The 120,256-nt window shown below is 33.2% G+C and overlaps 1 protein-coding gene across 5 annotated transcripts; it reads left to right on the forward strand.

Moving 5' to 3' along the window:
- The first annotated feature begins 2,571 nt into the window (after positions 1-2,571).
- On the forward strand, positions 2,572-109,791 carry Nep3 (M13 family metallopeptidase neprilysin 3). 5 transcript variants are annotated; one of them, XM_076450522.1, is made up of 19 exons: positions 2,572-2,728; positions 9,123-9,150; positions 68,600-68,927; positions 74,432-74,644; positions 75,474-75,601; positions 80,867-81,085; positions 84,263-84,379; positions 84,504-84,739; positions 86,524-86,746; positions 89,180-89,278; positions 93,072-93,149; positions 93,599-93,761; positions 94,184-94,235; positions 96,409-96,476; positions 100,844-100,968; positions 102,375-102,440; positions 102,737-102,909; positions 104,227-104,340; positions 105,577-109,791. In XM_076450522.1, the coding sequence occupies exons 2-18, from the start codon at positions 9,127-9,129 to the stop codon at positions 104,324-104,326; spliced, it is 2,412 nt and encodes an 803-aa protein (XP_076306637.1). In that variant the 5' UTR covers positions 2,572-2,728; positions 9,123-9,126; the 3' UTR covers positions 104,327-104,340; positions 105,577-109,791. The 5 variants fall into 5 exon arrangements, with proteins under 5 accessions (XP_076306637.1, XP_076306636.1, XP_076306640.1 ...); XM_076450521.1 differs by lacking the exons at positions 2,572-2,728; positions 9,123-9,150 and adding an exon at positions 31,402-31,543; XM_076450523.1 differs by lacking the exons at positions 2,572-2,728; positions 9,123-9,150 and adding an exon at positions 45,314-45,608.
- The last annotated feature ends 10,465 nt before the right edge of the window (positions 109,792-120,256 follow it).

Here is a 120,256-nt window from a genome sequence, read left to right on the forward strand (position 1 = left end):
CTCTTTCCATACTATCTGAAAGAGTTAGTTGGTATAAAGGAAAACTTATTTGATTATCAAAAGGACAATATTTAAGAATCTTTCATTTTGATCATAGCATCCTTCAAATGTTGATAATAGTGATAGAAATATTCAGTAAATTACGTGCGTATGATTCCGTATCCATATTACTCGTTCATCAATATAACCGCCACCTGTTAGATATACTTATCTTCAGAGTTTTCGTTGACTCAGCGGTGACTGTGATCTTACAACGTTAATCATCGGGTTGCGATATTCACAATATGCGGATAACAAATAAACCATTCCGTGGCTTTGCGCTTAATAACAGATAAAGAAGCCTTGTTGTTGGGTGCTTCCTGCAAGCAAAGAACTTGTGCGAAAGTCCTATCTCATTTCTCTCATGTTGTACAAGGTATGTTGTTGATAAAAGGCATGAGTGAGGTTTAAAATCAAATAATTTATCTTCAGTAAATTATTCCGGTTTCAAACAGCACTTACCAATTTCAGTGTATTTTATATCACTGTATTATATTTTATTTTCTCTTACTGATATTAGATGAACAAGAACGTTAATAAATTAAGGGTAAATGTACAAAGATCTTAACTGGCGGCATTATTCTTGTCACTTCCCCCCTCAGAAGCTTGTTTTTGTTTTTCAATTTCGCCCAAAGCTACTCGAGGGCTATCTGCGCTAACCGTCCCTAATTTAGCAGTGTAAGACTAGAGGAAAGGCAGCTAGTCATCACCACCCACCGCCAACTCTTGGGCTACTCTTTTACCAACGAATAGTGGGATTGACCGTCACATTATAACGTCCCCACGGCTGAAAAGGCGAGCATGTTCGGTGCGACGGGGATGCGAATCCGCGACCCTCAGATTACGAGTCGCACTCCTTAACCCACCTGGCCATGCCGGGTTACCCTCAGAAGCACAGCTACACAATAAACCATGTTTTAATACCCCGTGATGGGTAAAGCACAAATAACTCATTGTGTAGCTTTATGGTTACACTGAAAACAAACTCTTTTACTGCACGGAATAATAGCTGTAATTTTCAAACTTAATATTTTCTTTAATTAATTAAAATTCGTTGTAAAATCATGACTATTAAACATTACTTGCGGAAAACTTCTAAATGGTTGTTTTAATGCTGCTAAAGGGTCTATGAATAGAATGTGTTTTAATCCGGAAGGGAAGTCATTATATAGACATTATTACGAATGTAGTAACCATGTTTGTTTTTACGTTTCAAATAATCATTTAATTTATCGTTGCAATAAATATACCTGTCGTTAGAAGTGAACTACGTGTTTATTTTGGTTTGGTTTTTGCATGCTTAACCATAGAGCGCTTGTTCCAAGTAAATTTATTACATGCTAACACTCTTTAAATCAGAACAAATGATTGTAACTTATTTTAGCCAGATGTAATATGTAATTTCGCCAAACAAATATGGAGAAGAATAGCTGGATTCCGTCTCTTTAGATAATTACTGACTGGATATTTTAAGTACATTCACAAGCTCATCAGTGAACGTATAGTACATTTAAGATTAATTGTAAAAAAACAAACAAACAAAGGTTACAAACCACAAACATTAATCAAAATCTACTCAGCTTGCACACGCCTCCTAATAGAGTAGGGGTGTTAAGTCCCCTTCAACATATCCACCAGAATTAAAAACAAGTTAGAACTTTAAAATAACAAAATTTTTAAATCAGCCGTAAGACTTTCAAAATTTAACCCCACTAGTTACTTACACAAATAATGCAATATACAAACAGTAAACGAAAACTAACACTCTTAGCTCTCAAACACTATAATAAAACAGAAAAAAAAAAACAACGTCCCTGATTACCGCCCTTCACACGGTGACAACCGCATCACACAAAACAACGTTTCCACACGAAGAATACTTAGCCATGATAAAACTTAAAAAAAAACAACAACAAGCAAAGTTCTTTTCATCTGTTTATGTTGTTTCATTTTCAGCCCTGGGAACAGTACAGGTAAATTATTCAACGCCACTGTGGAATTGGGTTTTCTCGGGGATCTCCAGTTCCCACCCACCTTAAATTTCCTGACACTCTTGTATTTATAGATTCCGGGCACTAGTCGACCCTGTCTATAGGGCGTTCATTGAGATATGTTCTGTCAGGTGTTGCCCTCTTACTTCTCGTCAATCTTATCGTTAACAGCGTTTGTTCTCTCTCTACCTTACTGACCATCGGACATCTGCCAAATCTTTCTACAAGAAAACTAATAAGTGTTCCTGAGCACTTCAGTTTAGAGAAGTATAAGATATTTCCTTTAGAAACTAAATACCTGCCACGGCTTCCCCCACCCCTCATAATTATAGAAATATCTTTGCTTTGCACTGTCAGTATGTGATATACTTCGGATTGCCTTTTTTATCTTTTCCCCATGATAGCTGAGAAGCATATATGAGGAATTATAATGCTAAAATTGAGTTTCGATACCCGCGTTAGATACAGCACAGGTAGTCAGCCCGTCTTATAGCTATGCAGTAAACAACACATTTTCACCTTCCGTAAAGGAAACCGCGCCATCTACAGGCTAGAATGTACGCGTTAGGAAAAAGATGGCGGTGAAATCATTGATCATCTGATGATTTAGAAGTATACAGGCCATATGAAATACACAATGAATCTTTTCTGTCATTAATCTACGTTGTTAGAGGGAACTTTGACTGTCAGCATATAAGGTGAGTTAAGTTTCACTCTCATAGTAAGGTAGAACTTTGAGTTTTACAAACTAAGTTAAACATAACTACAAAGAGTTGTTACATGGACCTCTTTTAGCACAAGAGTACGCGCGTGCTCCACCCTAGAAAACGCTACAGTATCAGCTGGCGGGCGACTGCAGTGACGCATCGATGTCTCGCTCTATAATCATGAACTGTTTAAAAAAATAACTGATAAATATTTCATTTGAAACGAAAAATAAAGGTTTGTTTTTGAAAGTCCAATAACAAGTAACCAATTAGTCTGTGAAAATGAAGATAATGGAAGCAAATTGTGCTGGGACTAATGTACTGTGATGCGTTCGTTGTCTTTGAGATCAATACTATTTTGCATTAAAAATTTGGTGTTTTCATCATAATGCGATTGAACAAGTCTGTCAAATAATTATGTTTTTTTGTGCACAATCGATTTGTAAACCAATTATGATTGCAATACTATTTGTTCTTGTTTTTGAATTAGCTGAACAATGATTTGTCTGACTGGAATTTAAGACTTGAAACTTCTCTGCACATCAATGTACTTCTGTGTCAAAACGGATATACAGGCGTTAGTTTGGTGTACTTCAGTTTTAAGAACTGATGACTGGAGGCAAACAAGAATACGTTATGCCAATCACACGATATTTCTCATGCCAAGTGCTGACGAGGTTTTTCGATCAATACCAGGACTCTTCAAACTAGCTGAAATACGACAGATATAGTAGTGATCTAAATCATTAATTTTTAATTAAGATCTGAGATCAAAGACTTATTTTGATTTATTACCTTAAACACAGTACAAAAAGATAAAAATCTAACAGGTGTTTAAATTTCTCCTTCAAGTGTTTTCTAAAGTATGAACTGTAATGGTTTATTTTTATCCCACTGCGCAATGTCACAAACTGTGTTTGTATATCTTTTTTGTTTTCTAGAGCAGTGAGAAACGAGAAACACTTGAAACTCAGCACATGTGTTTCTATATATTTCTACATGGCTGTCACAAAATTAGATTGAGTGTAAACATACTGATGTTTGAAGGACCGTACAGCTATACATAAAGGACTAACTCAAAATAATGTTGGATATAAACATGTACATGATTGAATGACCTTACAACCATAACATATTATAGGACCGCCAAAAATAAGGTTGGGTGTATGCATGGGGTTGATGGAAGAATCGCACATCTTACTATTTTACCTTATGGTAAATATATGCATAAACACATATGTCAAATAAATTAATGAAAAACGAGCATAGGTAACATTGTAACGAGCATAGGTAACATTGTAACGAGCATAGGTAACATTGTAACGAGCATAGGTAACATTGTGAGATGACTCGAAACAAAGGATATTTTATTTATTCTTAACTAATTGTGCAATCGTATACATGAGAATCATGTCAGGTGTTCAATATCTCCATATCAATAACAGACTCTACGTATGATATGACAATATAAACAGCAGCCCAAAGCATATCTTCAGTGACTGCATCACAAAAAGTTTAATATGATTTCTTGTGTAAATGAACAATTGTAATAATCTTCGTAATTAAAGGAAGAATTCTGAAATAAAACTCGTAATTTTAAGTAAGCTCCTCATGACTTCACGTAATAGACATATAGACTTTTTAGAACACCTATTGTTTCTTTTCCATAAATAGATTTCCCACATTTTTATAAGCTTATACCCACATATTATACGTATATCCCCAAGCGTATTCCGTGCCAGCCCTGTATGTGTATATGTACGTGTGAATATATGCATATTTGTAAAAGCAGTCTGATTTCGAATTCAGTGTACATGTTTTCCGCAATGTTATCTACCAAATTTCTATGAGCTGTATCTGAACAGTATTTCTACTCTAATGTTGAATATTCCAATTCTTATAATACATTCACATGTTTAGTGTTAGAATTTTATCTGAAAACTATAGTTCCTGTGACTTAGTGAAAAAATAAATTTTATAAGCTTTACAGCCATCGAGAAAACAATATTAACTTGCACTTAAAATCAAATATTTATTTAAGTTGGATAATAAACTATTTCTGTTTGAAATGTTATGTCCAATATATAATAAATATTTATTATATACATTTATTATATATAAGAAACAACTAAATCCAATCTATGTATAAACTTTCAGTGGTATCAAAATATAGGTCAAAATGACTTCAAAAAGACACGTAAGTTTGCATTGCCTAATAGTTTCTCTTACTGTTCTAGTTTTTAAAATTTTCAACTTCTTGCGTCTCCAGAACACAGATATGCATGTATATATTCTAACATTAGTATATATTTATTAAGTGAAACATTTATCCAATTTTCTAGAACGCTATGTTTATATTATTTTTTTAAATATTACCGAGAAATTGAAAATTTATATTAATTAATTACTTGTTTGTTTGTTTTTTGTTAAACACAGAGCTACTCAATAGTTTATACTATGCTCATCTCGGGTATCGAAACTCGGTTTTAACATTAAAGCCCACAGACTTTTCGCTGGGAAAGGAAATATAATTAATGAAACTTAATGTTTTATAAAAATATTAATGTTGTATAAAATATATACAATGTTATAAATTATGTATTAATAAATCATATAAAATATTAATGTTTTATAATAATACCTAAATGAACGTAAAACCGAATTTGTCTCTTTGAATTGACGAACTAAAGGAAGCACTTCTATAAATTTGATTGTAAATTAATAATAATTTAAATGTTATAATAGCATAACATTCCCACAGGCAAAATAGATAATATGTTTTAGAGAACGAACACACAAAGGCAACTAGAAGAAATCAATTTCAATATCTGTCTGGACCATTTTTATAAGCCAAATTGCATAGAAAGAAACCAAACAAGTTTATTTTTGATATCTGTATTACTAAAGTTGGCAGAAAAATATGATATCTTTGTATAATATGTTCTTCCTCTCTTTCAAGCTTGACGTCAAGCCTAAAATTAAATTTAGTTTAAAACTAATACCCTTTAAATTCGCGACATGGTCAAGGAGCGCATTGACTATATTACACTTAACTACAGTGTTAAACTTTTTAACTACAATTCAAATACATCAAATAAAGCTCCTTTGATCGCACTTGAGAATAAAAAGAAATGCGTAATGAAATAAAAAAATACTTAAAAACTTGTTCACATCTAAATAAAACATTACTGGTTAAGATATGAAAAAGTGTTTTTTAAACATATTTTAATACAGTACCTTTTACGATAAAAATAATTAAACAGCCCTTTAACTTTAATGAAAACTGACAGTACGAAATTAGGCATAATAAATTAAGTAAATCATGGCTTATATTACTTAACAATCTTCTCTGATTTTTGTCAGGCAAACTCATACACATAAACCATCATAAACTTAACTACTCCACAATTCTCTGTTTAAATTGGAGGACATCTTCACGTGGGTGAGGATCATACATTATACCAAGAGGGATGGGTTTTCCATGTCCAAACACAAACATGTTCAGAAAATGGTCTTCAGGTCTTTGTTCTGATGCTCATTCTACTGACATTACAGAGACAAAGTGTTTATTATAGTTGGTCCTGTTGGAATTAACAAACTTTAAAAGGCTGTACTTGTGAGTCATTATTACCCATTCTGCTAAATCATCAGACCAGGATGCTAAGATTAGATGTATGTCTCTTTACCCCGCCTAACACTTTTCACAGCTCGCCAAACAGATGGCTGCTGAGCATAACACCCTGATAGATGTTAATTTCTTCCAGTGCTCTAAACCATACTCTCTTGTTTTTTGCCAACACATCACTGGTGGACTGTACTAATTTATCAAATAATGGATAAGTTTCAGCCTATTTTGTAAGATAATCAATCACGATGTGTATGTATTCATGACCTCCTACACTCTCCCAGAGTATACCACTGTTAACCAGGGATGTTCTTTGCAGAAAAGACCCAACAATTCTGTATTGGAACTTACTCAATCTTAGTAAGGCCCGGCATGGCCAGGTGGGTTAAGGCGTTCGACTCGTAATCCGAGGATCGCGGGCTCGAATCCTCGTCATACCAAACATGCTCGCTCTTTCAGCCGTGGGGGCGTTATAATGTTACGATAAATCCCACTATTCGTTGGGAAAAGAGAAGCCCAAGAGTTGGCGGTGGGTGGTGATGACTAGCTGCCTTTCTTCTAGTCTCACACTGCTAAATTAGGGACGGCTAGCGCAGATAGCCCTCGAGTAGCTTTGGGCGAAATTCAAAAACAACAAAACAAACAGTCTTGGTAAGTTCTTTCTTTTGAGAAGCATACACCATACAGTATTCATACTGTCGCTGAACATCTTTATTCGAGTACAGCCGAAAGAACCACCATCAAATGTTAGCTCAAGTGTGGGTAATACCTTTATGCCATGCAGTCTTTGTGTTGCACTGATTCCAAATAATTTTTTGCTGTAAAGTTCTATGAACTACTAGATGCAGCACCATCAGAGAACTACTTCTCATTGGTTTATAGCTGAGGCACATAAACCATTGCTGCACTTGTAACTGATTATATATGTTCCAAAATTTACTTTTGGCCACAATAGCCCTCTATGTTAGTGCTTCGCCTCTATGAAGAGCAAAGAACAACTACATTAACGTCTCAGGTGTTACTTTCAATATCCAGTAACGAATGCAATCTTCTTCTTTATAGCTTATATTTCCTGTGTAAGAAAATACAACTTTTAGACTACTTTTGACTGATGGAATGTTGTTAAATCTCAATCACAGCTCATGTATACTAAATTTTGGCCACATTCAAACACTTAGAAGTGATATTACACTTGCCAATTGTTCGTATTCTGTACGTTTTTTGTCAGAAATACGAAATAAAAATTTGGTCTGAATACAAGTGTAAAATACATTAACTGTTAAACGTCATTTATAGAAGTTTGACAAACATCATTCTCTGTACGACTGAAATATAATGATCAAATTATTTATAGTAATTGGTTAAAACTTATGGGATTTGTAATGTACAATGAATGTTGAAATTGATTATTTTCATTACGGTTGTGGTTACTAAAACGGGATATCAAGTAATTTACACACCGAAAAACCACTCCATGGAATTCTTAAACCATTCAAAGTATTGGTTACGATATAGTATGCACACGTACATTAATAATATACTAAAAGGTTTGCTAACGTTTCCGATGTAACAATTTCAAAATTTCTAAAACAGCAACCTGGTCATTACGTGAGCGAGACTAGCACTCAGACTAATCGAACTTATTTGTTTGTTTAACGTTAAGCACAAAAGCAACACAATGGGCTGTACCACTAGGGTTGGGGGCTCAGACTATCGATAAAAGATTTCCCCTGCTTATTTGACTGGTCTTTGAGAGTCTGCTTTCGATGTTCTGATAAATATACAGGGGTATAATATAAATGGTGACATATTATGCACGTACTTAAATATATTTTCAATCTAATTCAACCCAACAGGTGACACTACATATCGATGGATAAGCACACAACTGTTTCTAAAGGTAAAGTATATGCTTTATACAGGTATAATAAAAAAAGTAAACAGACAAGAGTATTAAAAATATAAATTTTAAAATGAAGTAGGTTACAAAACTAATTAAAGAAGAATTAAAACCACAATCACAAATTCATGAAATATAATCCTCAATTTGGCAGTTTTATGTATTTACCTGTTAGTCAAAGTAAAGACTGAAAGTTGTATACATTTGTTATTGTAGTTTTAATTCTTCTAAAAGTTATACTTATCAGAAATACGGCTGTACTAAAAGCTTATAGATGTTGTGATCCATATACCTAAACGAAGCAGTCTAACTTTGCCGAACAAAGTAGGTATTGAAAATCATTTTAAACCCTATCCAACTAGTATTCATTTTACTTGTTTTTGTACTATTTTAATTGCAGCATTTATTATGTTTTGGATACACGTTACAGCAATTCTATGATTAACCAACAATTCGAACTTTGCTTTAAATTGTTAATTTTTTAAAGTATTTTATTTTTCACTGCTTAAAAATGGTTCTATGTCTGGAAAAACAAATATTGAAAATAATCCCTACTTTCTGTTGACTTCTTTTTCTATTTATTGTCGTAAATATTTGCCAGAATAATGTATAATTCTCTTACCAGTGACTTTTGTACTAACTTTTCCATTGATGCTAGTATATAAAGTTAGCTGTTTCCTATATTTATCTTTGCCTTAAAATAAGGAATAAACTATATACAAGAATGTATATGAAGTCGTTTCCATACTTACTATTACAAGAGTAGAAAACGTACTTACACATTTGTTGACATACCCATGTATAGATGGTTTTAACTAAGAGTTACAGGATTTATAATTTCTCTTCTTTCATTTTTACAGGATCATGTATGGAATTCAACTGACTCCTGTGAGTACTGAATAATAGAAAAACTTATATATTTATTTTTATGTTAAAATTTTTAAAAACTTCATTCTCTCATAAAGGACTTGATTATATACCACATTTATTGATATGTATATATGTATTTAATTAAAAATCAGTAACACATATTTTTGAAGAATTGAGTTGAAGGTATATAATTAGCCTACCCATACAGTAGAGTTGGCAGAAGTCATGCTTTATTCGTTGTATCTTACGTGTTGCCTTTTTCTCTTACCAAAAGGTATTGAATTTGATTTATCACATGTGGTCTAAAGTTTGTTATACAACCACAATTTACTCTTACCTCTTCTTTTTTCATGATTAAACAGGGCTGCTTCCAGCAAGGTCACTATTGTGTGTATTTACAACATTTGGATAATTAATAATAATATTTGTGGCTGTGGAATGAACAATAGCTTGACATTAACAATGCCAGTTAAATGTTGACAAAATTCAATAGATATATTCTCCACCAATAAACCTATTTTAATATCTTGATTGCTTAAGAGTTTCAATTTGATATACCAGTTTGAAGATGTTACTGTTCTCAAGAACTTTTCCATCTTTTTTATTATTAAAAGAATGTTTTCAGTTATATGGATAGTGATGGTTCTTCAAATAGAAAATTTCTAACATATCATAGTGTAAAATAACATCAAAACAAGACCGTGGAACTTACTCCAGCCAAGTTAGAAATATGGAGTGACATTAATTTGACTATATTTGCTGGACCAGTCTTTTAGTTACATCTGGGATTTTGCCACAATTTGGAATGATGTTACTACTCTTACGTTTCTAAGCAGTTCTAAATACCTACATCACATAAAATAGCAGCTTTGTATCTGTTTTAAATTAAGAGGAATATTAGGCCAAAATATGGTAAAACATTTATTTTACTTCTGTTTGTTAAAGTGGCAAGACATGCAGTAAACAAAGGACCAACACAAATGTTGAAATATATCAATTTAAAACAGGGAATATTTAACATCTGTAGTATACATATTATAATTTTATGAACATTGCTTGTCAGTTTTAATATGAATTGCTCTCTGCAGCAATAATTTAAGTGTGATGACTAATGGAACTGGGAGAAGGGCAATGAGTGATATCAAGGTATGAAATGATGGTTGAAGATGCTCCATCTCTTGACTCCAACTTTTGGTAGAAGGTTGTTTCTAGTTAATTTCAAAATAGATTCTATATTTAAATGTATTAAATCTTTTGTAAATTAAGTAAAAAATGAGATTTCAAAAAGGACTAAGAATTATTATCATCATTTGTTTTATGGCTCTTGTGAAATATCAAAATTAAAATGCTTAAATGTATTAAGACAGTGTATTCCAGTTTTAATCGAGATAAAAATAAAGTTTCTTCATTTAAGATAATACTTTTACTAAATCAACAAAATATGTAACAAAAATCTAACAATGTTTTTGAAAATACATTTACCAATTTTATACATAAAACATTATTGCACATAACCTAGTAGGATTCATAAATGTACAAGAACTATCAGCTTTCATGTGCAAAATGTTTTGGTATATAAACTACTGTTTGATGAATTACAAAATGTACATCTCCCTAACACCTATAAAGTACAAGTTAAAAGAAACTTTGCAAAAACAAAGCAAACAAGATTGTATGGATGGCATTTGCATCATCCCTACATAACATAATAACACAGGCAAACATTGTAGTAGAATGTTATTAGACAAAACTTGGTAAGTGAAACTCAACTGTTATTGAATAGTGATATATATATTGCTATATGTTAATTCTGTTTTGTGCCGTTATGTAGGAATGATATAAATACTATCCATGCTATCTGTGTTGCTTTATTTTTAGAAGATTAATATGAACCATCCCAACATTTACTCCCTTTTATAAAAATTTTTCTTTGCTTGCTTTTAATGCTTTGTTTCAATAGACATAGGAATATTATACTCATAACCAAGTTTTAAATACAATGAGGTTCCAACTATAATATTGACTGTTTACCTATTATTGGTTGGTAATTCTTGTTTTGTCCTGTACTTAAGTTTTTTAAAGAAACACCAAATTTCTGTAAGAAAGCTAATTTCAAGGAGTAATGATAGCATTGTTTAGGCTAGAATCATGACTTTTTAAAAATTACTACTAGTTATTAATAATACTTATAAAAGCAGATACTTCATATGAAACTATGTCACCTCGGTAAAATTGGTTGTCACCATTGTATTGGTTTTTGAGTTATCACCTAATTGAAAAGATGCAGAAGAAAAAAAGAATAGGAAATTCAATCTTTTTGCTATGATGTTCACAAACATCCTCAGAACTTGTGACTCAGTCATTACATAAATATTATTATAAAAGGAAATGCTGTTTAGTGTTGTAAAGTTCTGATGACCAGTTGAAGAGATATTAAAGATACTTTGTCAATGAGCAGTTTAAGCCATCCTTATACAGGCAGTGCTTCTGCCTACCTATTAGAGATAAATAAAAGAAAGGTTTATTTTTCACACAGTACAACATAAAGTCCTATTAGTTATTTACATCCAACTAGTTTTAATAATACAGTTACCATCATTAAGGTGTTTTCTTCCTTTTGTTTATTTTCATACTACAGATAGCTTGTTGTCCTTTATTGCCACTTGCTTTTCTGTGTCACTAACTAACAGCTCCATTCTTGATAATCTGCTATAAGTGGTCTAGATTAGAATCCTGGACTTTTCAACAAGTTGACATTCTGTTGGTTATTTCTTCCCTAATTTTATGAAGTTGGTTATTTTCTAAATGATATACTTCCATAGTTGATCACTGTAGGTAACCTTTGGCCTGGATCACCAGTCCTTCTGTAATGTGTAAGATACACCAGAGACTATGTTCAATACAACATATGGTCCTTTATAACACCTATCTAATTTTGTGGTTCATAATATTTTGCAGTGAAGATTATACAACCATATCATCTCACCTAAATGAATTCCAGTTCATTAATTAAATGAAAATTGAACAGTTATATCACTTCACTATACTATCATAAGGTAGAGGAAATGCCTTTGTCGTTGTCTTTGTGGTTCCAGGGATCTGGCACATTTGTGCAAGCAAGACTAATTTAAAGTAAAGCTCCTTAAGCACTAAATATCTTGAAATATGTTGCTCACAAGTTTCCTTATCAGATCTTCTGGTTTCTGGTGAGGAACATCATATGTTTCTAGCTATTCTGTGAAATATTCCATTACAATCAAGACTTTTTTTTACTTTCACTGTTACTGTCTGAGAGAGGACCAAGTAGATTGATAAAAACTCTCTTAAGTAGTTCTCCAACACAATACTGCTTTAACTTCATGTGTTATATCTTTAGTGGACCTTTTCACTAACAGCAAAGTTCACACATTTTACATCAATCCTCAACAGATCCCTGAGACCCAACTCAGCAGAAGAGTCCTTACACTGTTTACAATGTCTTAATACTTCTGTGTCCACATAGTGCTCAATCCATCTTTATCTTCAGGCTTTATGAAATTATTGTTTGCTACTAATGTTTTTATACATTCTTCTTGATTAACTGTGTAACTTGTTTCAACTCATAGATCTTGTCTGAGCATCTTTAGTTGAGTGTTGGAACACATTATTTCTTTATCATCACTTGTGGTTGTCCAATCTTAGACTATTCTGATGTACTTTAGGATGGTCATCTTTGTTGCCGTATGCTTCCATCTTTTTACAGAGTTTGTACTCTTCATTAAAGTATAATCTTCTGAAAAGTGCACAAGGGTTTCAATGATTCTGTCCATAGCTGTGCACAATGTTAAAGCTTGTACTATTGAAGCATTAGGAAACATCTCCCTATTTATTTGGCTTTCTGAATTGCAAAACACACAAGCAACATCAGTGCTGCACAAACTGTCCAAAGTGTAAATTTTTGTCCTTATAGGTAAAGATAGAAATGCCTTAGAACTCAAACACAGTACTTAGCAGTTCTTTACAATTCATGCAACATCTCTTTTTTGCAGCATTCCTTGTCTCTCTATTATAGACAATCACATTTTCTTCTCGATGCTGTACTTCATAACACTGTTCTAACTACAAAATTATTGGTATCTGCAGATAATATGAATTGTTTTTAATAGATGAATATGTTAATACTGGAGCAGTGGTTAATTCTTTCTTCATTTTGCTGAATGCTTGTTCACAGTCAACAATAAAACAATATATAATAATTTTGTAAAATAATTTTGTAGAGGATGATTTATTTCAGGAAATGATTTCACAAAACAGTAATAGTCCAAAAATCTTCTTACCACACATAAATTCTCTAGTATAGGACAATTTTTGACATATTAATTCTATAAGCATGTTTCTTCTCTTAGCTACATGTCTCAGAAAACTCGCCCATTGATGTAACAATTCACACTTCTAGGGAGTCAACTTGAGAGTTCCTTTTTCCAACCAATTCAGAACTTTCCTTAGTCAAATGCATTTTGGTCTTCCTATGTGTAATTATGCCATCCAAATAGTTGAGGCTAATATTTTAGCAAGAGCACACTCCAGCAGTAATTGAAATGTAGTTCACCCATTAATCTAAACAGTAACACAAAAATTAATACAATATATTTCCTATGACTGAGGATGTTTTCTTTCAACTAGTTTTGTCAATTTGCACATTTTTTTATCCAGTAGTAAAAACCATTTTGATTCCAATAAGACATCTAAAGTAGAGTCAATCCTTAGCAGTAAGAAGACATCATTCTTTGTGACTTCATTCGCTTTCTAGTATTCCATACAAAGCCTCTTGGTTCACCCTTCTTCATCATAAGTACAACAGTGATGCTCATGAACTCGTATTCTGGTCTATTTAGTGTTGTTCCTTCATGGATTTTATCTTTTTGAAAGCCTCTGCCTATTTTCCAAAAAAACAGTCATCTGGATAACAGATGTATTGGGGCTGCATCTCCAGTGTTAATCATGTGAGATATTTATTTGGCCTAAGCCATGAGACCCATTTCAAAAGATATCTTGACATTATATGAGCAAAATCATGTAATATAGCATTGATCATCTATAAGATCTCCACAGCTGCAGTTATACAACTCTTTAAGTGAAATGGTAAGCTCTCTTTATGTGAGGATTTAACATAATCTGATGTGGCTATTTCTGATGTTCTTTAATGTGGAAACACTACTTTTACAACTTCACATTTTGGAATGTCCTTTCCACATGGCTTGATCTATATTTTATTATGTCATGACTCTAATCATGACATCTTTATTCTTCAGATTCACGAGATTTTTCCAACCATAAAACTCTTGAGACACGTGAAAGGGCTTGATTTTACTGTGGCTAAGCTATTAGATGTGAATTTATGTATAATAAGTCCTGATGTAAATATTTCACTTATTTGTAATAAAATAATTGTCCCTCCTGTTATCATTGCATATTCTGCCTCTAGTATAGTAATTGTCATATAATGCACAAAAGTTTTTTTTTTGTCATAAGCTGTGAAGCTATTTGAAGCTAGCCTAACCTTATATCCATTTCTGCACATGAAGTCAGTTTTCAATATGCACTATTTCTCAATATCAAACACTCATGAAAGGTAGAGACGTTTCCTACAGTAAGAGTGACTTACAACTTTCATCTTTATATGGCCTGGTATGGCCAAGTGTGTTAAGGCATGCGACTTGTAATCTGAGGGTTGCGGGTGTGCATCCCCATCTTGCCAAACATGCTCGCTTTTTCAGCTGTGGGGGCATTATAATGTGATGGTCAATCCCACTATTCGTTGGTAAAAGAGTAGCCCAAGAGTTGGCGGTGGGTGGTGATGACTAGCTGCCTTCCCTCTAGTCTTACACTGCTAAATTAGGGACGGCTAGCACAGATAGCCCTCGAGTAGCTTTGTGCAAAATTCAAAAACAAACAAATCATTTTTATGAAATTTGGTTCCAAGTCCACTCTTCATCTCTAGTGGCATTTTCTCACCTTTCATTATGAAAACAATTGTAGCTGTAGAACCACTTTCATCAGAGTAGTGTATGACTTCTCATAAAAAATGAGCCTGTGAACTCATGTACTTGTAAATTTTGAATAATGCTTTCTTATCTTATTTTGAGTTGATAGACTATTATGATTTTAGCTTTAGCCTATAAATCCAACTAATTCCTGTTTTTCAGTTTCTGGTTAGTTCTTTGTTATTGAAAGCCTGGTATGGTCTGATGGTTAGAGTGTTTGAATAGTAACCTATATGTCTTGAGTTTGAAATTCCTTCCCTGAAAATGTTTGCCCTTTCAGCCATGGGAGTGTTACAGTGTGATGGCCAATTCCTTTAGTTGTTGTTAAAAGAGTAGTTCTAGAGTTGGCAAAAGGTGGTGTAAACTAGGTGCCTTTCCTCAAGTCTATTCCTCCTAAATTAGGAATGGCTAGTGCAGATAGCCTTTGTGCAAAATTCAAAACAAACCAATTTCTGTACAGTATAGGTTTATTTTACTTCATTCATGTCTCCTTGTACATATTACATTTTGTCATTTCACCATTTCTTACTTTTCAATATTGTTGTTATAACTCCATAAATCTCCAATTACTTAATTCATCTTACCTTCTTTCATATTTGTTGTTGTTCTTAATTATTCCTTAAATATTATGTTTTATTCTTTTAACTCTTATCTTGAATTCATGTTTCCTTATCCGTTGTCTTCTTTTAATTCTTGTCTCATTCATCAATTTTTTGTTACTATATTCTCATTGTTCTTCTTTTAATTTTCTGTCTTCTTAATCTTGACTTCCTTTTCATCGGTTCATCATTTTAAGCAAAGTTTTAATCATTTTTTGTGTGTTTAGATTCTCATCTTGCAGTATATGGGTCATGTTTCTTAATGCTCTTATCAAATATGCTTGCCCTTTCAGCTGTGGCAACATTATGCTGTGATGGCCAGCCCTACATTTTGTTAGTAAAAGACTAATCGAAGAGATGGGAATAGATGGTGTGTCTAACTGGCTTCCTTCTAGTCTAAATTAGTGTCAAATAGGCTTCAAGTACCTTTATGCAAAATTTAACAAAACAAACAAACTCGTTTTTTCATTCTTGTTGTCATTTTAAAGTTGAATTTTAGTGAAAGATCTAATTTATTTTCAACAAAATAATCCTACTTCTGACACCAATGATGTAAAGTGTTGAGTCTTTGGGCAGTTTTTAATTATTTCGTGAACATAATATCAAGTCATATACTTTTTACATTAAATGAAATAACTTCAATTTCTTCAAAAATATTTGCTACAACTGCATTTATTTGTATACCTATCTTCTCACACAACCATCCTGAACACATTTCTAGAACTGATAAATTATTCTATGTTATTACTTTTTCCTGAACTAAAAACAGTTTTAAAATATCATACTATCTACCACATCGGTTTTAAAATACTTAAACACTTTTCTTCCGATATTCCAGTAATGGCTACTGCTCCTCGCCTATCACACAGTCAAAACTAAAAACAATTCTATAACAATTACTACTCCTTGTATACAACACCTCCGAAACTAACTAATTGTTCCACAGTGGGTACTGCTCATCATTTATCATATAATGAGAACTAAAAACTATATTACAACTATTACCACCTCTTTTATACCATATCTCCAAACTGGATGAGTTTCTTTTATATATAATACCACTCTTCTTTACTAAACCTTTTTCCAAACTGAAAATTGTCTTCTCATAATTGCAACTCCTGTTCAATAATAATTCCAACATAATAATTTGTGCTCAATAATTAATAAAATTTTAGCACACTTTTATATCTAGTTAACTGTTCCATAACTTTTAGTACCATTTTTTGAAGACTGTAAGAACTACAACAAAAGGGATCAATCGTTATTTTTTCTCCATTAATACACACCCAGAACTAATAATATAGTCTTCAACACTTAAGACTGTTTTCTGCAGTTCCTTGAAAACTGAATAATTATTCCATGCAACTAACTGCTTCTTTTCCAAACTGCAGAACTGATGCTAAAACAAATGTACCAGATATGAAGAGGCTACACTACAAACTGCAGCATTGTAGTTCTGTCATGACCTTCATGTAGATTCTATTGCAGGTGTACTATACGTAATACATTGAGGTGATTGTTTCCTCCGCAGCAGAAATGCTTTCATGAATTCTCATATGTTATTGGATTTTATCAAGGAACAGGCTCGTTGACTTAATCTCGTGACTGGTCCTTTAATGACAGTCTGGGGAAAAATTTGCTTCCTTGTATTCCAGAGATGTTTCCACATGTTAAAGTAAGCTCAGTTCACTTTGGTGTTCTTCTCCAGACTTCAGATGTTTAACTTGTCGTTACATTTCTAACCTGCAACCACCGTTAACCGCTTGAGAAAAAAAAATCGCGATACACTCTCTATCATTTTTGAAATACTGCATCATCGACAGAACAATAATACATCGTATGAACTTTTGCGGAAAGTTAAACACAAATATGTGCTTCCATTTGTCACATGCGAGATACCTCGTTCACCTTCTGGCTTTGAGTTTGGCTGTGAGAAAAGTTGGACGGCACGGCTATATCTTGTACTTAACTTCTTTCAACCTTGTTGTCCAGTAGCATAACGGTATGTCTGCGGATTTACACCGCTAGAAACCGAGTTTTGATACCAGTGGTGGGCAGAGCACAGACAGTCAATTGTGTAGCTTTGTGCTTAATTCTAAACAAACAAGTCAACCTTGGCCCCAGTGGCACAGCGGTATGTCTGCGAGCTTGAACACTAAAAACTGTGTTTCGATACCCGTGGTAGTCAGAGCACAAATAGCCCATTGTGTAGCTTTGTGCTTAAACTATAAACAAACCACAATTTCAAATCAGAAAAAAAATTAAACTATTGTTATTTGTTTCGCAGTTATATTATTGTTCAGATTTTTAAGAACAGATAAACAATCAACATCACTATTCCAAATTCACAATTAAAGACCATAACGACACATACTGGATTTTTATTTTATTTTTATAAAAAATATTGTTATCAAAAGACACATTTATAAGGTTTTATATTCAAGTATTAATAGTTTCATACTTTTAATATTGGAAACGATTATAATCCTTATAAATATATCTGGAGTTTTCAAAATTAGTTTATGTAGGATAATCTGATTTGGTATACATACTTGCTGCGATAAAAAACGACTTCCGCTGCTTAAAGGGAATGACTGGTGACAGAACTGAACAAAGGTCGTTATTTTGGTTGGTTCTACATATTGATCGGTATATCTCCTCCATTGGCCCCGCATGGTCAATTGGTTAAGGCGCTCGACTCGTAATCTGAGGGTTACGGGTTCGAAGCCTCGTTACACCAACCATCTTTGCCCTTTCAGCCGTGGGTACGTTATAATAATTTATCAATCACACTAGTCCTTGATAAAAGAGTAGTCCAAGAGTTTACGGTGGGTGGTGATGACTAGCTACTTCCCCTCTAGTCTTTTACTGCTAAATTAGGGACGGCTAGCGAAGAAAGCCCTCGTGTAGCTGTGTGCAAAAAAAACAATCTTCCATATGTGTAGCATATATTTTCTTTAAATGAGTTCACCTATTATATTATATCATTATATTCTTGTCGCGTGTACGTCTAAAGAAAGCACAGAAAAGTTTCTGACTCATTAGGTTTGCAATCAGTTGTCAAGCACGGATGTTTATACAGTCTTGGTCAAAATCTTTACATATTTTGTAAAATGTTATATCATCATTATTAAGATGGAATAAAATACGTTTCACTTATTACAGCAAAACCTTACTTAAACATATTCAATGACAAAATACTTTATTACTTAGGGAATTTGGTCCATGCTGACTTGATAGCATCACACAGTTCCTGCAGATTTGTCGGCCACACATTCATGCTGCGAACCTCCCATTCCATATCATCCAAAAAGTGCTCTAATGGATTGAGATCTGGAGACTGTACAGACCATTGGAGTAGAGTAAAATCACTGTCATGTTCGTGGAACCAGCTTGAGATATGCGTGGTTTGTGACATGGTGCATTATCCTGCTGGAAGTAGCTATTGGAAAAGGGGTAGACTGTAGCCTTAAGGAAATGCACATGGTCAGCTGTGGCATTCATATGATGCTCAGTTGGTATTAAGGAGCTTAATGTGTGCCAAGAAAAAAGACTTGTACCGTCGACAGAAGGCAGGATGAATCCATGGATTCATGCTGTTTACGTCAAATTATGACCAAACCAGCTGCATGTCGCAGCAGAAATCGAGATTCTTCAGATCAGGCGACGTTTTTTTCGAACTTCAGTCATCCAGTTTTGGTGATTCTATGCTCACTGTAACCTCATCTTCGCATTCTTAGCTGACAGAAGTGGAACCTGGCGTGGTCTTCTACTGCTATAACCCATCCGCTTCAAGGTTAGATGCGTTATGCGTTCGAAGATGTCCTTCTACATTCCACTGTTGTAAGAAATAGTCATTGGATTACTTGTGACCTTTCTGTCAGCTTGAATGAGTCTGGCCATACTCCTCTGACCTCTTTCATTAACAAAGTGTTTTTATTTTGTTTTTTCTCGCACCATTCTCCGTAAACTCTAGAGGCTGTAGTGCGTGAAAATCGCAAGAGGTCAGCAGTTTCTGAGAAGCTGAAACCACCACGCCTATAGCAAACTATCATTCCACGATCAAGATCACTTAGATCACAAATCTTTCCCATTCTAATGTTTGGTCGAACAACAACTGAACCTCTTGAGAATGTCTGCGTGCTTTATATATTGAGTTGCAGCCACTCGATTCACTGTTTGGCTATTTGCGTTAAAGAGCAAGTGTACCAAGTAAATCTAGTATATAGCAGAAATATCAGCCCGGCATGACCAAGTGTGTTAAGGCGTTCGGCTCGTAATCCGAGGGTCGCGGTTTCGAATCCCGGTTGCACCAAATATGCTCGCCCTTTCAGCCGTGGGGACGTTATAATGTGACGGTCAATCCCACTATTCGTTGGTAAAAGAGTAGCCCAAGAGTTGGCGATGGGTGGTGATGACTAGCTGCCTTCTCTCTAGTCTTACATTGCTAAATTAGGGACGGCTAGCATAGATAGCCCTCGAGTAACTTTTTGCGAAATTCAAAAAAACAAACAAACAAATAAGCAGAAATATCGTAACCATATGATGCCTATAGATGTCATTAACGTTTCCACTGAGGATATAAAGAGCAGGTTTTCCACCATGATGAATAGTTGCTCAAACATGTACTGAACAACCTTCTGTGGGAAAGGCAGTTTCCTCTCATCTGTTCTCCAGGCAAACGACAAACACGAATCCTACCATCAGCCTTAACAAGTCGGAAATTGACTCATATAAAAATATGACATCTCACCAGTGTCTTAATTGTAAGTTTACATGCTGTTTTGTCCAAGTAATACAATAACGGCAGTGAATTCTGATTAATAACGGTATGTAGACAGCATTTCTTGCAAAATAACCTTCTTGATAAGGTCTCCTTTTCATTGTTCTTGTGGATACCCTGCAGTGAATGTGTTTATGTCGTTTATGTCGTAATGTGTTGCAAGACATATTTAAACCTTGAGGTGTTAACCTGATCTAAACACGGTCATGTCAAGTAGTACTTTTCCGGAATCTATCAGTAGACTTTCCTGGAACAATGTTTCCCATAGTTCGATGACGCGCCATGATTCTGAATATAGTACACTTACGGTGTTTGTGTGTGTTTTTTTTTTCTTATAGCAAAGGCACATCCGGGCAATTCTGAGCCCACCGAGGGGAATCGAACCCCTGATTTTAGGGTTGTTTTTTAGGGTACCCTAGTGTTCTGACAATGTCCGTTTGCTTCATACAGTTTCTGGGTAATGAAAAAAACAAACTTGACGCCTTATAACTTTTGGCACTTGACATGGGATGACTGTACTACAAGTACAGAAAAAATGTGTGAACAAATCATTGATCTGTTTCGAAGAAAGATTATAGTGCAACATTTTGATAAAGAAATTCCACAATAAAATACACAATATTCTGTATGACTATTGAGAACATTCTACACTTCCATAACCATCACAACTTGAAAAGCATACATGGACCTTAGTTGCTATCATGAATACATATTTCATAGAATAAAGTAATTTTAACGCTTGGAAATATTCACACTTATTTGTTTTATGAGACAAGTATTATAAGTTGCATGAACTTCCACAAACCCAAATTATTCGCACTCATACATATTAAATTCTTATCATTTATGAAAAGATATTTTCTACCATTTTTCTCATCTACAATTTTTTGAGAAACTTTAGGGAAAGAAAAGCACACCCTTGTAAATATGAAAAAAATGAACTTTCATATTTAGTTAGTTTTGTTTTTAATTTCGCGCAAAGCTACACGAGGGCTATCTGCGCTAGCCGTCCCTAATTTAGCAGCTAGTCATCACCACCCACCGCCAACTCTTGGACTACTTTTTTACCAACGAATAGTGGGATTTACCGTCACATTATAACACTCCCACGGCTGAATGGGCAAGCATGTTTGGTGCAACAGGGATTTGAACCCGCGACCTTCAGATTACGAGTGCCTTAACCAACTGGCCATGGTGGGCCACTTATATAGGAAGAAAACTTGAAAAATAATGTACATCGCCGAGATTAACATTCACACTAACATGTATACACAGGGTATTCGGAAAGTCACCGTGCAGCTTTGTCTGTTAATAAATATATAAGTGCACAGTGACTTTCCGAACACCCTGTAGTTAACTTCGTAACATTTACAGTAACATATATTAAATGAAGAAGTGAAGCTTCGAAAGACTAAGTAATTAAAATACGTCTAATCTACCTGAGTCGTATCTAATAGCAATAAGTTCTTGGAGTTTAAAATGTAAGTAGGTAACCCTTAAGTATGAATGGTTATATTGAATTTCATCGTGTTATATAGGTGAGTAGTATACCATCATTTTAAAATGCTTACAATACATTTACATAAATTTAAGAACTTTGATAACTTAAGAATGTGTAGTGCTTGGCGATTTCCACAAACTCTACATAGGAAGTTATACAGAGTTTTTTGTTTGTTTGTTTTTTAATATAAGGTTAACAACAATAAGGGGGTTACTACCATCCAACAACACTACACAACAAAGTTTTTGCTTCTTGAACACTGTTCGGTGTTCCTTATAGATTTTTGGCTGCTGATCACGAAAATCACATCCAAATTTGCCCATCACGTACCGTTTCATCGAAATCTTCAGTTTCACCAGGACATTGCTACAATGAAAGACAATATCAGGGCAACTGGAATCCGTCAATGCTTGCTGACTACTGTTGGACACTGCAACGTGATGCACAGAGCATTGAATACAAACGAAAATCAGAAGCAAAACACTTTTAATTATATTGAACTTAATAGCGTATTAGAAACATAAACGCAATTAAATACGTTTTTGCCGGTAAACAGTCAACTCTATTTCTCAGAGTTCCTACGTGATGAAGCAAAACCAAAACTATATTTGTGCATACCCACCAGGTACCTGTCACAATCAGCAAAAACTTTTCAGGAAGCAAAACATTTCAAAAAAATTATTGTGCAGTGATATCAGCCTCAGACGGATAATGTTAGTCTAAACCTAAAAAACGTGGGTTTAGACACCAAGACTTTATCTCAAACTCACATGTTTTTCATCACAAGTTTTTCACTTGAATTCGAACGATATCTGAAAATGTGAGATATACCCAATGCTTTTTTATAGCCATATTTCTGAAGTTAAACCGTCTTGAATGCTCTAGATATAATTGATATTATCTTTTGTGATGTCATACGCGAATATAAATTTATAGTACATCTGTAGTATATGGTGTTAAATATTTCGTCCATATGCAGTTGGTGATGATTTATTTATTTTACAGAGTTTTATTTTTATAACCCAACATCCTCTGACCAATAAAGTTGACCTAATCAGCACTAATGGCGACGTCCAGCACGATGGTGAACACCTCATTATGTTTTTATTACAAATATTTGATTATGCAATGATCTGTTGTGCGTCTTTGTTAACTTATAGAAGTGTAATATGATTACATGACTTTACATTCTAATATACAGACACGCGCGTGCACACACCGGAATTAATAGATTTGTACATATATTGCTTGCATTCGTCTCTCATGGCCCAGCATGGCCAGATGGGTTAAGGCGTTCGACTCGTAATCTAAGGGTCGCGGATTCGAATCCCCGTCGCAACAAACATGCTCGCCCTTTCAGCCGTGTGGGCGATATAATGTAACGGTCACTCCCATTATTCGTTGGTAAAAGCGTAGTCCAAGAGTCGGTGGATGATGGTAATGACTAGCTGCCTTCCTTCTAGTCTTACACAGAAATAACTTTTCACAGTTCTGTGTTTCTGTGGTTCCTACCTTCTGAGGAGAAAGTCTAAAAATAATATTTCTTATTCTTCTTTTGTTTTATACTTAGGAAGTAAGAGCTGTGTTATACGTGTGTAGGGTGTAAAGAACTAAACATAAAAACAATTTGCAACTTAAGCCTACATTTCGATTATCTACTACAAAACTGAACTTATTATAATAGATTAACATTATTTTAAAGTCCACGTAAAGAAGGTGTCTGTGGTGTGAAAGTTATTTTAGACAGCTGTTGCCTCTGAATGGCAGTATAAAACAATCTTTTTTTCAACTCTTTCCGCTGCCCAGTGTGTCTGCGGACAGACAACGTAAGAAACCAGATTTCGATACCCGTGATGAGCAAATCTTTGTGCTTACTTTCAAAACAAGCAATAAACTCTTTCGCTCCACGTGAAGAAATATCATTCTTTCAAAAGCACTCTAGATGCTGGACTCTTACTCATAAGATAACTCTCCTCGGGTGAATAGACCATGAAAAGTCAAATGACGTAGAAGAAACCTCAAGTTTAAATATTTCTTATGTAATTAACTATCACAGTACTTATATTACCAGTTTTTCACAATTATCTATTTCTATGTAATTCAACGTTGATTTTCAACAACATTGACAACATATAACATTTCAACTTTCGTTCGTAATTAAAAATCTCATCAAGTTTTTAAAAAGACTACATACTTCTACACAATGGTATTTATATTCATTTTATTTCACAGTTGAAAGAAACTTTAAGTAAATTTCTCACGCAACAGAAATGAAGGTCCCTAATCTTTCTGTTTAAATATCTATTTAAATCAAATTTACTAATATTGTGGAATGACAAAGCTGTTGAAACATGGTCACTTAGGTAGAAGTGCAATAGTTTGAATTGTTGGAAAGGCATCTTTGGCAGTCACATACAAGAAATATAGAAGTTGTATACTATAGATGAAATGTTATTATACACTGTACTTACTGTAAAATGATACAGGATCAGTAAAAAATGTAACGTAAAAACAACTATCAGCTTTATTGTGACGTAATAACACACACATTACTAATTATAATATGTTAAGTTACATTATTTTTTACTTCCATTCATTACGTTATTGCTTGGATTGTTTTTAGTACGTTATTGCTTGGATTGTTTTTAGTACGTTATTGCTGAGTGCAAGTCCCCTGGTGTGACAATTATAAATTTACTGACTCACTATACTGAAATTCGAGGTCAGGTTTCCCGAGATGAACAGAACAGATAACCCAAACGAGAGGAACATGAAAAGGCTTTTGCTAATACACATATTTAAAAATAAATAAAATTATTTACAGTTATCCTTGTAATACATATAAGCGCAAAGGAAAGAAAGAAAACTTACAAGTCCATAGATGGACATGTTTTGTCATAACTTTATTTCTTGTTTTCAGCATTTGTTTTGCCAGACAGAGAACCATTTTTAAACAGTGAAAAATAAAATACACAAATACTTTAAAAACTTAACAATTTAAAGCAAAGTTCAGATCGTTGGTTAATCATAGAATTGCTGTAACGTGTATCCAACACAAAATAAATGCTGCAATTAAAATAGTACAAAAACAAGTAAAGTGATACTAGTTGGAAACGTTTGTGTGTGTCTGTGTTTTCTTATATCAAAGCCACATCGTTCTATCTGCTGAGCCCATTCAGGGGAATCGAACCACTGATTTTAGCGTTGTAAATCCGTAGACTTACCGTTGTATCAGCGGGTGGCTGGATGGGTTTTAAAATGATTTTCAAACCTACTTTGGTTGGCAAACTTAGACTGCTTCATTAAGCTATATGGATCACAATGGATCGGACGTAACATCTATAAATTTTCCGCATAGTTATATCCTTAACAGTTATAACTTTTACAAGAATTAAAATCATGACTACATATTTATAAAATTTAACACTTACTTTTGCCTGCATATAAGTATGTGAAGCGGCCAAAGTAATGATAAAAGTTTATAAACTTATGATTGTAGATTTAATGATTGTTTCATTATTTTTAACAGGATCTTTACTTTATTTTAAAATTCACAATTTCTAATACTCTTCTTTGTTGAATTTGTATGTTATACCTGTCTAAGATATATATATATATATATATATACACTTTACCTTTAGAAACTGTTGCGTGTCATCAATATGTAGCACCATCTGTTGGGTTGAACTGGATTGAAAAGATATTTAAATAGACGCATGATATGTTTGCCATTTATATTAGAACTGTGTATGTATATATATATATATATATCAGAATATCAAAAGTGAACACTCACAGACCGATCAAGTAAGCTAAAGTAATCTTGTAGCGATGGTCTGAGCCGTTTAGGCGCTAGCCCCGCTGACGTGATCAGGTAGTTAAGTAGTAGATGAAAAAAAAATTGCTCTTTTAGAAATTTTAAAATTCTTGTACCGGAAATATTAGCGACCTTTTAAGCATGTTATTAGTATATGTGCGCGTATTACATTGTAACCAATAGTTTGAATGGTCTATTTTTCACTTAAGAATTCGATAGAGTGGTTTTTTCGGTGCATGAATTATTTGGAATCCTTGTGGATCCCTACTATTGAATACTACTGTACTTAAAATTAGAAAAGGGAGAAAAGCTGGATCTCAATCTTTTGAATGCTTGTATTCACATTATTCAAGCCCCGCATGCACTTTTTAAACAAATAAATACTTGAAACCATTATAAGACCCTGGCACTTCAGAATGCCTCTCACAGGATTAGCATAGAGCTCCGATGAAAACATCAATATATTCATGTAGATTAAGACAGTGAAAAGAGAGTAATAAATTTAAATACATTCTATCGTGTGTTCTTTCAAATATTGAGATAGGGTTAAAACATTATCATGAAATATCTTGCTAAAGTTAAAGCCATCTTGCGATTTTTTTTCGAACGTTATGTAACACATCATTATTTGCTACTTCGGAAAACGTATTTAAAACTTTATCTAATTGGAAGTTATTTGGTTTTCAAAATTAATATTTTAAATGAATCGTAATAATAAATTAATCTTTCTGTACTGCCTCCATTACGTTATGTGTTCATATTCGAATGTTCTCAGATCAAGAGTTATAATTTTCTTTATTATATGAATATAGATATTTTAACCAATAGTAAAACATGACGTTTGGCGTCCTCTTATTTCCTTGCCATTTCTGCGTTAAGAAATGTGAATTGTAAATAAATGATTTCTCAAAAGCATGTAGTTGGCTCAGCGTCACGAATGTAGTTTCCGTTAGTATGTACTGGTTTTCACCAGTGCATCTAGAAAATTCTAAGCTTTTATGAGTTTTTTTTTTAGTTATTATATTGGTCAAGAATAATTGCTGTATAGCACATAGCACGCCGTGATCGATATGTTCTACCAAAAATGTGCTTTACATGAGCTTTGCAGCACGAAATCTTACAGGTTATTTTATTTTAAATTATGTTTTGTATTTCTCCATACACATGTCTACTACTCTAAGCAATATTTTTAACATTGTAATTTATATGTTTGTTTCCTAAAAATAAGGTGTCATTATGCAATATTTCTAGAATATTAATGAAAGTTAAAGCCTACGTAAGTTCTAAAAAATTTGTGAAGTGACTAGAAATACAATTAAGATATCGATATTAGTGAAATATTAAGTATCTTAATCAGTGATCAGTGAGTGATTCAATTCAGTGTCTATAATGAGTGAGACAGTGAGATTGAATGTGTCAATTCAATTACCTGGTGAGTTAGTTAGCTTATTTGTTATTGACAGATTAGCGACGAAAACCTGCAAATACATTTAGAAGTAAGTTACTCATATATCAGCTTCGAAGCTTCTGTTGATACAGAATGCTCACCGGTAATGTAAGTGTCATGGAGCATAAATAATGCTTTTCATATGTCACTTAATCAGTATGAAGTCCATAAAAGCAATATATTTACAGTGTGATCTACGCACAGATAATGTCAATTTCCAGAAACATAAATGTTAGCCTAAACATTTTCCTTCTGCTTGAGAAACCCCCCGCTAGTACAGCGGTATGTCTTCGGACTTACAACGCTAAAAGCAGGCGTTCGATTCCCCTCGGTGGACTGAGCAGATAGCCCGATGTGGCTTTGTTATAAGAAAAACACACACACTCATTGAGAACACGAAAAAAAATGTTTTACAATTTTAACTAGCTCACTTAAGAAAAACCTGTTAAAATTTGTCTTAGCGACATATTTTACACCACATATCATGAACTCTTGGTTGATAAAAACCTTTTACTGCAAAATCCTTTTCAACAGTATTTTAGTAGAAATTTACATCAACTATAGAACATTTTGTCGCGAAAATTACTGCATGTTTCACCGATTACATACATGCGTTATTCAGATAAATACTTCAAAGTTAATCCAACTAATTGAGAATGCGAATAATCTAGTGAAAAAAACTTTACACAAAAGTCAGGGTAGAAGAAAATTTAAATTTTATCAATTCATAGAAAAATACAAATGCCGTTTGAATACTAATCCATCTTTTCGTTTCTTACACGCTTTGTTCGTACTGCCCTCTTTCTTTTTTAATGTTTGAGTCTTCTTTAATATTAGGATTCAGAAATAACGGAACCAAATATATAAAAGCCACGTACCGTCGTTCATGCCCGATTTCTCCGAATTTCGTGAGATACACGAGTCCAATTCCACTTTTTTCCTATAATACATTATCTTTTCATTGTTTTTTTCTCATTTTAATTGAATTAATTCGACGACATCAGCGTAAATAGCTCCTGAATTTCAGCACTTTTTCCGCTCTATGAAAGTCTGTCAAGAAGGGAGTTTCCACAACCAGATGGCGTTATGTGTGTGTGGCACAACATCATCCACATCATTATGACGTCAAGCTAAGTGGGATTTGAATAAGAAGGTCGAGAAGACATCTGTGAAAAATTAACCAAAACATTAGCTCAAATCTATGCTTGAGAATTATTACAAAAAAAGCCTTTGATTGAAGATACCAATTGTGTGTAGGGAAGAGGACTACTTTTTCTCAATAGAAGAACGTGTGTATGCAATCACGTAGCCATTGTATGTTTAAATAGTTTATCCAAAGGCACCAATACGTATCACGTTTGCTCAGTTATATGTAATGGATTCAGGAACGGATATGTAACATGTTCCTGGGAAAGGAGATTTTATATTTCTTTCGTTTATGTATTGCCATTTTTATACGGAATAATTTTGTTTCCACACACGTTGTATTTAAATTATATGAAATACTTATAAAAACTTAACAGTAACATTTTATTAGGTGTCATCAAAAACTATGACTTTTTCTTTGGTGATATGTTAATGAGCAAAACAAAGCATTTATTTCGTGTAATTATGCGCGTTTATTGTCAAAAATTACACAATGGGCAATCTGTACTGAACTCACCACGGGTATCGAAGCTCAATTTTTAATGTTATAAGCCTTCATACTTGCCTCTGAATCACCCGAGGGCTCATTTCTGATGTGGATTCAGTCATGACTCACACCACCTGTAGGTACAGAATCTTCACGTGCAAGACAGATTCTTTCTTTATACTCTTACCAAGCTATACAATAAATTTCACAACGCAATACGCTTCATTCACTTTCTAATTGCTTTTGCGTTTCTTTAGAGAGTTGAAGAAAGCAAATGTCCTGAAAAATATCCTTGAAAAAAGAAAAACGTAACACAAACTACTACTATGAATGAACAGCAGTAAATCACTAACAATTTTTTTTTTACTCTTTGGCCAAGTCTGTTTATGGTTACGTACATACAAATGATTAGATATTGTGTAATGAAGACAAAGATAAAGGCGAAACAACCACGTTGTTGTCAGAGACGTATGCTCTTCCCAATAATAATACTGAGAGAAATTATTGGCCGCCAAGAAAACGACCGTGCAAAGTCGCTGTGTTTTGGGTTAGACCTAGTTATTAGCTCGCAAAGCTAAAACTGTCGAGCGTGTTCAATAGAACGTCATGGACTCGAATCTTGGACAGTGCTACAAGAAGCCCACTAAACTATCCATTTGTCCACATCCGCCCAGAAATCACCCGAAGTAAGTTTCTTAAAATAATAATCTGTCTATTTCTCATGTGCATGCGCAGATAGCCTAGTTGCTTTGTGCCATAAAACACCACTCGTGTGGAACACATTTTGCTTTTACTTATCTTGTTTGAATAGTTGTATTGAAACATCGTCAAAAAAAGTAGTGACTGTTGTGTAATCCTTGTGTGTACATATATATATATATATATACACTGCTGGCCCAAATCTTAAGGCCAATGAACGTAAAGAAAAAATATGCATTTTGCGTCGTTAGACTCAATCAATTATTTGAGTAGAGCTTCGAAAGATGAAAATAAGAAAAGGGAAAATAAAAAAAAACTGTTTTAGCATCAAATTTATACACTGAAGTTTTCCTCTCCCAACTTATGGTCTAAATGTGATTTGTACATACGTTCATCAACTTCTTTATTTGCAGTGGGAGAAAATGTTGTTGATGGTTTCATCATCACTTTGTTCTGTTTTCTTTACGTGCAAGCCATTACCTCATCTTCCATTTTCAGCTTTTGTTTATACACTTAGCTTTTCATACATAATTCTTTTTAATTTATCGCGGTTTTTCGTTTCTTTTGAAAACATCTTGAGAGGAAAGAGAGTTCTTGAGAAGTCTTTGATAAATTATAGACAGATTTGATGCTTGAAGTATCTCTAATAAGTAAACTTTTTGTTCATTCATCCAGTTCTTCTAATGTTTTGTCGGTAAGTTTAGATTATAATAACTAACTGTTTCACTTTAGATCGACTCCCTGCTGGTACAGCAGTAAGTCTACGGATTTACAATGCTAAAATCAGGCGTTCGATTCCCCTCGATGGGCTCAGCAGATAGCCCGATGTGGCTTTGCTGTAAGAAAAACAAACACAGTTAATATGTTAATTTCGTCCAAAGTTACTCGAGGGTTATCTGTTCTAGCTTTCCTTAATTTAGTAATGTAAGACTAGAGGGAAAGCAGCTAGTCATCAGCACCCACCGCCAACTCTTGGGCTACTCTTTTACCAACGAATAGTGGGATTGTCCGTGACATTATAACACTACCACAGCTGAAAGGGCATGTTTGGTGTGACGGGAATTTGAACCCGCGACCCTCGGATTAAGAGTCAAATGCCTTAACCACCTGTCCATGCCAAGCCCTAGCGTATTGAAAATCCAGAGTCATTTCTAACATAGAGTAGCTTTTTTTATTTTTTGACAAAATTTTGAAATGTGTTTTTCACTTTTATTTCACTTTTAACAAGTCGTGCTGTATAAATATACTTTTATGATGTGAAAATTAAATTTATTGTTTTAGAAGGATATATACGAAGAAACAAAAGGATACGCGTTGCGTGGCACTAACAAAAATATTAATGGAAAAAATCTTCTGAAATTTATCAAGAAGTGTAACATAGTTACACAAATAACCAGACTCTTTAGTCTGTCAATAAATTAAGAAATAAAGGTACTAGCTGTTATTTAGAAAAAGACGTTACCATGGAGACTGGCATAACAAATTGGAACTGTAGTCATAAGAACCCCTTGTAAAAGAAATAACAACATTAAACGGTAATTTAACATGCTTTGTAATTTAAGAACTTTTTTTCCTGATATATCAGTTACTTATCTCAAAGTTGTTGTTTTTTTTATTTGGATCTTTTTCAAACAATAATATGCATCATTCAAGGTCAAGAACACAGCATAGAACGTAGATGAATCGTCACATTGTTGGCGAAGCTACAGCGCATGCGTTGTTGCATGTATTCTTTGAATTAATATGATGAGAGCATTGATAGTTCTCGTGAGTTTACGTGAGGAGAATCGCTCGTAGATATGTTAGTGGCACATTAAAACTTCAATAATTGCTTAACAAGTGTCTTGTGTCACATATTTAGCTAATAAAATCTGTCATGATTCGAAACGGAGTTCATCCTGTTGAACCGGTAAGGTGAAGTTATAAAGTTTCAATCTGTTTCTTAACTCGAGAAGTTAATTATTATTTTAACCTTACGAACAAAATATGTTTCTAAACACAGTAGAAAATTAGTGACAGATTTGCATTACCAGAAGCGAATTTATCTGAGGACGCCTGATATGGGTATTGACGCTCTTACTAATATAGCAGGTTAACCTGAAGATGACCTAAGAAAGTCAAAACGTTGTTCTCTGCTTTATTACTAAAAGTATTAATCCCCATACCAGCCGTCCTGAGATATATTTTTACTTCAAGTGGGTTTCTCGTCATCACGGAGAAGTGAATTTACTTATACAAAATGAAAAGCAGTTTAAAAAACACAACATAAACAGTTCATACCAGAGGAAATGCCGTTTTAAAATGCTATTCACGTATGAAAATTGATAATTTAGTTCTTTGAAAACTGTAATTATCACGACTTTAAGTTTCAGTGTAAAAATATGTCTTTGACGAAAGAGAAAGTTTTGTTCTTACTCAGAGGTTTACTATGTGATTTCTGTGCTGGAAATACATAACTGTTTAAATATTCATTTCGTGAAAAACGAATAGCATATAATGACCTTGCCTGATGTATGAAATTAAATACGCATTAGAAGCCACTGATTACAAACTCAAGGAAGTAAACATTTAAACTCACTTCTGTAAAACTTTAAACATTGCGTTGTTCATTTGTCTGTAAATTTGGTAAAACAGTTTGATAACCTTTGCTCGAACTCTGAGATGGTTTCGAATCCCCATCGCACCAAACATGCTCGCCTTTTCAGTCATGGGGGCGTTATTTGTTAGTAAAAGAGTAGCCCAAGAGTTGGCGGTGGGTGGTGAAGACTAGCTGCCTTCTCTCTAGTCTTACACTACTAATTTAGAGACGGCTAGCGTAGACAACCCTCATGTAGCTTTGCGCGAAAAAAACCCAAAAAAACTGAGATATATGAAGGTCACTTCTGCTTACACTACCTCAAGATAAGCGACAAGAAGCGGAATATTTTAACAAGTATTCTTTGTATAATAAGGTAATTCGTGATATTGAATTGTATTTTCACGATTATATTGTAATTCTTAGCCTTAGCAACCAATTGATTTATTTAGAATATAGTAAGTATGTTGTTCCAAGATATACTAGACTTCTACTTTTCAAGTCCTTAAAATCAAGTTTTAAAAATAATATATAAAACCAAATCAATCTTTTTTCGTAGCATCTTAACATGATGTGTTAGTTATGTAATCAGAAGTTTTGTGTGATTAATTATGCTTTCATGGTTATTACAACAACATGTAAATTTTTTAAAGTTAATTCGTTAACTTAGATTCACACTATAAGTTTAGCCATTGGTTACAACAATTGGAGTAATTCTCTTTTAATTTGTTAAATATATTTATCATCGATTTTATTTGACCACTTAACCCAGTATATTAAAAAGTTTTGCTAAAGTGGAAAAACTGGGAACTAGCTATAGCGCCAAATTGTTCATTTTTTTCATTCCCCCCCACAATGCTTTAGTACCATAGAAAAGCATTTTATGACTAATTGTAAACACGCTATCATAAAGCACGATAATGATTGATATGTAGGGATGCCCGAGAAAATAAGGGTCGCTGCAGTCAATCTATTACTCTATAGTGCTTACAAATACCTGCTATAAATTATAGCCTTATTTAAGCACCTGATTGCCTTTAGCGAGTATTTCATGGCTTGTATAACAGTAATACTATCCTGTTCTTCAATCACACACATTTTTGTATGAAAATAATAAAAAGGAAAACTACTGCATAGCAACAGTATATAAGAATCTCTTATTTCCATGTTTCGTAAATGAATTTTATTTCTAGTCGCTAAATGGTAACACAAATTGTTCTTATATAAAGACCGTTTGTGACTTTTCATTATACTTGTACTGTCCTAGAGGAATCATTCCAGTTTCATTAGCTTCTAATGTCATCCAGAATTAGAGAAACTGACAATAATAATATGATACCAACAATATATATTATCACTAATTTATAAAAAAAATAAATTTTCACTTATTAATCTACTCCAGTGAAATTGTTTTAAAAAGTAGGGGAAAAGTACTAAAAACTTTCCCTACATTACTTATTAACCAGTAAGTATTAAGTCACTCTTACAAGCTCATGGTTATTAGCTACTGTATAACACTATTTAGATTAAATGCTTTTATTCAAACCTGAATTCATGCAATTAGCAGGAATTCAACATTTAGTTGTATATGAAAGTTATTTTTGGAAAGGTTTGGTTACTTCTGGAGTGATTTTTGTATGTTTTTTTTCATTCATACCTACCCTATTTCTGTACTTTCTAGCATTGTTATCCCTAAATCATAATTAGTTTTTTGCAAGTTTGTTATTACTCGTTAGAATAAGTTATTTGCATAAGCAACTAGAATTTAGAGTATTTAGTGGGTCCACTATACAACAAGAGGATCGATCAGGATAATCACTCATGAATATTTTTTAAAAAACGCCAGTTAAAACTGTTTTCTGTCAGAAATATTTTGAGTATCTTTGTTATTCTACCTATTCAATCTAAAAATTGAAATTTTCTATTTGAAGTTTTAACAAAAGAACCAGATGTACCATATTATAGAATAATACTTTCCAGACAAATTACCACAGTTAACAACATGTCACCATCTCTCAACATCAAGAACAAATTCTTTGTCTCCATGTCCATGATGCCTGTTTTGTTTGTTGCTTAATTGATTCATTCGTGTTTTACAACTTTCATGGATGACTTTATTTTTTCATGTATGTGTGTGAGACCACAGATTTGGCACGTGATCCAAAGTGTAAAATACTAGACTACCATCTTTCTCGTTATCTGTGGATCAACAACTTTGGTCTCTCAGGGTATCTTTCCATTGACTGACCCATACTGAAAACCGAGCAGAAATGTATAAATCCAGTGCTCCTTCCATAACAGGTAATGTTGGATTTACCCAGAAGGACAAGGGCTAGGAGCATGACTCAATGTTATCATACAAAATTGTTAAGAATATAGCTCGAGATGTGACCAATATAGACAGGGAAGAAAATTAATATCATTGGCCTGCTTGAACAGTTTGTGAAGTTGCAGAAATATCTCAGTAGGAGGGTGAAGTATGAACTGCTAAAGAAAAACGAAGGAGCTGATATAACTTGCACTAAAAACTCAGTGGTTTTCTGGACCTCATGTATATATGAAAACTGCATACAATCACACTAACCAAAATTTTAGAAATTCTTATATTGGTATAAGATGATTTTTATCTCCGTTTTCATGTCTTCTAGGATTGTTCTGAAGCTGACAGTGAAATGTAACTTCAAAACCAATTAATAAAGTTCTGACATATAGAATAAACATATTGATTTTTCCTTGTTCCTACAAATGATTACATATCATATGGATGATATAACCTTCAAACAAAAAAATTATATTCAGATATATTTAAATAAAACCTTTTAGTCTTAGTTTAATATAAAGAAATAAAATCTCTCGTTAAGACATTTTAAGATTAGAATTGAAACATTATACGTTAAAATATAAATAAACTTTCAATAATTTGACAAGTATTTTAAATCAGGAATATATATATATATATATATCTTTCTTAACCTGAAGATGACTTAGGAAGGTCGAAACGTTGTTCTCTCCTTATCAATAAAAGTGTTAATACCCATACCAGCCGTTCTGAGATACATTTTTATTTCAAGTGGGTTTCTTGTCATCAAGAAGTAGTATATATATGTATATACAAAATCAACATCCCTTTAACAACGAAAAGCTTACAGTACAACAATACACTTTAACATGAAACATGCCCAAAATAGCCCTTTAACATAAAAATGCATGAAGAAAAACACATACGAAATGCTGTTTAACACCGAACATCACACATCTAAAAAACTTTCAACAAAGATTACCTACTTTACTTAGAATGGATAGTCTAATAGTTTATGCAAACTTATAAAAAGTACCTAACAGATGAATACTTGTCAGCAAGAATTATCTGCTCACTTGTAAAAGAAACAGTTTAACAGAATGTACATCAGAATGTAATGGTATGATATTACGTGATGAAAACACCACAATGATTATAAAATGTAAAATGAAACATTTCAATCTTCACAGTTTGGTAATACTCCTTCACAAAAAAGTAAAACACTGGGCTTACCGACATTACATTTGTCATTATATCTCACTCACTGAAGGAAAATTGTATATACTATTGAAAATTGCATCTATTCATGAATATTTCACTTTGATCTAACTGAAATATATTTTTACTATCATATATCGGATTACCAGGTAAAGCTGTATTATAAGAAACATCGGTTAAAAATGTGTTTTCCCTAAAACATAGTGTTGCTTTTATCTTTTCCGTGAAAATTCATTACCTGCTGAATATTTCAACTTCAAATCTGAAACATTCTCATATTAGTATTAATGAAATTATATTATCAAATAATAACTTCCTTGTCGGTGACCATAGTAAATTAATATTATCATGCCATTGTTACTTATAGTGGTGTTTTTTATGTAGTTGATTCAATCATGTTATACAACATTCATGAATGATTAAATTTAATATTCTTACATGTGTGAAGCCACATGCATGTCTTTATTTATATACACATATTGCAGTATTTGTATATTGTCATCACACACTCTCAAATACTCTATTATTTTATAACAGATTGCCTCTAGCTCCAGCTTGAATTACTTTGGTTGGCTTTAAGAAGGATTGCATTCTGAAACTCAGTAGCGACGACATTGCCATCTAGAAACTATAATACTCAACTTTATTTGAAACATTGCAGAATAATAATAACTCGTCAAATTCAACCAAACAAAAAAATTTTAGCTAAAAGTCTAATCATCCAGAATTAATATTGATGATGTCACTAATATATCTCAGTGCACACTTAGAGAATGAAGGATTGGACACATTGTTACCATTCTATAAAATATGTATAGATATTTTTACTTAAATATCTTGACAGTCGTTTCATTTTAGAAGGTTATTATTGCCCACCTACTCTAGGAATCTTTGGATCTTGTCAGACGTTGTCAATCTCAATCTGTATTGTGCGTTTTGGCCTCAGGAATCAGCATGTGCGGAGGATAAATCTGCTTAGTAGTTTCTTTTCAATGATTGGCTTAGCTGCTTTATAAATAGCTTAGTGATATGTTATAATGTATTTTTAGTTTGAGTAAGTTAAGTTTTATGTATCAGAAATGAGTTTTACACGGCTGTATTAATATCTTGTGTATGTATATATATCTATGTATTCACATATCACACATTAATAAATTACTTTTATTTCGTTTACGTATTTCTAAATCATGGATCTTACAGTATTGCTCTGTTTGACCAAAAATGATAACTTTTACCATAGTAGTGCTATACTGTATGACACAGCGTAATGAACAAATCCTTCAGAAACTCATTTTACTTGTCATGGCCTCCACCACAGTCATCAACTGGTCGTATTATTTCTAAGTAAAATACTGGAACATTATTATAATATGTACCAAGAGATTCTGTAAATACCTCTTATTGCCCATTTTGCTGTTAATGGTAAGATAGTGGTTTGGATAAGTTCATTCACTCACACCTTGACAGATGAGTACGAGTTCAATCAGGTGAGTAATGTCCGATTCCTTTCCAAACTGTGCTTTTCAACTCCATTGCTTTACAATGTAATTTCGAGAACAAATACTGAAATTCAGTCTTCAATTATTTATAACCTTTTCAATTTCATTTTTTTCAAAAGTTCTTTCCGAGGTGAATCGTTTAAATTCTTCTAACACACTTGGAGCTCCTTTTGATTTCTCAGCCGGGTATGTTAATCTGCATACTGTTTTTCTTACATCGAAGTCCGATTATTCCATCCAAACTTGCTTTTATCTCTTCGCTGCTTATATTAGAGAAATGCGTAATTAAATAAATTTGCTCAACTCGTGGTGAACCCTCTTGTTTCCGCACTGGGCTCATCACCAATGGATAAAGTTCTATAGTAGGTGGTTTTGTATTTCTTCGTATCTTTCATGATCCATTTAAATTTTCATTAGATTCAGGGATGAATAATTACACATTTCGCTGGTTCGAACGAAAAGAAAAATACCAGTTACTGGACCAAATCCTGCTAACGACAACATAGTAGCTCTGAACACACTGTGGTCATTCTTACCAATACCCAGGAGCATACTACAAACTATAATCGACAATTACATTGTCTTCTATATCCATTTAAGAATATTTTAATTTAATTTACTTTAGTTAATTTTTAATTTATATAATGTTGAATTATATTTAATTAATTTAGTGGCAATTATTCACTGTTAATAATGCAATTTTTTTGAAAAGTTTTGCCTTCCTGAAAAGTTTTTGCTGATTGTGACAGGTACCTGGTGGGTAAGCACAAATATTGTTTTAGTTTTGCTTCATCACGTAGGAACTCTGAGAAATAGACAGTAATATTCTATTTAGTTGCGTTTATGTTTCTAATACGCTATTAAGTTCAACATAATTAAAAGTGTTTTGCTCCTGATTTTCGTTTGTATTCAATGTCCGGTACATCACGTTGCAGTGTCCAACAGTAGTCAGCAAGCATTGATGGATTCCAGTTACCCTGATATTGTTTTTCATTGTAGCAATGTCCTGGTGAAACTGAAGATTTCAATGAAACGGTACGTGATGGGCAAATGTGGATGTGATTTTCGTGATCAGCAGCCAAAAATCTATAAGGAACACCCAACAGTGTTTAAGAAGCAAAAACTTTGTTGTGCAGTGTAATTGAAGCTTTCACATTGAGTTGGCTACTGAAATCTTAATTAATGTTTAAGTTATTTTTAATTCAAGTCCTTCAGTAGAACAGTAGTAAATCTACGGATTTACAATGCTACATCAGCGGTTTGCTTCCCCTCGGTGGACACATCAGACAACCCTAACTGATTTTGCCATATGGAAGCGTATTATCATTGAAACCCTTTGTCCCAAGCCGTTTAACTTTGTAAAAACAAATGTATACCAAGTCTGTTCACGCATCTTGATTTGAAACATTTATGTACGGGTTACTTTAAAACAGCTACTAACAAAACAGGAAAACATCACGCTGCCTGATGTGACAACATTTAATATGTAAACACATTATTTACATGATTGTATGTTAGACAACAGTAATATATATCGTAGCAATAAGCTAGCAACTCCTAGCTAATAAAAAATGCTAATTTTGATTACAAAACTAAATGAAACAGGTACGATATGTTTATTATTAAAAGTATATTATACACGATGATCTATATAGGTTTTAATCCGACTATTGAAACATCACGTATTTTAAGGGCCGTTTCGATAACCATGGTGGGCACAGCACAGACAACTCATTGCTTTGCGTTGAACTGAAGTCTTAGAATTAAATTATAGTATTAACTTTGCTAGCCTGTTTCCTTTAAATCAATTAATCTGGATGCTAATACATTCATATACATTAAATACCTTTTTTACTTAAAATGGAAAAACACATACTACATTCAGGAAAAAACGTTGTTATTTTCCAGCAGAAAACGTTGAAAACTTTCCTTGATTTTATGCTAAGCCATTTTAATTTATTTATTAACAGTTGTGTTCAGTTATCAGTTACCGCACTCTTGTAATTTACGTATGTATTTCATATAGTGAAAACTTAAAGTTTGCTAGACTTCCAGTTCACAACCAGGAAAATCAACATAACACTTTTGCTTATAATACTACACTATTAATTGTAGTTAATCAAAGATAAGGAGGTAGATAACTAGTCACAGCAGTCCTGGTCGTGCTAAAATCAAACGTATCGTGTGATCAGTAATCAGCATTTAGTGATCAAACGTTAAATCATCTCCTACCGAATGGCTCCAAACGACAGAATTCAGATGGCGGATTATTTCCACTACCTTGAACCTTCTACCCACCAAGAAACTTAGTCATCACTGGGTGTGTGACGACGGTTCCTGGATCACCCAGCAACCTTACGTTTCTGCCTAAACGTCCATATCGAGCAACACAAAGCAATAACATTATTGCCATGGCAACGTGCTGCTTAAGTGAACTTGAGTTAGCAAGAGAATAGCTCTCGACAGAACATCAGGTCCATAGCCAGTAGAAAATATGTTTACATTTTTGGTGTTGTATAAATTTAAAAGTGAAATGGTGATTTCTAGAGAAACTAGAGTGTTAGTGACTAGCATTTTTTAAACAGTAGTTAGGATATCAATAACACCAAAATAAGTTTTGTACTACTTTATTTTTTGAGCACTTAGATAGAATACCATGAAGTGATATGATGGTAAAATCAATTAATATCCACCTGAAAATTATGTATTTATATGGTAATGTAACTTTAGCTATGGCAGTGAATGTTGAAAGCTAAGATAATCTAGAAAGTTAAAAGCTGGTATTGACGACTTTACGGTGTACCTAGAATATCAGTGAAAGTGAAAACATTCCGCTGTTTATTTATTCCAGTCTATCTCATGAAGTTCCACAGTAAAGGTATTCTTACAATATTTCGAAAAAACAACACTTTATTATAGACACAAGATTCTTAGTACTCGTATTCGAAAACTGAGAGTAAAATAATTTAGTAACCTATACTTTTCAATCTATCGAGTAAGTTTCACAGTAAGATTATTTTCACAATGTTCTGAAAAGAAAAGAAAAAAAACTATTACAAACGCAAGAGATGTTCCATAGGACAGGTTTTGGACTTTTACGAGTATCCCTTGTGAGTTGTGAGGTGGAAACAGTGACAAGAGTAAGCAATGAAGAAAGAGCGAAACCAAAGAAACGACTACATATATAGGACTGCATATGTTTAGATGTATAAATATAGAGATAAGAAAAAAGGTCTAAATAAGGCCACAGGAAATAAAATGTTTGTTTGTTATTAAGCACAAGGCTACGCGATGGGCCATCTGTGCTGTGCCCACCACAAGTATCGAAACCCGGTTTTGAGCATTATAAACCCACAGACCTACCACTGAGCCACTGGGACCAATAAATGGAGAAGAACACTGGAAAGAAATGCCCACACATTTCAGGGTTGTGATTTCTACAAGAAAGGAAAAGTATTTATCCGTTGTTTTATCTCTTCGAAAAATACCTATATTTTGAATTGCTTGCTTTATATTTTGTCTGTAGTTATAATGGTTCGCATTTCCACAGTATAATGAATAGTATGATTATATTCATAATATATATTCCATTCTACTTCTTCATAAAATAGTGATTTGTTTTATATAGAACACTTTTAGACGGTTTATTATGACCGTGAATTTCAGTAGTCTGCAGTGAAGGTTGCCATTTTAAATATAGGCTTAATTATTGTTATACAATAAGAGATTTCTAAAGACCAGATCACTAACTAGTGAGAAAGAAAACTCACTTGGGTTTCTTTGTCTTTAGACTGTTCACCTAAAGTCCAGTACTACTTGCGTATAGTCGTTTCTAATTTTTAACTAATAAACTAGAAGGGAAGGCACCAACCACTAACCCTCGGGCTGCCTTCTTCTGACTGACTAATCATATTTAACCGTAGTCTTATGTATTATACACAGTGCTAAAGTGCAGAGTGCGTTTATGAAGCACTAGGACGTGAACCATGAACCTTAAAATTTGCAGTCTAACCACTAGCCAATTCCCAGCCAAACTCAAACAGATATGTTATACTTTAAAATATAATTTGGTATTTCTTTATAGTGTTAGTTAATCAGAATGTAATAGTACATTTTTAAGTTAATTATCTGGGTGAAATTAATCAATAAAGCATTATGCTGTAGATTATGGTGATGGGCTTACCCGCTGAGCTTCCCCATTAAGATGAAAGTCGGATTAAGAAGCTAAACAAAGTTATGACAATGTGTAAAACTTACAAATGGTTCATTATGACTGAACATTTGAGTAGTCCACAATTAAAAGATTTTATATGTAGAATTAGTCATAAAGTGAAATTAAGACTCCTTGTTTTGATTTGTAGAGCGTCCATTTGGAAGAAATGGGACCTAGATACAAACGGCCCATTTATATAAATACTATACATACATAAGTATATAAGTACAGTGTTGCTTTTGTAATTTACAATAAAATACATTATTAACGTTGGTAAGATCGGTATACTCAATTCTCGGTTCTTCATAGAAATCATATCATTATTGAATATTTATTTTGAAATTTACAGTTAATCACAATAATTCTAAATTATTTTTGACTGAAAATCAATGGTATTTAAGGTTTACCGCAACGCATTAATTACAGTAGTGCAAATATATCATATTTAAATATTTTCTGTTGACTTGTAATCAAACAAGTCATATTTTCGTTGCTGAAAAACAAATCTTACATATTTTATTTTTTATCTTCATTTTAGAATTGTGGTTAATTCTTTTCTGGTCTAGAAACATTACATTTAAAATTTATTGTTCCGAAAATGATCATATTGAATAGTTTACACACTTTTGCCGTATTTACAATATGTTTGCATTACAAGACAAAACTGGCGATTTAAAGCAGTACTAAAATTATTACATTTAAAACATGGTAAACTATGATGAACTGTTCAATATTCCCGAGTTCTTTCAATAAATATTTTGCCATGAATGGTTATAAGAGCCTAAGATGCTGTAAATTGGTTTATATTTTTGTGACCATTCATGATCAGTCTGTGGTCTAAATTATCTGGATTGGACGCCCAGTTCTTAATATATTCCTTAGATAAATTATCATTCTTAAACGTTGTCGCATTTTCATGTTCCTTGTACCTTGTTGGACTGGTTCTCGAAGTTCAGAGATCCTTAGACTGTGTACCTCATATCAGAGTCACACTCAGCTACTACCACAATGTCCTTTTAAAAGAGCAACTTTGCTTGCTTGATACTTGGAAAGTGACATAGTGAAATGTCATTTAATTTTATTCTTCTGTTTTTTAACCTTAAACTGTAACCTGTACATCTGGGTCATCCCTCTGAAATAAGGTCAAAATGTATATAGTTTAATCACTTGTTTTATAACTGCCGGCGGGAAACTTCATTATTTTAGTAGATAATATACTGAAAGACAGACTCCTACTAATATTCTTTGATGACAAAGCTGAGGAAAAAAAATGTGAAACCATCTACCACCACTGAATTTTCTCTTGGAGCTTTCCACTCTCCATTATTTATCATCTTGTGTCCCAAATATCTCATTTTCTGAAACGATGGTACTAGCATAATCAACATTAGTCATCGTGACGACACTCTAACGTGTTATCAGCATTACACACTTCTACACTGACGGAATAACTAGAGGTCATTATGTATTTCATTCTTGAATAAGTTTAAATGAATTTAAAATTTTGATGTTCCAGATTTGTTCTCGATTAACAGTATATGTATAAAAAATAAAGTTCATTGTAATAAACTTTATTATGGGAAATGGCTTAAATAAAATTGTGTATCTTTTCTCTGTTGTCTCCCATGCAGTTAAAATATTTTCTTACTTTATAGTTATTTTATAAATAATTAAGCTTTTGTGTAAAACGTCAAAGTAGGGTGTATGTGTGTTTTCTTATAGCAAAGCCACATTGGGCTATCTGCTGAATCCACCGAGTTAAAGTAGGTATTTGTTGTTTTACTTATTGTTAAGGAAGTGAAAGGTTCATTTTGTCTGCCTGTACATGATGGGCTCGTTGATTTTATAATATTGCGTACGTAGTATTAATTGTGTTATTTCTAGGTTTTTTTCAAGTATCAACAGATCAGGTTATTGTGTGTTTTTTTTCTTATAGTAAAGCCACATAGAGCTATCTTCTGAGTTCACCGTGGGGAATATACCCCCCTCTGATTTTAGCGTTGTAAATCCGTAGACTTACCGTTGTGCCAGCGGCGGACTTAAGTTATTGTAATGTTTATCTATGATACGTTCTTTTATTATATTTATTGTAATTGAATTCGTAGGTACTCAAGTATCAATATATTAAGTTATCGAAACTTTTACTCAAGACACGTTCCTTTATTATATTTTTTTATAAATGTGGTTATAACTGTTTTTTATGTTTTAATAATTTTAATACATATTGAACTTATCGTTCTGTTTGTATCAGATCTAATTATAACGGCTTCATTCAAGAGATTTGACGAATTATGCCACTAAATGTCTTTATCATCATTTTCCTAATTTTGATTTTAATTGATCCATAGACTTAATGTTTATATTTTATTTTATTTCTATTCAACCATTTTATAGAAAACTTTAAGTTCCACAGTAATGCTTCTTTTATTAATACTCCATACAATCTAGGTTATTATATTTCATAGCTTTTCTATTGTAGCTCGTGTTCTCTTTCAGTTATTATAAAAATTATTTCTCGAAAGGTACCAGATTGGTTTTAACGTATTTTTGAGGATATTAGTGCAAAGTTACGTAAGGGTTATCTGCACTAATTGTTCCTAATTTTGAACGTACGGATTAGAAGAAAGGTAGTTAGCCAACAGCGCCCACCGCAAACTCTTGAGTTTACCTCATTTGAAGGCGTCAACATCCTCAAAGTACGAAATGCTATTTTGCGGCAACAGGGTGCGAACCATGGATCATCAGATTCACAATCCTTCATACTAGCGTCTATGAGGTACCCAGCCTTGTGTTTTTATAATGCCAAAACTCCCCACCAACATTACCATGAAAAATTTAAAATACAACAACAATTAATCTAATATTTAAACCATAAAATTACATTAGAAGTACTTAAGTTCTTAAACTGGGTTTTACATAATTTACGATTCGTATAAACAAATACTCATACTCAATTTTTGTCGTTGAAATGCATCTCAGAAAACAATATTTAATTTTTACCTAACATCCACATAGTGGCACAGTGATATGTCTGCAAACTCACACCGCTAGTAACCGAGTTTCGACACCCGTAATGGGCAGAGATAACTTATTGTGCAGACTTGTACTTAATTCCAGAAACAAATACAAGAATCCAGAAAACTTCTACAATGTATATGAAAAACACATTAATTAAAAAATTAAAACAACAAAGAATGTTTGAAATATAAACTGTGATTTTGTGAAAGGAAGAAACATATGTGCATTTCTGGGAATAAACACAAATATTTCCTGTTACATTTGTGCTAAAAATATCTACTGTAAATAAAAAAGGTATTTTACTCACAACTGTACACAATGTTATTCAATGCATACATTCTTGCTATTTCTCAGCTTCAAACATATGGCTTCCTGAAAGAGCAGTTTTGCCAGAGAAAAAACATCTTGTACAAATTGTTCATTATCATTTCAGGTTTAAGACTATATTACATGTGACAGCATGCATATAATCTCTTGGACAACACTTAAGTTTTATTCACATTAAATAAAGATTGTGTTGCATTGAAAATTTCAAAGCTTTAATATTTTTCATAATTCGTTTATAAATTCTTTAAAATATCAGGGCTTGAAATTCAATAAAAAAGGTTCCCAATAATATTTGTGTAATTACAAAACGTTCTATGAAATCTGTCTAACTAAAGCGGTAAAATTGTGTATAGCTGTTGAATACCTTTGGGCTTTCATGTATTCATTTACTCGTCAATCGTTTCAGGAACACTTAGAGACTTTGCTGCCTTGCACGATGATTTAGTTGCGCAGGCTTCACTAACCACCCTTTTCTGCGCAAGTTCCCTTATTCTGTGTGCGTGTACGCATCACCATCTGCGTTTGTTTGGTTTACTGCGGCGCCAAGCTCTGACCTTCATCCTCTCTTAAGCAGCTCGGTGTTATGAGGAGCTATTCGTCGTTCACGGGTACGAGCTTATCTACGTTTAGGGATAACTTAGGTTGAAAGGGTAATTTAATATTCGTGGCTACAGTTTTTTCCTGCTTTTATAAGGCTGCCGAATGATACAAGATCTTAGGGAGACATTATGAACGACAGGGTTTCATGGAAATATTTTTTTGGATGGTTCCAGGTTTCAGTGCACTTCGGTTGAGTTTCCGTAGAACACAACTCTGATATAAAAGGTATGTAATGGTTTAAAAGCAGGTTACGTTAAGCATAGAGTGCATATCGGAACAGTTTTTTGTTTGTTTTTGAATTTCGCACAAAGCTACTCGAGGGCTATCTGTACTAGCCGTCCCTAATTTTGCAGTGTAAGACTAGAGGGAAGGCAGCTAGTCATCACCACCCACCGCCAACTCTTGGGCTACTCTTTTACCAACGAATAGTGGGATTGACCGACACATTATAACGCCCCCACGGCTGGGAGGGCGAGCATGTTTATCTCGACGCATATCGGAACAGAAATCTACACTTTTGGACTTTCTGTTCCGTTTAGAAAAATATATTTGTGACAGGTACTTCATGCAACCACACAAAGCGAGCTTTCTGAGAAATTAGAAGCATTTCCGTAACGTCAGTAACCTTGCTGTATCTTGGCATACGTATAAATATTTACTTCAGAAAAATATAAGACCGTATTTGTTTAGCGCTAAATGAACTAAATTAATCACTAAGAGAAACAAAATATACTGTTACCTTTATTTATTTATTTTTTATAAATATTATACGAGCTAAAACGTAATTTCCCAAACATCCAGTGCTTTGTTTACGTGTGTTCTGACTGGAAGAAAACCATAGATGCACCAATATGAGTTATTATTTGAGCTACTTGTTTGTTATATTACAAATACGTCAAGAAGTTTGTATTTGTTATTATCTTTCACTGTCATTGAACCCACTTCTACCACTATCTATCGTGCTCGATCTGATATCCATTAGCGCACTTGAAATTATCGTTATTCGACAAACTTATGTGGATAAAATCGAGGTTGGTGAATCTTGAGCAATCTAAAAACCTCCTGTAAACATTCCATTGCACGTGGTCGTCGGCTTTCAAGCCTACACAGGAAATCAAAAGCACAAAATCCCATTGAACCACTAGTGTGGTACTGGGCAGGTATGTGGTCAAATGACTATCCTTTACATATAAACAGCCGTTAAGTTCAAGGAATGACTGCAAAGATAAAACTTTGTGGGATTTTTTTTTCAGCTTCAGTTTCTTTATTGTTTTGTTAATGGTTCTAGGAAATGTGGCCGGCTTCGTTACATGACTTTATGGGTGAGAAACTGTTTTTCTAACTATAACCTTTGCTTTACTGATAAAAGACCTTACTGGCTAGCTTGAAAGGTCGTTGTTGTCCTTAGGAGTTTTGTCGTTTCCATGAAGAACACTGAAAGCGAAACGTCATGTTGTTTCGGCTATAAAACTAATATTTCCGCCACAAGAATATTCTTCCTGAATAGGGCATGACATTTTCCATCCATAAGTTTATGTTTGACATATTACACTGTCGACTGGTCGAGAGTTCACCATATTCTTAACAAATATAGGTGCTTATACATGGTACCATACCTATTTGATCTACCATAAATATTTAGCATATGCAAAGCATTCCTATGAAATGTTAGCCTGTCGTACATCTAAAATACTTAATTTTATATACGTAATAAAGCTAATTATTAATATACTAATAATGTTACTTTGTTTACAAACAGATGGTAACATGACTTTGTTTACAGACAGATGATAATGTAGCTTTGTTTACAGACAGATGGTAATGTGATTTTATTTACAGACAGATGGTAACGTGACACTATTAACAAACAAGTGATAATGTGACTTTTTATAGACAAGTGTTAATATTCTTTCAGTTACCACAAATTTCATCAGAGACATCGGCTGTTTACAGTCGCATCATTACTTTGAATGGTATATGGTAAAAGCAGGTTCTGCTGCCTTTGTTAAAATCTTACTAAAGAAGTCCGTAACTAAATGTATTTTTAAATAAGAAATGCTCTTATCATAGAGTTAGAGTTTATGTAAGATGTAGAGAAAATATTCGAGAAAAAGAAAGCATCGTTCAATCGAACCTGCGGAGAAGTTAAATATTTAACAGAAAATTTTTTTATTTTTCCCTTTGGGTGTTCGTTATATTTTACATAATAATTTTTTAAATAGGTTGAGGAATTTTCTATTTAAAAGTAAATATATATTTATGAAGTTATTCTATTTTAAAAATACTTAAAAAAACGTTTATTGATTTAACAACAGAAGCATGGCATAAGACCAAGTCAAAACGTGTAATGAAAGCGTACATGTATTATTTGCAAAACATTTTGTTGTCACTGGAGGGAGAGAAACGGAAGTAAGATGAAATGTTATTGTAATAGTTAAACGTTGTTTTTTAAGTTATGCTGTACTTTACATCTCATTTGTATAATTATCAGCCTATGTGTCTATTTCAGCGCCAAGTTGCGTAGTAGATTACGTGCACTCTGTTCACCACGAGAGTCGAATGTTGGAATTTAGTATTTAAAATTTGTATATTTACCTCTGGTCCAGTGGGATACAATTATCAGCAAAAAAATGTAACCGGTATGAAGGTCGCCACCACAGTTAGGCTTTGTGATGTCGTAAATTCAAAACCCAGTGGCACTACATTTATCCAATTATATGTCTTCGCAAACAAAAAATTCTGAACAACTTTCAAAATATGCCAGGTAGTGTTTTAACTTACTCAACTTCTCAAAGTTCCATGTTAATACAATTTTAACTTATAACGTTTAAAGAGAGCTCTTCGCACAGAAATATAGGCGATTTATTTATGCCCTGTTTTAGAGCAAAACCACATTGGGCAAACTGTTGTATCTACCGCGAAGAATCTAACGTCGGATTTTAGCATTGTAACTCTAAATTTACCGCAATTCCACCAGGGAACTACGCTTTATGTAACAAGGAACATACTTATTTGTAATTGGTAATCTGAAGCGGTGTTAATTGTACAAGTAATATAGTGATGACAGAAATAAAAAAAAACGAATTAACAGAAGCCGAAAAGCCTTTTTTATTATTATGTGCCTCATTAGTCAGTAATTGACTTATTTTTCATAATAATAAGTTTGGATATTTAAAACTACTGTTTCCGGATATACATTACAACACTGAAAACTAATTGCTCTGAAATATTTTCGAATCCACTGCTGTACAAAGTAAAGTGAATACAATATTACATAATATTATTATATAGTTTCAATATTAGAAACTGATTAATAAGTTCCTTTTTATTCCAAATTATTCACTATGAAAGTTGTATTTTATTTCACTTTTTATATCTTACTGGCTTCTCCATGGACGCCGAAATCTGACTAGAATAGTAATGTGTTTTAATCATACATTAAAAATGTTGAGTGGCCCGTAATCCGAGAGCCGCGGGTTCGAATCACCGTCACATCAAACATGTTCGCCCTTTCAGCCGTGGAGGCATTATAATGTGACAGTCAATCCCACTATTCGTTGGTAAAAGAGTAGCCCAAGAGTTGGCGGTGGATGGTGAAAACTAGCTGCCTTCCCTCTAGTCTTACATTACTAAATTATGGATAGCTAGCACAGATAGCCCACAGATAGAATTCAAAACCAAACCAAAAATGTCGAGTTCTTGTTTTTTCGCACTATATCATCAAAGTTTGGGATTAAAGTTAATCTAAATTATCTTATTTAGTTGAATAATAGTTAGAATAGTTGGTCAAGTATCTGATATATATGTGTAACTAACAGTGTGTTTTTTTTTAAATTAATTGTCTTCGAGAGATCGAACATAACCAAGTGTTGAGTCACTCGTGATGACGAGAAACCCACTTGAAGTAAAAATGTATTCTCAAGACGTCTGGTATGGATATTAAAACATTAATTAAAATGAAGTACAGAACTACGTTTCGACCTTCTTCGAAACTTTATTTTAATTAAAGTTTTAATACCCTTACAAACCGTTTTGAGAATACATTAGTATTGTGTCACTATTCGTATGAATTAATAACTTATCACTTGTTTGGAAAACAGTTTAATCAAACATTAACTGAAAGAAACAAAATAATCTCTGAGATAAAAGGGAATTTGGTAAAACTAACAGAACTTTAAATGTTATTCTACCACGTTTAGAAAATATACCTTAGTAAGATAGCATAAAAATACCTCGCTAGATCCCTAACACTGCCGTAAGTTTACAAAGAAGCATTAGGTTATATTGTTAGTGTTTTATGACATCATGACCGCTGAAATATAAAAAAACGAAAAAGTGCACTAAAACTCAAGAAGTGGCTTAAAAACATTTATATCAAAAACTATACTGTAAAACTCAAGAAGTCGCTTTAAACCCTCATATAATTTGATTTATATACAAATTCTTCAAGTACTGTTATTTTTATTGAAGCTAATAGAAAGTGGAAATAAAATGAGGCTGTCTGTTATGTAAAAAAATAGACAGAAAATGAAACAGTAGAAAGGAGAATATATTATCTATCATAGTGAATTGTTTACTGATACTATCAGGTACACACACATTGTTCAGGTAACAGATTTAAAACTGTAGTTAGTGAAATATAAATCAATGGCTATTTATGGTATAATGACCCCCAGTTGCGCAGCAGTGTGACTGCGGGCTTACAATGTAAAAAAAAACGGGTTTCAATACCCGTGATGGGCCGAACACAGATAACCCATTGTGTAGTTTTCTACTTACTTACAAATGAACAAACAAATTGATGTAATAATTTGTGCAATAAAAATGGTAGAATATTAATATAGACAATATATATTATTTGTTTTATAAAGAAGATAGAATATTGTCATTGTCGTATAGATTCTATAAATTATTTGTATACTAAAGACAATAGAATATTTCCATTTTTATATCATAAAAATATTTGATGATATATTCTATAGACCCTATAGAATAGTTGTATAAGAGAGATGATAGAATATTGTCAGTACGGTATAGAAACTTAGATTGTTTGTCGATTTCAGATAGTATTACCAATGTTATATGCATTGTACAATATTGCTTATGCTTTTGATCTTTGCTAAGTAAAGCTGAATACATTCCACGTATGGAGTTATTCCTATGCTTACGTTTTCAGCATGAACTTTAAATCTCAATCTACAGCAGTCTTAATACTTTGAACGTTATTATAAAGATATAATACAGTACCAGTTTTATAAACTCTGCGATTGTGAAAAAAAGAAACAGTTGATTTTTATCTGTATGATAATAAATCGAAAAATACTTTTGCACTACCTAAAGCTCATAGATATTGAGAGTTACCAAACATCTCCACTGGCGGAAGACACAACTATTCTTTACGTGTGTCTGTTTTTCATATCACAATAACACTCCATGCAATGAGACTTTGTGAAACCTATTTCAAGTCAGGTAAAGATAAAAAAACAACTATATCTTGAAATGTATCAAAGATTAATTACAAGGAAGGCTGCCACTTCCTGTAAAACATTTTACAGCATGTCTACTTGAATATTCCGAAGAAAAAAAATGTTATGGTCGTCAAGAGATCCTCAGTACCAAACCCCGCCCCTTTTAATAGCATTAAGGCGTTGGCTAACGAAATATTTTAACAACCTGGGTAAAATAAATTAGAAAAAATTATATTCACTATGCTTCCTTTTTAAGCATATTTTTTCTCATTAATGTGAATCTATGGCAGGTTTTAAAACATTGAACGTAATTATAAAATATATATATATATAATAGAGCATCTAGCTTCAAACAGCATATTCAAGTTATTTGCTTATACTGTACTTCAGTTGTATTTTTCTTGGTACACTTATGTATGTTTTCTAGCAACGTGTTAAATAATTGGTTGCAAAGTCTTTCGTTATAGAATGTCTATTCTTGACATAGGCAATGACGGAGAACTTTTGCAACAAGGAATGTAAACTACGATTTAGTGCATTTTTTAAAAGGTCTGTGTGTGAATTTCGCGCAAAGCTACACGAGGGTTATCAGTGCTAACCGTCCCTAATTTAGCAGTGCAAGACTGGAGGGAAGGCAGCTAGTCATCACCACCCACCGCCAACTCTTGGGCTTCTCTTTCAACAACGAATAATGGAATTAAACGTCACATTATAACCCCCCACGGCTGAAAAGGCGAGCATATTTCAATAGAGACTTGATGTATTCAAAAGCATTGCTCATTATGGATTTATAATTACTTTCAATTAAACAGAATAATGCAAAATAATTTAAAATGTGACCTTCGTGACGTCATCCGTGAATTTGTATTATATGTTTTATATTAAACATTTTGCCAGTGTAATTACATCATATGAATGTTTTCAGATATGTCAACTTTCCGTAAACTGGGCTCTTTGACAAGGTTATATACATAAAGATATATTTAAGTAAATTATGGTCTTAAGATAAACTGATTATTTTGTTCAGTGAACTCAAAGAATACAATGTTAAAATAGCTGTGGTTTCCTGTAAATTTTTTCTTCTTGAAAACATTTAATACTTTGAATTTTTTCCCATGTCACGAACTAAATAATGATAATATAGATAATAAAAACTAGCTAGAAACTCAAAAGCTATACGTCTTGAAGCACAAGATGAAAAACAAACGGAAGACATGATCAAAGCCACTGATACTTTGAAGTTCTCTAATACATAAATTGAACAAAAACAAGGAAAGCCGTAGATAAAAGGTCAAACACTGGTAAGTTCAAGATATTCAGTGTTACAAACAAAAACAAAATCTAAGTGAAGAAGCCAAAGTTTTGTTACTTTGAAATTCCCAATTTTTATAAAATTAATAACTAGCGAAAGATCAATGTGAAAAGTTATACTTGAAACAAAATCATTACTTGAATCTCTCCTATTTAAACGTATAGAAATGTTACTTAAGACATTTTCTGAGTCGTTTCTAGAAGGAAAGCAGTAAATGTGCAGATTTACAACGCTAAAATCCGAGGTTCGATAGCTTTGCTCTAAAAGTATTCCCTAGTACCTCCTGAATGGTTGTGTTTCTATCGATAGCAACTCAAAATAAATACAGAAAGCTGGCTGGTGAAATACATTTCACTACTATTTTATTCTGGGCCGTGGAAATACTTCGTACGATACAGATATATATATGTATATATCATCCATGTATATTAATGTAAACTACATTGTTTGATTTATCTATAACAATTTCACGTAATTCAAATTTTTATGACGATTATAAATAATAAATGAGGTATAATCAATGATGTGATATTTGCCAGAAAAACCGTCAGAAACAAACACAGGAAATGAAACTCGTAACACGGTAATTTCAAGGGCCCCGGCATGGCCAAGCGTGTTAAGGCGTGCGACTCGTAATGTGAGGGTTGCGGATTCGCATCCCCGTCGCGCCAAATATGCTTGCCCTTTCAGCTTTGGGAGCGTTATAATATGACGGTCAATCCCACTATTCGTTGGTAAAAGAGTAGCCCAAGAGTTGGCGGTGGGTGGTGATAACTAGCTGCCTTCTCTCTAGTCTTACACTGCTAAATTAGGGACGGCTTGCACAGATAGCCCTCGAGTAGCTTTGTGCGAAATTTTAAAAACAAACAAACAATAATTTAAAACGGTAAAGATTAATTTTAAATTCCCACAAATCTCGGGACTGTTAAATGTTTGACGCTTTCAACAAAAAACAGCGTTTAAACTTTTGATCATATATAAAAAAATTGTCATTAGAATAAAATAATTTTATGACACTTACATTCGAAATTAACATCGTTATCACTTTTATAACGACAAAGCGTAATAACTAGATTATGATAAGAAATTATCTAACTAAACACATCAGAACAAAAAAACTATAAAACCATATGACCGAAAATATGTAATGCTATAAATTAAAATATCAGCAATAATATCCTTCTATTCAAGAGGTTGCAATTACTCAAGAACTAATAACTGTGTCTCGCAAAACATGAAACTATTATTTCCAGACGACAAGCAGTTCTTTATTTACAAACTGACAATTAAAAGTGGAATTCGTGTCAAAATGAATACTTTAACCTGTTGACTGCCAAGTATTTCAGCTGCTACAATACAACTCTAATGCTTCTTCATTTTGTAACTTTTTTCGTGACACCATCGTGGATCGAAAGTGAAACAATTTGTAAGTAGGTCAAATGCATGTATGATTCTGACATCTAGCGTTGAAGTTAGGTATTATTGAGAACGAATTAACTCGTCCGTGGCACTGTGTTACCGATCGGCTTGGACGAGTTATCTCGTCTTCGGCACTGAACAGGTTGATATCGAGATAATATATGACCGTGGAAGATCGAGAGTGCTTTGACTTTGCTTAAGGCACAATTTTAAACTGTAGTTAAATGGTAGTTCCAGGAAAAATAATAATAATTAATTAACTGGGTAGCATATAACAGAATATTGCAATATACCTGCGTTTTAACTTTGATATAACCACTGAACTTTATGTAAAACAAACACCAATCAATAGTTAATGATTGATTGGTTAATAATAGTTAATGGATACAGCATGTCTTTTATAACTGAAAATAATTTTTCACTCTTTTTTTGTCTCTTTATGGACTGAACCATTTAAGAAATAGAATACTACCCGTCAATTTTTTGTTTGAATATATCCGTCTCCTGAAGTTACATTCTACTTTATTATTAAATACGTTGGTGGTCAGATGTTAGCAGTAGTGAACTGTTCATATGAAAGTAAATACATCTTTTGAAAATCAAAATATGCAGTATAAGTGAAATGGTAAAACTTTTTCTGAAGGAACTGTTATATTTACATAATACACCCTTCATTACAAAATGATCTACATCTTCCTTTCTTCGGTTTTATTTACAATGAATAAATTTATTTCGTGTTTATTTAAAATTACACTATTTATATTAAATATGTTAACTCAAGTTTAAGGTATTCGTAAACCTGTTTTTAAGCCTATGAAGTTTAACATAAATTCCCTTGCGTGTGTGTGTGTGTGTGTTTTTCTTATAGCAAAGCCACATTGAGCTATCTGCTGAGTCCACCGAGGGGATTCGAACTCCTGATTTTATAGTTGTAAATCCGTAGACGTACCGCTGTACCAGCGGGGTACAAATCCCCTTGCAACCCACTCCTGAAGATGACATTGCATCTTTGAAACATGTAGAGTCAACTTCTTAGTGATCATATATTGATCTTAATTACAACGTTTTTAACTGTCTACTTATTTTAACGTTGTATGTTATTTATTATTTTAATAAGATGAGATTTATTTTTATCCATCTCGCTGTAAAAGCTTGAACTAACAAAAACTTCAGCATAATAAATTATTGCCAAGAGAGAAAGCATATGATTTCTAACAACAGATTTATCATTATTTTCTGATGTAATACGAAACCTTTGATATCTAGTTACATCAAACATTTCTGTTAAAACCAGACAAGCCTGAAAGCTAAACTTCAATTTACTTTGATAAACAAATGTTACAAATAATATTATCATAAGTAAAGTGACTGAAGAATAAAAACATAATACTGCATTTTACATATCAACATAACAAAATAACTATTAAAATTATTTCATAATCTGCTACATAAGCATTTCTTTTTAGGGCAGCCTTAAGCATGCGATAACTGAAGATTCATGTACAGTACTATGTAGTCTCTGTTGAGTCAGGGTAAAAATACTTATAATTCTTTAGAATTCCCATATACTTGTCAAACGTGCTCAGCCTTATAGCTGTGGAGGCATTATAATGAGTGGTCAATCACCCTATTCGTTGGTAAAAGAGTAGCCCAAGAGTTCGCGGTGGGTGGTTATGACTAGCTTCATTGCCTCTGATCTTACACTACTAAATTAGGGCCGGCTAGTACATGAAAAATCATCCCTCGTGTAGCTTTTTGTGAAATTCAAAACAAACAAACTAACAGATACTTGTACCGATAGTATGCCATAAGGATTCTGCCTGAATGAGCATACAGATCAAATTTAGGATCTGAAATCACTATCTTGGTACCCCATTCAATGTCTTAACTATATAGAAAGAAGCTATCATATGGTCTCGGTATATGCTAGAAGAAATGGTTTAATAGCACTCCACACATAAACCTTGATAAAAACAGTGAAAACGATATATATATAAAGTTTTATTTTCATGCTACGGTCCGAAAAGCATAGGTAATTGTCAGTAAAGCAGCGAGTTCGCATAAAAGCTTCACGTGATGTTGTTTGGACTCGCTAACAAAGTGCTGCAGACTGTAAATGCACCCCAAACACTATTAAGTACACTTTAGATCGTGAGACTGAGACAAGTAAATGTGAAAATAGGAAAGGAAGAGGCAGAACACTTAAACTCAATGATACTGATGTTAAGTATCTTTGTTTATATTGCTTCGCGAACAGAAGGAAGACTACCACTAATCACAACCATGTACCAAATGACAGAAAACTATCCAGTTCTATAGTATCAAAACGAATTAACGAGGATGGAATACTTGGTTGTGTATCAGTTTAAAACCTTTACTTCGGTCTCCAAATATTGTCAAAAGAATGAAATTTGCTGACAAGTACAAAAACTGGATTACTGGTGATTGGAAAAGTGTGTTATAAAGGGATAAGTCCAAGTTTGAAATATTTGGTACAAAGCGTAGTTTGTACTTTCGGCGGAAGAAATGTGAAAGATACTTCATTGCATAGCATTTACCTAAAAGCATGGGGAAGACAGTGTGATAGTTTGAGAGTGATTTTTTATTGAGGAAACAGAAGATATTAGCAAAATGAATGGAATAATGGACCAGTGCAAGTAACATCAGATACTGATTCGTCATGGTATACCCAAAGATTTGTGTATTATTGGTAAATGATTCTATACCAAGAAGATAATGACTCCAAACACTCATCTAACCTATGCTGAAATTAGTTTGCTAAGGTAAAAACTACTTAAATCATTCAAATGATGCAATGGCCCTCACAGAGCCCCGTTCTCAACACAATTGACCAGATCTGGGATCAGATAGATCAAAGCTTGACAAATTCAAGTCAGTTCCAAATAAAATTTATGGGAGTGTATCAGAGACATTTGTCGTAAAATCCCAAAGAACAACTTTGGTTAAATATGTAGGAACGTGTGCACCAAAAAGTTAGGAAACAAGGTGGAAATGGACATTGTGTAATAAAACTTGAATAAGGAAACATGTCCAACATCCGGTCCATACCTACTTCGTTTATTCATTCTATCCTGCAGTTCCCATGTCTTGGGATTTATAATGCGTAAATCAGGAGCTCAATTGCTCTCGGTGGACACAGCAGGTAGCCCATTTTGGCTTTGCTATAACAAAACACACACACACACACAATGAGCCATGTAGACTAAACTTATCAAACTTAGCTAGGCTCATCGTACAATGACGAGAGGCTTCTGTGAATCGCGTTATTGAAGACAATACATGTACTGTAAGATCTGTTTATACGTCACCAGAAGAATCAGATATTTATATGGACCCATAACTTGCATGTTTTTCTTTTCCTTAAACTTGTCCTTCCTTTCTGCAATTGCATAAGAAGACAACAGGATTTCATACATTAGCTATATAAGTGGATTGCAATGCAAAGATAAAAACTCCTAAGAGGTTTTTGTGTATCATCGATTCTGTACTGACTATACAGAAGAAGAAAGACCAAAGACAATTTTTTGCACGTACCCATAATTTGTTTAATATCATAAAAACACACACACAAAACGAACTAGGCATGGAACGGATGCTGAACGTGTTCTCTTTTGAGGTTATACAGTGGAAGTTTTATTACATCACGTCCATCCCTACCTTGTTTAATAATTTTTTTGATGCAGCTTCAATGTTTTAAAATATTTATTTCTCAATGTGTCAGTGGACTTTTATAATAGAGTGTGACATGATCTTTTATGCATTATTCATTCATGTTGATATTCTGTATATATATATATCACCAGTGTGAGTGTGCAACATAATATTATAGTATGTGTAAATAATGATGTATGTGTGTGTGTACACATTGTGAGTGTGCATATGTGCTGTACATGTGACGGTACACATTCTATAGTGTGCAGTGTCATTTGGATTACGAAGTGTGAGTTGTAATTGTGTCTATATACTATGGGTTGATAAACTAAATAATTAATTTAATTAACTACTTCGTCTAGTCCAGGAAATAAATAAAATTTCACGTCGATAACAGAGGTAATGTAGATTGGTTTTATATAAGAAAAAGGTTTAATCTGGATTTTGTTTGTTTACATGTAAGTATAGTGATAATGATTACAACATTCCATAATTACATCTGCTTATCAGTTTGTTTTCTCTCCAGTATTAATTAGCTCAGGGAAATAGCTTTGAAGTCTTGCAAATCAATGAATATACCCCGACAGGAATATCTGTAGTCCCTTTGTAGAGCGGCGGTGTTCACCAGTTGGCTCCGCTGTGCAGATTATTGGTACCCGCATAAAAATTCCTCCCAGTTAGCACCAAAGGGAATTGGTTCTTTTCTTTTATTCCAGGCTGCGTCACAAGGAGCCAGAGTGAGTTGCACCCTAGAAAAAGTGTGCAACTAAATGAGAGAATGGTTCCTCAAAATGAAATGATTGACGGTGACACAACTAGTGTATATCAACAGGTGTGCGTATCTATAAGAGTTGTAATAGCTCTTATTTTTGGTGATATTTAGTGTAAGAAAGCACTAGCACGTGATCCCTGTGCTATTGTTCTACGTGGTGCACTTATAACAATGGTACATCTGTTTTTTTACGCATCTAGAAGCATTCAATAATGTCAGACAATGAAAAAGAGAAATTTGTGGTTTTTGTGAATTTGTTATATCTGTTCTGCTAACTTTTTCAAGTAGTTCTATTACCTGTAAATTTGGATGTGAGCCCTTATCAACTTCAAATCCTTGTTAATTAACTTGTTATGCCACCAGAAGGTATTCTTAGCTCTAATATAATGACTTGGAATTAAAGGATTCATAATTATAGACCTCACTACACATATGAGGACGTTTCTTCACACTGAAAAAATGTGTTTGGTTTCGGATCCTGTTATCGTCTTAATTTTCTGCTGAACGGATTTTTACGTTTTGAAAATAAATAACAAAATTCTTCTTCGCAGCGTTGTAGTTTTTGACTGCACATTATTTGACAGTCTTGCTGCATAAATATTTATCTTCGGAAAGGCTTTGTGTGTTTTTCTCCAATCATAAGGTCACCTATTCTACATTTGACCGTTAATTAGGTGTGATTCAAATAGATAGATGCTAAAAAAATCACATGTGGACAAAGGGAAGTCCTGTTTACAACTGTGTGATTATTCATTTGTTCTCACTTAATACAACAAAGTGAACTTGCTTTACCTTAAGAAAATAGTGTTCATCGAACAAATTTAAAGAGCTACATTTAAAATTATATTTCTTTAAATAATCTTGATTGAACTTATCACTGCCTTAAAGTATCATGAAATAGTTCTGGAGATCAAGACTTCCAGAATTTCTGATAGTACGTGAGCTACGTTACTTTGGGATTTCTGAAGATACGGGAAAATATTTAATATTAATTAAAGGTATGAACTCCGACTTAACTACTTTAGTTATTCTATAACATGAATGTTGATTTTGTAGTGAGCACCAGCATAATTTTATATGGTTAAATACATTTCAACTTCCCAAATGACTCTCTTTAGCTATTATAATACATGAATGTCGCCAACTATATTTGTAACTTTTTAAGTGTAGTGTGTTTCAATCTATGAATAGCAGGAGTCGACTGTCCGCATAGAATTTTTTATTATATGGCTTAGTAATTATTTTATTATTTCTTCTTGGTGGTAGTTAGATTCAACATAGGCATTTTAAAAAGTGAATGACAATATTTTATGTTCATATAACAATAAAAAAGTTCATAATTATTCTACTTAACTCAAATTTCTTGTTATATTGGTATTACAGTTTTTATGTGCTTACACCAGCAATTATAAGCAGAGTTTTGTTTCTGCTTGAGCTCTTTAAATGCATAAATGTAGGCTTAACATGGCTAATCTGTAAAACACTGGGTTTAGTCAACGATGTGTTTAGTTTTATAATACATATAGTAATGAGTATCTCTGTGGTAGCTATTTATTAAAACAGTGTTATTTGTAAAAGGTAACGTCTGCTTTCAAGTAAACATCTAACCATCTGCCAGTATTGACAAACCCAGAAAAATTAATAATTTCATTAGATCAGTAAAGTGCAAAAATATCTTCTGTTTACCAATCGACTGATTATTTCTGCAATGACTAGGCTCTTCTTATCACAAAACGTATCAAACAAGGGACACCACAATAGCTGTCATATAGCAGCCGACAGCCAATCTAAACATAACTCATCTCAGGTACAAGTAGGAAGCGTAAGAGCAATGCGCTTTCGAGTGTAAAATGTGAATAATGGAAAAGTAAAAGTAAGTGATCTAGCTTAAGAGGTCACGTTTTATCCTCTTTCGCTATGATGACAGAGTAAATATATAGCCCTATGAGTATGGTTCCGACGATACAAACTGCCACAGGTAATGCGGTTGTGTGCATGTATCTGTCTAGGTTGTTCAGTCTATTTCACTTATAAGAATGTTGCTGCTGTTGTTTGTTTTAATCACAAAGCTGTACAAAGGGCTATCTGTGCTCTGCCCACCAGGAGTATCGAAACCCAGTTTTAGCTGTATAAGTCCACAGACATAGCGCTGTACCACTGGGGGCTTATAAGAATGAACGACAAAGTAGTATATCTGGCTATTTTTAAGAACCTCGTCCGTATCAAAATAGAGTATTTTCAACCACTTGCGAATTAGTGTCTTTCAAAACAATAATAGAAAATCCAATATTCAAAAACTTAAGAAAGAACTCAGATGAAACACAAGACTCAATTCTCCTTCGGGAATTAATCCTGTAGTTAAAGATAGTCATGTGAAACGTTAACGTTGAAAATAAGTTTTGAGTTATTTTGTGGCATTCAAGTAGATATCATAAAGCTGTCGAACTTCAACAGCTAAAATTCATTTAATTTCACGTATTATCAGCCCTCTAAGCTGTTAAGATAAAGTTGTCTAAATGAACACAATTTTCAGTTATTAGACTTTCTGACTCACAGAAACTGTAATAGATGAATGATAATGTCTAACTTTTTACAAATAATAAATTATCATCGTATAGTATGTTTAAAAATATTTTGCTTTAATCTATATCAATCAGGCAGTGTGTATTGTTGACTGACTTGCCTTTTATGTATACACAGACAAGAAAAATTGTGACAAAAAAGAACTAGTCGTCCATATTTAATTAATACTAGAAATAAATAAGTCAGTACATCAGCACACTTATCAAATACCAACAATTATGACCAATCATTTCCTTATTATTCAATTTCATTTGATGTTCTTGAGGTTAATCATAATAATGATTTCCCCGAAAGGGGACAAAGAACGCCTTGAGCGATCATCTGTTTCAACCACTCATACCACTGCGCAGTGTGTTGTCTTTCAATAAGTCAGTAGACACTAAAGTGACGTCACATAAAGAATGCTTAACGTTACAAGTTGTATTATCATGACGTCAGTAAAACGTGCGTATGCCATGAATCACGAGAAGAATTACGCACTCTATAGGCTACAACACAGTATGAGATATGAACTTCAAAAGCAAGAAATAAAAATACGTTTATACTTAATTCTGATTTTCTTATATTTACTCTTGTAACAGAACATTTTCGGGTACCCTAAGGAAGTGCATATAGATAGATATATTCTGTGGTATTCTTAGCGTTACCACAGTAGGTGATAAACACTGTACTTTTCTAAGTAGATATGGCTGGAATCAAGCCAGAACATAACAATTAGAAACAATGATCATATTTATTAATTTAGTTTTGATTGTCTTCAATTATCATTAAACAATTTAATTAATCAGCTTGGGCTTTATGCTAAAAAAAAGAATAGCATAAGTTATTTGTTAGGTAAGCTGTACGCCTGCTGAGGAATACTCTATCTCTCTGCATATATGAAGAACAGCCATCTATTCCTGATAGGATTACATATGTAGTGTTCACTAAGTGTGGTTAATTTCATCAAATGAGTTTTTGATATGTTTTACCACGACGTTCACTAACTTACACCAATAAGCTTCTTCTCTAACAAATTGTTAACGCACTGTTCATTAGGCCTTCATATATTTACCTAATTAGTGTAGAAATTAGGACTTCTTCTGTGAGGATGTTGTAAGAATGTTCTAAAACATAACACCTAAAATTATTCGGATATTCAGTTATTGACACCCAACTGACTAGTAGTGATAAAATCCATTAGTTGCAGAAAGAATATGAGTGTTGTACTGCAATACATAGCTATAGAAATATCAAATAAAATAGTTGAGACATTCGTGGCAGGATATGAGGGATTTGGACAGGTGTTTTTCTTTGTGCAGCATTCTACCATAGTGATTTGTTTCGTTCCTGTGAGTGTTTGATTATGAGATTAGGACCCACTGCTGTGGTCATCACCTTATGTTTAATGTTGGAACCGTAGAGCTAGCAATACGAAATATTTGTAAAGATGGCAAAGATTATGAAGATCGAGATGAAGATAAGAACATAGGCACAAGTACTGTATATAGAACTGGTAGTTTGAGACACGTATAACCAAGAAATGAAAAAATAACTAAAGTATGATAGCCTAAGGTCAAGTGGTATTAAGTGGACTGGTTCAGGAACTGTTATGAGTGAAGACTGTAATTTCATGATATTAAGATAAGATGAACATCACAGAGAAGTAGATATGTTAGTGACAGGAGAATTAAACAACTATATGAAAGGCTTATCACACACACAAGTAAGTGTTAGTTACCATCACACCCAAGAGATTGTGTGATCAAACAGTGAAGTGTAAATCGAAAGATGTCGCGATGTGGAGGAAGCTATTGTATGTAGGAAATGAAGTCAAAACAAAATGTGGTGGTAATAGTAATAGGGTAATGAAAAAGTAGGTGGAACAAGAAGAGATAAATTAGTACAGTTCTGTAACGAGAAAGGCTTAGAGGTAAGTTAAACATGGTCTAATTATCACGTTAAGCATTTGTATACTTGTAAGTCATTTTCGGAGGTCCCAAATAGATCCATTAAACTAATGAAATTATGATTTCAAACTCTAAGGAAGTTTCCAGAAAATGCATCACAATAAAATATAAATAGGAGAAGCAAGAAGGCAAAATCTGATTTTGAAGTTACGTTTTAGTCTGTTTTTTATCAGTGTGTTATAACCAGTTTTTCTGGTGCTTTATCATTTATCTTAATGTGTAACTTGGAGCGATTATCTATAAACTAATACTTCTCTATCTTTTCTAAACCTGAGCAGAAAAAATTCTCCTTTGCGATATTAAATTATTTTTGGATTCTGCACACTGTCTTGTATATAATTATAATAATAAAACTAAACGGTCTGCACACTGTCTTGTATATAATTATAATAATAAAACTAAACGGTCTGCACACTGTCTTGTATATAATTATAATAATAAAACTAAACGGTGCTACAAATATAGCTTTAATACTAAATTTACGCAAGTACTTCGGGTTATTTTATTAGAAATAACGATTTCAGTTTGTGTACCTTCAGTATGTAACTGAAATCTCTTCATTGTAATCCGCTTTAACTAAAGGAACCAAAGCCATCTGAATATTACAGCATTTACAAAAATGTACATACTTCTATCGATTACCTCCAAATTGTTAAAGGATTTCAACCGAGCAAATGTTTCATCCCAAATATCGAATATGTTCCAATATGTTTTATATAAAGTATAGAGTAATGAGAATACAAAGAATATAGTTTGCTTCTCTGCATTTATCAAGTGATTATCATTTTATACTCATAAATTATAGGGTTCACAGTTCGCGTTCATAGAAACGTGATTCGAACTTTGAAGCAGTAGGTGCATTGTGGGAGTGATGGCTAATTCCCACTGTCTGATCACAGAAAAATAGCTCAAGAGCTAGTGGTGAATACTGCCGACTAGTTGTATTCTCTCTAGTCTATCAGCTCAAAATTAAAGACGGCTATGAACAAACATCTCTTTGGTAGCTTTGTTTGAAAAGTATAAAACCTAATTTAATCTAATATTTATTTATATCTGCTAATCCATCTCAAAATCCACACTCGATGATGAGATAAAATAGCTATCATATGCTTTCCTTAATATACTTACGGTACTTATAATTGTGACACATAATAACCTTCATTGTTCAAATAAACTGATACGAGTTATTAAACGAAGGGTGTTTGCGTATATAGTTACAGTTTAATTGTTGTCGTAGCCATGTAAACGGAACAACGTTATCTCACGTGACGTCTGCGCATTAAAACAACATCTGTTCTGTTCAATTCCCTACTGGTTATTTTTTATTAGAACAGTCTTCTGAGAAGATCGTTTGGGTCAGATTAAGATATCTAAACTCTGTATGATATTAAAATGTAGTCTAGAAAGATTATGTTGGTCTAATTGTTGATAAACTCAATACAACCGTATCTGTACTGTATATATACATAATCCAAACGTCTTGTTTTCCAAATGAGATTGTATACAAAATTCTGTAAAAAACGAAAGAAGCAATTGACTCTTGTTTGTTTTTGGTACGTCGAAGCAGCTGAAATAGTCAGATGGTTAGTCATATACTAGTAACATTGTTTCCATAAATCTGAATATATTTAAAATTGCGCTGCCTATGTTTTAAAATACGATAAATTTAATTATTAACCACCATTAATCTGGGGTTTCATCATGGTTACCATTTTATTGACACGTTTTCAACAGTTACTGTAAAAGGTTACAAAACTGTACATTAAGTATTTAAACTGGCTATAAATGTGTTATTTACTTGAATACAATTTCATGAAAACAAAAAGGAATCTTTTCTTAGAAATGAAATTAAAGATTTAGTCATGAAGTAATATAACTTAAGTATAATTTACACAAAGCTGGGAAACGTAGTGTTATTTTATTTTGAAGATGTCTTATGATTAAAGAACGAGTTTTTGAACAACTATTCAGCCCCCTGCGTTCATCACTATGATTATAGATAGCAAGGAAAATAGTGATATTCGAACACGAAAGTCTACCTGTTGTATAATTTTTGTAACAGTAATTTGGCAGTTTTAGTATATATGGAGTTTCATTTCAGGTTTGTTTAATTTGTTCGAAGCACAAAACTACTCTGTCCACCACAAGGATCAAAACCTAGTTTCTTGCTTTGTAGAGTGTTTTTTTTTTTTTATTTTGTGCTTAGTACAAGTGACATTATATGAGTGATCAGTATCTCGACCAATGAGGAAAAAACACTGAAAGTGATATGAATAAGAAAGAGGAGTAGTTAAATACTTAACTCTATGATAACTATGTTCTGGTATGTCACTAGAAGAACAAAACTATGACATGCCATTTTATAGTGCGTAAGAAACTAACTCTCACTGCAAAAACGGCTCGTTTGGGTTGAGAAAATATTTTACATAGAAGAGCGAACAACGTTTCGACCTTCTTCGGTCATCGTCAGGTTCACGATGACCTGAATACAATTTCATGAACTGATATATAATATATCTTTATTTGTAAAATAAACTGAGAAAAACAAAATGAAAGAAATAACTCATTGTTTTGTTCTTAGCCTATAATAACTATAAGTTTTATTAACCCTGTGAACCTGACGATGACCGAAGAAGGTCGAAACGTTGTTCGCTCTTCTATGTAAAATATTTTCTCAACCCAAACGAGCCGTTTTTGCATATAAATGTCTCAACAAGTGGGTTTCTCGACATCACTGATTAACTCTCACTGCATCTTTGATATCATACATCAACGATAACTGTAATGTAGCATATCGTTATTATTTGACAAACACTGAGAAAACTGACTTTGATGCATGTTAATAATTTAGAAATATAATTCTGGAATACGTATTAGTCTGAACATTTTATTACACCAAACTGATACAACACAATGTTACGAAAAATTTATACATGAGATATGTTACTTTGTGGGATTCATTGCTAGTAAAGCACATTACTATAACGTGCAGTTTCATTACTATATGAGATTAATAACTCCAATAGCGCAGTTCGTTACTTAAGATTCAAACTGTGGTATAGTACGATAATGTATGAACGTCATAACGGATACATGCTACTAAAATACATATGTTCACAATTGAACATCATAATGTTCATCATAAGTGTGCAAATGCTGTACACAAATTTCTTAAATTATAAATTCACATCAACCACTCAAAAGAGCACATAAAGCAACTGATATATCTTTATTTGTAAATTAAACTGAGAAAAACAAAACGAAAGAAATAACTCATTGTTTTGTTCTTAGCCTATAAAAACTATAAGTTTTATTAACCCTCAGCTCGTGATAAACCACTTTGAAAAACAATTTATTCCATTCAATTGTGCCAGATCAAAACATATGAAAAGCTTTTACTATATGTGTAACCCTCGGTGGCACAGCGGTATATGTGCGAACTCACGCCGTGAGAAACTGGGTTTCAATACCCGTGGTGGGCAGAAAGTGCACAGATACCCTATTGTGTAGCTTTGTGCTTAATTTCAAACAAAAAAACAAACCATATTTATAAGGATAGTAGCTGTTATTTCTCAGTCACCAGGATGTTATCTTTAACATTCTGTTTTAATCCTACAGACGCTTGCAGGAGGTTTGGATATTTTGCTTGACCACCAAATAAACTTGTAAAAGTCGATTTTATTGCGCAATCTGAACTACTAAAGAAGAACCCGTCAGCAATAAATTTAATATGCGTAGTTAATCTGTTTTCCAGACTCGTGTGTCAGGCTTAACTTTATATATATATTAGATTTCAGGTGAATTCGAATTACAAAAAAAAAAGATTACAATCATCACACGTCTAAACAAATTAAATATATTATCATTGCGAATGGCATTGCTAATATCCACAAAACTAATTTTATTTTAATTGCCACTGGTACAATTAATAAAGGGAGATTTTGTTTTGACCAACTTACACATGCGAAACAAACTAATTATTCGGTGTTTAAAGAACAATATTGTTTATAATGATATTTTGGAAAAAGTAGACTTTCAGGCTCAAACTTTGCCTAATATATAGTTTACCTAAAACCCGTTAGGAGACTACACCACTTATGTCTATTGTCTCGAAGAAGTTTCACTTAGAATGTGACAAGTGTTGTTTTATAATTTTCCCTCTTTCTTCACTCTATACTATCATACCAGTGAATAAAGCGACAAACTTAACCACGGACGCAAATACTATCAGTTATATATCCTTCAAAGCATTCTTCAAAGCACCTTGTTCTGTTCTTAATGAAACAAATCTCGCAGTGAGTTTCATGGAGGACAGCTTCAATCAAATTATTTGCTTTTCTAACTATTGGCAGTTTTGTGTAAAATGTATTTACGGTAAACTACGGAATAACTTCGTTCAATAATTGACTTCAAACCTATTGACATAATACCTTTTATATTTCAAAATTTGTTTTATGGACTGTCTAAGTACAAAAAATCCAAAAATTAAGCTCACGTGTGAGTTTGGAAACCAAACACGTTTCCTTTCCTGAAGGCCCGGCATGGCCGGGTGGGTTAAGACATTCAACTCCTTGTCCCAGGGTCGCGGGTTCGAATCCTCGTCACACCAAACATGCTCGCCTTTTCAGCCGTGGAGCCGTTATAACGTGATGGTCAATCCCACTATTCGTTGGTAAAAGAGTAGCCCAAGAGTTGGCGGTGAGTGTTGATGACTAGCTGCCTTCCCTCTAGTCTTACACTGCTAAATTGGGGACGGCTAGCGCAGACAGCCCTCGTGTAGCTTTGCGCGAAATTCCAAAACAAACCTTCCTGAAAATACTAATTTCAAGATCTGAGAACGGTTTTATTACCGATCGCTGTGATCAGTCTACATTTACTGGTTAATATTCATATCTTAGGAGTTTTGCTTCTAACTTATTTTTCATAGGTTTATAAATCAGTAGAGTTTTACAAACTTGAAGGTTCTTCTCTTATCTGAAAAGTAACTTATATAAAAACAATATTAATGGTGAACAAAGACCTTATAAAATCGTGTCAGTTTGTTTGTTTTGAATTTCGCACAAAGCTACTCGAGGGCTATCTGTACTAGCCGTCCCTAATTTAGCAGTGTAAGACTAGAGGGAAGGCAGCTAGTCATCACCACCCACCGCCAACTCTTGGGCTACTCTTTTACCAACGAATAGTGGGATTGACCGACACATTATATCGCTCCCACGGCTGGGAGGGCGAGCATGTTTGGCGCGACGCGGATGCGAACCCGCGACCCTCAGATTACGAGTCGACGCCTTAACACGCTTGGCCATGCCGGGCCTAAATCATGTCAGAACTTATGAACAAGAAAGAATAAGTCAACATATTAAATATGGAAGTAAACATATATTCGCATTTTTGCTTTATGCTGGTAAACCGTGGAATCGACTTCGCTTATACATAAAACTCTACTAGGTTTTTCTTTCCACAAGATGCACTTCGCAGAAACTTCAAGTTAAAAAATCTGTATAGGATTAAGTATTGGTTAAAAAAATGCAGTTCTCCTCGCCGGTCGTCTGTAATTACAGATGTCTGTGTTATTAGGCTTGCTACATTGGTAATACAAAACGGTGATTATAACGAGGTTTCAATGAACATTGTCAAAACTCTATTCAACTAACCTAACATATACGCCCACACGTACACATTTTGTACCGATCCTGTTACATCTAGCGACCTTCGAATTATCCTTCAGCTTGTGTGCAGTAGCTAAAGATAAAAACTTATTTTTATCAAGGATCCAAAACTCCCCTGAACAAGACAGAAAATGTAAAATAACTTTTTCTCTAGCTATAGGGCTTTGCTCTAAAACGTTCTTGAGCACAGAACGAAATATTGTTTTGTTATAGCTTGTCATAGTATTAACTTTTGTTATAGCTTGTTAGAGCATTAACTTTTGTTATAGCTTGTCATAGTATTAACTTTTGTTATAGCTTGTTAGAGCATTAACTTTTGTTATAGCTTGTCAAAGTATTAACGCAGAATCCAAACTGTCTGTACTTTATTTGCAGATGCCCCGCTATAAGAGAACAGAGTTTGAAGAAGATGAAACGAGTAGCACCAACAGTGTGCCAGCAGATGCACCCATGGCAGGAGGTGTGGGGTTTAGGGGTAGCCGTGGGGGCATTGTGGATGGATTACCTAATGTACGCTACCCTCATCGTAAACAAAATTTTTGGCAAAGATCTTCCCCTTTGGAAAAATCACTGATGGTTTTATCGCTTCTTTTATTATTAGTAGTAATAATTTTGTCAGCCATCTTGGACGCCCGTTCTCAGCCACCGTCACTAAAAGTTGTTCATGTCACCTCTGGAAATCAAAGCTACACATCCAAAAATGGTAAGTTTATTTTACTAAAGAAAATAAAAACTAATTAAGCAAACATATATATATACGTGTGTGTTTATGTGTCTATGTATATGTATATTTTTATTAATTTTAACATCAGAAAAAAAGAGAGCTTATAACACGTTTCGTCCTATCCTGTAAGATATTTTCGACCAACAATGCCAGAACAAATAGGGTTTGTTATACTGTAAAGACAAATAAACTAAGGACGCAGATTACAATGTTGCAATGACAAAAGGTATCATAACACGTTTTCACCTTTATTGATATTATCGATATAAAAATTAAACCAGCAACACTTTGTTATTCTTTAAAAAATGTTATTAAAGTTAGTTCATCGTAACATTACTCTGTCCTTGGTAAGTAAACATATATCTAACTCAACATCTACGCCATGCGTAATGGAACTATAGCAAAAACTACTGTGTTTTGTTTTTGACAAGGCAGAAAGCTTAACGGTTTCTCGGGTTGTAAGTCTGTAAACAAGCGGTTGTGCTACCTGGAGGCGTACAGAGAAAATAAAATAATTAAATAACATTAACTATATTTCATCAGTGATTTTGTGGTACTGATAATTTTAAAGCCCTGGGCAGTTTTATTGTGTTAAGCGTGTTTGTTTATTTAACATTCAATAATTTATTGCATAGACAGAGGGCACCTGTGTCTGTTATAATAATTATTCTTTTCGAAATGTAATTATTCAACAATACCAGAAGAACAACTAGGTTCTGTTTAATTAACAGAATAATTTATGTGAAATAAGAGAAGTTAACAATGAGAAATGTAACGATAATGAAGCATTATGAGAGTGTTGAACTAAAACTTTCCCTATGTTTCTATTCCTATGCTTATGTAAGAAATTAATGTATAGTTTATTTTAAAGAATAACTGATATATTAATCTAATTAGGCCCGGCATGGCCTAATTTAAGGTGTGCGACTCGTAATCTGAGGGTCGCGGGTTCGCATCCCCGTCGCGCCAAACATGCTCGCCCTTTTAGCCGTGGGGGCGTTATAATGTGACGGTCAATCCCACTATTCGTTGGTAAAAGAGTAGCCCAAGATTTGGCGGTGGGTGGTGATGACTAGCTGCCTTCCACTAGTCTTACACTGCTAAATTAGGGACGGCTAGCACAGATAGCCCTCGAGTAGCTTTGTGTGAAATTCAAAAACAAACAAACAAATTAATCTAATTACAAAGATCTTAATAATATCATCACAATAAGAACATTCACTACTTTACCAACTAAATCACTGAATTTTCGTAAGCCTTAGATACAAAATATCAAATAAGAAAGTAAATGTTTAACCAAAACTTCCTCCTAAATTAATACCAGAAATGTGAATCACTGTTAATACATACATATTTATATATCAAAATATCTGAAGACAGGTCGAGTGAAGTGTTATTGTCGAGACAAACTGAATCCAGAGATGCCAACCATTACGATTTGAACGTAATCATTACGATTTTGGTGTATACATTACGACTATACGCTCATACAGACAAATATTACGACTTGTTGCAACTCACAAATTTTTATATATTATATAGGCCTATACAATAAAGAGATAAATTGTTCCCCCAGGGCTTGAAAGGGGTGAAAAGAAAATTTTTAGGGAGATACAAATAAATTTTGATAATAAATAAAAGACATAGTCCAAATGGCTACTTGCGATAATCATGTTTGTGCTTGAAATAATAAAAAATATTTGTATCTGCGACGTCTACCAATAGTTTGAGTGCGGTGCTTCTCCATACTGGGTACGTGGGAGAATCCATAGTTACGTCATCAGTGCTTGTCAACCAATAAGCGTTCGCGTACATGGGTATTTCTCGTTTTCTAAGCGGCATAGAAACACCAATACGATCGTTCAAAAGATGGAAAAAAAGAGGCCTCGTTCACCAGATTGTCTTGTTTCAGGCAAATCTAAAAGGACTAAAACTGTGAATCAAAAATTTAGGAAAGAGTATAGTGCAAAATATCCGGTCATTGCATCAAAAGTCAGTGACAGTCATGCGTTTTGTACAGTTTGTCACATCGATTTTTCTGTGGCGCATGGTGGGATAAACGATTGTTCCAGACATACAAAATCGGCATCTCACCAACAAAAGGCCGAGGCGAAGACAAAAACGATGCAGATAACGACATTTATATGTAAGAATTTAGAATATGAAACCATAAATGCAGAAGTGATGTTCACGCAATTCGTCATTGCACATAATTTACCCCAAGCTGTAGCCGATCATGCAGGACATCTATTCAGAAAAATGATCCCATACTCTGATATAGCGAAAACATATGGCTGTGCTAGAACCAAAACTACAGCCATTGTACAAATGTTGGGTTGTGAAAATGACAAAATGATTTCAAGCATACTTACTAACAGTGTTTACAGTTTAGCCACGGATGGATGACTCAAAACTGTATCCAGTGGTTGTACGATATCTTGACCCTTTGCTTGGAAAAAAGTTTCTCTTTTGACAATGGTGGAATGGAAAGAAGCTTCAACGGGAAAGAATGTTTTCAAGCTTTTAGACCACGAACTGCCAAGGAGAAAAATTCCATGGGAAAACTGTCTTAGTTTTTCTTCAGACAATGCCTCAGTTATGTCTGGTATAGGTAAAGGTGTGATGGAACAAATCTCAAGACGACAGCCTAGCATTTACTTCATGGGCTGTGCCTGTCACCTCATGAATATTGCTGCCCAGAAAGCTTTCAGAGAACTGCCCTGCCAAGTTTCTGATATATTGACAGATGTCTAGAATTTTCTGGACAAAAGTGCAAGCAGAAAACAACATTTCAAAGAGTTTCAACAAGAAAAATTCTACAACTTGTTAACACAAGATGGCTATCACTTGGGGTGTGCCTCAACAGAATATTTGACATGTGGAAGCCATTGAAGAAGTATTTTCTCTGTGAAAAGGAAAAACTAGATTCAAAAAGATCTAAACGTGCAGCTCAGTCAGGCAGCAAGACTTTAACAGTTAGAATATCCTCTCAGCCACACAGGGGCACAGTCAAGACACCCTTCCAGCCGCACAGGGACACAGTCAAAACATCCTCTCAGCCACACAGGGACACAAGACAACAGTCTCCAAAAGCAGACAAAGAAACATTTGATAGAACTCAATATATATTTAGGCAGTCTGACCTTGAACTAAAGAAGAGACAATCAATGAAAAAAGAGGAGAAAACGAAAGCTAGCAAGGAAGTAACTGAGAAAAGTTATGCGCAGAGCAAGTTAGATAAGTTAACAGTTTTCTTGGACAACAAAATGAGCTTGTTATTTTGTCTTTTTCTTCAGTCTGCAATTCCTCTATTTGAGCAAGCCAATTTGATACTGCAAAAAGAAGAACCTTGCATACACATTATGCATAGAACTCTAATTACACAAGTTAAAATATACTTGTCAGATACATCAAGCAGAATATCTTGAAGGCAACATCACTGAACTTAACTACAACAATGATTCCTTACACAAATCTGATGAGGCAATTTCTGTTGGAAATGCTGCCAAGGAATACATTGTTAAATATGAAAAGGACCTGGACCTGATCAGCTTCTACACCAGTGTCAAGAAATACTATATTGCAGCTACAAGTTACATGATGAAACATTTCCCTCTAAATGATGAACTTCTGATTCACGAAGAGGTTGCTGATCCAAAACTGAAAGTCAGCAAAGATTTATCTTCTCTACGCTTCTTCACAGACAGGTATCCTGTCCTTGTCAATACACATGAGCACGACACTATTGACGAGTTGAAAGGGCAGTATTTGAACTATCAAACTGATACTTTCTCAGAAACTGTTCTTCAGTTGAATGTTGACATGTTTTAGGTTCAACTGTCTACAGTTAAGATTGGAAATGGCAACTAGAAGTATGACTTTCTGTGTAGGGTTATACTTGGAATTCTTACAATCTTCCACTATAATGCTGACAGTGAAAGGATGTTTAGTTTAGTGACTAAAAACAAAAGCAAGTTCAGACCAAACTTGAGCACCTCAGTTTTGAGCAGTATTATAACACACAAGATGTGTATGCAATCAAATGGACAATGTTGTTATAACTACCAACCATCCAGAGACATTCTCATGAAAGCAAAGGCTGCAACAGCTGCAAAACTATTACAATAAGTGTCATAAACATGATATAAACTAGTCCATACACAAAGGCTTTTTCTGCTTACTGTTTGTACATGTTCAATGTTGTTTTACCAGTATGTTTGTTACTCTGAACTAAATAAGACATAATTTCAAAATAATTTTTTTAATTTATTTAGCAAATACACAAAACACAGTCATAAATGAGCAATTTTTAGCAGTAATAAATAATAATAGTTATTATAATAATATAATAATAAACAGCTTAGAGACATTGGTCAGGTCTAGTAGCTGCAAATGATAAAGCGCTCTGTCTACAATCATTACACTCAGTCATTTGAAATAGTTGGCATCTCTGTGAATCTAACATCTGATAAGTCGTCAAAGCCACAACTCAGAGAAAATATCTTTTTATATAAAACATGAACAAGGCTGAACATGGTCGTAAGTGAACGAAATTAGACACAAATGCCTGTGTCAGAAATGAAGAACAATACTGTTATTTTATATGATAAATAGGAAATGTGAAAATACATCTACTGCAGATAAAGACATTTCACATGATGGAAATCTCGTAGCAGATATGAAACATACCAGAATAATTTCAAGCATGTGTGTATGTGTTTGTTTGTGTTTTATTATAGCAAAGCCACATCGGGCTTATCTGCTGAGCCCACCGAGGGGGATTTCGAGCAATAACTGAAATTATATTACAACTTTAAGCTACTTTTAAGACTTTGGCTTCTATTTCTCGCAAAGCTACACGAGGGCTGTCTGCGCTAAGCGTTCCTAATTTTGCAGTGTTAGACTAGAGGGAAGGCAGTTAGTCATCACTACCCGCCGCCAACTTTTGGGCTACTCTTTTACCAACAAATAGTGGGATTGGCCTTCACATAATAACGCTCCCATGGCTGAAAGGGCGAGCGTGTTTTGTGTGACGGGGATTCGAGCCCGCGACCCTTGGATAACGAGTCGTGTGCATTAACCACCTGGCCATGCCAGGCCTCGAGTAAGAGAAACATATTTAATAGATTAGAAATCAGAAATTTTATCCCAAGGACTCAGCAATCAAAATCAATAATTGTATATTTTTATCCAATCGAAAAACGATTAATTTGACGTATTGACTTATTATTGACTTAGTATCACGAAAACCATTTCTTATCTTTTAAGTATAACTGAACTTTTATCCTTTTTTCATCTTTTCGTCCTTAACAAGTTAAAAGACGACAATGATGGAAAACATGATTACCGTCACCAACATTTAAGAACAGTCTTCTTTTCAAGATACCAAAACGTTTCTTTACCTTTTTGTCAGTTAGATGAAGTATGACAAAAAGCTGATTCTTTTTTTTTTGTATCAACCTGTTTTGTTTCATCTGCACTAGGAAACCCACCATACTGTGTCACTCCAGCATGTGTGACTGTTGCAAGTTCTATCATCAATGCTATGGATTCCACCATCAATCCTTGTGACGATTTCTATCAGTATGCCTGCGGAGGATGGGTCAGATCCAATCCAATACCAGAAGGTAAATCCATCTGGGGAACATTCGGAAAATTATGGCAAGAAAACCAGTTGATAATGAAGAATGTTTTAGGTAAATATTGTAGTGCTCTGTTATGACGAAGCACAAGATCATTGTAACATCTAACAATAAACAAATATATATTTACAGTATATCCTCGTAATTGTTTTGTAGTGGTTTATTACAGAAAGGAAATCATTAAAAACATTATTAAAACACAATTAACGGTTCAAACAAATTCTTTCAATAGTTTGATTTGAACCTATGGCAAAATATTGTAAAGTATTATTTTTCCTATATTTTTCCTATGTAATGCCATTATCAAATAGCAGTAAGGCAAATAATCTCGAAGTCTCCAGTTACTTTGGTTTCAGTTTTAAGATATAAGTAATAATGCTGCTGAATTCATTATATTAGTTATATAATCTTTTATCAGTATAGAATCGTTTATTGCTAGTAAGTTAATATCGTCCAGTATAGTGAGTGGTAAGTTTACTGAATTACAATGGTGAAAATAGAGTTTCGATTCCACGTGAGGGGTAGAACACAGTAAGTGTGTTGTGTAGATTTGCGTTAACTCAAACAAATAAGTGAATTAGTAAGAAGCAGGTGTTAAGTTTCAAATTGAATTCCCGTTATTTCCTTTAATTCAGCTCCAGTTTTGTATATTGCTACCAAAAGAAATGTGAACGCAGCCTTTAAGTTATTGTGACACATTGAAAATGCTTTTGTAAATCCAGAATTTTAAACAAGTCAAAGATACCTCAACATTAGTTACAGATGGATTTCTGTCTTTTATTCCTTTTTCATTTTATCATACACTGAATATCAGAAAATTGTTAAAAGTTTTCTGAAATCTATCGTCTGTTGTTTTTTTTTGCTTTTTTGTTTTACATTTTAGAGGACGAGACTATAGGACTCAAAAGCGAAGCCGAGAAAAAAGCTCGTATTTATTATTATTCATGTCTTGATAAAAATGAAACAATGGAAGAACTCGGAGCACAGCCTCTTTTGGATTTCATAAAGCAAGTAAGTAGCATATCACGTTCCTATCAGGAAGACATAATCCCTACCATTAGACATATTTTGCTTTAGAAAAATGTTTCACAATGGCACAGTATTATTCCATTGTAATAAAAACCTCGAAACCAGTATATCGAAAACTGCTTCGATAAACATGGCATATTTATCACACGCACAGCACATTTTGCCTTTATTCAAAGCGTACGAGTGCTGACTGAGGAGATAAGCCGTATTACACAGAATGATATATTTTACTTCGTACTAAAATCACAAGAGGATATCCGTAAAAACAAAATATGTTACACAGAACAACAGTCTTGGTTCACATTGAAATCAAGTGAGGACTGTCTAGGAAAACAAGATGTATTACATGGAACGCCATCCTTTTTTCTCTTATTAGCTCCTCACGAGGATTGCCATATCAAACAAGATGTATTACTAAGAATGACACCTTTCGATTGACATTCTAAAAATTAAGATACATTACAACAGAATAGCGTCTTTTTGTTGATATTAAAACCTCAAGACGATATTTTAAAGAAAAAAAACGTGTACACAATATATAACATAGAAGAGCATTTTAAAAAACCGTTCGTGATTTTTGCGTGTTATTAAAAATATGCGAGTGTTGCCTGGAAATTAAGATACTATTATAAAATAACGGTATCTTTGTTTTTCAGCCATTATACCGCACAAGGATTACGCGGAAAATAAAAACACACAATACCTTTCAGCTGAACTTAAAATACAACAAGAATTGTCTTGATATACAAAACACATTACAAAGAACAATACAATCCTCATGAGTCATGACCTTAAAACCTTACTAGACATTTTCTCAAAAACAAGAAGTGCTCGTTGGAACACAACCCTTTAGACTACACCGAACCCTTACAAAAGAGTTTTACAAAAATAATACATTACTTGGAACAATATTCTATGGGCTACATTAAACCCTCACAAAGAATTTCTCCAATAATAAGAACTATTACTTGGACTGCTACGCTTTAAGCTATATTAAACTTTCAGAAGGAATTTCCCCAAACATTAGACGTATTACTTGAAACAGCATTCTATATTAAATAGTTTCTCCAATTATAAGACGTATTAGTTGGAACGCTACCCTTTAGGTTACATTATACCCTCACTAGGACTTTCTTGGGAAAATAAGATGTATTACATGGAACTTTATCTCGTAAAAAGTTTCTCCAAAAATAATTCGTATTACATGAAATACTACCCGTTGCCTTTCATTACAACCTCACGGTACTTTGCATGACTGACAAATCGTAATACATCTAATATGATTTTATGGCTGCCATTAAAATCTCGCGAGATTTTTAGGGAGGAATAATACATATAGAGAACACCATATTTTATCTTAAACTAACTGAAATACCCGTCCGTTAGACTGGTGAAATAAAACTCGTTTGTAACAAAGGATTGAAAATTGTGTTTCTATGTTTTTTATTAACATAATAAACATTAAAAGTGCAACACAAATATATAAAGGTACCGATACTGAAAAGAAAGATATACTGTTTTCATGAATTTTATAAATGTGAAATTAGACGCAGGGTCCAAACCTCCATTATGACTTTCCTCATGTCATCCTATATCACTGTGACGTGTTGTACCAATTTGGTAGGCTTTCCGAAATTAGATGGATGTCTAAACTCCTTCGTGTAATTCTGGATTGCTTTGTCAGATTTTATGTTGGCTGACCGAGAAATCTGGAAACGTATAAGATACAAACACACACACACACACACAAATATATATATATATATTGACGTTTCGTGATGACCAGAAATCCACTTGAAGTGACTTTATGTTCAATGTCCAAAACTACTCACAAATAAATGGCCTAAGTATGGGGAATCCCGTGTCACCAGTTCTGGCCAACATTTTTATGACACAGACTAAATCTCAAGCGATCAATTCAGCCTTACACCCACCACTATACTGGTACAGGTATGTTGATGGTACAATTGCTGGATTAACTTCTACAGAACACACACTTTGTTTTTTCAATCACGTTAACTCTATACATCCCAACATTAAGTTCACCTGTGAACACGAAAAAAAACAAAACAACCAAACAGCAGTTCTCAACTTCAAGATCACAAAAACCGATACACAATTCAAAACAGAAATCCACAGAAGTATCACCCATACTGGGACTCAGTATATGAATCAAAACAAAAGAAACCAAATAAACATAGCCACAAAACTATGTTTACCTGATAAAATTAACGATGAAATCAACAAAGTAAACAACACTTCATCAACACATTTCCTCCAAAAACTGTTGAAATGGAACTATCCCAAGATACAACAAACTACAAAACCTTACACTACTGCATACCATATGTTCCTGACATCAGCGAAAATATAACAAACATGTGGAGAAAACTTATAACAAGCACAACATTCTAGTAAATCCAAAATTTATTTAAAAACTAGGTACAAAACTAAGGTCCATACTATGTGAAAACTACATTGACAAACACAACACCAACATTATTTATAAAATACAATGTAACAACTGCCACGATCTGTATATCAGAGAAACAAGCAGTAAAATGGAAACCAGATTCAAACAACACAACCTCTTTGTTAAACTGAAAATGACGTAGGAAGGTCGAAACGTTGTTCTCTGCTTTATTAGTAAAAGTGTTAATACCCATACCAGTCGTTCTGAGGTATGTATTGACGTTTGTTTTATATAGATTAAAACCTTACTACGCCAAAAAGCAAGGTACGTTAAATGAAGCATCAGGTGTTAGCTTACACTAAAACCTTATGACAATGAGCTTTACGACGATTTTCACGCTAGCAGAGCCTAACAACGCCTTACCTAACAAACGAAAGAATGTTCAAGTTAACATGAAAATGTAACGAGTGCGTATTATCTGAGAAAGCATAACGTATTACACATTGTTCTCTATCATTAAATTCTTACGAGGATTGCCTGTAAAACTTGGATGTATACATAGAACAATAATTTTTCTCTGCGTTTAAAATCTTGCGTGAATTGTCTGGAAAATAAAATATTACAGAAAACAATATTTTTTCACTGCAGTTACATCTTCAAAAGAACTATATAAAACAAGATGCTTCACATTGAACTTTTGCTTGATGTCATATCCTTTATAAAGAAAAAAACAATAACTGCCTGGAGTAAAAAATTATATCTTATTACATGAAACACCATCTTTCAACTGCCATTACAAACTCTCTAGGATTTTCCAAGAAATAAGACAATCAAAAACACTTTTTTGTTGCATTAAAACATCGTGAGAGTTTTCCAAAGAAACAAGACGTACCGGATGAAACAGCAGATCTTGTTTGTCATTAAATTCTCACTAGGAGTTCGTGGAGGAAGAAAACTTTTCGGATAACATTAAAGTCGCATAGATATGTTCTCAAAAAATAAAACTTATTACACAAAACAACACTGTAACTGATATTTAACGTGGAAAGAAAAACGTGGTACAAGAAATAATATTTTTTTGCCTGTTCGAGGTATATTACACCAATATCACTTTTCCATCTCTTTGAAACTAATAGGATTGCCAGGAGAAACAAGAGATATTACACAAAGTACCACTTCGTGCCTCACAATTATCTCAAGAAATAAGATGTATCACTTGAAATAGTATATTTAGGTGACATTAAAACCCCTTGATGGTTTTCTTAATAACTAAGTCCTGTTACAACTGACATTACCTTTCAGTTGAGATTAAAACTTTAAGAGAATGTTTGAAAAAACTGGATATAAATATATAATGTCACGTAATTGCTTATACTAAACCTATTAAGGATTTTTCTAACGAAGAAGACCTATCACGCACTACAGAATATTTGAGCTAACACCATAGCTTCACGAGGTTTGCCTTGGGAAACAATGCGTATTACAGTGAGCTGCACCCTTTGTTATTAAAATGTATAAGCATTTTTACAATAAATAATATATCTTGCAAAGTAGAACCGCCCTTTGTCTAACATTAAAACCTCACAAGGATTACCTGAGGGCAAAGGACGTGTTATACAGACGATCACCTTTCGATTATTATTAAAACATCACTAGGATATCTTTGAGAAACAAGCATATCACACGGAATAGCACATCATGCATCATTGATTCTCCAATGAAACAAGAACATATTAAATGAAATACCACTTTTGTATCTTACGTTAAAGATTTTCTATAGCAAAAAAAGACGAAAAATTACCTTTTGATATTGAAACCTTGATACGACCTTTAGATTGTTATTAAAGCCGAGGGCTGTTTGGACAAACACACCAGACGTAAGACATGGACCAGCACTTTTTCCCTGTGATTAGTTAACTTCACGTGAATTTCCTTTAGAAAAAAGATGCGTTTTGTGTAAGTGCATCTTTTGCTTGTCAGTAAACCGTTACGAAAGCCACCAGTAGAAGCATGACTTATTACATGAAACAGCACTCTGTCTCTAAGTAAAACGAGCATTGCTGTTTTTATTTTAGTCCGTAAACGTGAACTATTTTACACGAGGGTTCTCAGCAGTGATAAACAAATACACTTTACGTTTCCTGCTTTTTCCTTGATTAACAATCCACTCCATTGATTAAAACAGAACACACATCTTATGATGCCTTAGTATTAATAAGCTTACATGTTTTAAGTGTTTAAGGTTTAATGCCAACCTTTGAAAAATAATTAGCTTTATCGTAAGATTAGAAGATAAAAATATTGACGTTTTTACTTATTTTAAACTTTCTTTCAGTGGCTCAGTTGGTTTCCCACTAAGATCAAAAGTTACCATTTTTCGATGAACACAAAATAATTATTCGAACAACAAAGTAAACAAATGTATTTATAACATTTACTTACGTTTTGGAGATTTCCATTACTGTGTGTGTGTGTGCTTCCATTTTGGTAATAGATGGTAATAATGAATGTTAAGTTTTAACTTGTATATTGTTATGTTTTAGACACAAGATTAATATTAATTTCTTTAAGAAATAAAACCAACTTCAAGGTTATATTTGAAATTACATGGGGAATTAATCTGAATTACCATATATATTTTACCACTATGTTAATAAATTGACGTAAGATTCATTTTTAATAACATAATGTTATGGAACCAACTTGTTTTTGTGAGGGCATTAATTTGATGTGTGTTACAGTTTACCTTTATTAGTTGAATTACATTATATAGAGTATTCTTTTGTATTCAACTTCTTCCGACAAAAATTTAAGTAACATATATTTACTTTTAGATCGGAGGTTGGAACATTACTGGAAATTTTGACGTTAACCGATGGAATTTCCAGAACACTCTGGAGCTAATTCACAATACGTACAATCGGGGAGGTCTTTTTTCGTGGGGTGTGGGAGTAGATGAGAGAAATTCTAGCCAAAACATTCTCCAGGTAGACCAAGGAGGCCTGAGTCTGCCCACCAGAGATTATTATTTGAACAAAACCCAAGATGACGAGGTATAATATACATAATAAACTGTAATATAACTAAACAAATTAGAATGTACTAATAATATTAAACTATAGCAAGATCCAGAAAATATTTAGAACAAAAGTAAACTCTCATAAAGATTCAGATAATATCAAGGTGTGTGTGTGTGTGTTTTTTTTTCGTATAGCAAAGCCACAAAGGGCTATCTGCTCAGCCCACCGAGGGAAATCGAACCCCTGATTTTAGCGGTGTAAATCCGGAGACATACCGCTGTACTAGCGGGGAGCCTAATATCAACGTACAAATCATTTTATACAACAAGTTTGAGGTCTAAAGACATCAATAACCAAAAACAGATCTATGCAAAAGGCGTCATACAAATACTTAATGAATAATTTAACATTGTAGCAAGATATAAAAATATCAGACTTCCAGTTGAACGTCACAAATTATTTTAATATTATTTAGAACATTAGAAAGCAGGGAATACCTATAAAAGTATTTGACATCAAGGTGAAATGTAAAAAATAATTTGTCACAAGGCAAGATCAGAAAAAAAAAAATGGCCAGCTCTTAAGACAATATGTCACAAATAAGATCTTCTACGACACCTAAAGGTAACCTGGTATCCGAGCAAAATTTAAGAAATAAAATCAACTCGATGCCAAGCCTAATTCTTAAAACAATAATTCACGACGACGAGATATAACAACTGTCATGTAATGTTTACAGTATCTCAGAAAAAAAAGAAGCACACGTGATATTAGTGACCCATGATGAAGTGTGTATATTTCGTATCAGTTTAGTTTGTTAACACTCAAAATTGAATTATCTCCCTTTTATTCATCTATATACCTTAGATAATGTTACGAATGGGGCTGACATGGTCTGGTGGTTAGGGCGATGAATTCACAATCTGTGGATCACGGGTTCGAATCTTGTTTGTCGAACATGGTCGTCTTTTTAACCATAGTAAAGGTCAATCTCCTTGTTCGTTGATAAAAGAGGAGTCTGAAAGTTTTGTGTGGGTGGTGTTGACTAGCCGTCTTTCCTCTAGTCTTTCACTACTACATTAGGGATAGCTATTTGCATAGGGGATGTACGTCAATGGGTAAATCTCCTCGAGAATATTATAAGAGAACCACCCTGAAGGACGGTGTCGTCCATCTGAAAATATTAAACAGATTAAATATTATGCAAATTAAGATGCTTTGTAATTGTTAATTATCTTGAGAAGTGATAGAATTAATAGCTCGAGGTTATTATAGAAACATTATTGTGCATTAAATGTACGAATAACTAGTATATTCCCTTATCTTCTAGAACAGCATTCAGTGCTTAAATGAAATTAATTTACTTTTATTTACGAGTTAACTTATAATTGACTACTGGGAGAATTGTACAGTTTCACTGTGTTTTATATCTTATTATTGTTTTTCTCTTATTTATATTTGTTTCTAACTTCTTAACCTATTTTACTTGCAACTTAGGGGTTTGTGTCAAAGCGTGTAAGCTGGGCCTAACATTTATTCAAGATTAGCTGAATTCTTTCTTTATGTAACGTGCAATAAAGTTTACTTGCTTAGCACATTCTGAAAACTAAATTACAAATTCTAAACAATGAATATATTTACTTTTCTGTGAAGATGGTTTAATTCTTTATGATGATTTTCCTGGTTCAATAAAATCACATGAAAGGAAATTTGAAACGGTAACAAAACAAAGACAATAATGAATGTTTTTCCAACATATGCATCTGCTTTTGGATATTTTTTTTTTTAAATTTCGCGCAAAGCTATACGAGGGCCATTTGCGCTAGCCGTCCCTAATATACCAGAATAGAATTAGAGGGAAAGCAGCTATTCATCACCACCCACCGCCAACTCTTGGGCTACTCTTTTACCAACGAATAGTGGGATTGACCGTAACATTATAACGCCCCCACGGCTGAAAGAGCGAGCATATTTAGTGCCACCGGAATTCGAACCCGCGACCCTAACATTACGAGTCGAACGCCTCACCCACCTGGCCATGACGGGCCGCCTACGTTTGGGAACGATGTTACTCGTATTTTTGTTTCTTTGTTTTTTAATTTCACCCAAAGCTACATATGCGTTAGTCGTCCCTAATTTAGCAATGTAAGACAAGAGGGAGTGTATCTACTCATCACCACCCACCGCCAATTCTTGGGCTAATCTTTTTACCAAGGAATAATGGGATGAACCGTCACATATAACGCCCACACGGCTGAAGGAGCGAGTATGTTTAGTGTGATGTGGATTCGAACCCGCGACTCTTAGATTACAAGCCAAGAGCCCTAACCGCCTGGCCATGCCGGGCGGACTGGTTTTATACAATGTAAAATGGGCGTTATTGTTCATTACACTGAAGCCGAACTAATTGCACCATTTATAAAGCGGCACAAATGATTGTAGGACGTAGTGGTGATGACCAGCTAACTCCCTTCCCTGTGGCCTTAAAATGCTAAATTATGGACAGCTAGCGCAGATAGCCCTCGTGTAGCTTTTGGTGAAATTCAAGAACAAACAAACAAAACCAATCGACATATTCCTTTAAAAAAAAAAAAGAATTAGCTGAATCACCAGTCATTTACGTTTCAGATTATAAGACGGATTATTAAATGGTGGGTAGAAATGAATTGAGGGGTGGATTGACATTAGTTTTGTAAAGGATTTTGCATTGTTATATTTAAAATATTGTAAACCAGCTGAAGTACCTGTCTTCTGGACGGAATTTCTATAAGTTCATGATTAATGAAAGGTTATTTTAGAATATAAAAAGTTTTTTCCTTATAGTAGTTGCAAAAATGCCTATACAAAACAAAAACGTGAAACCACAAATTTTCAAGTATCTCTTCATGGACGCAATGAACCTCCAAACTAATTTTGGTAAAGATCCATCAACAGGGAACGAAACAGTGGTAAAAAAGTGGGAAAACGCCCATAAAAAATCGCAATATATAAAATGGCAAATTTGTATGTATTTTTTATGTGGATCCAATGAACTTTCACACTCAACTTGGTGAAGCTCCACTCAGATTCTACGAATTAGTTACGTGGACAGACAAATGACAGTATTATTATATTTATATAGATTTGAATTATCCGTTAATTATTGTGTATTGTCCAAATAGTAAGTTTTCTAAGCTGTGATCTTTCTTAAGATATTTCCTTTTGTTAAAGGTGTTGACAGCGTACTTAAACTATATGACACTGGTTGGAGTGCTTTTAGGGGGTGAGGAAAATGATACCCGACGTCAGTTTTCAGAGGTCATTGAATTTGAAACAAAGCTAGCAAATGTAAGTAAGAACATATTTATCCATCTATGTCTTTGTGTAACTGCTTATCAGTTTATCTAGTCTATCCTTATTACTGTTTATCTACCTTTTTGTGTTAATTTATCTTATTAATAATATATGCTAGATTACTATACCAGCTGACCAGCGGAAAGATGAAGAAAAACTCTACCACAAGATGACGATTGGTCAGTTACAAAAAATCGCTCCAGTGGTCGACTGGGTCCAGTACTTAAACCATGGCTTCAAACAGATTGGAAGGAAAATCGATAACTCTGATAATATTGTGGTTTACGCCCCAGACTTTCTGGAAAATATGTCAAGTTTAATCACTAATTACTTATCTACTCCCGAAGGCAAAACGTAAGCTGCTATTAATTGAAAATAAATATAACTTTATGTATTACTGTGTGATCCAGTAGCTTTGACCAGCAACATTAAACATAAATTTGTAACATCAATTATAATACAAAATTCTTAGGAATTATATATGACCTCCCCTACTGGCCCCTTTTTCTCTTTAGGAAGAAAATATTTTGTGTAACATTGTGTGTTTTTATGACCTCCTCACGTTTTTTCAGAGTTTTTTTTTTTGTATGTAAGCCTTTAACTTGTATACGCCTGTGTGATCAATTTGTTTAATGATTTATTGCTGAATTATTACTAACATATGTACAAATAGATCTCTATTAGTTAGTAGAGCTCATGTGAAATCAGGCTTTCGCTTATGTATTTGTTAATTATAGAGAATTAGGACAAATAAATTTGATAATACTTCGTACAATAGAACTTATGGCACAGGTTAAACAGTTCAGAGTGGATCAAATAATACATTACCTTTGTAACAAACTGAAGATGCTGCGTCATTGTCTGGACACTAAGAGGATAGGACTAACCTAGAATATAAGATTATGGACGTGCTCTGAAATATTTCTCAATACATCTAAGTCACGTTACTAGATAACCTATGTGTATTGTGTACAGTAAACAGTACTAATAATTTTTGCACTTTATTCTCTATATCCATATTTATATGTTTATATAAATCACTATATTTAATGCTATAAAATAAACTAATTGTTCTCAGGCAGATAAAATCAGCACTCAATAATAAATTTAACACAAAGTAACCATGTGCGAAATTCAAAACAACAAGAACTTAATACAGAACAAAAACAACATTGTAATGAGGCTAAAATTCATAATTAGTCTTCCATTACTAGCCCTAGTTGTCGTCCTTAAGTCATAACGGAATATGTATCGGGGATATTGCAGACAATAAAAACTCGCCAGTAACTAAGAAGTTACAAGTTTGGAGTTAAGTACTTCAACCAACAACGTCTGAACTCATACTGCCTTTCGCTATCTGCAGCCATTTGTGAGGAAGCCAGTTACCCTTTATATTTAGACGTAACTTTAAAGTAGGATTATACCATCCTAAAAGGAGTGGTAATGGAAGAATAACTTTGAATTTTGGTCTCATTGTAGTATTGTGTGTGTGTGTGTGTGTGCTGTTTTTGTTATTTTTCTCATTTCCAAATATTTATTTAGCATACCATGAATTAATATCAGATGTGATGGTGAACCAAACACGCTTGTAATAAATAAAACTCCACAGGCGATTCCTTAATACTCAAAACTTTGTACGTAACTTATGGACTCTGTATGTTTCAGTAGTATCGAATTCAAAAATCAAATATTGTACTCAAGTTAATAGATTCACTACACAAACCGGGTCAGGCAAAAATGTATAGCGATTACATGACTAAAAAATACACTGTATATTTTCAAATATGTAATTTGCTGCTGCTTCTTAATGCACTAAGTACTTCAACATTATTGATAAATGTCATAAATAAATGTAAAAATGTAAACTAGCTACAAATTTCTGACATTGAACCTTCTGCAAATCCGAACTGTCTGGAACACGTTGTGAACCATTCGTCAAATAACTTTACCAAGATAAATCTGAGGTAAAGTGTGTAAGAAAAATATTGCAAGTTAGTTTTGAATACAGTCAGTTTAGTGCTTCACAGCTGGTAATATTTACAGGTGAGCACTACTTTATAAGTAGCTTTATGGTTCGTATGAAATAGATTATTACATGTTTGTAGAAATACGTTTTATTCTATGTATCTTCACTATAGGATCTTAAACAACTATCTAGGATGGTCCATAGTACAAGGCTTAGTTTCCTGTTTGTCAAAACCTTTTAGAGAGGCTTCTAAGATCTTACGAAAAGCTCTGATTGGTTCTGAAGGCGGAGAAACACCTTGGAGATATTGTGTTGGAGATACGAATAACGTAATTGGATTTGCCTTGGGCGCCATGTTTGTGCGAGAAGTTTTCCGTGGAGAAAGCAAGACTATGGTGAGTACTCATGTTTTCACTTCCATAATCTCTTTTATTTCAAGTTTTTGTTTTATTTTTTAATTAGAAAGTACTGCCCGTTAATCATGAGAAGAGCAATTGAAATTGGCATACTTTGCTTGTTGTTGTTTGTCAATAAGTACAAAGCTTCATAAAGGGCTATTTGTGCTCTGCCCACTACAGGTAACGAAACTCGATTTGTAACAGTATAACTCCACTGAGGGGGGAGTGTACTTTGCAACTGTGCGTTTACAGATGACTGAAAAAAAAGAAATAGTAACCACGAAATTAATAAAACGTAATTATAAAATATTGATATATTTTTAATTCCCCTCTGGTGTATCACTTTAAAATTACGAAAAGATGGCGTAGCTTAAATTAACCAATTCATCAATTATACGCTAAATATATAATTATTTGTATAGTATTCTACTGAAATTATATTTACAGCTTTTTTACATATATCATAATATTGATTATTGTTTTAAGATTGGTTGTGGATAAAAATACTTTTGAAAAATGAGCGTTTTAACATAGGAATATAAAATGTTTCTATAGTCGGGTGTATAGTGAAGTTTACGTTAGGGATTTTAATTCATACTTAATCATAATATGCGTCGTTGCTAAAATTCTGTGTTTATTTTAATTAAAATATATATATTTATATATATAGCTGATAATTTTAGTCACGGCTGAGCAGCTCATAAAACGCTCTTTTTTTTTTTTATCAAGTACAAAGTTTTAGCTTATGGCTCCGTCATCTCTTGACCCATTGGAGATCTAATTACAGTTTTAGACTCAAGAGTTAAAACCCTTTGATTGATATATTTGATCTTCTCTAAGGTCTTATAGATTAGTTTATCCTTATCCTGCCTAAACGAATTTGAATTTGAGGGTAAGTTTGTTGAACGTGCCCCATGCTTGGTGTTGTTTGTGCACAGAAATATAATTCATTAAAAAGAAACAAAGGTCTCATAGATTAATCTACTCTAATCCTGCCGAAAGTATTTCAAGTGTCTAGGCTATTGAGGGTTTCCTCTTATTTTTTCTTGTAACTTCTTCCTTTAGAAATGTTGACAATACGCAGACAGCTAGTGCTATATATAGACATAAATAAATCCATCAAAAGTTTTAAATATATAGTTAATCGTTTTGCTGTTTTGTGTATTAGATAATATAGATTTCAAAGTGCTTTGTCCAAAATTTTATCTGTTTTTATTGCGACAATCTCTATACACATCACTTTGATTCATATCATTCAGAAACGTGTAAACTCAATAGTTACTTATGTATTTGTTGCTAGTTTTAAACTCTGTTTGCGTCACTTAATACAAACTACAATTAGACATTCAATTATTCAACCATTTCTCTTTACGAGGAAATTATTTAAGTTTCTCTCGAAAGCCATACGACATTGTAGTAAACTTGTTGTGAACCTACTTGAGGGAGTTGCATGCTCGGTCTTTTAGGTTACAGAATTTCTTTCATATGGAAACTATGAATTCGAATAAAAACTGTTTCATATTCACCTAATATGTGTTCACATACACTTAATATCATAAGTAATTTGACACTGGCATATTTCTTTACACAGAACAATAACAATTTGGTGGTAGGATCAGGATAGCCTTTTCCAGGAAAACCATTTCCGGTTTTCATGGTATTATTGCGCCACCGTAAATAATGTCTAGTTTCAAAAAGAGAGAATTCTCAATAGCCGCGACACTTTACATTATTTTAATCAGGATTGAACTAAATTAATCAGAGACTTTTTTTCCTTTATATTAGCTACACCAATATAAAAGCCCGTCAACAATGACAGAAAACCAAAGCCTACGAAATTTGAGTCCTTCATTATGCATTTGCAGCTTTGCTGCTCGCAAACAGACATAAGAAAAAATAAAGTACCTTCTAGCTGAGGAAAACGAAAGTTTATCACGAGCAATATTTACTTAACCTAAAGCATCGATCTTTATCCTAACATTCATTGATCACATTGTTTAGTATTTACTAATTACTAGCGAATTTTGTATTAGCTTCTGCTATTTCCCTAACTTTGACTTGGCAAACACAAAGATATCATCAGGACGGCTGCCAACTCTTGCGCTTATCTTTACCATCTAATAATTTGATTGACCACAACATTATAAATCCCCTGCTACTGAAAGAGAGACATATTTGGCGCCAGGTTTCAACCCCATAACCCCCAGGTTGTTAGTCAACCCCCAAGCCTTCCAGCATATATATTCACTAGTTTTATTGTATTAAACCAGCTTAGATGGATCATGGATTTGTTCTGTTTTCATTCCATATAAAATTTACAATTAAGATAGCCTTTTTTTTATAATAGACCACTTAATATCTCATGCAATAAATGTATGTATTGAGAGTCCGCTAATATTAATTAAACAGAATAATCCTGATGTCTTTCAGGCAGAAAACATGATCAACGAGGTGAAAAAAGCTTTCAAAGACAATATGCCTCTTTTAGACTGGATGGACGCGGAAACAAGACAACTTGCTAAAGATAAGGTATTGCATTCGTATTTAAACATTTCATCATTGTCAAGTGGCACGTAACTATTATGTTAAACACAAAAATACCGTTTCGTCTGTCATTTGTTTTTGTTTTGCTTTTATTCACTATTTGTCACACTTTTTATACCCAGTGCAAAATATATGTTACTCCAAGACTGATTGTTTGGAATTAAGCCTAAAACTACACGCTGCTCTACCCACCGCAAGTATCGACACCCAATTTCTAGCCCTTTGAGTCCGCAGACATACCACTGTAGCACTGGGGGACTGTCGCTCAAACAGGTTATTTCAATTGTAGATAAGCGGTAAGAAATACTAATGTAACGTACATTATTACAGGCTTAATTTTATAAAAATAATTCTGTATTTTGTTCATTGTGTATTCTACTAAAAAAATTATTGCTTTCTACGCTAAAAAAAGAACTTAAACACCAACAAATTTGTTTACTTTGTTACAAGCAAAATACTGAAATTAAGCAAGAAAGGTATTATTCAATAGAAAATTTTAAGGTATCAACTCTGTAGTCTAGATTATATTACCAGTACTAATACCATAAGAAACACAAGCAGAACTATCAAGTTTGAAATAAAAAGATCTTACTTCTACATTCCTAAAAAATAATGCATTTATATGTTAAAATATACGATATGAGGTGAAATTTATGTTGGCTAAACTGAAAATTTAAGATTTAGAATAAAGCAACATAAGTTGTCTCTTAGAAATCCAAGTCAAACCCAACTGCGATGCTCATAACATTTTTATGAATAACATTTTTATGAATAATAAAATTTACACTAATACTAAGAACAGAATTGTCTTGAAACCATTGCTTTATGTCAAATATAAAGACAAGACACCTATAACATATATCTATCACGGCGTATATAAATTTACATGTCCAGAGGTAACGTTGGCTTGTGGGCTCTACACTACGTTATCCCAGCTCACGCACTAAATAAATAACACAACATTCTTCTCCACTAGTTACTGTACTGCAATATAAATGTTGGTTCTAAAAGACCTTAATATCTCGGGGAGTGCGTGTAGCAAAGAAATGTTAAGCACGAAAGATTGTTTGTTTTTGTTAATTTCGCGCAAAGCTACTCGAGGGCAATCTGCGCTAGCTGTCCCTAATTTAGTAGTGTAAGACTAGAGGAAAGGCAGCTAGTCATCACCACCCACCGCCAACTCATGGGCTACTCTTTTACCAAAGAATAGTGGAATTGACCGTCATATTATAACGCCCCCAAAGCTGAAAGGGCGGGTATGTTTGGTGCGACCGGTATTCGAATCTGCGACCCTCGGATTACGAGTCGAACGCCTTAACCCACCTGACCATGCCGGGCCTAAGCACGAGGGAAGGTTTGTGGATTCACGAGGTATCTCCTGAATGAAACGTCAATCAAACAGTTTCACCTTTACTTCTGAGAGACTGCGTCATAAGTACCTGTGACCTCCTACAAGAACCTCTAGTGTGTTTTTTTTTATCTGTTTTGGTTTTTATGAAATTGTTTTAAAAAAAGTGTGTTAATCTTATTTAAATTACTTGGGAATTTCACACATTTAAATTGTGTCTTATTCGTTACTAGATTTAATTGTTTATGGATCTTACACAATGTATAATTATTATTGATTTTTTTAAATATAGTTACAGAAATGTTTGTTTTTATATATGTTTAAAAAGTATATATTATTATGTATTGTTTTTAAACAGGTTTGTTGAATAGAGATATTTAAACTTCGAAATCGTTGTCAACAAATTGAACCAAAATCCAGAATATAAGTAAAATAAAACATTTCCAACCTTGTGGTGCTTTGAATGTTTATATATAGCATATTATCAACATTAACTGCAAGCGGTTGTTCCTTTCCCCACTAGTACAGTGGTATGTATACAGATTTACAACGTTAAAATCAGGGATTCGATTCCACTTAGTGGGCTCAGGAGATAGACCGATGTGGCTTTGCTATAAGAAAACACACACACACACACACATGAAAGCGGTTGAAACATGAAAGCCAGAAAATTACCTAACAGCAACATATAAGTGTATATTCAATTATAAATGTGTTCAAATCACACAAGGTTAAAAGATGCAACTGTAACTGGAAGAAAAACATCTAAATAGCATTAAGAGCTATTACAACGTTTTACAACTAACTTTAAAACAGCAGATGATAAAATGTTATGCAAATAACTGAAAAACAATAGTTAAAGCTAATATAATAAAGTAAGGCTGAATTTAAGTTTAGTTAAAGTTATTTAGTGAATTGAAATTATTTAAATTTGTTAATAACAAAGTTAAGATATCCAAAATTTTATGAAAATTGAATTACACATATTGATTTTCCCTTATTATCTAAATAATCGGCCCGGCATGGCCAGATGGGTTAAGGCGTGCGACTCATAATCTGAAGGTCGCGGGTTTGCATCCCCGTCGCGCCAACATGCTCGCCCTTTCAGCCGTGAGGGCGTTATAATGTTACGATCAATCCCACTATTCGTTGGTAAAAGAGTAGCCCAAGAGTTGGTGGTGGGTGGTGATGACTAGCTGCCTTCCCTCTAGTCTTACACTGCTAAATTAGGGACGACTAGCGCAGATAGCCCTCGAGTAGCTTTGCGCGAAATTCAAAAAGCAAACAATCTAAATAATCCAACTAGCGATAGGATAGAAATATGATTATTGCAATGATATAATGGAATTATATTACCCTCCTGTGTATCTTCTAACCTCCATCCATAAAACCAAACTTAAATTAGCATGGTTACGAAACAAAAAAAATTAAGGTAATTAACTGTAAATATATTCAAATCGCGCTTAGCAAAACCAACTTACTGCTTTTCACGTGTAACTTGGTAATTAAATGATGAATCGAGTTATCGAGAAATTTAATAGCAGACGCTAAGCTTAACTGCCAGTACTCTTCGCTGCGGCATAATGTCTCTCATTTTTTCAAGTGCAAACCTTTAGCTCTTTTCTCCGCAATCTTTTGGCCGATTTGAGATCTAATTACAATTTTAAGAGCAGGAGATTAACCCCTTTCGATTGATATGTTTAACCACGCCCAAGGTCTCATAGATTAGTTTATTCTAATCCTGCCTGGAAGAATTTTAATTTGAGGGTAGGTTGGTAGAAATTCTGGTGGGTAATGAAATCAAATCGCGTAAACACACGCCACACGCATGGTATTGGTAGGGCACAAAAAAAATCGGCCCCCGCTAGTACAGCGGTAAGTCTACGGATTTACAACGCTAATAACATCGACACAAAAATATAGCTTATAAAAAGGGCCAGGTTTATTATAAAATAAAGCAATAATTACAATAGTTTTTGTGTTTTTTTCTTTGCTTGATCTGTATATATTAAGGCCTAATAAACTACCTGTTTAATTTACTCCATTATATGAACGGTATGGAAGTAGGCTTATTTTATTAAAATTTAAAATATACACCATATTGGACATGTATAGATCTCAGTTTCTTGCCTGACCAGTTTAATTTATTCCATTGTATGAGTAACCAACAACTAGACAATCATTAGGTATCTAAATATCCTACTTCTTCATTTTTAGGTGTCTTGTTGTCCAGTTACCATTTCATTTGTTTGTGTATGTGTGAATGTGCATGAGTTTAGGAAGTTAAACCCTGGGCTATTCTAGTTATATCCAGACATGGATAACAACATGACAGTTTCCGCAGAGGAGGAGAGTATTAGGAAAAATCAACTTCGTAGTTCCAGTTACATTTTAGTAGTAATTGCAACTGACTATCCTAATTTATTTTAGGCTGACGCAATTACTGACATGATTGGATTCCCAGACTTTATCATGAATCCTGAAAAACTGGATGAAAAATACAAAGGAGTAAGCCTTATAACGTTGTTATATTTGTTAGGTGAATTTATTACAAAATAGTTCGTAATACACTTAGAAAGTTACACAAAGATTATAACATTTGAAAGTGTAACGACTGAGTAGCTCCAAAACTAAAGTTCTTTGTTTAATAATGAATTCAAGTTAGTATCCAATGTTACCCAATGTATGGTTATTATTTATAAATTTGGATTATAAAACAATAGATAGTAGCAAGAATAACTATTGTAATTTAAATTATTTACATTCATGATAACTCTGAATAAAAGAAGTTCAGTTCGAATTCGAATTATTTTGAAAAATTTATTTTTCACAAAATAGCCAGTTTTCGTATAAATTGGTTATCAAGCTCTCGATGAACTGACCTATGTCCAAGTTTTTTAACGCCTAAAATGAATTTTAAATTTCGTTACAGACTGACATTGTATTGGTTCTTCTAGCTCACTTTCACTGAGGATGAATATTTTGAGAACAACATTCGGGTCAGCAAATTTTCTCTTTTAAGAAATATGAAACGCCTGGACAAACTAGCCAACAAAACAGAGTGGGAAATGACACCGCCTACAGTTAATGCATATTACACTGCTACAAAAAATCAAATTGGTTAGTGTTTCAAATATATCTAATATTGATTTATTTTATGTCAAATCATAGTAAATTTAGCTGAGTATTTCCAGATGTCACAAATTTCTAACACAGTTTTAAATAAAAACAAATTAGAATTTCAACTTTTATAATATATATATCATTTAAATAAGTTGTAACTAACTGCATATTTTAAACCTAATTTATGTACTAGTTTAGAATTGAAGATTTTAGGCACCGAGAGATTTATTATTTTTATCTCATTCAAGGTAGATTTTTAAACTAGTTACTTACCGAAGTTCTCGGAGAAAATTATTTATTTCAATACCCGATAAAATATCTTTAAGTTCTATATAATTATTAACTCGCCTCAACTTGAATGGACAAAAATAGAACAAACTTTATAAGCTTCTCAACAACATAATTATTTTTCTCCTCAGTCTTTCCAGCTGGTATTCTACAGACTCCATTCTATGATGCGGCTTACCCCAAGTAAGTGAATTCAATGGTTTGGAAAAAAACAAAAACGTTTTATTAGCATTAAATTTCATTTATCCCTTTTACTTTATTTATCAGAATGTATTTGTTGGTGTCTGATTTTACAATATAATTGAACAAAAGTGAAGACATTTCTCTCGTACATTTTGTTACGTTATTTTAAAGTTGGTTACAGTTTTTAATTAATATTAAGTACAGTTACAGGTGTTACCTAAAATTAATTTTTTAAACTTTATATATAACTTTCCGTTATATATGCAAATTCGTTTTAGGGTCTGTAGTTGTAATACTTTATTTTAGTATCTGAACAGATGAGTTACATTTTCGTAATGGAGATATGTATGTAAATACAAATTGCGTGTTGTTTTTTACTCACCGTAAGTAACTACTGATATAGCAGGACTGTAGAAAGCGGTAAACCCGGTCAGACGATGGCCTCACTACATTTTTATTGTCTATACAGCTACAAGTTATGTATTATAATTTGCTTCTTTTAATTCAGTACGTTACACTGTGTACATTTGATATTTCTAGTCAAAATGGCTCTGTATTCAATTTCATATCATTAAAGTTTCAAATATTTTATGGTGACATGCTTTCAGATCCGTCTAGAAAGCCCCTCCTCAGTGACCCAGCACCATTTCTGCAGACTCACAACTCTTAAAATCGGGTTTTGATATCTGTTGTGGGCAGAGCACAGATAGCCCATTGTGTAGCTTTGTGCTTCATTCCAAACAAACAAATAAACCGTCTAGAAATGAGACTGTGGCAATGGCCCGACCCTTCCAAATTTCTTTCCACCGCAATGCATTGGTATACGAAAATTTAACAACGTTAATTTTACCAGTTAATTTTCCCATTTAGGTTTGGAAAAAAATATCATTTTTATCCTAAAATAATTAGTGTTATAGATAGTATATCCATGTAACATACTGAAAAATAATTGGTGGACTCAGCAGATAGCCTGATGTGGCTTTGCTATAAGAAAACACACATATACACACACTGAAAAATAAATTGTGAACCTTAATGTCACCCATTATTTACATATTTAAATAAAAGTTGCTTGTAATAAATAAAAGACGATAAAAACAACATATACCAGGAGCAACACAAGGGAGGAATGTCTGGGGGTATGAACGATCCCCCTTTTGGACCACAAAAAAAAATTATCAATTCCCTGACCAATGTAATTGCAGGTTAACAGCGAAACGAAAATTCTTCGCAAAACCATAACGTATTCAAATATACCTCTCAGCCTCCTGCCAGTAGTTTAGCAGTAAGCCTGTGGATTTATAGCTCTAAAATTCGGGTTCGTTACTAGTAATGAATAAAGCATAGATAGTCTGCTGTGTAGTTGTACGATTAACAACAAATAATAAAACAATATTGGAGTATACTGAATAGCCAATAGTCACGTTTCTCAGTACGATGTGGATTAACAGGTACCATGCATTAACAGGTAGACAATACAGTGTAAAATAAAGTTCTGACTAGAATAAAAAATTAATATTTTCTTTGCGTGGCGGAACCTAAATAAGCTTCAAGATACTGTGACTGTTTGTTCATAACAGGATACATGTAGCCAGTTTGATACGATGCGTAACACATATATCTACCTTTTATAACAAGGTGCAAAACGGTTAATAAAAAGCGATTTACGTACCGATAAGTGTGACTTATTCTTAAATTTTAATTATTTTATGAGTAGTTAGTAGCCAATTATGTTTTAACACTTGCACGTAAACTTGTTTCAGTATAGTTTGTTCATCGATTCTCGTGTAATTTTAAGTATGTCTGTGTGCGTGTGTGTTCATATCTAAGAAAGACAACTCACGAACACAAACTAACTCCTCCAAGAAAATCCTGGCCACGCCCATATATCCACGAACATCAGATCAGCACTTTAAGAGACCCGCACTTATAATTTAATATGCTTTTGTCTAGCGTAACTAATGAAGAGCGAAGTTCCTGAAACTAGCCTAACTCGGTACCATTTGGCAAAATTATGACTGGACTGTTCCTCAAGTTACTTTTCATGAAGATATCCAGTTTTGGTGGCAAAAATTACGAACGTCCAAGCTGTTCAACAGATTTCCACAGAATTTAATCTTTTTGTTACAGCAGACATCTGATTTTGTGTCTTTTTAAATATTTTTTTACTCAGATCTCTGAATTTTGGAGCCATGGGAGTTGTTATGGGACACGAACTGACACATGCTTTTGATGATCAAGGTATTTAGTATAATAATTTGTGAAAATGTTAAAAACTATGTATACATTTGAAGGAACGTTCTTGAAAGTAATATCTTGCTAAAATATTTTACAATGTAGTATAAGCAAGATAAATAGCCCTCCTTAAACAAATTATATTAAACAAGCCTTATTGATAGCCTACAGTTAAAACTTGATGAAGCCATGATACATCCTGAAGACATTTGACTCCTATTTAAAATCTTGTATTTTCTAAATAATAGCTGTAGTAATTCAGTTATTCATACCAAATGACCAGTTTTGAGAGGTTCGTAATCTAGTATTGCACGTATTGCAATAGTGAATAAACGAAACGTAAACGTCATCCTTAGCCTGAAATATTCTTCTGTAAACTTCCAGAACCTACATGTAAGATTTTAAGTTATAAAAAATTATCAGTTTATGAATTGTTGCTAAACACAAATTAAGTGTTATAAATACAAGGTTATCATACTAGTATCCAGACCACACAAATAAATAAAATGTTACTGCTTTTAATTTTTTATTTTGCATTGCACATTGCAAAAATGGTGTCACTGTACCGAAAACTGTTTGTGTTTCTACTCTTCTTTAACAAAAAAAACTACTGTGTATATTTATCCCTGTGTATTGAAACACAGATTTTTAGTCTTTGCGCGCATGTGTTGTGCATTAATCGAAATTCTTGTGAACAACATTAATATAATGATACACATACTTTAACCATCATCTCGTGCAGATATATCATATTGGTTACTTCACAGGATTTGTCAATGCTTTTGTATTATCCTTCTTCTAGGTTATACTTATGTGAAGAGTATTCAATTTTCCCTTGAATTTGTGTTGCGAAAATAGTATAGCTAATCTGGGATTATGATATACATTGACTTTCATCTGACTTGAAATTGTGATGTAGACACAATCGTGTAGTCTTTTTTAATAGCTGTGATCTTCTGCGTTCTAGAAGCCCAATAATTTTCAACAACGTGTACACATTCACTAAAATCCAAGATTATATGCTCAATAAATGTTGTATTTTTTGTATAAATACGTCATTCTTCTGTTGTTGTACAATACATTTCTTTCAAATTCACAGTCTTTACACTTGTTAGCTTCTTTTTCTACTTTTTTCCTCTGTTTGACTCTTTGTTTACTGTTAAGTCTGAAAACCAGGATATTTTCTAAGACATTGTCGAACTTAAGGGCAGCGAAGAGTTATATAAAAGGTAAGGACACAAACTGAAAATACAACAAAGATTACAAGAAATAATTTTATACCAGTGGCTGTTTTCAACCATGGCAAAAACTATGTCTTCGTTTTCAATTTTACTTTACACTGAACGATTAAAAAGTGTCTTGAGGAAACCATTTCTGCCTCACCCTCTCAACCTTTACTATATGGATCATCAGCCCTAAAAGTTGCAACTGCATAGAAGCTGATAAGTTACAGAAATAAGAACTAAGTGTATGTATTCAATAGAAATTGTATTTTTTCTGTATGAACTTATATTACACTTTTCTTTGCAGTTGAACTTAATATTTGCAAACGTATATTCCAAACTCCGTGTATGCAGACTTAAACACCTGTTGCTTTTGAATACCAGAAACAAACTTACTAAAATGTACATATGGTGCAATTATTTAACATCTGAACAGTTTCCAAAGTCAACAACAATCGCCAAATCTCTACTAAAATGTTGATTGATAGCTCTACTGCTGAAAAAAAACTGTTTGATATTGATTTGTATTACAATGGGAGAAAAGAGCTTCCAAGGCTCAAATGTTATTACTAGATCATCTATACAACACGAAATGTCTTTTACAAGATACTCAAGAGTATGAGAGACAAACCATCATTTTTAATTGTGTCTTACCAGGCCATTGGATATTGCATTTTACATATCCTGCTGATAGGTGAAAATAATAGCTTCAGTTATATTTCAGTCAATATTTTAGCAACCTAACTAATGGTGATTACAACAGTTACACCTGATTTAAACTTATGAATTGTGATATTGGTTTTGCCACCAGCTATTCAAGGGACTAATGTACCTTATACTTCGAAGACTGCAATGGGGAATGTTTCATTTGTACATGTGACATTTTGATTTTTGGTGACACATCTCAGACTGCCAATGAGAATCTGAGAATGGTATTTCAATGTGTCGAAGATGCAGGTATGAAATTAAAACAAGAAACTTTGTGTCTAGGCATATGGAGGTAATGTTCTCGGTCACATAGTAGAAAGGAATGGAAAGTGACTGATCCTATAATGAGTGAAGTGGCAACAACGGGGCTCACCCTGAAACTAAATTAGAAGATTACTGAAGAATTGTAACCAATTTCTCTATGACAGACACACCACTCTCTACACTGAGTCCAATTAATTAGTACTTTGAGGAGACACAAAAATGTTAACAAGTATTTTAGTCTCTAAAGCATGTTTTGATCGAAGCACCTGTGTTTTTTTTATCCTCACTTAGACTAACCACTCAAACCAGATACTGATGCCAATATCGATAGAAGTGAAGTAGCATTACAACAAGTACATAAAGACTTGGAACATGTAACATGCAAGTGGGCTGACATTAACAGCCCTTTACATAAATATCGTACAATAAAAATTTTACATCAGGTTTTATTCTAACTAGACTTATAGCACTTAAAATCAGTTTCTAGACCAGGATTGGGAAAAGCACAGGTAGCTAGTTCCTTGTGTACCTATGTGCTTAACGATAAACAAAAATAAATAATTTTATTAAATTTGGCTTTTGGGTATTTTTGCTTCAGTAAAACTTTGTCCATGTGCGAATGTCATGGCATTGTATACGTCATTTAAAGAGATTATTTATGTAAAGCAGGACTATACTAGTTAATTGCGCAACATTGTAGCTACTTAAAGCTAATTTGAAATGTCTGGAAACAGGAAGTTATTGAAATAAGTAAGGGAAATCTTGTAGCAGTTGACAAGTTGTAGGTTGGACCGCTCCCTCACTAGGAAATAATATACATATTTCTTTGGGTATACTGAGAAATGTTTTATAAAATATTTCTTGGAAGTGCAGTGTATTTAATTGACGTTATTGTGAAAACTATATAACTAAAACTTTGTTTTAATCCTTGCCTTAAGCTAAAGCTAATGGCCATTCCAGAGAGCTTATTTCCGTTTGGCCATGTTTCTATGTCATCATTGCCGTGAGTTATGGGTCATATTCAAGTGAAGGGATTGTAGAAACGTTTGTTTGAGTTAGTACCACATGAAACTTAATCTCTTCTTGAAAATGTTAATAAGACTCACCACTGATTAGGCAATCTAGGATTATAGGATATCACTCTAGAAACTTGATCTCAAACATACTGTTGGTGTAAGCGTGCTTTGTATTCACTATGAAGAAAACCTCTACACTGGATAGGTGTAGTGAAGAAAGTGTCAATGGCCATTATTCAGTTCTTCAACTTCCTTGAACTTAAGCTTCGAAATTAAACAATTTTAAGAATACAAGGTTTGTTTATTAGAATTTTGGTCTTACTCGAAGACATGTAGTAAAACATAGTCCTGCATTCCCTTGTAGAAATAAGCTGTATTCTTCCCTGTTTCGGCTCTCACAAGAAGTTAAGTTGGAAAATTACACGAGAAATAATTAAGCGTGTAGCCAGTGAAATACATGTTTTTATTTTATTTGTACCTATTTATTTCAATATTTTATGTGCTGTTTGATCTATTCTCTGTAATACGTTTTCTCTCGAATCTTCCACTTTCGCACATAATACTTAAATTATTGGTTCCATTTTGACTTCAAAATGTCAAACTAGCAAACTCGTCTCAATAACATTCATAATAAGAAACTTCTTCGAATTGGTGCAAAAGTTGTCATCCAAAATTAATATGTATGTCTTTAATTATAAGTACATAATTAATGGTGATCATGCATATAATTCTATTGGATTATATTTTTTTTATCAAGTAGAAAATATTACAAGGACTTTTATCTGCTGATTGAATAAGATATTAACTTAACAAAAACTGGAAAAAAAAAGATGAACGAAACAATTTGGTATCATACTGCTTGGGTAGAATAATATTATGAAACTAGATTAAACATTTAGCAATATGTAAGACTCCAGGAAAAAAGAGATAATATGACTCTTTATCGAGAAAATGAATAGAATTGAATAAGCAAAAACGCTGAAAATTAATTGGCTTATAAAAAAAGCTACTTTTTGTTTGTTTCATGCAACTGATATTTTTAAGCGCAAGACTATAGAATTAGCAATTTACATTGTGTCCACTACCCGAACCAGATCCAGTTGTAAGTCCTCTGAAGAACATTATTTTGTGCAAAAAAATGAAAATGTTGCTGTATTTTCAGGTCGAGAATATGACAAAAATGGAAACTTGAAACAGTGGTGGAAAAACAAGACAATAGAAGAATTTAAAGCACGCACGCAATGTTTTGTTGACCAGTACTCTTCATACGTTATTAACGAGGAACACGTGAGTACGAATCTATTAATAACGTAGTTATAGTTCATTCGTATATATATGTAGTTAGTGATGACTAGCTGCTTTCCCTCTAGTCTTACATTGCAAAATTAGGGACAACTAGAGCAAATAGCCCTCGTGTAGTTTTGCGAGAAATCCAAACCAAATCATATACATATATAGACATATATAGAGATAAAATTAATACTTAAATAGTCAAGCAAAATAAAATCAAAAGAAAGGACTGCGTTAAAAAAAAAAAAAAATCCAAACCTGTGATAAATGACATTTAAATGAACAAAAGAAGTCCAAACAAGAAAACAAAATTAAATATAAATGTTGCATTACTTATATGGATATGTATACACATGCTCTAAATGAACATTTTAATATCACACTTATCATATATACAGCATATGAGTTTCAAACATGTTAATATCCCAGTTTTGTACAGTTTCTGTTTCTTGTCTACAAACGTATAAATGTTTCAGTCATTCTTCATTTGCATTTCATAATTGGTGTCCTAATTACTGATCATTTATACATACAGACTATAATCATAATATTCAATAATCATTACACAGATTTGTAAATTATTTATATGTGTGAGCAAGGGAGTGTGTGTACATATATATATATATATATATATATATATGAGCTACCAGTCAGTATTCCTGTTTAATTGATAGACATGGCCATTGTCCATTGTTTATTCCCGAACGTTTCAACTAACGTTTCTTTTTATGATCAATTTTTGCCCTGTTAAGCCTGAACGTATGGGTAGTTTCTCATAGGCTACTTTGTTATTCGAATTAATATTCTGTCAAACACAGTCCACAGTTTTATTATTATCCCTCACAGAAAGTAGTTATTTTTCTATATGTTAGTCCTAATTATGTACTAAACCAGTGGCTAATCTTTCATAGAACATAGTTTATCATAGCGATAAACTTCTAGTTTGTCCAAAGTTTGTTCACAAAGCTACATGTAATAAACGCTTATCCCACTTTGATTTGTTTTCTTGTGTGGTTAATGTAAAAGCTAAACTGTTATTTAAGCCCCATAATCCATTTCTGTCTTTCATGGCAAAATTGTTAAACATTTTAAGTTTTTCAAGGTACTTAGAACTTATTAACTGTTACGTTGATTTAAAGCAAGTGTTGCGTATATTCGATAAGTTTCAAACTCTCCTATAAACAGTTTTTTTTAAAACAAAACTGTTTCAAATCCTTCCGCCACATACGTAATTTCATATAAAATTGATTCATTTATACGTTGTTTAATGAAAGAAACTGAATGATCAATGATTCCCTAAATGAAAATGAAATGTTTATTTTTATGAAAAACACGCGCGATAGTCAATTTCTCATGAATTTATACTAACATTTTGGATGTTAATTTATTTCTATTATTTACAGTTAAATGGGAAACAAACACTAGGAGAAAACATAGCTGACAATGGTGGCCTCAAAGCAGCTTTTAACGTAAATACTTTGTACCTTTGTTCTAGCAGTATATAGAATACTCTGTATCGTCTTCTGTCATTTCACTGTTTTTTTATTACATGTTTACTAAGATTTATGTCCTTATTTTATACATGTATATACATATATTTATTTTATGATAATAAACTAGTGTAATATTTATTCAACTATATTGATCAATTAATTAATTGTATTATGGATTACATTTTTAAGTTTTTAAATTAACTTTGTTGTTATAATTTTGTCAGTGATTATACGTTCTTAGAGTTACTTATGAATGTATTTTATCGTTTAAGGCCTACGAAGAATGGAGTCGTTTTCACGAGATGGAACCACCATTGCCCGGTGTCAATCTTACACACAGACAGTTGTTTTTCTTAGGATTTTCTCAAGTTTGGTGCTCAGCGAGTACTCCCGAAGCACTTCATCTTCAAATATTGGATGACAGCCATAGTCCAGCTCGATATAGGTCAGTACTTAGTATAAACTTTAGTTGTGGAAATTTTAACAGTATATTACAGAACTCATACTTAATAACGTTTTTTGACATAGCATGAATGGTCAACATTTAACAACTAATTTATGAAATAATTGTTTGTATTAAATTCTGCATAAAGCTACAGGAGGGCTATCTGCTTTAGCCGTCCCTAATTTAACAGTGAAAGACATCTAGTCATCACCGCCCACTGCCATCTTATCGTAGGATTCACTACTGTTTATTCCTGTTTTAAAACCATACCTCTCTATATCTAGAAGTAAATACAGTTTCTTTGTTTGTAAGTTAAGGACAAAGCTACACAAGGGTTTATCTGTACTCTGCCCACCACTGGTACTGAAATCTAGTTTCTAGAAGGGTTTGAGTCCACATACATACCGCTGTGCCACTGGGGGAGGATGCAATTACAAACAGAGTAAATATTTATTTTATTCATTAAGGTTTATAATATATGATACAAACCCGAGATTGAACAAGTTGAAAGCGTTATAATATAACAGTCAGTTTCACTCTTCATTGATAGAGTACAGCTCAAAATTGGGCGATAGTTTTCAGTAGCCGATTGTCTTTCCTTTGGTGGTCATTTCAAAATTAGGAAAAACGGCAAAAAAACTTTAATAGTCGCAAATGATTTGACAGAAAATTAGCAGTAAATATCATTAATCTGTGTAGGATGTGTAATTTACTTAACTGTTGAAAAAAGCTACTGGGCTCTCCAAAATATAAAACTGAATGTAAAATTAACCCGTTAAGTAATACATTGTATCTTCTTATGTAAAATATAAATAATAAATAACTGTTTTGAAATGGTTTTAGATTACCTGTCCCACCAAATACGCTCGCCCTTTCAGCCGTGGGGGTGCGATAATGTCACGATCAGATCAATCCTACTATTTGTTGGTAAAAGAGTAGCCCAACAGTTGGCGGTGGGTGGTGATGAATAGCTGCTTTTCCTCTACTTCTTCACTGCTCAGTAAAGAGCGGTTGGCGCAGATAGCCCTAGTGTAGCTTTGTGCAAAATTAGAAACAAACCAAAACCACTTCAAAGTTAGGGACAGCTAGCTCAGGTATCCCTCGATTACCTTTGAGCAAAATTTAAAACAAGCCCAACCCAACAATTTAATATTATTAATATAAATTACTGGGTGCGTTTAACACCAAATAGAAATAAAATATGTTTCCGTTAATAATCAAGAAATTCCGTCTTTATTAAAATTACTTGCGTACGACTTTTATATGTGTAATTCATTACTGTTTCTAGCGAGATTATATCTTACTTCATTTTTTTAGAGTTATTGGAACCTTATCAAATTCCTATGAGTTTGCTCGGGAATATCAGTGCCCTATAGGTAGTTCCATGAACCCCAGGAAAAAATGTGAAGTTTGGTGATATTACTAATAGAGGTAACTGTTATTTTAAATACTTATTCTACAACTATAGTAATGGACTGTGTATTTGCTTAAATCATAAAACATAAATTTATGTTAATGTCTCCTTTGAAACAAAAATTGGAGCTAATTTCCTCAAATGTTCCTAAGAGTCTTTTTACCTCATTTTAGCAGATGGTGACACTTGTTTGTTGAATGAAATTTTCACTTTTTTGTTCATATCAGGTACAATGAGTTGATCATAGTTTGAGATGCAGTGACGTAGCTAGTTGATTGTTCACCTTAGATTGTAGATTACGAAATCATCATTAAAATAACCATAAGAGCTTATGAATATTAAAAATATTAAAATATTAACATTTCCTTCCCTCTAACACTCATCAACAAAAGTAATTTTAAATAAGGTTTGAAGTAAGGTTTACAACTCCGAAATTCCTGACGTAAACTTTCCTAAATATCTTCTTGCCTTGATGTTAACTTTCACTGGTTATTCAGACAATCAATCAAAAAGTGAAATCTCTAAGTCAGCCTAAGAGTGATCTTCAAACTGAACATATAGATATGCAATATTTTCCTGCTTAAAAATAAAATACTTCCTTCAAGAAAATCACTGGTATTATATAACTATCTATGTTCTTGCTGTAGGGAAGTCTATATTGGGTCAATGTCTCGAACATTAGCTGCCAGGATAAAGGAGTATGCGCATAATAGCCCCTTCAATAACTTTGGAATTCACAACCACCTAACTAAATATTGTAATGAAAAACCAAACAGTGACACTTCCAAATAATAGACTCAGCGAAAGATGAATGGATGTTAAGATAAAAGGAAGCATTCCTGCTTCGTAACCTACAACCTAAAGCTGAACAATCAGCCAGCTACGTCACTGTATCTCGAACTATAATAAACACATTGTGTCTGAGATGGGCAAAAAGTGAAAACTTCATCGAACAAAAAAAATGTATTTAAATTGTAAAACGGTTCCCACAAGTTTCCCACCAATTTTCAAAAGTAACATTAACTCGTGATTCGCTAAAATACTAATACCGCTTTTATCCGTTTTCTTCAAAAAATAAATCAAAGTAAATATTTTATTTGTAAAAATAAAAAAACGAAACGAACAGCAATTCAACTGTATGTGTGACATCACAGGAAGTTTACTTATTGAAATAAAAACAATTTCTAGTGTATAACTCGAATATTTTTACTAGTATTAAATTAACAAAATACTTTGTTTCATATTTTAATTAGAATTGTTTCACTACTCTCCTACATGTATCCAAAATAAAGAAGGAAGTCTTAAAAGGAATCCAGAATGATGAAATTTCTTCCTACATTTATGTTTCTTTAAATATGTAAAATTCTTAGAAATTAAAAAGTGCAAATTATTAATATTATGAATTTTAAAAAAATATTTTTTCTTTCATTCGTTTAACTACTGTAAAAATTCAATCCTAAGGCAATATTTTTGTTTTACTATTTTCCTCTTTCACTAAAACAAAATTATTAAGTTAAAATTAATTCCTTATTGCTTCCTAATTTGTACTATATATTTCCTTTTTAATAAGCTTTTCACTGATTGAAGTATCTTAATTTATATATTTTAATTTAATTTAAAATATTAGATGCATATAACTTTAAGTTAAATTATTCATGAGGTGTGTATTCAGGCAGACAAACTATATGTTACTTTATATTTTGTGTTATTATATCATTAGTATCTTAAGCAGAAAGTTCAAGTAATATTTGACTGAAAATGACACTCTAATGTAAATATATATAAAGTAATGCTTTAGTTTCTGTAATAAAATTAAATAAACTTGATATATTCTATGTAAAACGCATTAAAATGTAAAATGTTTGACTTGTAAAATGTTTCGGGATTCGTTTTAAATCAACAATGTCTTGTTTGTGAATTTGAACCAAACTATGAGTCCAAAATGATAGGTTGTCTGTACTGGACGTTTCATTTTACATAATTTATTTATATTCAGGTAAGAATACCGAAATTATCAATTCCTCATTATTTTAGCTTATCTCGTTGCATTATTAGAAAAAGATTAGGATACCACGAAAACAATAACAACTAAAAATATTAAAAAGGTTTTTCACCACTCATTAACATACTACATAACTGGAATAAAACTATATAATTTATGAAAATATCAAGACATTATGTTACATTTAAATGAGCTGATTGTAAATATATTTGTAATTTGTTTCTCTAATTTATACGTAGTTTCATCGTTTATTTTGCATTTTATGAAATAAAGGACATGGATACATAAATACATTGTTAATATAAATTCTAGATTTTCAAAATAAGTCATAATAGTAAAGACAACATATGCAGGTTAAGGAAGAGTGTTTCACACTTGATTGAAAGTTAAATCCTTGTCATATTTTCTTCCAGCATTTCTTAATTTAGCACTGAGGTGCCATTTTCCTTTTAATATTTTCTAGTACCGTAAACAGTGTCTCTTAATAAAATAATTCTTAGTTACGTATTCCCTGTATTGTAGATTATAAATCCACTTTTTACTCTGTTTTAATTTAACAATTCAGTTAAATCATTAATGAGTATCGTTTCTCTAGACGTATTTTGTTTTGTTAGATTTTAACTTTCGTATTCTGTTTGGTTAAATTTATGTTAGTGAATATCATTGCAGAGACGAGATAATGTTTTGGAATACTGATTCAGACAGTTCTCTACAAGGATTATTCAAATTGATTATACTATATTAGTAGTTGGACTAGTGATGCACCATAATAGTATGATATTTTTCAGTAACATATAAAGATTGAAAAAATAAAATTATGGTTTATAAACTGAAATATTTTGTTACCAACTTATTCTATAACTGCTCTATGAAAATCAATATTATTGAATACTTAATTGGTAAACTTTGCTTTCTTTCTTTCAACGAATCTAAATGTAACTATATTCTGATGAAAAACAAAGAAAAACAATTTCGATTCACTAAATATAACGATTGTACCTTATGGAAGCTAACTATATGTTTGTGCATATATGTAGCGAATGTTCGTTTTTGCTTGTTTTTTACCGTTGTATAAACATTCCAAAATGCTGTTCAGATATCTGTGAACTATGTATGCCCTTAGGTACATATTTTTGTTAGGATGTAATCATAAGCTACAGTTTAAAAGATTATGAATTATAGGACCTTTTTTTTCATATGATTCTGGCGACTTGACTTATTGGGTATTTCAACATCGGCCTATATATATTTGCTTTAAAATGTTATTAATTGATGAGATCAGTAAGGTAAAAATATATTTTGATTTATTGTTATTATAATGTGAATGTAAACTGTTATCAAATTTAACCTCAGAAGTTACAATATTTTTTCAATCATACGTTTTGTGTCAAATATGACATTCAATCAGGTCACTATCCTTACATCGGATTGTAACATCTTATAGTTACTATTTATTATAATTATACTTTTTTGTAGCCATTAAATACAGGTGAATGAAATATGCAATTTTTTGTAAAATATATTTACATTATTTTAAATAATTTAATTATATTTTAAGTCCTTTTATTTTGTATAATAGACCATAGAAAACAAAACTGAGTTATCCTTGTAGAAAAAAAAACATGTTAGATGGTCCTTAAATTGTTTGTAATATAATTTAGAAAATACGTAGTTTCAAGCAAACTTCTTACAATATTTTAATGTAACAAAAGAGTGACAGAAAACCATGTTTATACCTGCAATATATTATTGACTGCATTATTTAATTATTATTTTATTAATAATTTTATATGCTTCCACATGTGATGTGACATACTATTATTATTATCACTGTTATACTTGTGTCCTACAAATGCAGAAAAAAGTGCTGTTTTGTTGCAAGGAGACAAAATTAACTCAATTCCATAACCACAAAATATATCTCTGAAGTTTCTGTGGTACTTCGTGACATCAATTTAATTACAGTATTTGATAAAAACAGCTCATTGCTCTTGTCTAATTAATGTTATTTCATTGTCGTGTACCAATAACTAAATAGTGTATTTCAATGGTAGCAGTAAAAACTATTCAACAATTATGTGTACTTACAGCAGGCTTCAGTTTTGTATTAAATAATTTATTTGGACTATCACCACGTTGTTTTAGGTTGGTTTTTTCAATTAATACATAAGCTTTCGGCTCAATTACCTGAGCCTTCTTCTGATGCGAGAAGAATTGATGCGCATTAATGAAGTTACTAAAAAACAGAATTTGCATAAAATATATATTAAATTCATTTCGAAATATATCTCAATTTGTGACAACAGGACGTTACACGTGCAAGAAATATCTGTGGTTTTGAAACATCAATTTGTAAATGTCTGCGCATGTGTTATGTACTAGTCATTTTGAGCGACTCAGTGATGTAAAATAAGGGTACTCTCTACTACCTACTTAAAGTCGAACAGAAACCACGAGTTTGAAATCAGTTTTCTCCAATTCACATCCGAGAGCTGAAAGAAGAAGAAATAAAGTGCGCATGCAGAAATATTTGTAACAAAAGTTTTATTTGCATTACATTACATCTTTAAAACTTCCAAACAAAGGAAAGACCTTGTTTTTATTATTTATAAAATATAAGATTGAAAGAGGTAAATAATACCCTGAACCTATTTCATAATAGTCTGTAATGTGAGACCGCAAATCAGTCATTGTTACTGAGCATACAGTGTTTAAAATAACCGTTGAAGCTATAAAGTTTAGCAGTCGAAAACTTTGTCTCATAGAAAATATCCAATTTTTTTACTGTCATAGACCCAAGCGCAATTACAGTATTATGCTGATATGCAGATTATATAAATGGCAAACCCATAGTTCTATTTCAAGAAACATAAGATACCAACTGAGTTGCCTCAAGAAGGTACCTGAATGGATCTTTGGTAGAATTTCGCCAGATATTGAAAAACTTGTAGGTAATTTTTGGTGTTCTGTTGTTTCTATCTTCCTTCACGCTCATTTAAGTCTTATGTCAAGGAACGCCCTCGCTTTGTTTCCTTTCCTTAAAACATAAATCAGAAACACTTCTTTGTAGCCTGAAACAGTATATACATATCTGTAGTGTTGTTGTTATTTTACGCAATGCACACGTGTGTGCAAATTATTTAAACATAGCAAAATCATAATATATATATATATATATGATTTTGAAGTATAAACATGTACTTGTGTGTATTTGTGTGTATATATATATATATATATATGTTTGCACATGTTAAATTTCGTATCATATGTACATGTATAAATATATAACGTTTAGTAAAAATTACCTTTTATTGATTGTCTAGACTGGTATTTCATCTGTTTTATTTTTCTCGATGTTATTTATAGGATATTATCTGATTTACATAGTGTTTTTTAGTGAGCAAATTTAATTTATATTGTACGTGCTTAGAAAAAGATTATGTGTAAATAAAGGGTAATTTTGTACAAATTAACAGTTGTTATTGAGTAATATATAACCATTGATTGCATGTCCAATAAATGTGACATGATTGAAAAGAGTCCTACAGACGGTAAAAGAGTTCATTTTATACAGTTTTCTGTTATCACAGTATTAAAGTTGTGTAGCTCATATCAAAAATACGTCACCTGATAAAAGTTACAGTTTGGTAATTCTCTATAACGCAACACTATACTTGTTCAGTCGAATCCATGTCACACCAAAATGTTTTCTCTTTCAGTCGTGGAGGCATTATAATATGACGATCCATACAACTACTCGTTGGTAAAAGAGTAGCTCAAGAGCGGTTGGTGATGATGATCTCTGTCTTTCCTCTAGTCTTACACTGCTTGATTAGAGATGGCTAGCGGAGATAGCCCTCGTGTAGCTACGCGCGAAATTTAAAATAAACAAACAAACTCTTTACAAATCCCCCACCACTCTAGGTCATCTAACTTTTTACAAGTCTCCTTATCACTTTAGGTCATCTAGCTCTTTCCAAGTCTCTTATCACTCTAAGTCATCTAGCTCTTTACAAGTTCTCTCATCACTCTAGGTCATCTAGCTCTTTACAAGTTCCCTCATCACTCTAGGCCATCTAGCTCTTTACAAGTTCCCTCATCACTCTAGGTCATCTAGCTCTTTACAAGTTCCTTCATCACTCTAGGTCATCTAGCTCTTTCCAAGTTCCTTCATCACTCTAGGCCATCAAGCTCTTTACAAGTTCCCTCATCACTCTAGGTCATCTAGCTCTTTACAAGTTCCTTCATCACTCTAGGTCATCTAGTTCTTTACAAGTTCCCTCATCACTCTAGGTCATCTAGCTCTTTACAAGTTCCTTCATCACTCTAGGTCATCTAGCTCTTTACAAGTTCCCTCATCACTCTAGGTCATCTAGGTCATCTCTTTACAAGTTCCCTCATCACTCTAGGTCATCTAGCTCTTTACAAGTTCCCTCATCACTCTAGGTCATCTAGCTCTTTACAAGTTCCCTCATCACTCTAGGTCATCTAGCTCTTTACAAGTTCCTTCATCACTCTAGGTCATCTAGCTCTTTACAAGTTCCTTCATCACTCGAGGCCATCTAGCTCTTTACAAGTTCCTTCATCACTGAGGCCATCTAGCTCTTTACAAGTTCCCTCATCACTCTAGGTCATCTAGTTCCTTCATTTACAAGTCTCCTTCATCACTTTAGGTCATCTAGCTCTTTCCAAGTCTCTTATCACTCTAAGTAATCAAGCTCTTTACAAGTTCCCTCATCACTCTAGGTCATCAAGCTCTTTACAAGCTCCTTCATCACTCTAGATCATCTAGCTCTTTACAAGTTCCCTCATCACTCTAGGTCATCAAGCTCTTTACGAGTCCCTCCTCACTTTTCGTCACGATCAATTTCTAAAACATGAAATTTGTTATATTTTATAACGAAATTTGTCGATGATATTCGACTCTTTCAACATCATTATTTTTAATAAGTATAAAATTGTTTGTTTTGTTGTCTATGTTTTTTGTATTTTAGAGCAAAATCAAAATGAGCTACCTCTGTGTCCAACTCGAGGAATCGAACCTTGTAATTTAGCTGTGTAAGTCCGTAAACGTATTTATTTGTTTCATTATACACGAAGACAGGTCATCTAAAGTAGTTGGTTTGCTCTTTCTTTTCTTCTTTTTTTTTTTTGGTTTCTCATAATGATTGTAATTTGGATAAAATGTATTATAGAACAACAATATTTTCGTTAGAAATCATTAGTCCCCTCATCTTGAAAGCTTAAAAACTTCAAATTAAGTTTAGATACACGGAGGAGGTATAGCGCAGATAGCCTGTGTATCTTTGCGTTTCATAAGAAATAAACAAAATAAAAAACAGTTTATATTCAAGAGATCACTGAGTAATTTTCACACCTTGCCATTTGTTGCTTACAATCACTTTTGTGAATTATAGAACCTATCAATAAGTGAATTTTTGCCCTATGAGACATTTCACACCACGTGGTATATTTTTTGTTTGTTTTGATATCCATATCCGAGAAGTTAGAGTATTTCAGCGTTGTGCTTCTGAAACCTGAGGTGGAAACCAATGGTTTTTAATACATTGGAGAGTCGCATAATCCCAGAAAAAATGTAAAGAGATGACATGTAACTGGCGGAAAACAGCTACAAACCAAAACGAAAGTCCCTTCCGCCTGTGCATGCCATCACCTTTTCTGGTTATCACAGCAGTTCTGGTGTATTTCTTAAAACATGTACGGAGTTTTTGTATCGATCTAAATTGGCCATTAAATGCTACCACAGAGAAAATGGTGGGATTGTGGTTAAGGCCACCTGGCCTAGACTTCTCGAGATTGAATGCCTGTGCTCCTCATTGAAGGTTTCTAGCTTTGTCTTCACAGGAGATCATGCCTGAGCTTGGATATAATTCTGCAAGTATCACAATAATAACATAACTGCAACTGACCATGAAAGTTGATTTAAACAGTCAGTGATAAAATACAATCTTCAAAATTTCATTTACTACTGTTATTATTACTGAAGAGTTGACATACTTTCTGTACATATTGAATGTCTTACCACTTGGAAGGCGTTTTAGAAAGCATGTTATTTTTTATATTGTACTTCTGTGAATAATAATATATCATGTATGTAACTTTTGGAATAAACGCCAACACTCACACCCTGTGACATTTTTGAGTTAAACTGGAACCAAGAACTAAAAAAAAAAATATGACATTTATAAACCATAAATATTACAGTTATTGGTTATATTTTAAACGTAATTTGTATACAGAGTGTGAATAAGTCGAAATCTAGTTACCTGAGCAAAACAAATGAAAAATGAGGACAACTTTTCCTCTATGAAGAAAAAAAAAATTCCAATGTAACAATACATTGTATCAAGGTATTTCACAATGTGAAAAACTACCTCTCACTTTTGTCTAGTTTCACTAAAGCAACAGAATACTGACTGCTTCGCCCTATATTCAGTGTACTATCATCCTTTCGAGTCTGACCAAACTTTTTGATTATACCAATCATGAGATCTTACGATAATTCCACACCACCGAGTAAACTCCATTAAAAAAAGGAGGAGAAATAGGGCTTTCAGCTTTTTATCTACACCAATAACCAACATACCACAAACCCCATTGAGATAGGCTTAATAAGTTATTTAGGAAGCAGGCAAAGTTCTAGGATAGACAAGTTCTCGATCTACGCATATATATTGTGAAGAGTCGTACAATAATGGCAATGTTAACTGTTATATCGTATTAACGTAAAACATTAAAAACTTGCTATTAAGATGAAAAGTCTGTACTACAATTTTTTTTTTTTTTTAATGTACCTGAATAAGAATATACTAGCTGTCGAAAATGTTAAACACAGAGGAAGGTATTGACGAATCAGAGCCGAACGCCGAACACTCTAAGTCACAATCAGTCTAGAGGTTCGCCATTTATAAGCATACATCCTTTGTTCAAAGGAAATATGCCTACTCCGCAAAGAAAGAGTTTACTTTCTCCTGTACTGCAGGTACACATTTTTATTTTAAAAACAGTTCGTTAAAATCACTCGTATTAATAACTGTATCGCTTCATCGTGATTTTTCTCACTGATTACTGCTATTACAGAACAAATAGAAGCTCTTTTGTTTACTTCTAAGCAGTGGTGAAATGTTAACACAATAGTGTTTTTTTGCATGTTACCTGGCCCGGCATAACCAAGTGGATTAGGACGCTCGACTCGTAAGCTGAGGGGTCACAGATTTACATCTCAGTCACACTAAAAATGCTCACTTTTTCATCCGTGGGGCGTTATAATATAACAATCAACCGCACTATTCATTGGTAAAAGAGTAGCCCAAGAGCTGGCGATATGTGGTGATAACTAGTTGTCTTTCGTCTAGTATTACACTGCTAAATTAGGGACGGATAGCGCAGATAGTCCGTGTGTAGGTTTGTGTGAAAATTCAAAAACAAACATTTTAATTTAAAATTATTGACACTTATAATTATTATTTTTACAAATAGGTGACTTTATTCAAGATCTACACCTCTGTAAGTATAATCAGATTTTCATTAATTCATAAATCTTTCAGAGTGTTATTTCACATTTTCTCATATTCTGCATAACACTGTTATAGTAACTTCTATACAAGTAATAGACTGCATTATGATTTCCAAGCTTAAAGTCCTAAATAAAATTCAGCATTTGCACGTGAAAACTTGTGAACTGAAAAATAATGCGGTACATTACAGAACGATGCATAATTTCAGCTATAGTTTAGCCATCATCGTCAAACAAACCAACTCATGGGTTACCCTTCCTAACGATGGTCTTTAATGAGAGCAGACTCTCCATCTCTTTGTCTTAATCAGTCCTTTGTTGTTAGCGTTCACACTACGTTATTTTCTAGTCATCTAGAGTTTCACCTTCGGAATACAATTACGACCATTGATAATAACAACTGGATAACCAGAGGTGTACTGTTATTCTTATGGAAGTTCTGCGATTTTACAGTGAGACCAATCCCATTGATGAACGTAACTAAATCAGAGAAAAGACAGTTTTTCATCATAATGCTATATAAATGCGTTTTGTGTCACGATAAGTAAATGCGACAGATAAGCACAACTTCTATGCTCAAAATCGATCCAAAGTGCCATGTCCCTGTGATTGGTTTAGTTTGTTTTGAATTTCGAGCAAAAGCTACACGAGGGCTATCTGTCCTAGCCGTCCATAATTTAGCAGTGTAAGACTAGAGGGAAGGCAGCTAGTCATTACCACCCACAGCCAACTCTTGGCTACTCTTTTACCAACGAATAGTGAAATTGACCATCCCCACGGCTGAAAGAGCGAGCATGTTTGGTGCGACGAGGATTCTAACCCGCGACCCTCAGATAAAGAGTCGAGTGCCTTAACCACTTGGCCATGCCGGGTCTAGTCCCAATGACAAAACTCATTATAAGTAATAACAATCCATCACAATACAATACATACTTGCAATAATAAAGAGACTTGAATTTTGACACGTACACTTCAAAAATAAACGTTTAAAGTAGACAACTTTAAGAATTATCAATATAGTACAATACAATATGGAAAAAAGACAACATTGGCATAGTACACAAACACATCACAAAAGTAAACCATTTAACGATGATAACTTACAAATGTGTAAACTGACTAGAAACACTGATACTGTGGTTGATAACACAAAAGAAATATTTAAAAAAATAAAATATGTTTCCCTCAACCATAAACCTTCAACGAAAAGAACCTATAAATTCAAACTCTAAAATGAATACTTATAATCTGTAAAACAGTTCATTTTAAGCTTTACAGTGAACTTTAAAATTAAATCGTTCACATAAACATTAAATGTAAAACTATCTATATCTCATTGTAAAACACTAAGCCTTGAAGGTGAATCATGCGTAAAAATTATAAATGTAGAAATAATTTATAATACGCAAAATAGTTGTTTCTTCGTTCTGCAATAAACAATAAGAGTTGATCATACGCATAAACCTTAAATATAAAACTGTTTATTTCAAAACATAAAAAAACCTTCATCCGATCTCTTGAATTGTATTACGCCTTGGATCACTCCTGTGCTCATGCGCAAGTCTTTCGTCTGAAAATGTCACTTTCAAGTTTTACAAAACTTCAAACTTTTGTGAATAACAAAAGTGCAACGAAATACGGAAATATTCCCGTTAAGAAAACAACGGAAATTCTAAACTATAATTTCCCTCTTACTACATTACTCTGTGATATCCTAAGGTACGCTGATATGTTACCCTTACAAATAGTACCCAATCTTAATAGAGGACAGACAGAATATATATTTTGGAGTTAAATATGAAGTTTTCTACATGAATGAATTGAAAGAGAGAATGAATATAAATAAGCATTACATAAAAAACGCAATTTATTTACCTATAAAGAGCACAAGACAAATAAATACAATTCAGTCAGCACTTGCACGAAACGAAAGATAGCGTTTTCCTTTGACGTGAGACATCTATCTGAACCTAACTGGAAAAATTAGTTTATCTATACGTATTACAATAGGGCCAACTCTCCGAAAGTGCGTTTGGACCAACGTCACTTGATCACTACACAGGCAAAGATAGGATGAGAATGTTTCCAGGTATCCATAAACAAATCTTGACTGTTTATAAGTAAATAAATTATTATTCTCTCAAATCCTGTTATAAATACATACTTGAACCGAATGTTTGCAAGTTCAAAGAATTTAATTAATTAAGCTAAAAGGGAATGAGTACATTATCTATCACACATAAAATGGCAGTAATAATGTACTGTTCACATTTCAAAATTATCATTCAATGTATATATTTTTAATGAATGTATATTATTTGATTGTCCTTAAGCGCAAAGCAACCACGTGCATCGAAACCCAAATTTTAGCCTCATAAGCCTGTATTGAGAAGATTTTTTAATGATGAATTGAAAAAAGTATACTAAATATCGATATAACCTATGAATAGTTAATCGGTATGTAATATAATGACTAGTAAACTTTTGTGTGTTTTGTATAATTCATGTAAAATACCTGCATGAGATGGAACAGTTCTTATCTGTTTATAATGCCTTCCTAGTGGCACAGCGGTATATCAGCGGACTTACAACGCTAAAAATCGGGTTTTGTTAGCCGTGGTGGTCTGATAGCCATTGTGCAGCTTGATGCATCAATTTTTTTTTCTTAAATTATGTTATTGTTAACGAAAACAGAGATTTTTAATCAATATTTTTATATTATTGAAATCAATCCCAATTTATTTTTATTAAAGCAAAAATAAAGTACCAAATATAAATTTTAGGAGTGAAAACACAGGCCTGGGAACTTAAGGTTCATAAACGTTATTTTGATTTTAATAAAGGACTTTCCATAATTCAGTTACGCAGGCTTAGAAAGTAATATTTTTTCTTTCATATAAGGATTTTTTTACAAATCGAGAAGAAAACTTTTATTTAGATCAAGTTATTATTTTGTTTACCACAATGAACATTTTTTTAATTATTTTTATTAGCAGAAAGAAGTATTATTTCAATACAATTATTGAGTGTTCTAGAGAATTCCATTAGATCCAAATATCTGAATCTTTGTTTAATCATTTCCAAACCAGTATTTCTTTATTGATCACATAAGGAGACATACAATCTCTGTAAAACGGCAAGAAAAACCCGATAAGCTCATTCTGTTGTTAGATTTTCAATTTATATATTTAGCAGGACGACTTTAAGGTTCAATGGCATAGATCACATAAGAATATGTTAACCACCACAGAGAAACTGTATCACCTACACGTGAAGGCTTGTCCCGAAATGGTTATGATGAACTGAGTGGTCATTCTCGTAAACATGCTCGTCAAAAGTCTAAAGAATGAACCCGTAAATGACACACGGGTAATCAAAAACAAATTTATCCTAAATACCGGGCAATACAGTTCAAAGTGATCAAGTTGATTAAACTTATGTAGTAATAGGAGCCTATGACAGTTATTTCAATGACTTTACCTTTCATACACAAGATACTGAAAAATTTAGATAAACTCTAAGCTCTACTATCCAAAATACCACTAGGCGTCCTGTTCAATCAAGCTGAGTTTATCAAATAGACAGAACATTTCAATGTTTGTTGTTTTAATTGGACTGATGATGCAGTCACAGAAAACTGAGGAACCTGCTTTAATTATGGAATGGCTGGACCTGGAATAATATATATATATATATACATCCTGTACGTGTACAGGAACCACTGGATGTTTTCTTTTTACCTAAAACAGTTTACAGCATAGAAAAGCGAGAGACAAGCTATGACACTACAATAAACTAGCAGTTTTTCAGACTATGATTGCCCACTAAGCTAGGTAGATAGATAGTATTCGATTTCAAAAAGTGTAGTGGCCAGATTATATATGGTTCAGCATGTTCCAATGTATACAAATGAACGTAAAGTGGAATTTCTTGCGAAAACAAGACTACAAGGACTTTGTTCAACTTCATGTTGTATTATTCATTACCAAAACTAAAACCTCGAGGGGTAAGTATTAGCATTCTTATCAACAGAGATCAGCTAGAGTTAAGCAGAAGAGCTCTATTTTACCTTGATATCAGTACTATCTCGATAAAATAAAAAGTACTTGTATTTACGTTCACTTCAATCTTCCTAAATTGCTTTTAATAGAATTTTCTATGTTTCAGAGGAAACCCTATGAAAATACAGTTTAATGTATACTATTCAATCTCTAAAAACAATGAATTACATGAGTGTTTTTAGAAAGTTTTATTAGACTTTCTTCTAATACGTAGTATTGTTCTGTAACTGATACAAATATAGTCTCCTCCTAAATCGAAGAGTCATTCTGATGCGCAACATAACTATGGGCAATGAAATCTAGTTGGAATTATGAAAAACTGTGAAGCAGAAGTAACTGATACCGTTTGCATAACTAGTGTCTTCCCAGTGATACTATCATCATGTTTAACACATAACTTCCAGAGTAGCTGAAGCTACTGGTTAAAGATTGTGCAGACAACTAAGTGCAATACAACATGTAAAATAGACTCGGAATGCTGATAACAAAACTTATTGATATATTCATTAAACCAGATGAGAGCGGGACAACCTTATTTCATTGTTACAAAGATATTACTGAGGCTTCATTGGAAAACCAAGAATAAAGCAAATATTGGGTTAAAGTTGCTGAGATATGGTATCATAAAACTGTGCTTGGTCATGACATAAAGTAATTGTAAAGAAGAAGAAATGGATACCAAGACCTTTTATTAACGATAGGAGAATGAATTACTGCATTTCAGTTAAATTTCTAAACGCTTCATAGAGAGATTGTGCTGGTTCGGCACTTTAAACATAACATTTATCCACCGGCAGGTGAAAAAGATTAATAAGACAGACTCAAGGTTGCTTATTAGCAATTAGAATACGGTGTTTAAGCTTGCTACCTAGCCTTCATAATACACTAAATACTAAAGAGTGACAGAAAGGACTTACATTACGTGTCATGCAATGGGAAATGTGTTTATTACATATGAGTGATAAACTTGTTTTAGACATTCTCGACTTCTGCTCAGAAATCTTAGAATAATGTTACAGCTTTGTAAAGAATGCATTTTGTGAAAAATATACCGAAAAAATATGTAGCTATGCACACACATGTGAAGATTTTTGGTTATATAGTAGACTGGGGTAAGGCGTCTTCTACATATCTTGCAAAAATCACTGCAATTAAACATACTCATAAGCAATAAGATAGAATTTACAATACGCTATATTATCAATGCCTTGTAGCAAGCTGTTTTAAATAGCTTAGACACCCCTTGTACCAAGTTTAAATAATTCATAGTTTAGATAAACAGAGGATTGTGAGCAGACATTGCAGTTATGTCATACAATTGTCAAAACATTCCATTTCAACTGAGAAATCTAAACCTATGTTGAACAAATTATTACTGAATTGAAGTCACATCTAAGAGTCGAGGACATTATGATAAGTAAATGAAGAATTCGAATATAATTTGATTTGTTTAGGGTTGTCTTTTTAGACTTTTCATACAGAGCTATACAAAAACCATCTGCTCATAACTATCACTAATTCTGAGCTGAACAATTAAAGTGAGGGCAGTTAGTCAAGAACACCTGCCAAAATGCCGAGCGCTAGCAACGGTTCAAGAATAAAGTTTTAACACTGCTTGCAATGCAACTGACCAAAACATAACCATGAAAGAACCATGAGTGCAGTATGGATATGTATTAGTAGTGCAATATAGCACATTCTAATTGAAAGATGACTGTTGTCGCTTCAACGTTCATACTTGATCATGAGAGAAAGCTGTTTTCTTTCTCATCCATGCTGACTACCAACCAATTTATTTTACACGTATATACATATGTGAAAGTTGTACTTAGCTCATGGTAACAGGAAGAAAAATCTAAATGTTAATCTGTCGTTAAAATTTATTGTTCATTCTGTAATGTTGAGCAGCACTAAGCTGACAAAATACAATGTTAGGAAGATGGATTCATAAATAGCAGTTATTTCCTATCTCCGTCATACGAAGGTAAAATATTTATTTTGATCCTTTTTATATTCCATGAGATAACATATAAATAAGATTGTGAGTAATACTGTGTAATAAAGTTTTTATCCTATTTTATGCAGTATACATACATTACACTGCTTGTTGCAAGTACATGAAAAGTTTGGCTTATTCACTGTCATGCTTGCAAGGGTCAAAATGAGAACACATGAAGTATATCTTGTTGGTGTTTAGCAGTAACTGTTATTGTATAAAAATATCACATTTTACAGCCTATCCTTTAGAATCAACACACACTTTTTCAAATACTAGACTAATGGATTGAGTTTATTTTTATATGTGCTATGTGTTAGCTACCCTTCTGGAAGAG

Source organism: Tachypleus tridentatus, chromosome 8 (assembly GCF_004210375.1).
Source record: "Tachypleus tridentatus isolate NWPU-2018 chromosome 8, ASM421037v1, whole genome shotgun sequence".
In the NCBI taxonomy this organism is placed as follows: domain Eukaryota; kingdom Metazoa; phylum Arthropoda; class Merostomata; order Xiphosura; family Limulidae; genus Tachypleus; species Tachypleus tridentatus.

Coding starts and splice junctions, on each gene's coding strand:
- Nep3 (XM_076450521.1), top strand. CDS start 31,511: ATGATTCGAAACGGAGTTCATCCTGTTGAACCG. Junction 84,740..86,523: donor TCTACTCCCGAAGGCAAAAC/GTAAGCTGCTAT, acceptor TCTTCACTATAG/GATCTTAAACAACTATCTAG. Junction 93,762..94,183: donor TGCTACAAAAAATCAAATTG/GTTAGTGTTTCA, acceptor TTTTCTCCTCAG/TCTTTCCAGCTGGTATTCTA.